This window comes from Chelonia mydas, chromosome 1 (assembly GCF_015237465.2).
Source record: "Chelonia mydas isolate rCheMyd1 chromosome 1, rCheMyd1.pri.v2, whole genome shotgun sequence".
Lineage (NCBI taxonomy): Eukaryota > Metazoa > Chordata > Testudines > Cheloniidae > Chelonia > Chelonia mydas.
In genome coordinates, this window is record NC_057849.1 from 259239167 (window position 1) to 259381668 (window position 142502).

At 47.0% G+C, this 142502-nt stretch overlaps 5 protein-coding genes across 13 annotated transcripts in view; 1 reads left to right on the plus strand and 4 right to left on the minus strand.

The window, feature by feature from the left end:
• Positions 1-1637: 1637 nt before the first annotated feature.
• NFAM1 (NFAT activating protein with ITAM motif 1) lies at positions 1638-43664 on the minus strand. Of its 3 annotated transcripts, none has more exons than XM_043544435.1 (7): positions 43528-43664; positions 25535-25888; positions 24568-24692; positions 13788-13925; positions 10060-10146; positions 6342-6437; positions 1638-4881 (listed from the first exon to the last, which is right to left on the minus strand). In XM_043544435.1, the coding sequence occupies exons 2-7, from the start codon at positions 25779-25781 to the stop codon at positions 4825-4827; spliced, it is 750 nt and encodes a 249-aa protein (XP_043400370.1). In that variant the 5' UTR covers positions 25782-25888; positions 43528-43664; the 3' UTR covers positions 1638-4824. The 3 variants fall into 3 exon arrangements, with proteins under 3 accessions (XP_043400370.1, XP_027682265.2, XP_043400364.1); XM_027826464.3 differs by lacking the exon at positions 43528-43664 and adding an exon at positions 28369-28615 and having other exon boundaries at positions 24580-24692; XM_043544429.1 differs by lacking the exon at positions 43528-43664 and adding an exon at positions 28369-28595.
• LOC102942620 (suppressor of cytokine signaling 1) lies at positions 40647-65326 on the minus strand. The gene is made up of 3 exons (XM_043544439.1): positions 65202-65326; positions 49788-49912; positions 40647-47085 (listed from the first exon to the last, which is right to left on the minus strand). The coding sequence occupies exon 3, from the start codon at positions 47017-47019 to the stop codon at positions 46507-46509; it is 513 nt and encodes a 170-aa protein (XP_043400374.1). The 5' UTR covers positions 47020-47085; positions 49788-49912; positions 65202-65326; the 3' UTR covers positions 40647-46506.
• Positions 65327-87415: 22089 nt separating this feature from the next.
• SERHL2 (serine hydrolase like 2) lies at positions 87416-108512 on the plus strand. Of its 6 annotated transcripts, none has more exons than XM_043544461.1 (14): positions 87416-87677; positions 89830-89893; positions 90808-90957; positions 91051-91164; positions 94862-94903; positions 96316-96335; positions 96568-96642; positions 98083-98166; positions 98409-98521; positions 99094-99194; positions 99595-99629; positions 101219-101295; positions 105080-105170; positions 107896-108512. In XM_043544461.1, the coding sequence occupies exons 2-14, from the start codon at positions 89854-89856 to the stop codon at positions 108013-108015; spliced, it is 1062 nt and encodes a 353-aa protein (XP_043400396.1). In that variant the 5' UTR covers positions 87416-87677; positions 89830-89853; the 3' UTR covers positions 108016-108512. The 6 variants fall into 6 exon arrangements, with proteins under 6 accessions (XP_043400396.1, XP_043400401.1, XP_007064131.2 ...); XM_043544466.1 differs by having other exon boundaries at positions 87416-87654; positions 99115-99194; XM_007064069.4 differs by lacking the exon at positions 98083-98166 and having other exon boundaries at positions 87416-87654; positions 99115-99194.
• A 1238-nt stretch (positions 108513-109750) lies between these two features.
• On the minus strand, positions 109751-117947 carry RRP7A (ribosomal RNA processing 7 homolog A). The gene is made up of 7 exons (XM_037883157.2): positions 117778-117947; positions 116343-116485; positions 113577-113702; positions 113197-113320; positions 112070-112167; positions 111100-111298; positions 109751-110281 (listed from the first exon to the last, which is right to left on the minus strand). The coding sequence occupies exons 1-7, from the start codon at positions 117839-117841 to the stop codon at positions 110196-110198; spliced, it is 840 nt and encodes a 279-aa protein (XP_037739085.1). The 5' UTR covers positions 117842-117947; the 3' UTR covers positions 109751-110195.
• A 1325-nt stretch (positions 117948-119272) lies between these two features.
• Positions 119273-142502, minus strand: part of POLDIP3 (DNA polymerase delta interacting protein 3) — a 25760-nt gene continuing 2530 nt past the window's right edge. The window contains exons 1-9 of one of the 2 annotated variants that reach the window (XM_037883167.2): positions 142397-142502; positions 138719-139112; positions 133991-134068; positions 130291-130386; positions 128908-129090; positions 128142-128219; positions 126901-127030; positions 125491-125557; positions 119273-124993 (exon numbers count right to left, since the gene is read on the minus strand). The exon at positions 142397-142502 is cut by the window's right edge and continues 2530 nt beyond it. In XM_037883167.2, the coding sequence (XP_037739095.1) occupies positions 124819-124993; positions 125491-125557; positions 126901-127030; positions 128142-128219; positions 128908-129090; positions 130291-130386; positions 133991-134068; positions 138719-139112; positions 142397-142502 (1307 nt within the window). In that variant the 3' untranslated portion in view covers positions 119273-124818. The remainder of the gene's footprint in view (positions 124994-125490; positions 125558-126900; positions 127031-128141; positions 128220-128907; positions 129091-130290; positions 130387-133990; positions 134069-138718; positions 139113-142396) is intronic. The other variant, XM_037883176.2, reaches the window with a different exon arrangement.

The following is a 142502-nucleotide window of genomic DNA, read 5'->3' on the forward strand; positions in this document are numbered from 1 at the left end:
AAGTTGACTCAGTTTCCTGGTTGCCCAAAACATAATTTTACGACTGGAGATAGTGAGGCAGGGCTGTGGGAGTGTAAAGAAAGATAAAGGGGATGGACAGGAGATGGACTGGGGACCAAAGGCACCATCTGGTGGCTTGAGGTGTAGCCGTTCCTAAATCCCCTTTTCTGTGAGGGTCACATTACTGGACAGTGAAAGTCTGCGTGGGGGGGGGGGGGGCGCAAAATTTGCACGTTAAACAAACAAACCAAAAGGGAATAAGAGAGTCTTGACCCCAGCCCAGGTGGGTAGCATAGATGTGCTCCAATGAATACAGATGCGAAAAGCAGTCCAGATCCCACAGCCTGCCTTTGGTCTCTTCAGACTGGATGTAGGGATGGTCAGCATATTCAAATCGCTCATTGCACCGGGCTAAAAGGAATAGAGAGACACAGAAGGTCTCAAAGGCAGACAGGTCCTCATACATAAGCCTTTAAATACTTCTAAGCCTGAATCTCATTCACTAAGCAATAGATAGCTAGTGCAACTCATGGCAGGTAGGGGTCATTGTCTTGTCGGGAGTGAACATGCAGATTCATAGTGCCACAGACACTGCATTGGGTGCAACCTGTTGATAGTATTCAAGGATGTCTTCAGCCTGGAGGTCACAAAGCCATGAATCACTGTACCCAACCATCACCCACAAGACCACACAGTTTCCCATCAACGGCCCTCAGCCTGCAAGCTTCTCATAGAAGGTGCCCAGTATCTTGAAGGAGTGGGCTAAACGTGCCTAACAGTAAAATCTATTTGTTTCTTTGGGATATTGTTTGACAGATCATCTAGCGCAGAACAGCTAGGTGCTATGGTAATACAGGTGTTGTCGAAGAAGAGAAAAGGAAAAAAATAAAACCTTAAACCTTGGACCATCCATTTTATCATAGTTATTTGTTATGACTTTTGTGTTCCTTGATTACAGATAAATAGAAACGTGAGCTTGTTAAAAGATGGTACAGTAAAAAGATTTGTACGCTGCAGAAAAAGAAAAAAGTAATACCAAAAATATATCCAATCTCTGCATTGTTAAACTGGAATTTGTTGCAGAAAGTCACTGAAAGGGGTTGTGGCAGGATTTTTAAACAGGGGCTAGATCGTTTTAGCACCATTAACTATATGTGTAGCTATGCAGGCTAAGACAATGATATAAAGGCAATCAAAGTACATGCTTCACGACATAAGGTGACCATTTGCTGATGGCTCACTCATAAGGGTGGGGGAAGGGGAATATTACCTTCGATATGACTAGAGCTCATACAGGACAGTCATTCTTCCTTTATGAAGAAGGCGGGGAGTACAACTCCTACTGAATCCAATACTCAGTTTGACATGAGATTTCCCCACCTTCTTTCTGTAATTCCCTAGCTGCAAACAGAGCCTTACCCTCAAGTGTTCCTAGTACCGGGGAACCAAAGTGCACATGATTGTTATAAGCTAAATCCAGATGCATATTAGTGTTATGGTTAGGGAAAAGATCACAGCTATCACCAGTAGTCCCTGGCCTAGAGACATGTTTCGGAAGGGAAAACAATCATTTAATTTAGAGTAAAAATGTGTGTGGAAGAAGCACAACAAGCCAATAAAACCAGATTCCAGGAGGCTGATGGCTCTGTTTTTTTATTTCATTTGTTTAAGCTGTCTGACAGTTACTAAAAACTAACTTATTTCCTCCTGTGGAATACAGACAAATAGTATTAATCCCCTGTACTCACTGCCTGGGCCAGACAGTTAGGTACAAATACAAAGCCATGTAATTACTGATTTTCTCTGCACCACATTCATCATACCAACGCTATTTAAATGCTCTTTAATAACCTTTCTTTCCCTTGGTGGGAGACCTTTCTTTACAGGTCTCCCTGGAAAACGTCTGTGTCTTAAACACTACCTACCCCACACACTCTCCTCCTTATCCATCCTTCCCTCTGACACACTCTGATTCCATGGGGTGTCTCATTCTTTCGGTAGTGGGTGATGCTAAAGGGGTATTTCTGGCTTGCAGCTCCACATCTTCATAATGGTCTCACCTTTTCTGAATAATCCTCTACTCTCAATGGGCCAGTCCCCAACCCAATGACATCAAAGGAAGGACTCTGATTGACTTCAGTGGGCTTTGGATCAGGCTTAAACTGCAAGACCTTCCATCTTTTCTCTGGTGTTCAGATTGTCTTTCTTAACTAGCCAGAATCTGTCATTGTGCCTCCAACCCGTTGCCTACCTTCTTCCCACCACAATACAGAATGAGGGAATTACGCTATCCTACAGCCCTTTCTTTCAATTACTTTATAATTTTTGATAACCCCAACTATATAATATATATAGTTGGTCAGATGTAAATACAGTGAATTAGAGGGGAAAAAGCATAAAAGAAAATGACAAACAAGACTGACCAAACAGAGGGCAGTTATCAACACTGCATTACAGAGTCTTTTCAAGAAATTTCCAGTTGTACATAAAGCATTTAGTGCTTATAAAATGCCATCTTTAAAACAATTACAAATGTGGGTATTTTTGGTAAATTTTAACCCCATCTAATCTATCAGCTTGTTCTAAAGATTTTCTTGCCACATTGTAATCAATTAAAATATATCATTTATCACCAACATTACTCAAAATTTGGCAAGGAATTTTTTTTTTTACTGTAATTGCACCAATTTTGCAAATTTTTTAAGTCTGAATCTTTTTTTTCTAACTCATGTTTCCCATGTCAACTCAGGAAACATTAAAACCTGGTGACCCCAAAAACATTTGTTTTAAAATTCTGTCTCAAAATGATCACAAGCATTTACAAATGGAAAAACAGTTTCACTGGGTCCTTGCGTCAATGAATTTCTAGACATTGGTAAGAGAAAAGTATTTATCATTAAAGAAAGTACAGATTCCACATTTGAAATTTCTTCTAATAAATGAGCAAAGCAATAAGAACATTATCTCTTAAAACATAATATAGGAAGCCTGGAGATCCTGAAAACATTTTCCATAGCCTCCCATCTTTGATGTATAGCAGCATTATCTACAACTGGAGAGGATTCTATGACCTTCAGATCAGTTTTAATTTGATTTTCCTCTTTAAAGAGATTTGTATGATTCCTTTCAGCTTATTCTACAGATTCTCGTTTTGTTTTTAGAAAAGCTGAGGTACAACATCTTCAGCAGTTTGATCCACTGTTTTGATCAAGTTATACAATATAGTTAATGTCACTCCTTTCCCATCAGAACTACAATGAGCGTAAGTTCAGCTGATAGGCTAGATCAGGGGTGGCCAACCTGTGGCTCCAGAGCTACATGCGGTTCCTTGTATAGGCACCGACTCCGTTGGTGAAGCTACAGACAACAACTTTCCAGTGTGCCAGGGAGTGCTCACTGCTCACTGCTCAACCCCCTGCTCTGCCCCAGGCACTGCCCCCACTCCCTTTCCCCCAAATGTGCTGTGCCCTCCCCCCTCCCCTCAAGAGCCTGCTGAGCATGGAAAACAGCTAATCACGGCAGGCGGGAGGCATGGGGGGGTAGGGGGAGGCACTGGGGGCTGGAGGGCAGGGAGCTGATAGGAGGCTGATGACATATTACTGTGGCTCTTTGGCAATGTACATTGGTAAATTCTGGCTCCTTCTCAAGCTCAGGTTGGCCACCTCTGGGCTAGATCCATGTGATGGCAAGGATAAGAGCTTGGGTGGAAAATTCACACGCAGGGCCTCTACTCCATATATTGTGCGTCTGATAAGCTGGTCTAGTTGCATTTTTTAAAATACCATCCTAAACCCCAGGAGTGACATCCTGGCCCCACTGAAATAAATGGCAAAACTCCTACTGACTTCAATGGGGTGAAGATTTATCCCCAAGATATTACATCTGCCCATGCCAGGGCTTAAAAAACCAATCACACTATGTAACAATACCTATTAAAAAGAAGAATGTTAACTCTCCCTCTAAACACCCTTCCTGGAAGGGACATCAGCCTAGGACAGGGTTATAAACAGGACAGACACCAGCAGGGCAGCCGCTCTTGCAAGCCCTGTCTCCAAATAATTTATCTCGGGAGGAACATCACCAATGAGACATGGCCACAGGCAGGGAAGACTCCTGCTTCATTTTCTGCATCTCTTTTCTTGCTGCTCCGCCGCACCAGATTCCGCTGGTTGCATTCAAAGGAAAATATTCACCCTGCAGAGCTGAATCCGACAGACTGTTTTGGAGCAGCACAGGGCTGTACTGTACATCTGCAGTTACAGTACAGGGCTAGCAGGTCTCTTTGCTTTACGCATCAGCACGTTTCAGTTTGAAGTTGTTGAGAAAGGGAACGCGGTGACGGGGGCCTTGGCTCCCAATCAGGTCCTCAATAGACATATATCAAGTTTATATTGGCATGACAGGAGAGAGCTAGGAGTGGGATAGCATGGGCTGCAGGTCAGGATTGAGGTGCACTGTCAAAAAAAGTAGCGGGGTCCCTGTATTGTACAACAAGTGCTATAGATCAAGACTCAAATGCATCGGCATAGCTGCATGAGGGAAACTTGCACAGATCTTGACTAAAACCATCTCTAAAAGTCAGACTTATAAATAACTGAAAGCAATATTCTTTGCAGGAGCACCCATGCAGCCTGGGCCACCCTGAGATCAGAACAGAGGAATTCTGAGGTCCATAAAGAACAGATTAGAAAGAGACGAGGGTGGGGCTCTGCCATCAGTGTGCCATGAGTCTCTGGAGCATTCAGATGGATACTAAAGGGTGCTGTGAGGGGCAGTTCCCTCATACTCAGAGATGTATAGTCCAAGCACGATCAGTCTTCTCCCTTAGATATTCTCATACAGGGTATCAAAGGGTTCTTCCAGAGTTTCTTGCTGAGATTTCTACAAAATGATAAAAAGAAAAAAAGAAATGGAGGAAAATTATTGAAAAGAAGCCAGATTGATTCTTAAGAATTATCCTCGGCAACTCTTTCCACTAGCAATGGCCACTAGCGATCCACAGAATGGAATTAACTCAGCCAGTGGAATGCTGCTCCACCAGAGATGAACATTAATAACCCTGCTCCAGGCATAAAGGTGCTTCCTATTTTCCACTGTTCCAAAAAAGCAATCTGCCTGGGAAGGGGGATTGATCTCGGTTATTCCAAAAGTAAAAAATAAATCAGTCTGGATTCTGTGAAAGAGGAATTCCCTGACCTTCCCAATTCTGTTTCTTCAATAGCTGAATCTTTTCTACACCACTGTATCTTGCAGAGACAAGGCATCGACAGACATGGACATTTTCAGCACTGGGTCACATACTCCTGCTGTCACTGTGAGCAAGGTTAGACAACTGAGTAGTTGAAATGCCAGTGGCTGCATGAAGTCCTGTCTACACTAGCATTTCCTCTGTGGCATCAGTGGGAAACATTTGACAAAAAAAGCAAAGTTTGGACTCTCCAAAGGGTGCATGTACACCAGAGAACTGACCTATTCATTACTAGCTGGACTGGTGGATATTGCAGTGATGCAGTGCACCCACACCAGCCTTCCAGTTATGGGTGCATTCATGCCTGCATCCACATACGGCATTCCTTGCAAACACAGCCACTGGGCTGGTGGTAGCAACAGTGAGAGCGCTGGTCTAACCAGTCACTGGAATTTATCATCATGTTGTCTAGGACTACCTTGAGCAGAATTACCGGAAAGGGTGGCAAAAATCACTGGCACCTAACTCTCTACTCTCCTTCCCACTGTTACTAGCATTGATGAAACTGCCACCAGCGCTAGCGCAGTGGTGGGTGAATCTAAGAATCTTCAGTGTCAATGCAGCAACAGTGGTCAGCCTTGTTCAAAGCAAGTCCCGTCCTAATAGTAGCGCAAATACTTGTGGGGTACTGATTGTAATTTTATGTGTGGGCATGTGATGTGTTACGTGAGCTACGGACTGCAGTGGTAGGCAGCACATCCAATTCTCTAGCACAGGGAAGGCCATAGACATTTTGGGTCAAATTTCTCCTCATTGACTTTGATGGAATTACACCACAGATTATTCTGGCCTACCATGTTTATCCTGTTTTCAGTCACTCTGTGTTCACTGCAGACAGAGGCTGGCACGTAAGCAGCTGGGAGCTCCTTAATGCAAACCTTCCCATTCCATTCCTAACATTGCGCCTGCTAGAGAACCTCCCCTCCATTTCTGTCCCCTCACAGAGCTGAGTCTGGACACAGAACACATGATAAGTGAAGGTGAGATTTAAAACATCACTACAATGCTCAGTTCTTTACTTTCTGAATGATGTGATCTGCTGAACACAAGGTATGGGGCTGCTTTTGACGGCAGGGTTGTAGAAGGCTCTTACCATTTCTTTCTTCTTCTTTTTCTTCTTCCCTGTTTTCCCATAGTCTTCATTTCTACCTTCAACCCTGTCTGGCTGTGAGATGATCATGTCTTGAAGCTACAAGAGACGTACCCACATCACTCAGTAACAGGTCACTTTGCCTTAGCATCCACTCTCCAAACACTCTAACCTCCAAATTAACTGGCTCGCATGTGGCAGTACCAAGGTTCCGATAACATGCTGAGTGCTCCATATTTAGTGAAGAGCACCATGATGTGTACACAGTATCTCAGCTCCCTGACTGATTCGCTCACGTTGCCCAAAGAAGAGTGGTCATGATTAAAGTCTAACAAAGAATGAATGGGATAAAAGGTAAGTTGGAATCTCCCGTGTTTCTGGTCTCAGAACACAAGAACAAGAGGCCAAAAATGAAATTGAAAGGTGGTAAAAATGTAAAAGTGATAAAAGGAGATACTTTTTCACACAGTGCACAATTGGTCTGTGGAGCTCACTGCCACAAGATATCACTGAGGCTAAGAGCTTGGCATGATTCCAAAACGTACCAGACATTTCTATGGATAACTGGACTATTCAATGTTATAACAGTAAATATATTTTTTAAGTAAACAAGAGTTTTGGAAGGGATATGACCATTCAAGCGTTGGGACATATGCCAACCTCTAACTATTTAGGGAGAGGAGGAAACTTTCCCATAACTGCTGTGACAAAGCTCTGTCCTTGTCTCCATGGGTCTCGCGTTTCCTGGCTGATTTCGCTAGCCTCAGCGGCTCACTGTGAACCTCCACGTAGCCCTTCTCTCTCTAGAGGCAAGGGTCACAGCCTACTGAGCCATTTTCATCATAAGCCAGTAAGGGAGGTGAGGAGAAGCTACCCTCCCTTGCACAGTCTCTGTGGTCTCCCAGTCTCAGTGATTAATCGGGGGGCAAAGGTGGAAGCCCGGGCCAGCCCTCTACTCCAGGTTTCAGCCCAGGGACCCTAATAGTGTCAGCAATGGTAGCTGACTTTTTAGAAACAGGATGCGTACAATTTCCTGGGCCACTTCGCCACAGCAGCCCCCACTTCCTCAAGATCCACTTCACCCTTACCTCAGGGCCTCCTTCCTTGTGCCTGATATGGTTTGTACTGCTCAGTCTCTCCAACAGCGCAGCTTCCTCCTACAGCTCCTGACACATGCCCCCACCTGACTAACTGGGAGACTTTTAACTAGTTTTAGCCAGCCCCCTGATTGGCTTCAGGTGTCCCAATCAACCTAGCTGTCCTCCCTGCCTTCTGGAAAGATCTTAATTGGCCCCAGGTGTCTTAATTGACTTAGAGCAGCTGCCATTTGCTTATCCTGGTAACAGGAATTTGTATAGCCTGTGGCTAATATACCTGTCTCACATTACTTTATTATAGCCATCTGGCCTTGCCCCGTCACACTGCCTACTGCAGGGTTTCTTCCTCTGAAGCTGCTGCTGCTGCTTATTGGAGACAAGATACTGGACTAGATGGACCATTGGTCTGATCCAATATAGCAGCTTCTATTATGCCATGTTCCAAAGTCATTATGCAGTTGGAGGGCCACTGTTACAGTTGCTAGCAGTGGATTCAGCCCCTAGGCACTGTCCACACTACACTTTTCAACTTCCCAAGAATATTCAGGCCTAAAAAGTTTAGTAAGACAAGAGAATATGAATAGAAATGCTTCGGTTACAATAATAATTTTAATAAAATTAATGAATCGGGGGTGGTGTTGTTGTTTTTTATAACCAAAAACTTTCCCTCATATCTTTGCAATACAAACAGACCAATGCCAAGTTTAAGAACTGTGGTGAAGGTGTGTGTAGTTACAGCACCTGGAATGCCCAGCAGATTCTGGACACAGAATTGCAAAGAGTTTGGCAGTGGGAAACAATTGGCATTAACTGGATTCTGAAGGTAGAAATGGATCAGACTGGAGGTAGTTTGTAAACAAGAGCCCTTTCAGTGTACTAGCATGATTTATTTTTGTTGTTCCTTTCTGTCCTTATTGGTCTACTACTGTAGGTAATGTGAGACATTATTTACTTAATGGATCCTGGACACATAATATGCATGAGAAGCAGAAAGTGAAACCAGCTGCAAATGAGGCAAAACTCACCAAACCTTGTTTTACTCTCCAAACTGAGTGCAAAGGGTAATTGTGATGGGGTGGACAAACCTCACGTTGGAGAGAGATGGGGTGCAGGAACAGCTCTGCGCCCAGGAAGCTCCATCCCAGCAGGCCTGCTGGGCATGCTCTGGTTGGAGGACGGCCTTAAGAGAGAGTCTCTTCAGCACAATAGGCTGGTGGGTGGAGAGAGAGGTGGGGCTGCAGCCACTGTGATGGAGGGATTGCGCCAGGAAAGTGTCCCAGGAGGAGAGTGGTTGCATGAAGCTGCGACTCCTTAGCTTGCAAAGGCCCACGGACCAGGTTACAGGGATAACTGCAAGCCATGACACTCCCCAAGGAGGGACACAGTGGTAGGAAGAGACCCAGGGGAGGGTGTTAACTGGACCACACAAAGTGGATGCCTTCCCTGTGGTGACCAAGAGTGCCCTAGGTTGGAACCTGGTGAAGTGGGAGGACCTGGGTTCCCCTACCCCTAACCACTAGGCAAGGCTGCCACCAGAGATTCTAACTGTTAGGCAGGGGTTTTACCCCACTGACAATAATAAACAGCAACAACTGGGAAAAGTCATTGAATCCAATGTGTTCATAACCCGCCCCCACCCCAAAACAACAAAAACAAACAAACCCACACAGTACAGGGAAACCTGCACAAGAGTCCACCTAAGAGAGGCACTCTCTCATTTTGACGGTGCTCCAAAATGTCCCCTACCATATAGGGAATAATTCTGCTTTACTTTTATTAGACCATCACTTCTGTTAAGTAGGGGACTCTTGTCGATCTCTTGAGCAGTTGCTCAAGAAGCATTTCACTCAATATGGTTTTCAACTTGACCGTAAGGGGAAAACACATATTATATATAGGGCTTAGAACACCCTGAGCCCAGTTTCCAGGGCTGGCCGACCTGCACTCGGTGTAGGACCAGAATGCAGAGGAGGCTAAACATGGCTGTAGATTCCCTTTCCCTGATCCCCATGGCTGTCAGGGGTTCCATCAACCCTGACAGAAGTTAGAGCAGTCTCAGAGCTTCTTTAAACCTTTGGCCCATGGTAATGGCCTTCAGAGGGCTGTTTTGCCAATCGGGGATGGCTGGGTTCAGCAGTGTCCCAGCCATGCCCATATACAAGGACTTCTCCATGCAGGACGAATCTTCAGCTGTCTGATCTTTGCCCTGCCTGAGCAGTCCAAAATGGCCATATTGGAGGCCAGTACCAGTCCATATTCCATGAAGGCCTGGTCTGGTCTGCATACAGGGAGGTTTCCACTGCCAGAAATTATCTCAAATCTCCCACCATGCCTCAGAGCAAATCTCACATTGCAGCATCTATATCAGCCAGGCCTCCCCGAACTAATAACGTTTGACAAAACAACAGTTTAACCAGAGAGAAGAAAGATTCAACATGCATAAGCCCAGCCTAGGGGCGGGAGGAACTCAGCCTTTCCTTTTCTGGGTGGGAGGAGTGGAAGCAGCAGTTAGATTTACTGCCTTTGTAAAGGCACAGCAGCTCCGTGGTGGTTTCTATGCCAGGCCCAATTTCAAAGGGAACCCCCAGCAGGACAGGGTCAGGATTACTTGAGAGGAAACTTACCGTAGCAGTGGGATTCGTCTCAAGCGACAAGCTGTTCGTGTTATTCTCAAGGACAGAATAGACCTCAGCTTGGTGGGATTCTAGGCACTAGAGCGGGGAGAGGAAAGAGGGCTTGTGTCACATCACAAACACACAGTTCATGGACGTGAAAAAATGCACAGTTGCCTGCTGTGATCAGGGATTGCCATCTGTCCTAAATTTGAGTTCTGATGAGCCTAAAGCCTGTGTCCCCAAAGTCTGCCAGAGATCCTGAAGTCTGCAAAAGTCCTGGAAACTGCTTCCTGCCCTAACTGCACAGGGCAACCCTGTCCTTGTTATGATTTTGAATCATGGAGACATGATGAGATTGTTTTTCTCCCTAGGATATAAATCTAAGAAAGCAAGGCCCCTCCCACCTGCCTCCATCTACTCCAAATTCTTCACACGGTGCAGAATAAGACCTTCCACTATGGGGGACATTCACTGCTCAGTGGGACAGGAGGTGAACCTGCAAGCAAGATGAGCTCTGAATGGTACAATATGGCACTAGTGTGCACATCACTCCCAGGTTTCAATCACAATCATGCTGGGCATTTGGGAATGGAAAGAGTGGCTGAGCTGATGTCCTGATGCCCAACAGGACAGCAAAAGGTAGGAACTTCACAGTCACTTATAAGGGGACAATTTGCATTTGTTTTTTAAACCGGGAATTATTTTTCCCTCCTTAAAATGCAGAAATAATATGGGAACTGATACACACACACACACACACACACACTCTAAATCACACTTACATACATACACCCACACACTCCCCCTGAAACAGAGCTTAAATTCAGCCAGAGCTGTCCAGAGTAGAGCTCCAGTAAATATTTTCAAATTTCTGGGGGGCTGCGAGCTGGCTCTGTGGCTGAAGCCTGGAGCCCCAAGCCCCAGTACAGGTGCCCCGCAGGGCAGAAGCCCCGAGCCTTGGGTGCCCTGCAGGGAAGAAGCCCCAAGCCCTAGGGCACCCCATGGGGCAGAAGCCCTGAGCCCCAGAGCACCCCGCGTGGCAGAAGCCCTGAGCCCTGCCACCCCCCCCTCCACCCAATGGGACTAAAGCCCCGAGACTCCCTGCCCCAGAGCTGAAGCTGGGGCCCTGAATTGGGGGGGGGGGGGCGGCGTCCAGGAAATACATTATAAGAATTTAAGCTCTGCCCTGAATGCTCACACACAGGTACATGCAGAAACACACACACATGCTACACATGTGAGCATCTCCTTGTCCCTCAGATAATCGTGTCACTAAAGATCCATGTCAGACTGAATGATGCTCCAGATCTGCCTGGAGGATCTAATAAAACAATCAGGAGGACTTTTCCATATGTATTTCAAGGATGACAGCAGGTTGCCAAGGTGGCTGTTTCTCTGGCAACAAGAAGGTGGGAGGAGCTTAGGCAGGCAGGAGGGGCAGATGCTGTTAGGGAGGCATTGCAAAGTGAATGAGACTGTCATGTCTCTTAATACAGCAAAGAAAAAAAGCAAGTGCCTGGGGTTGATCCTGGGAGGCGCTGCGCATCTATCACCCCATTCATTTCCCTGGGAACTACACACATTCAGAACCCCTCTGGATCAAGCTCAAAGTGATCATGATTTAAAGAAGAGCACAGTGTGTTGGTAGGGGGATGAACAGCCTGCAAAGAGGCCCTGAGACAGACAGGGCAGCCAAAATCAGCAGAGCATCATGTGGTTCCTACCCCCACTCGCCCCTTCAAAGAGGCAAACATTAACAGTTATTTAATCTGTCCACTCATTCGGAACCCAGCCCCCAACACGCATGCATGTGCATGCACACAGTGCTCTCCTCTCAGCTTCCTTGCTCTCCGTTCCTTTCCTGCTGCTGGTCACAGAGAGTCTCTTGCCCTGTGCATTTTTCTCTCAGCAACCAAGCAGTGGCGGATTAGCCATTGGGCCAATGGGGCCCTAGCCAATTGGGGGGCACCTGGAAATACGGGCACCCCCATGCCCCGACCCGCTCTGCCCACTCAGCACTCCTGCGGGAGAGCAGGGGAAGACCCCGCTCCCTGTCAGGATTGCCGGGCTGGCGGGGCAGGGCAAGCCCCTGTGCCGCAACCCCATTTCCCCGGCAGGAGCACCAGGCGGGCAGGGAAGCCCCCACGCCCTGACCCAGCTCCCTGTCAGGAGTGCTGGCGGGAGGATGACGGGGGGGGGGGGCGAGGGGGCGGCAGGCGGAAAAGGTGGAGAGAGGCCCCCACTTGCTCTGATCTAGGACCCCACAAACCCCTAATCCGCCTCTGCAACAGAGAAATCAGGCTGTGTGTGCTACTGTGTGGTAACCAGCTCCAGCACCACACTAGCTTCTAATAGCGTAGATGGGACCAAAGGTGGTGCTTCAGGCCCCAAAACATTCCTTTTTACCTTGTCCTGCTAGATCAGCTAGAGTCACACCTGCAGGCACCAGGGAACAGGAGTGCAATCTGCACCCTTGGGTAGCTAGGCTGGAGGAGGCTTTAATCTCAGTGAATGGCACCTTTACATTCTGCCCAAGGTTCCCTAGGAACCTCAGCTGCTCAAGCTTCCCAAGAGACACTAAATGAGTGCATCTCTCAGGGAAATTAGCTGTGCCCCATTCTAAGATAATCCCACCTATATTTTGGGGACTAGCCCGGTCAGTTCCTAGCCCTTCATGGAGAAGGAGCAACGGGGGGGGTTGCACCATCATGTCCACCAGCACTTGCCTGGGGCACCTTCACAAAGCTGGCCCAGGGTTTAAAACACTGTTATTTTAAACTTTGGATAGACACCTCGAATGAGGCACCATGATGGAACGTGTAATTAAGATGGACCTGAGGCTGCATGACAACGCTGACTGAGCGAAAACTGGATTGGGATTTTTTTTTAAAACCTCCTTGCAGAAATCATCCACTTTTACAGAAAAACTCTCCATGTTTACTAAACAGTTGAATTAAAAAGAAATTTATTTCTAAAAGTAAAAGATTTATCAAATTAATTCCCCTCCCCCAAATTATTACCCTGGTATTTCCAGATGCTTTTTTTTAAACCTCAATTCCAAAAATTAAAAAACAAACCAAACCAAACCCCACTGGCCTCATAAGAACCTGTGAAGTTTGAGCTAGAAAAGACCTAGTCCATCCTCTTGTCCACATCAGCATCCCACCCTTCTAGGCAGTGCATTAGCATTCCCTACAGTACATTCTCCAGAGCTTTGTCCAGTCACAAATGATTCATGCAACTGAGCTTCCATCTCTCCCCTGGTGAGACTTTTCCACTCCATTATAGATCTCATGCTCAGAAAAGGTTTCCTGATATTCAGCCAATATTCTTCTCTGCTCACTTTCACCCTTTTACTCCCCCCCACACATTTGCCCTGCCGCCCATCTTAAGCAATTCCTTCCCTTCCTTGGGTAAACAGATGCATTGCAGCCACCAGGCTAGGGGAATGGAAACAACTGCCCTGGGCCACTTTAAGGAGTGGTCAAAGGGTGTCAATTTTATTCTGAGCAGAAGGCAAAAGTTATAGAGAAGAGACGGCATAAGAAGATACCTCGCCTCCTCACCAACCCTCTCTTTGGAATCAAATCCTTCCTTATACTGAGGTGAATGGAGTGCACTGTGTCTCTCCTCCAGCCCCCAGATCACCCTATTTTTACATGGTGCCATGCTGGTGTACACATGGAGGTCTGACTGTATGCCACATTGGGGATGGGGGTAGTTCTGGTGGTACTCACAGTGTAGATGGAGCCAGATGGTTCTGAGCTTCCTGAAGGGGCTTGGGCTCCTGTGCTCAGGTCTGGGCATCTCTGGAGGACATCTGGGCATCTCCCATGACACACCACCAACTTAGGCCAAGACACTAAATGACAGATCTGTTGTAAACACACGACATTCCAAAATGTGAAATACATGTTTGCATGATTCTTGTACTTAACACATGATCAGTGATAACTAGTGAATCACATTTCTACAGCACTTTCATCACAAAGGACCACTTTGAAAACAGTGGGCTCGACCCTCCTCTTGCACCAGTGTAAACCAGTGAAATCAGCTGGGTTACACTGGTGTAAAATGGTGTGAACCAGACTGTGTTTACACAAAAATGACTTCTACAATACAGGCATCTCTGTGGTGGAGCTTGCACCTATTTCACGGCACAGGAAATGAAGACAGCCCTACCCAGCTGCACCTGTAGGGGGAATGTTAGAGGGGCAGAATGCAATTACTTAAAATGAGACTTGGTCAGGAAACTAGTGCTAACATCACAACCCTTGAGAAGAGTACGAGGAGACTTTTTATTGGTCAGTAATACACTGAGGCATTGGTCCAATACTGACTTGAAGGAAGATGACCTCTTCTGGAGTCACCAACACCATTTCCTTCAGCAAATGAGTTTTCCGTAGAGATCTCCCATTCAAATACAGACCAAATCTAACTCCACTTAGCTTGTGAGATCTGACAAGGTCATCACCCCCTCCGCGGTTGTGTATACAAAGGACAGAAATGTAAGGTGCAGCATAATACAAGGCAATATTACTTCACTTGATTCATGACTTTGTGGAGGGGTTTTCCTTTTGTGAAGGAGAGTGTCATTCTACCAACATGGCGGAGGGAAACCACTACTACCACCACAGGTACTCTCCTGGCTGAGCAAAATTGTTCATAACAATGCAGAAAAGGCAGAAGTATTTGAAAAGTATTTCTGTCCTGTATTTGGAAAGAAGCAGGATGACATTTGTCTCATATCACATGAGGATGATGAGCTACTTTCCAATCCATTAGTAATTAGGGATAAACATTTAAATCTTCAAGCCTAGAGAACTTGTGTTAAGAAATTCTATGGCCAGCATTATACAGCAGGTCAGCCTAGACGATCCCTTCTGGTGTTAAAAAATAAATAATCAGTAGGTCAACTCAAAATCTGGAGATGTCAGCAAGTCTTGAAATTTCCCCCTAGGAAGACATCTGGCTAAACTCTCTGGAGTAAGGGGAAGGGACTTGTCCTCAGCCTTGGTACTAGTCCAGCCTGTGCTTATTTTCCCTCCATTTGGTTAACTATTTTGGTTGCGATGTGGACAGAGCATTTTTCCTGCTAAGGAGGAGGGGCAGTGTCTGCATTTCACATCCATTCACAGTCACTACCTCTATGGGTATGTGTCCGCAATGCAATTAAACACCCTCAGCGGGCCTGTGTCAGCTGACTCGGGCTCGCAGGGCTCAGGCTACAGGGCTGTTTAACTGTAGTGAAGACATTTGGGTTCAAGCTGGAGCCTGGGCTCTGAGACCCTCTGGGCTCCAGTCTGAGTTGCAGTATAGACATAGCCTATGAGGTGAGGCCCCAGGGGTACGGAGGCATCAGCAGGCCCGTAACTAGACAAACTAAAGTGGGGAGTCAGTATAGATCCGAATGGGAGGTCTGGAATCACTTGTGAAGTCATGGTGTTTTAGTCAAAAAGAAGCCAAAGCAAAAGGAGAAAGAAGCTTACTCCCTATTTATTTGAAATTCTACAATAATTTGCAAGTGACCAATCAAATACCTACAAACATACACAAAACCCCTCATTTAGTTCTCATAAGGCACAAAACACAGAACAAATTGTTATTGAAAAACCCAGCATCAGCACTGCTTTGATACGTTTTGGGGTTTATTTTTTAAAACGCAGGTTAGCTCCTTCTCTATACACACAATAAGGATGATAAGCTTCCATGCCCACTACTATCTGGCATTCACAAGATTGATAGCTGTGGCTGCATCAAAAGTCCTGAGTGCCTGAACAATCTCCCAAGGGCCTGAAGTTCAGGCCAAAGGCCTGTAGTTTGGTAGGTGCGTGGAAAAGAGAGTGATTAATCAGATTGGAGTCAGGGCAGCAGACCCATGGGACACAGGGTGAAAGGCAGTGATTTCACAGGGGCCTGAAACAAATTGGCAGCCTCACAGCACATGGTGGGCAAGAGAGACAGAGACATCGGAGAGGCCTGAGCTAGGTGAGCACCCTGAAGAGGCACAGGGTGCAAGGCCGTAGCCTCACACAGGCTGCTCCCTTGCTTCAGGCCCCACAGGACACGGTGGGGGAGATTGTGACTTTAGAGAGTTGCCAGCAATCACATTTTTGTTGTGAGACTCGTGTTGGGTATTTTGACTTGAAGCCTCTTGTCATGTAGGGATGAACATGAGCAACGTTGCAAAGTTTTTCCCTTTCCCCAGATGGCCGCCGTTTCCCATACCCCATTAGTTGGGCCTGATGCCAGGCTGCTCTTAATTAAGATGGCTACCATTTCCCTACAGCCTGTGCAGGTGACAGTGAGGTTGCCCCTAGGAAAGAGGGCCACCACCTTCCAGTGTCTCCAATGAGACTTAAAGTCAGGCTACATTTTAGCAAAGGTGTGTGCTGTCAGGAGGCGGGGAGGGGCCATGCAAAGAGAAGGTGAGTACAGGGCACAAGGAAGGACACTGGCAGATGGGGTGGGGGTGGAGTAGTGAATATAGGAGGACAGGATAATTAAGAGAGGACTGACTCATTATTTTTGACTGTTTTGGGGCAGGCAATGCTGGGATTAGGAAATTGTGAACAGAGAAAGGCAAGTGATGAGTGCCACCCCGAGACAGAGAGGAGAGAAAGTGAAGTCTCCTTCTTAGAAGGGGGTGGGGGGCGGTCAACCTTCCAGGACTGGCCTGGAGTCTCCAGGAATTAAAGATTAATCTTTAATTAAATATTATGTCATGTGATAGAACTTCCAGGAATATCTCCAACCAAAACTGGCAACTGTAATGTGTGTGTATGTGATGAATTTTAGGTTGAATTTTCAACTTGAAATGATCTCACATATGGACTGTGACCAGGCAGCTTCCCTAAAGCTTAAACAGCATTGCCAACCTCAAGTGCTCAGAAAGATGAGACTCGTTTAAATATCATGAGATTAAAAATAATAAAAATGTTGGTTCTTTTGGTTTCCACATTTTCAAATGCCACAACCTTTGAGGGCTAGAAACTTACATTTTTTTTAAAAAGTGAAAGATGAGATTCTCATGTAATCACATAACTCCTGGAGCTTGGGTTTTAAGCAAAACACTGCATATTGCAAAATTCACAATAAAATCTGTGAATTAGCAACACTGGAATAATCAGAAGACAAACAAAAAAAATTATCTATTTTTTTTCCATCTCAAACCCATGATTTTTGAGGGGGAAGAAGGTATCTCATGATGTTTGAACCTTTGAGGTAGGTGGTACTGCAGAGTCCTGAGGCAGAGGAGCAGTCCCACAAGATAAAAAACATCAAGCATACTTGCCTACAATGGAAAATGAAAAGCCTGACAATTTTCCTACATGCTGCTCTCTGGGCTCCCTCCTGCACTGACTTGGAGTCTGTGACACTTGCCTACAGTGGACTTATTCCAGAATAGCTATTCCTGATTAACACCATGTATGGATGCTCTTATTTCAGAATGACTGCCTTACTCCAAATTAGCTTAATCCATTTTGGAGTCACACTTTACCTTATTCCGGATTAATTTTCATGTGTAGACAAACTGTAAAAGGCACAGCACAGAACTCTCAGCCTTCCCAATCCTGGGATGTTCTGGGGACTGGAGAGGCTGGGGCCTCTTGGAAAGCTGCCTGTCACTGCCTGAATGCTATGCAAAGCTGCATGCTACAGTCCTGCCCCCTACAGTCCTGTCCCTGCAATGCCCCTCCCTCTACCAGCTCCACACCAGCATGACCCCCACACCAGGAGTTGTGAGGGTGTCCTTGGAAGACATGTGTGTAGCTGTCTTCTGCAGTTCCTGTCCTGGGGAAATCCTGCTCTGACTGGAACCGAGACTGTTAGTGTCCATTTATTCATTCCAGTCCCTTTACTGGGCTAAAGGAGGGGAGAGGTTCTCACCCCTGATTTCTCTCTGCCATTAATGTCTAATAATTGTCATTTTTTTAAATCAGAAAAATAATCTGTCTCTGACTGCATTATGACAAGAGTGGTACTCCAGGATTCAAGAGCTGTTGCCTTGGCAGCCTGTCTTGGCGAGCTCTTCATTCCTTCTCTAATTTATTTGATGCCATGTTCACAAGAGCTTATGAATATAAGAACAGCCATACTGCTTCAGACCAATTGTCCATCTAGCCCAGTGTCCTGTCTTCCGACAGTGGCCAATGCCAGGTGCCCCAGAGGGAATGAACAGAACAGGGCAATGATCAAGTGATCCATCCCCTGTTGCCCATTCCCAGCTTCTGGCGATCAAAGAATAGGGACACCCAGAGCAGGGGTTCCACCCCTTACCGTCTTGGCTAATAGCCATTGATGGATCTATCCTCCACAAACTTATCTAATTATTTTTTGAACCCAGTTATAGTTTTGGCCTTCACAACATTCCCTGGCGACAAGTTCTACAGGTTGACTGCGTTGTGTGAAGAAGTTCTTCCTTTTGTTTGTTTTAAACTTGCCACCTATTAACTTCATTGGGTGATCCCTGATTCTCATGTTATGTGCAGGGCCGGATTAACCTTTTGTGGGCCCGGCGCAAAACGTATTTGTGGGCCCCCATGAACGCAATGGAGCATGGTGCGGGGAGGTCAGTCTCTGGAGTGAGGGGCCAGCCAGAGGCAATGGGGCATGGCATGGCTGGGGCAGCCCTGCTCTACCCAATGCTAGGGCACTATTTAGAAACTGGCAGTTGCCAGCCGCACAGTGGCCTGCCCGGCCCTGTGCTGCCAGCATGCCCCTTCCCTCAGGGGTGGGCCTATGCCACACCACACAGCGCCCCCCCCCCCCGCCCTACACTCCCCGACTCCCTATGGCCAGAGGCCCCCCAGATCCACTATGCCCAGCACCCCCCCAGACCCACCCACAAATGCACAGCGCCCTGCACAACACCACCCCTACCCACAGCCCCACCACAACTGCCCAACACCCCCCACAGACCCCCCCATTCCCTAGTGCCCCAACACACAGAGATCCTCCTCACCCCTTCACAGCCCAGCACCCCCCCAGGCTCCCCACAGACCCACTCCCCCAAGCTCTGCCTCCTGGCCGCACTTACCGGCCTTGCTGGGAGGCGACTGTGTCTGCCAGGCTGAGCCGGCAGCGCAGCCAGGGCCAGTCCCAGGGCCGGGAATCGCTCCAGCCCCTCGGGAGTGGCATGATCAGCCAGGCCAGGGCCTGCCCCGGCCAGGCTCCCTCAAGACGCACTTGCCTGGAGGGGCCCAGCGAAGCTGCTCACACTGTCTCTCCCCCTACACCTGGCTGAGACTGGCCAGGCTTCTGCATCAGTCCCAGGTGGCTCAGCTCCACGGAGACAGGTGGGGCCCCGCAGATGGTGGGAAGCTGAGACTGGCCACAGCCAGAGGTGCACTGGGGTCCAGCCAGAGGACTGAGAGGAGCAGGGGGTGCGGCCAGGGAGGGCAGGCAGGCCAAGAGGAGCAAGTGGTGGGCGGGGGGAGCCAGCAGGGTCTCGGGGCGCAGTGCAAGCAGAGCTGGCCGGGGCCCCTTCTCAGTATGGGCCCGGCTCCATGGAGCCACTGGAGCCATTGTGAACCCGACACTGGTTATGTGAACGAGTAAATAACACTTTCTCCACACCATTCATGATTGTATAGATCTCTGTCTTATTCCCCCTTTAGTTGTCTCTTTTCCAAGCTGAAAAGTCCCAGTCTTTTTAATCTTGTCTCAGATGGAAGCTGTTCCATACCCCAACCGTTTTTGTTGACCTTCTCTGTACCTTTTCCATTTCTAATACATCTTTTTTAAGATGGGGCGACCAGAACTATATGCAGTATTCAGGGTGTCAGTGTACCATGAATTTATATAAGGGCATTATGATATTTGCTGTCTTATTATCTACCCCATTCCTAATGGTTCCTAACATTGTTAGCTTTTTTGACTCCGGCTGCACATTGAGTGGGTGTTTTCAGAGAACTATCCACAATGACTCCAAGATCTCTTTCTAAGTGGTAACAGCTAATTTAGACCCCATCATTTTGTATGTATAATTTGGATTATGCTTTCCAATATGCATTACTTTGTGTAAGCAGTGTCAGGATGAGCTCCACCCTGACATCTGGTGGTGAGGTGTGGCAAGTTTTCTGTGGAAAAGAACTTCAGGGGCCGATCTCATTTGCATAGGCACACCCACCCCACCTAGAATGAGGCCATAGCTGCCCAAATGGTCACTTTGGCTGCTGTGGGATCCCCAGTGTCTCTGTTATTGGGGCAGGAAGAATAAATTGTTATTACCCTGATTATGGGAACTGTGCTTGGAACTGTACTTGGCCTTTTGTTATGATGGAAGGACTCACCATCAACTAAGTGGCACTCGCTAGGCAAGGGTCATGGGTTCCAAAACTCTGTGAATAGAGGGAGGTTGGGGACAAGTATTAATATTTGGTGGCATGGGCCCCTTGGTGAGGGCCTTATGTGCTAACTGCACTTCCTTCTCTCTCCACTGTGGAATATCAGAGCTAATTTTGATTTTATTAGAAGTCTAGTTACAGGCTGCTGAACTCACTTTGGGCTAACAGTACATCAGCACTGAGGCTCTCCTACTACAAGCTGAATTCACTAAAGAGCTGAACTGACTAAGAGCTGAAATCACTGAGCGTTGTGTTAAGTAGCGGGGGAGCCTGAAGATATATTGTGGAGCAGTTTGCGGGATGGCTGGAGTGCCTTGTGGACAGGCTGTTGGAGCAGTTCGTAGGACGGCGGGAGCTGCTGGTGGGCCGTGGAGCAGTTCGTGGGACGGCGGGAGCTGCTGGTGGGCCGTGGAGCAGAGCTGAGCGAAGGAGTTCGTGGGGCGGCTGGCGGAGCAGAGCGAAGGCCTATGGAGCTGTGGGGCGATCAGCTTCAGATCATGTAAGGTGCCTCTTACCCCCGTCCCATCTCCACCCAGGTTGGGAGGTAAAGCTCCGCAGATAAACTTTCGAACTCTGGGGCTGCCCTGACCAGGGACAGAGACTTTTGGGTCATTGGACTTTTGGGACTTTGGGTGATTTGGGGTTGCTGGACTCAAGAACCAAAGGGAAAGGGGCATGCCCCAATTTGCTTGGGGTGGGTTTTTTTTGCTCATGGGTTGTGTTATGAATCCTGTTGGTGGTGTTTCCCCAACATAATGCCACATTGTTTCTCTCTGTTATTAAAAGGCTTTTTGCTACACTCAGACTATGTGCTTGCGAGAGGGGAAGTATTGCCTCTTGGAGGCGCCCAGCGGGGGTGGTATATATTTGTCCCAGGTCACTGGGTGGGGGCTCGAGCCGGTTTGCATTGTGTTATTGGAATGGATCCCCTAGATATTGAACCCGGCCCTTGTTGCTGCCAACTCTGACGGGCAGAAGGGTTACATTTGCATTTATGAACATTGAATTGCAGCTTCCAATTTGTTGCCCAGTCACCCAGTTTAGTGAGATCCCTTTGTAGCTTTTTGCTGTCTGCTTTGGATTTAACCATCTTGAGTAATTTTGTATCATCTGCAAATTTTGCCACCCCACCATTTACGCTTTTTCCAGATCATTTATAAATATGTTGAACAGCACTGGTCCCCATACCAATCCCTGGATGATACTGCTAGTTACCTCTCTCCATTCTGAAAACCAACCATTTATTCCTACCCTTTGTTTCCCATCTTTTAACCAGTTACTGCTCCAGTAGAGAACCTTTCCTCTTAGCCCATGACTGCTTATTTAAGAGCCTGTGGTGAGGGACCTTGTCAAAAGCTTTCTGAAAGTCCAAGTACACTATGCCCACTGCATCATTTTTGTCCACCCCCTCAAAGAATTATAATATATTGGTGAGGCATGATTTCCCTTTACAATAGCCATGCTGACTCTTCCCCAACAGATCATGTTCATCAATGTGTCTGACAATTCTGTTCTTTACTATTGTTTCAACCAGTTTGCCTCGTACTGAAATTAGACTTACTGGCCTGCAGTTGCCAGGATCACCTCTGGAGATTTAAAAATTGGCATCACATTAGCTATCCTCCATATTAGCTACTGGTACAGAAGCTGATTTAAGTGATAGGTTACATACCACATTAGTAGTTCAGCAATTTCTTGAGTTCCTTGGGCGAATATCAGAGAAGGGCATGCCTAGTAGTTAATGTAGGGCAGGAGGGCTAGGTCCCCACACCAACGAGGGTTCAGAGCCAGAAGGTGAAGAGCCAAGGTCATATACCAGGAATCACAGGTGCCGGCTTCCAAGTTTCCCCGTGGGTGCTCAACCCCCACTACACTCCTGGTCCTGCCCCATCTCCACCCCTTCCCCCAAATCCCACCCCCACCCCGCCTCTTCCCGCCCTGCCCCGCCTCAGGCCCTGCCCCCACTCCACCCCCTCCCCTAAGCCCCCACCCCACCCCGCTTCTTCCCGCCCCCACTCTGTCCCTTCCCTGCCTGTTCCTGCCCAGTTCCACCCCATCCCCATCTCTATCCCTCCCTCTTCCTCTCAGTGCTTCCTGCACACCACGGAACAGCTGATCCGCGGCAGGCGGGAGGTGCTGGGAGGGAGCGGGAGGAGTTGATTGGTGGGGCTGATGGCAGCAGGAGGCACTGGGGGGTGGGGGAGAGGGAGGAAGGAGAACTTGGCTGCCGGTGGGTACTAAGCACCTGCTAATTTTTTTCCGTGGGTGCTCCAGGGCTGGAGCACTCACGGAATTGGTGCCTATGCCAGGAATCATGCTGTGTCAGGAAACCAGGAGGTCAGGACCAGGAGACAAGTGCAGGTAGTACAGGGAGAGGGAATCCAAAGCAGGGTGGAGAGCAGTTGTACCAGCAAGTTCCTGTTCCTCCTTCTGGCTTAAGTAGGGAGAGTAGGCCAATCAGGAGGCCCAGCGTTCCAACAATTGGGGCTCAGAGTGGAGCCTCCCAGATGAGCTGGGCTTCAAGGAAAGCCAGGTCTAGCTCATCCCAGCAAGCTGATAAATGGCGGGAAAGAGAGTGATGACCTCCCTGTAGACCTGGGTTTAGGACCTGGATCATGACACTATAGTTATAAATGCCACAGAAAAGTCCATAAGGAAATTAATAATTCATCTGCAGAGCAGTGTTTGAGTAGCGGCAATAAATAAGGCCTAGGGCCACACCTTGAACAATGCAGAGAAACCAGAATATTGAATAGTTGCTCATTAAGTAAGTACTGTCCCTCCTGTGCTGAGATGAGGCAGAGGTCCAATGGAAAAAATAGCATGTAATCATGTAACTAAAGACTCTATCATAAGGCATACACATAAGTGGCCCAATTCAAGGATGCATAGGCAAACTTAATTCTGGCATTTCCTAAGTTTTAATTGCTTGACTTTGCAACATTAATAATGTTTTTACTGCAGGTTTTTGTATATAACATCCCAGGTTTTTAAAAAAAACAAAGTGGAAAACCAGAAATTTCATCATGTGGAATCATATTGATACCCACACGGTTTGTCAGAAGAACTGGAAGTAGTAAGTCCACAGCACAGATCTTTGCCACTTGAGCTAGCAGCATCACTGAATGCAGTAGAAGATTGCCATCCCCTATTTAGACCAGCCACCAGAGGTGGATGAGACACACACTTTGCCTGTGGGTTACAGAGATTTGCGGCAGCAGAGGAATTTGAGATTCAGGAATTCTAGGTTCCTTTCTAGGTTCTGGAGAGTGGTGCGCTCCAATGAGCACAGACTCTTATGCCCCTGCTCCCCCTAGACCTGACCCCTTCTGCCCCATCCCCAGTTGACTGTTCCTGTCCCAGCCCTGACTCTTCCTCCCCCCGGCTCCACATCCCAGTTTCCTCCTGTCCCCACCTCTTCATCCTAGTCCCAGTCTTCTCCTTGGAGTTCCAGTCTTCCCTGACCTTAGCTGCCAGTCCCAGTCTCCTTCCTTGGGCTTCTCATCTCAGTCTCCCTTCATTCTCTTTGCCCCAGTCTCCTTGCCCAACTAGTTCCTGTATCCCACCTCCCCCACACACCCCGCAATGTCCCTCACCCCTTTCCCCCGGCTTCTTGTCCAGCCAATCCCAATATTCACCCAAGGCTCCTTGTCCATTCTGTTTCCTCCACTGCACACCTTCCCCAGGGGTCTAGCTCTTGCCCTTCTGCATTCCAGATTGGCTGCTTCTCCACCACACTGCCTGGGCGCCAGCAGTGAGGGAGCATTGGGAGCACAGGAGAGAGAGTTTTTGAGCTCTGAGTTCCTGTGCCTGGTGCTGTGAGAAGTGATTGCAGGGGAAGTCCTGCTCAGCCTGGCAGCCCTGGGGTTCAGCATGCTCAGTTGCTCTTTGGGGATAGTGCACACACAGTCTGGTTGACACAAATCATTTTTAACATGAACAAAACTATATATTTACCCTTCATCTTGTTCTCTGATATGGCTGAACCATTTTTGCTGAAACTTAAGAAAACCCAACAGTCTGAGGTGGACTCTCAGCGTGGAAAATTTCAGTCCAAACAGTTAAAGTTTGGTAAAGTTATTAACTACTGAAAACAGGGTCTTATAATGGGAAGTGTCAAGAAACCTTAGCTACAGGCATCACTACCAGATGCGCCTGTAATACTTATCTTAGGACTTGCCTTTCTCTTCCACAGCAGCAGAGCTGTTTCAGTGATGCTCAATATGGTGAGGATAGTGGTAAGAGCGATGAGAAACTTCCACGTGCTGGGGGAGGGCTCTCTGTACCCTGTGTCTGTGAGGAGGAAGGCAAATGATTCACGGCATGAGTGGTGGTGAGAACCCACTATTCATTTTTACCCCCAAGTTTTCCATTCAACAGCTGTCAGAGGGCTAAAACTCACAAGCAGCTCTGAAGAACATATCTTTTAATACATGTTTTCTTTTAAATCACATCCTGGATGAATGTGAAAGGTCCCAAAAACAAAGACTGATAGTGATGGACAGAATCAGGTACAGGTAGGTCCTTGCAAGATTTCCCAACCCCTCCAACTTTGCCACTGTACCTCACGCCTGACACCTCACCTTCTCTGTGGGAGAAGTAGACTGGGGAAGACACGGATGGTACGGTGGAGCGCAGGAAACAGGGACATGTGACAGACATGGATAAGCGGGGGGTGGCAAAGCCATGAAAGGGTCTTGAAAGTGAAGGCTAAAAGAATGACTTTGATAATGGTGTAAGACAGGGAGCAAGTGGAGAGATCCAAAGAGGAGGTTATATGGTCAGAACAGCAGGCAAAGATGATGATATTTGCAGTTGCATTTTGTACGGATTAGAGTAAGGTGGCACTCCTTGCCGACATAGCTATGTTGGCAACATTTTGTAGTGTAAACCAGGCCTTAGCCTCTTTGTGCCTCCATTTCCTCATCTGTAAGATGGGGATAATGCTATTTACCTCCTTTGTAAAACACTTTGACATCTGTGGATGAAAAGTGCTACCCAAGTGCTAGGTATTACGAGTTTCTACCTTGTTTTGATGTAAAGAAAAAAAGGGCAAAAAACTCCAGCCAGATTTTGCCTTTCAAACCTCTTCTTCTAATCTCTCATTGGCTAGGTGAGGCGCAGTCGGAGCTTACCTCTAAAAAGGACGAATACCCCTTTTCCTGTTATCGTTATGTTTGTCCACTTGGCCTCACAGTAGTAGGTGCCAGTAGCAGAGGGGTTTCCTGGTGGCCCAATTGTATGTGGGTAATCCTTCTCTGTTGTCTGGTTCGTCCGTCCAGGAGGGATTGCTTTAGATACTAAAGAATTTTTGATTGTGGTGGTCTTGCCTTGTGAGTTTACCCAGTAATAATGGATCGTGAAGGTGGTGTATTCCTTCATGTAGGGGTAGCTGACCAGGCAGTTCACAGATACTTCTTCATTGGCAAAAGCAACCTGGATCAGGGGGGTTTGTTTTACAGAGACTTTCTGTCCTGCAACCTGCCGTCCTAGACAATAGGAGATAATCATTAGCATTTATGTAACAACATCCCCAAACACACACTCATGCTCTTTCTCTCTCTCACACACACACACACACACACTTAGATGCATTATCATGGGGGTTGCACCCAGCTTTGCTGCATCCAGGATTGACTACTGTCAGAGACAGGATGACACTGGACTACATAGACCACTGGTATGTTTTGGCAAGGCAACTCCTGTGTGGTCTATAGAGTCCATTAGATAAATATTGTGTGGTTTTAGATACACTTGCAATCCCAGGCTTCCCCTTTTTCTTTGTGAGTTCTTCTCTAAAACTCGAGCATGCTGAAAGGGGGAAGAAGGAAGGAAGTGGACTGATTACTCAGTATGTGAGAATATGTTATGGCTGACAAAAGTGGAAATTAACTCTGGTTTGATGTTTTGTATAATGCATCCTCTAAAATCCCATGCCTCTGGGTCAGTGTGCAAATGTGTGTGTCAGAGTGCAAATGTGTATTTGGGCACATGGGGGTGTGAGAGCGAGGAAGGAAATGGCACATACTGTGCATGCCAGTATTGAGACCATGAAAAATGTTAAGAGGATGCAGCTTCATCACTCAAAACTTTTGCCACTCTAAACAGCAAAGCAAAGGGCGAGTCAGCACATAAGACACAGGAACTACTGGCAGAACTGTGAAGACCTGAAGTAGCCATGCGTGATAGTATCTCTTTAAGAGAGAGGGGAAATAGTTCCCATGATTGTTGTCAGGCAATTGGAAGGATATCTGCTGCTGCAGTTCACCAAGTGGTGCTCCATAGGAAGTTACAACAGAGGCTGCAGAAGCAAAGGGGAGATGCTGCCTCTAGACTTGTTCCCTTTTTTGTTTAGCATAAAGAGAAAAAAAAAGCTAAAGGGGAACACCATATAGTGTGAAAATGCCAAGAGACAGCCCATTTCACAGGGTATATGCCCCCGTCCCTTTGACATCACGATTCAAGTTCTAAACACTAGACAACCTTTGATCTGTTTATGTTAGCACCTGCAATTCCCATCTCAAAGCATTTGACATAATAATGAATAGAGAACAATAGGAGCGGAGGAGTGTCAAAAGCATTTTAAAAGTTATCAAAAAATCATCAGTGCAGCTCTAGCCAACTGCTTTTTCTTTCCATTTGCCAGTGGAGCTAGTTTCCTGTCACTGTTCCCATGATAAAGTAAGGGGGCAGGAGAGACCTTAGTCACCGCTGTACTTAGACTCTGTGGATAGATCAACTTGAAACTGGGCCCTCAAGATTCAGGGCAGCTGCTGCCCTTTCCTCTACAGACAACCTGCATCATCTTCCAAACTGTATCTGACCTTTACTGGCCTAGAAAGAGATGAGGCGCTGTGAATCCTGTACCTCAGTGCTCTTCCCTCATTAGGACAGTGAGTCAGAACATTATGGACAAGTCTCTCTACGCAATAGGAATTTTGATTCTTTCAGTGATACATGAATTGAAGGATAGAGATCTAAAGAGAAAGGTGGAGTGGTCATCTTTCCTGGTTGTGAGGGGATTCTCTGACATCTTGCATTCTACAAACAGGGTGGCTGTAGGACCCTAAAAGAGTCCCATAATGTATTCTGAGCTTGGTGTGACATCATCATGTCATGACACCATATTGTGACACAAACATCACAATTCTCTAACCACCACATTTCAGAAGTGACAACCCAAAATGAAAGGAGCTAAATACAAACCGCTAAGAAGAGTTCGGGGGTGGGGTGATGGAGGGAGAACGTGATCGTGGTCTACAAACAACTTCAAGGTAAAGCATGCCAATGAAAGAAAGGCCTCTGCAGATGACATAAGAAGGAGCAATGGGCTGAAGTTAAGGGAAAGTTTAGGTTACCGCACTGGGAACCGTTTGTAACCATAAAAGCAACTGAGCTGTGGGATACTCCCAAGGGAAATGCTCAGGGTATCGTCACGGCAGAGTCAGGAGCAGGTTAGATACTATGTGAGAAACAGGGATGTAATGAGGGATCATCCAAAATGCAGCAGTGGTATGGGAGGACCAGTGATCTGAGTGGCCTCTTCTGGCCCTACTCTCGAGTCTAGGACATGATCGTTCATCCTCCTTTTCAGTTCACCCTGTATAACAATGCCAAGGTTTACATGAACCTGGCTCTCACACAAGCCATTGCAAAGTGCCACTGTCACAACGCAGGGCCGATACCTACCCTCCTGTTAATCCCTGGAGCCCTTAGCTTGAGAAGAACTTGCCACAGAGGACCTGAACCATTTAATGTAGGTTACACAGCACTACTTCCATAGTTCCCCTCCCTTCCGGGTTTTCTTTATGAGTTCTTAAAAGAAAGAATGTTTAAAAGACAGAAATAGCAGGAATGTGCAAGTTACTAGTGGGGGCTCTCTGGAAATTAACAAAAGACACCAGCTGAAAAAATGCCGTAATGTGACCAAATTAGAACATAAACAAAAGGAACAAAAAGAACTTTTTACCTCCACGCTGAAGGAGCCAGAGAAGAAGGAAGATGGCATTTAGACTGGAGGCCATGATAGGGTCAAAGGCTGTAAGAAAACAACCAGATCTGACGCACCAACAGACGAGAGATGTTTTTGGTTAGGTATCTCCACAACTAAGATGTCGTTTCTCCTGTCCCTTTTGCAAGGGAAGAGGTGGGGAGGCAGCAGGGTGGGAAACACAATGCAACAGGCAGACTGTTCCTGGTAGTCACGGCTCCCTTCTGCTTTTCCGCTGGACTCCTCCCTGCCTCTGTGGTTGGTGTAAACCGCTACGCTGGTGTTACTTCAGTCAATTGGTGGCCACGCTATATATAGCCCTCGCTAGGATTGTGTGTTGGCTGGAGTGGGTGATGGGGAAGTAGAGTGTACTTTGCATGCTGGCTGGGGCACTGGCAATATATAGGAAGGCAGCTGTGGCTGTAGATGTACTATGTATTGTCTTTATGGGTAATTTTATTGATTTTGATGGGTTGCATTAGTGAGATTTGCTCTTAAGCACCCTTTATTTTAGCAACATCCTGTGCCCAACCCTGCACAGGTGCAAAAAAGGAAGGAGTCTCCCTCCCAACTTGAGCACCCATACAGGGAGCAGGCCCAGTAACACTCACTGCACTTCCCCGAGTACAAAGATTTCTCCTGGGTAGCACTTAGAGCGCTTGACAGATGGGGAGAGGGGAAAAGCAATGACCTAACATACTCTTCAAGGCTGGTATAGCAGCTGCACTCCTCCAGAGGAGATTTGGTTCAGATTAGCCAGAATGAAGGCCCCTTTCCCCCCACCCCACGAGCTGAAAGGAGCTGCACTGGGCTGGTCTCAGCTGGAAATCACTCTTTAGAGGTCTTACAGCTGAGCAGCAAGGACAATCAAGAGTGGTAACAAGGCACTTGGGGCCCATTTGGTATTTCTGATATGCAGGCCTGGATTGGACAGCACCAGCCCTGTGCAGATGTGGGGTCAGAGTGACACTTGACAGCGTCTGTCCAGCCTGAAGCGAGTCCTGAGATTGTTGGTTGGGGTGGGAGTGACACCTCCTCATGGAAGAACTTTGCTGCCCCAGCTGAATAGCAGTGGCTTTCTGTTATCTTTATCCTCGTGGTACCCGCATACCTTTGCATATTCCAGCGTTGATGTGTTTCTGGAGGACAGTGCATGCTGCTTCTGTCTATCATGTGTTTTAACTCTGATCAGCATTTATGGATTTCAGGAATTCAGAGTGATGAGTAAATTAAGTAGAATGGGTTTGTGGGGTGGCTAGGTCAACATCCTTTCACACACACACCCGTCTACAAACAAGTTCTTTGCCACCCTAAATATGCAGTCCTAGAAATATCACTATATGGAATTTTGAAATATATATATTATATCTTCCATTTCAAAAGAGCTTGCACATGAGAATTATCTGGGGGATTTAGAGGCACTTCGGGCCAGAAATAAATTCCGTGCTGCAATTTGCTATGGTACAGCTTTCCGAAAACAAATGGCTTTGAAATGACTACCAGCAGCTAATAAGTGCAAGGTAACAGTCTATTCCTTTGAGCACCAGAGGAGCCTGAACCTTTGAATGTTATTCTCAAGTTCAATTTGCTTCTGGAATTTTGAACTGGGCTGTAGCCCTGGAGATTTAAACGGGGAGGGGGTGGGGGAAGTACGGGACTCTCGTGCTTTTGTATCAGGCCAGTGGTGGGTGTGAGGTTATTCAGTCTGGTTCCCCCTAAAACTCCTGTGGAGCCCACTTAGGAAGGTTCTGCTAACAGAAGATTGTACCCAGACAGCACAATCCAAAACTGCCAAGTGCTGGGTAATGTTGCTACCATCAATAATACGTGAAGTCTGTAGGTAAGATACACTTCAGAGCGTGAGCTGGCCATCTGTAGCGTGATTAGAAAGCAACCACTCTTCCCCCAGCATTAAACAGATTGGCCAGGTACATTACGGGTTTGTTTTTCATCTGAAGCATCAGGTATAGGCCACTTCCTAAGACACAACCCAGGACTGGCCCAATGGTCCAGACTGATGTGGTGCTGTTTCTGTGCATAGCTTGAATGGATCCAGGATTGTTGGAATGACAGAGGCCTGCTGTCTGCACAGTAAAAAAGCATTAGCAGAAAAGCATGTTGTATTGCAGATCAGGGACAACACCTACTCTATGCAAGATCTGAGCCCCTTAGAATTGCCTGTTCCTAGCTGAATCTGATGTACATGCACCAGCAAGTACATACACACCTTTCCAGGTGAAGTCTTTTATTCAAGTGATCGGTCGAATGCTAGCAAAAGCAGCTCTGCAGAGACCACAACAAAGTCTCTTTATTGCAGTCCCATTTAACGCCACAACGAACAGAAGCAACTATTGGTGTAGAGAGGAGAGAGAACAGCTTAACAAGCTTGACTGCAGATTCTGGCTGATAACATTTCAGAGGGCTTTCCAAAACAGCCACAGCCTAGCTTTACTGTAATTTCACAAACCAGCTAGATTCCCCATTCCTCTAAACCCGGGCCCGAGACCATGCCCGCATCTCAGTGCATTCAGATTATTTTAGACCTTTTCTACACTAGAGTTTACTGCTTAAAGCTTCCCTGTGGTGGCAGCCATGGTGGACGTGCCAGTACAGACATGGTCCAGGCTACTGCTGGCATTTTTACCACCACGTTCTCTAGATCGACTCTGGGCAGGGTGAGATGGCACAGTAAAAACACCAGTATCCTGTCTACACTAGCACTACCACCAGCAACAATGGCAAATGCAAAGACAAAAAGGGGTAGACACTGCCTACGAAAGGGAGGATACAGTTCTGTAATCTCCTTAGCTAGCAAAATGAGTGTCTCAGAAATTTCCCATGCTGGTTCCTTCTGTCTTGATCCACTGAAAAGGCTCCTGGCATGTGAATCATCATCACGTAGCCTCAGGGCTTCCTTCTCACCACCCTTGCTACAATCCCTCACTCTCACATCATTCCCCCCTGGAGCTTCCCTCAGGAATCCTCCTGGTGTAACCTGTATGTGCCAAATGAAGAACTGAGCATTACTTCTCTCACTTCACAGGCACACATCTTCCAGGGATGGTTCTGTCCGCATTAGCCCCAGAGTCCACAAGGATTATGGAAAACATAGAAGGTTGGTGAGCTCTGTTATATTGATGCAGGAGGAAGGCACCTTGACACTACCTACGTAGCCCTAGACTGATCTACAGGAAACAAGTATACAGAGCATTAGTGTGAGGCTGAATATTATCCATATGTTTCATGTTTTTGTTCTTACCCTTCTGTTTGCTTGCCCCAATTAGCTACTCTTCACTTTAAAAAAAATGAAGTTTGACATCTCATTCCTCCCTGAACTGGAACATCACCATTTGGCACAGAGTGTGATTAAACCTTATGCTTCAGGGCATTAACTGTTCTGCAGTGAGATCAGGAAGGAAAGGTTTCCCCTCCTGTGTTGGAAAGCATTGCGTAAATTAGCCAGCTGTATTATGGATTTTTCCTCCCCCTTCCTCTGAAGCATTAGGTAGAGCCTTTGCTGGATGCTGGACTAGATGAGCAGTGATCAGTTCTAGGGAGACAATTTAGGAATTTCCATGTAAAAATTACATTGTCCACAATGTAGTCAAATGTGGGGCGCTTGATCAGCTTACGGTCAGTTGTGACCATAAGGAAGTGATGGAAACCTCATGGCATGGGATGTTTAAAACAGAACTGGATACAACACTGCTCTTACTATCATAATCATTTACCCTAAGGCCCCAAATCAGATAGGGACCCCATTTTTCAGAGCCCTGTATAAACATGTACACACAATCCCTGCCCCAAAGAGGTTAGTGTTATTTGGAACAAGACGCAGTGAGTTACAAACAGTAGGAGGGAAAGGAGGAAATGAACCAGAGAGAACAATCTTGCATGGCAGAGGCCAGACAAGGCTTTTTGCATCTCTCTGAGTGGTGCACATTGAACCACTAGGTGGTGCCCTATTACAGAATGTCTACTTTTTCCTTTGTGTGTGTGTGTGTTAGTTTTGGGGATGGAGGTAGCTGTATAAATCTACTGCCTTCCCCCCTCCTATCTTAGTCACCTCTGCAAAAACACGGTTCATTTAGTCAGTGGTCCCTTTTCCTTAAGCCTCAATATGGTTATATGAACAAAATATGAAATTACACTATATGGCATTACAGAAAGTGAGACCTAGCCAGGGCACTTCAGGGGGATGACATTACACACACACACACTATCCTTAGTTTGTTTATCAAACAGCAAAGATTCCTCACCCAGCCCACCTTCAGACCTGGGAAAAAACCTACAGTTGCCCTTCTCTTTCCTGATGTTATAATGCATCTTCAGGGAATTATTCTTTGCGAGGATAATTCTGCCTCTGGTCTTCTTGTTTTGCTAATGTCGGGGCTAAGGGAGGGGGTGGATGATATGAGATCTCACACACACACATCCCTTTCCAAGGCTATTCAGCCATCTTTCTCTGCAAAGAACAAACAGCAGAGTTACAGTCAAACACTATGTGGTATTGTACTTACAGCCCGGCCCCTGGCTCCTGGAGACAAGTGATTACATGAGAAGCTCAGTTTTCATTTACAAAAAAAGGATGTTTTTAGCTCTCACAGTTGCAGGAAGAGGATTATAAATGTGATCCAAGCACTTGCACATTAAAGGCTCAGAAACCAGAAGATAAGTAAGAATGCACATTAAAAAAAAATCATGAATTAAAAAACAAAACAAAAAATCTCTCATGATTTTTAAGACAAACGTTTTGGGTTGGAAATACTGTAAACAGCAAGAGAAAAACTGAAAGTCTTATGAAGACCGCACTAAAACCAGAGAAACTCCATTTAACCTGCATGCAGCACACGCATTGTAGAGAAAGAGGAGCAGAAATGCCAATTAGTATCTGGTATTTATTGCGCTGAGTGCCTTCTCTGTGTAGGTTCTCTGGTGTTTTATGAGACCTCCCTCTGCAAACAAAATAGGACTTCCTATCGGTTTTTAAATTTTGCCTCTTTGGTTCTTTTAATATTATAAACAATTTATATCCTATGTAGTAAATAGAATTGAATTTTTTTTCACCTCAGGACAGATTAACATTAAGCTTCTACTTTCATACACATAAAAGCATTTTCTATTAATACAATAAAAAGCTTTGTACCTTGCACAGTATCTGGATTTCATGCAAGGTAAAACGCCAAACTCACACAGGTCAGTGGGAGAGAAAAGCTTTTGTAAAGTATAGGCTATGCTGATTTCCCTCTCCCTTCCCCTCCTCCCCTACCTCCCATCATCTTGCTTTGGCAGAATTATATAACCCAGGATGTAAGATGGGACGTCTGTATTTTGTATTCTACAGTCAAAGTTCTATTGGAATTGAACAGCTCTTCCACTTACCAGCACCAGAGCTAGAACCCCAGAGAAAAAGAGCACAAGTAGAATACGCTTAAGGCAAAAAATAATGCTAAAGAACTGTAATCAACAATTTAAAGAACAAAAATTTTTACTTATCAGGCTGTAGATGTTACTGCAATGGTTCACACATTAGACAAAATATGGGAAATAGAAGAGGAAAAACACTTTTCTCACTCATTCTAGGTCAGGTCTTTGCTAGAAATTTTTGCCAGGATAGCAGCGTTCGTTAGGGGTATGATTTTTTAATGACATTTTTATACTGACAAAGCTTTTTAGTGTAGATGAGTCCCTAGTCACAAATTCTGCCGATTGATATCAAGGCATGGCAGGCAAGGGAAAATAGAAGATCTGCTTTACTGATATGTTTACTTGATGAAGGAATTGATGGTAAAAGCTGATTAAACATTCCTTATTACTCCCAAAGCCCAACCCCATATTCTGGAATTAAGAAACTATACCAGAGTTACCCAATAGCACTGTGCGAACAATCTATTTCCTTAACTGAGGCCTAGTCTTCGCTAAATAGTTACTTGGATTGTACTTAACTCAATTTAGTGTTCTCACATTACTAGCTGAGAGGCCAGTGGGGTGATACTGGGCAGGAGGAGAGGACACACCACTGTGAGCTGGATTTTTAAAGGTAATGGGGTGCCTAGATATACAGATAAACACCGAGTGGGATTTTCAAAAGCACCTAGACACCAAATTCCCACTGAAGCCCACAGGGCACCTATCTACATCTTTAGGTTACTATTACTTTGAGAATCTGGCCCTGAGTGAATGGCTGTATGGTCTCCTGGTGGAAGAAGTGTGTGTGGCTGAGCAGTGCTTTTTTGGGGGGAAGACAGGGGGGCGGGGGGCTGAGAGGTGGATCCTGCAGAGGGCAGACACAGAGTTGCATGTATAAATACAAGTTGTCAAAAAGAGCCAGAAGTTCCAATTCTACATTAATGACAGTCCAGCTGTGTGGACACTCTGTACCTCATCTACGCAAGAAAGTTGAACTGGTTTAACAAATCACGTTTTCAACCAATTTAGTTAAACTGCTGCAAAGCACTGTGTAAACACACTTATTTTGGTTTAGCTTAAACTGATTCCTAATTGATTTAAACTAAATGGAACTAAGTCGTCCCCCCTGCTCCTGATTTTTGCTTAACTAAATCAGTATAAAACACCTTAAATTAAAATGGTGCAAATTTCTCATCTAGAAGAGCCCTAAATCACTTATCTCTGGGTAATCTCATCTGCAACACACAAATTCAGCTCCCTACTGACAACTCACCAACATAGTTTTGTGTTCCACACCTGTCTCCTTTTGTCCAAACTAAAATCTCAGCCTGTCTCCCTGACATCTCCTCATGCATGTCTTGCCATCAACTCAACCTCAACATGGCTAAAAAAGAGCTCCTAATCTTCCCCCTAAGCACCCCCCCGCCCCAGCCACTACCTCCTTTCTCAATCACTGTGGACAATACCACCATCCTGCCTGTCACTACGTTTGCCAACCCTCCAAGATTGTCCTGGAGTCTCCAGGAATTAAAGATTAATCTTTCATTGAAGGTTATGTCATGTGATGAAAGCTCCAGGAATACCTCCAACCAAAATTGGCAACTCAACCTTTCACTCAGGCCCGTAACTTGGCCATCATTGACTCAGAGCTCTCTCTGGGCCCTCACAGCTGGGCTATGTGTCTAAATGAGTATTTCTCAAATGCAGCCACTGTGGCCACATGCAGCCACCAGAGGCTTTTCTTGCGGCCACAACAGCCTCCTAGGCTGTGATTGGAAGGGGTGGGGAGGGCAAAGTAGTGCCTCCTCGTCCCCGGTGCTCCTGGATGCCCTGCCTTGGTGTTGGTTGCTGGGGCCACCATCAGGGGTTCGGCCCTGCCCCCCTCTGGAGTCACCTAGGGCACAGTGCTGGAGGAGCAGGCAGCCGGTGAGTTCCCTCACCTTCCCAGGGACGGTAGGGCTCAGGCTTCAGCTCAGGGCAGCAGGCTCTGGCTTCAGACTCCATCCTCTAGCCCCATCCTCCAGCTGCAGGACTTTGGGCTCTAGCCTCAGGCTCCAACCCTTGCTGACTCCTCTGATCCCCTACCAAGAACTAACCTGCTGAGGCCAGTCATCTCCTTTTATCTGGGCCAACAGAGTCCTGATTGGCTGTTGCTAGCCCCTCTAACCCTTGGAGGACCAGGTCTCTGTGGTTTCCAAAATGGCCACTCCAAAGAGTCCTTTCTAGGCAAGTTTGGAAGACCCATCTTTACTGGTCTTTTCCTCTCAGCTCACTGCTTCTTGGGGCAGAGAATAGTAGGTCCAGGGGGCTCCTATTACGGATCCACAAAGATCAAATGCACCCCATCACAAACACTTATGACTGTGGCTACAGAGAATGGCAATGGGAGTAAACCTTTTAAAATATCTTCATTTGTACAATTCTCTCATAACAGGAAAGACAGACAATACAGGAGAATGTACAATTCACATATAGAGTGCCCATCTCAGGAAGCAAGAGACAAGGGCTGGGAATGGAAGCCAGGTTTTCCAGAAGGCAGTGCAGAGCACTAACCACTAGGCAAGCAGATCAGGCTTGCAAAGGGGATTTTGGCTTTTAGTATCTTCTGGTGTCTAGGAGTAAAAAAGTATCAGAATACAGTGAACAAATACGTCTGAGCTTACCCAATCAAACAAGTCTCTTGGTTTTAAATGGCTGCTATTGTTAGATATAAAATCCAATAGTATTTGAAACAGCAAATAAGTGTTGTAGTGGGTGAGGCAGAGTGCTTTTTCACACAGAGAAATAGCCTCACCAAGAAAGGGTGCATGGAGGGATTGTTGTTCCTTACCAGGATTCAAGCCCCTGCCACAATATTTTAATGCATATGTAAGGGGACTGTTGCCCCCTTACTAACATTCAGTGGGGGTGTTTTAGTTGCTAGCTCCCAGTACTAAAAAGGGGGAAGGGTCGATGGGGAATTAGGACCCTGAGACTGACAACCCCCAGGAACAATGGGGGAGGCCAGTGCTCCAGGTCAGCCTGAATGACAGGGCGGGCAGGCTAATCAGGAGGCCAGGGAGGTCCCGTCCTCCATGTGAGCTGGATTGCCTGGGTCAGACAGAGTGGGGCCGAGCTAAGGAGAAAGCAGGGGCCTGAGCTGAGCTGGGGAGCAGAGCTGGGCCAGATCCAGAGAGAGCAGACCCTGTCCTGGGAGCAGAGCTGCAGCCCCAAAGCCAGAGGCACAGCCCAGAGAGAGCAGACCTGTCCTGGGAGCAGAGCTGCAGCAACCAGAGGCAGAGGGGCCAGAGAAGCAGCCCAGGGAGCTGGAGGCAGAGCAGCAGAGACAGAGTGGTGGAGCTGGGGCTGGAGCAATCCGGAGCTGGGTGTGGTAAGCAGCTGGGGAGGGCGAGGGGGACCCTGGACAGTGGGCCCAGCACAGGGAGACGCCTCAGCCAGGAGGCTCTGCAGGCCAGACTCAAAGGGGGATTAGTAACCCCGACAGGGCGGGTGCGATGCTGGGAAGAAGGGCCCTGCCACCTAGAGCCTGTGGCCACCACCAGAGCAAGTGTCCAACCCACAGCATCCCTGCAGCACAGCCAGGGCCTAAGGAGGAGGCCTGGGACTTACAAGGACAGACTGTGAACTGCCTGGACATTCCAGAGACACTGTTTCTTTTGTGTTCCCCGCCACAGAGCGGGGTGATGTGTTCCCTTTAACCTTTCCCATTTTTCCTTATTCTTTTTAAAATTAATTGTTGATTAAATAACTTGCATTTGCTTTACCTTGTATGTAATGGTCAGTGAGTCAGAGAAGTGCAGAGAGAGTACCCCGGAGTGGGGACACCCTAGCCCCTGTCCTACATGACCACAGCAGGGTTGGGGGTTGAGCCCCCCAGGAATCCTGGGCCCAGCCTTGTTGGGGTTACGAGGACTCTGCCAGACAGGAGAGTGGAAGGGGAGTCCTCAAAGGCAGGGAGGCCACTGGGTAAAGGAAGTGGGAGCGAGGACTCAGGTCCTTTCGCTAGCCCACTTCACTGTGGTAGTACAGAAGCCAGGAAAGTTCCCCACAATAGCGGGACTATTCTCCCACTTACACATACCATACTCAATAAAACTTTGGTAAGACTTCGCTTTCATTAACCCTTCTCCCCCAGCCTCACAGCCCCCTGTTCAGATTCCTCCCGCCATCTCATCTCATCCTTCTACAGCTACAGGAGAGCCCTCCTGTCAGCTAATAGCTCTCTGGGGACACCCCTCCTCACCCCATAAATACGTCCTTCATTATCTCTGCCCAGCTGTGGTTTATAAATTGTTTAAATCTTTTCTAGGTACAGATAACGATCACAATTACCCAGAATACAAAAACACAGTCAGCTCAAAGTGTGGTTAGGCTCTGCCCTACTTTCATTGACTTAAGATGAAAATGCTCTGTTTGAGGGGTGGGGGAGGGGGAAAGAGACAGAGAAGAAACCCACTTCGAGAAATACAGCTGCATTTGTTCAAACCACATAGTCCTTTCCTGCTGTCCTGCTTTGGACCTTATGTGAATAGAAACAAAATGCTTTTGAGATGTGAAACCCGAGACAGAGGCTCAGATTCAGCATAGCACTTAAGCACATACTGCATCAGGGTCAGAGAGAGGCCCAGATCCTAGAAGGTATGTAAGCACCTAACTTCTAAGGCCAGAATGATTATAGAACAGAGCAGGTGCAGCAGATAAGGACTGAGATGCATTGGCAGAGTACCTCCCACAGTGCTTAATATATTAACCCATGTACGCAGAGATGTCTTTCATCATATTAAGTTAGTCAGTGGCCATGTCCAGAGAAGTGGGGTAGAAAAGAGCCCTGGACTTTCCTTGCTGTGACCAAACCCCTACAGAGGTAGCACTTACCAGTGTTTGTCCTAACAACATCAAAGTAATTGTACATCTACATTGCAATGTCTACATCCTTACAGCATGACACAGCAACAATTTGCAGTGATCAAAAAATCGTTATAACTGAAATAAATGTGGGAGACCCTTTAACTTCCCTGCATGGAATAGGCTTACACAGAGTAGGATGGACCGGCAAATTTCAGCAGCAAGGATGCATGCTACCCAAATATATATGACTCTAGACTTGAATGTGCAGTTGCTAAACTCCTCAATACCATATTTTTTCAGGACTTTCACCTCTGGAAACTGTAAGGGACAGCTGAGGTTTCACATCTCTGGGTCTATGGCCTTGCCTAAGATAGGAAATATTTGCTGAATTCTCTCACCTTTTCAACTCCACCAGTGGTAGCAATGTGGAGGGAATACTAGCATAAACAAGATAGCAGCCACTTGCACTTAAAGCACAGTGTTGTGTGGCCTTCCTGTGAGCAGGGTTAGACAACACAGTAGTAAAATACCAGCAGCATTGTATTTACACTAGTGCTCCCACTGGTGGAGTTGAACGAGTGGTAGCAACAATAGTAAATTTCAAGGGAAAAGGTCTATTGTAGTGAAGACCAAGGAGAGACTAAGAGGATATAGTGTGAAATATGATGCACTCACAGATAATATTTATTAACACCGTTGACAGTGCCCAACTCATACAGCCTAGAAAGTGTGAATGACAGAATACCCAGAAAACACATTAGAAAATTCAGTTAAGAAGTTTTTCATGCTACTGGAAAAATGTTCCCGAGAAAGAGAAGGAACAGTAATAATAATGCACTGCAGTTATACTTAGTGCATCTATAGCACCTCTCCTCAGGATTTTAAAGCACATTACTGCTATTATTAGCTTTGGCCCTAATGGATAACATATGAATGATTTGTCTGTGTGGCTTATTTTTAAATAAGGTAACTATATCAACATATAAGTTAGAGGCTGCATTAATTTTTGGCATATTCCCTGCAGGTTCAGTGGTGGTGGTAAAACATCTGGGCTTCTTTACTTCCCCGTCTCCAGTTCATCCCTTCCTCATGCATGATCCCGAGCCTGCAGAGAGCTCCTCACAAAGTGTGGGGAAAAAAGGAATGGTGCCCCCCCCCCCCCCCCCGCGCACAGATCTATTATTTATTTTTACTTGGGAGTCCAAGAATCCAGATACTTACAATATGACTGGATTTATGTACAGATCTAAGCAGAGATGGGACATATCCCTAGTACTAAGCTGTTGTATAATATTATGGTTCACAGTCTGCTGTCAAAACAGCTACCACCTTTCTAGGTGGATACATTCTTTGATCTAAACGTAGAAGTAAAAAGTGAACCATCTTGTCCATTTAGAAGTAATTTTGTGCATCATCAAATTTTTAGGGAAGCCTTCTGCCTTGAGAATCTGCAGCTGAAGGAACTTTAAACAGATTGACTTGTACAGACAGGTTCATATCCTGCACTTACTGTAAGAAAGTAACAAGCATAGCTGCATAGAAAGTAAAAGCAGAAAATCAAGTTAATTCAAGAACATCTTAGCCCTATCCCCAACTGGTAGGTAAGCTCTAACCGACGAATTCAGCACTAATCATTTCAGAGGTATAAAACAAGACTCAAAGAAAGAGATGAGGGACCTGGTGTGTGTGGATTTACACTATGTGTAATGAGAGAGAGAAGGAATGCATAAAGCTCTTTGGGATCCTTCTGGATGAAACAGGAACCATTTTACATGTATTTCTCATCTGAGAGTGTTAGGTTGGCTTGTTCCTGCTATGGGTCCCAATTCAGCAAAATATTAAAATATATGGGGAGTTTTATTAAAGTCAATGGCGTCACTGACTTGAATGGAACGCCTTGTATGCTTATATACCTTACTGAATCAGGGCCATAATGAAGTAGATTCAATTCTAACTTATTCTCATGAATTTTAAGAGACAAATGCAAACACTGAGTGGTGTTTTTTTTATCAAAGAGGATTTTATTAATTTTAAAAATATACAAAATATAGTTTATACAAACTGAACTGTTCTCAGCCCAGAGTTCATAACGTCACATTCATTAGCTTACATCATAGGGAAGTGTCCTTTCAGATTTAATCCATACAAGAGATAGAGTGATTGGTCTTATCTTTTAAGTGAATTGGTGCAGGAGTCTTCTCTATGCCCAACCAGGTATAGCTCAACCTGTACAGTAGCTGTTCTAAGCCCCGCCCCCCTCCCGCACACTGTATCCCCGCACCACTATGCCTCAGCATTGATGTAAAGGGCCACCTCTAGGGAAGCTGGGTTTCAGTGGCCCATTCAATCCTTGGCCTCTCTACTGGACTATCAAGAGTGGGGTCGTTAACTGCCATCTGTGATTATGAGTTGCCTGATGTGTACACAGGCTGGGGAAAAAATTCTGTTCACTTGGCCACAGGCAGATAAGATTTCGAAAGCTGGTTGCCTGACTAGAAAATGTGGTTGTCCAGTTTCCAGGTTGTGGACTCATTCTCTTGAGTAAGTTACGCTGAAATACTGGTCCTGATGTGATTGGCTAAAGACTTTTCTCTGTATTGCACTTGTTCTGTTTTGGAATATTATGCCCAGGTTTCCCACTTCTGTTCTCTAGTTTTTAGAGCCTACATTTTCCTTGGGAAAGACATATCCTAATGGACTTTGGAGCCTAAGTCACTTGGGCATTTCTGAAAATGTTACCATGTCCATGTTTTGCTCCAGGTCCTCTCCCACCCTTAAAGCCAGAAGAGAATAGCCTGAGGGGATTGAAAAACATCTACATGAGAGCTATTCATGTATAACTCCATCAATTCCACAAGCACAATTTGTTATTTATAACAGTGGCAGTGTGGGCTTGTTTTGATTAAATGTAAGATGGAAAACCCACTTTCTACCAGGACTGTCTTATTGCAAAGTGCGCCTGATCCAAAGATCATTGAAATCAGTGATAGTTCTTCCATTAATTCAATGAGATCTGGATCAAGCCAAAATCTATATTGCCACCAAGAACAATATCCTGAAAAGCAGGCGGCTAAAAGCTTTGTTAAAACATGCATGTGCTGTCATTTATTCTGGATCTGATGCATTAGTGCATTTTGAGAGCAAACCATTGACAAGGCATTCTCCTTTTTCCTCCACACTTTTGTAAAGCTGTCTAGCTTTACTGTGGCTGACAATTAATTAATTAATTAATTAATGACATTCTTCTCCCCTCTGACTGGCACAGATCAAAGCTGCTGCTCCTGAAATTACTCAGCCTGCCACCAGCCTCCCTTGTTGTCCTGGTCTAACAGATAGGAAGCTTGACTGTCTGTCTGTCCCAGGCAATATGATTTTCCCCCAGCCTATTTCCATGCTTGTCTACTAGGAACTAGACTGAAACCCCCACATCTCAGTTCAGAAAAGCAGATGGTAACAACTTTTGGTCACTACAGACCTGGACCTGGACTCAAATCAGTGACAGAGGTAAAGGGCTGGGAGTCACATCTGCAATTCTTTTATGCTATCCAGTTCCTTCCCGTCTGAACAAATTCAAGGGAAGTCACATTTGGAACTCAACTATTTAGCTTGAATCAAAATTAGATTTTTGTGACAATAGTGCTACTAGGTGTAGTGGCCTGAAAGCTCAGACAACTCTCCAGAAAGGAATCGTGAGTCAGAATGGCTGTCTCAGCTCCCTTTTTTCGTCTTTCTTTATGACACCTATTCTCTCCTTTCCACATCCTCCCTAATCTGTCCCCTCTTCCTGTAAGGCAATTACATGACACAAACAGAAGATTCCATCAGTCTACGTATACAAGTATACAACACTAATGGGGTTATACATCCAAGGAACTGGTATATTTGGTGTAAACTAAACTAAACTGAAGAAGTCAATACAGTCTAGTACCTGAGTTTATCCTTGTAAATTATCAATTCTAGCAAATTACAAGGAATACTAATGCAAACATACAGTTTTGGTAACATCGTGAGAGGTCAAATCTGAGACATTATTGCATGTATAGGGAAAATTATATTTGGAATTCTGATAACGTAGGAGGGCCATTCAGGAATCCGAACATTCATCATGCCCTAATGCTATGCAATATATGAGATGTGGGGGTTTGTGTACACTCAGTGTTTCTAGGTGGAGTTTGATCTGGTGAGGCGGGTTCATAATGAACACAGACTCTTTTCTCAGAGGTAGTAATAACATAAAAGCCATCAGCTGGGGGGGTCCTCTGCTGCACATGTGCACACTGGGAGACCACTAACAAATTTCAGCCAAGGACTCTGGGAAAATTACAACATGACTGGTTAAGACTCAAGAGCATTATTAAGAGAGCTGGTGAGAGCCAGGTTAGTAATCCCATCCGTTAGGAACTTCCAGTTTCTTATGCTTTGTTTGGGATTAAAACTTGAGCACTTTAAGGCTTGATATACAGAACCTCTTATAAGGTAAATCAACTTTAAACTTTTACCATTAGCAAGAACACATTAAAAATCCATATGTGCGCTTGTATAATTTCCTCAGCAAACTGAGGTGTGCCAGTCAGAGCCCTGAACCAACCTTGCTTTCCTACTCCCTGAACAGGGTTTTGAGGGTAGTAGATAACGAGACTACTATAAAGAAATTACAGACCTGCAGACATCCAAAGAGGCACTAGGGTACATGTCAGGAGATGTTTTCTCCTTCTTGGGGTGGGGATAGACAAATCTACATTCAAGGCGTCTTACAGAAATATCTCCCACTGAGTGTCAGCAGCAAAATCCTTCTTAACAGAACACACTTTACAGAGAGAGAGGGAGAGAGAGACAGACATTTAAACACTCCCACAAGCAAACAGTTATGGTTTTACTTACTTAGTCCATGTTTTTCCAGAAGTTTTAAAAAGTTTTTCCATAATCCTGGGGAGGGAAAGCACCATCTTCAAAACCCTTTACACCCAAATTGCCACAATATGTTTCCACACCATAGTTCTCCCAAAATTGGTTTCTTTGTCCCACACTGTGTTCTGAGAGATCTTTGTCTTTGTATTAATTGGGACAGACGTGCGTATCATCCTTGTTTTAGACATTAATAATAAAAAATACTTAGCACTTATATATTAGTTATCATTCATAGAGCTCAAACCAATTTCCTATGGGGTGTGCACCGATTAAGCTATTTATAATAGAGTGTTAAGCATGTGCTGTGTGGTTTAGGTATAAAGCACAAACATTAAAACTAACTAAAAGATCCCTCTATTAGGAGCTAGAGTATTTTATTTATCCTTAATGTAATTTTCAAATAGAGCAATCATGGCCATTAACAATGGAATGATTCAAGAGCTGTTAGCTACACAACCCAAGGTGCTCATTTTTAGGCCAAACAATCGGATAAGAACAGTTCACAGCTGGGTCAAAGCAATGGCATGAGATGGCTCTTCCCTCAGTGTGTTACACAACCATTGTAAAACAGAACCTTTCCTGAGCACAGCTGTGAACTTTGAAGAAATAAGTCAGTTCCTTTTCCTAGTGCATGGAGTAAATAGAGGAAGGCAGCCAGCATACTTCAGGTGTTGCATTTGCAGTGGGGCAAAGGAGGGGAGTGAAATGCCACGTAGGTAGAGAGGACTACGTCCCACCTGTCTTCCAGAGATGGGATGAGTAAGGGAATGCACAGCACAGGGCAGGCAGGTGGCATTCATGGTTGAGGAGGGAGCTCAGAGGCAGTGGTTCTGCAGCAATGCCCAGAAATAGAGTGTCTGAGGCTTCTCCTACAGACTGGGAACACTGATGAAGAAGTTTAAAATGGCACAAAATACTGCGGTCATTGACTGCCTCCTGTTGACCCACCTGCCTCTCCATCTACTTTGCCATCAGTCCCACCTGCGGTATGACAGAGTACTTTGGTTGTGCTGTTGAGGAGCTTGTCATGCCAATTTCATTGAATAAGTTTCTTTTTAAAAAATCCTTGTAGGGCCTGGGGCAGGGCCTAGTTCCTCTTTTCACTTTGAAGTGGGCAGCAGCCTAGGACTCTTGCCATTTAGAGCTAGTGCTGAAAAAAAAAAAATGCAAGCTATTAATCAGAGGAACACCTTGCCTCTGAGACATTAAAAAGAGAAGAGATGTACCTCAAAAGGTACCAGGAACATACAGTCTACCTGTCAGCACAGACTTGGTTATTTAACATTGTACCTGCTATTGAGGCAATTTAAGTTGGTTTCTCTTTTAAAAGGAAACTGTTCCAATACAAGTTATGGACCAAATTTTCAAACATTTGCTCTGAAGTTACACAGAAATCCACATGTTGAAGTTACACACTCACAATGCCATCTGTGCACAGAAGCATCTGTTTTCATAGGTACATTTTTAGGGACACCGCTTAAATGCTGATATCACTCAGATGAACCCAATCTTTATCGGACCTTATTTTCATAATTCTGTCTAATCCCAATGTACATTCTCACCCTCACCAGCTGTGACATTTATAATGTGTATTCTTTGCGTCCGGGCCTTGTATAACTAGCTGTTCTTTGAGGCACCTAGCATACTATTCAATGCAATACAAATACAATATTTGAAATCTAGACCTTATATATTGAGACAGTGTCCTCTTTGTGGTACCTATATTTTAGATTAACACACTAAAAAAAGCCAGAAATGAAATTTACTGTTCCTAACTAATCCTTGTTTTGTTTTTCACTTCACTCAGCATGGCCAGTGAACCTTTGATTTTTATGTACCGGCCCAATGCTAGTTTGTTTGGTTTTCCAGCACTGCAGGAGAATTATTACATTTTTGAAAGCTCCTTTCAAAGACATTTTGAAAACATTTTTATTAGTAGTAAGTTTTATAAACCATTCCTCCATCCCTTTTAGACAAAAACCTAACTTTTTAGAGTATTCCTTTAATGATGATCTGCAGGGGGCAGCAGCATACTGCCAGATGACCGCACGTTATGGTGCTTTAGACACATCTGCTCATACAATCAATAGCAGAATGGACTCTCCAAACCAAGACTTAGTTGGCTGAAATATATTATCATCCCACTACAGTATAGCCCAGCTGCCCTTAAAAAATGAAGCTATGCAGTCCAGCTTCCAATACAAGTGATGCAGAAGCTGGTGGAACTGTATTATTACACATGCCTACAACTGTTTCCTCCAGTGCAAATATTAGACAGTCATTTCTTGTATTTCTGAAGTAGCATGTTATGTATTTCCATGGTGCAGGGAAGTGAAGGCTGCTGGCTGTGAAATCTTTCTCTCTCTCTCTCAACACACACACACACACACAAGTTGCTTTGGTATCAGAGATCAGTGTACAATTCCCGATGACATTGAATCGGAGCGTGTCAAAGTCTTTGAAATTCAACTGGACCTTTCCATGAGGAGAGATTTTTCAGCAAGAAATAGCTTAGGCACTTTGGAATACAGGGAGAAGACGGGTGTGCTGGGAGGACAGGCAATGCCTGTGTTTCTGAAGCTTATGCATCACAACTGGAATAAAAAGTGCTGGATTGTGGCAGTTCTACTCTGCCACAGGGAAAAGCTACACACCTTTACCTCAGGAGGACATGGCTCCCATAGTCAGCAGGTTTAAGCTACCCACCCACACCCGTACCCCAGTACAATCCAACAGCAGTGGCAGATTCAGTTAGTGTGTCACACACGCTCAGTTTTGCCTGCCACATGTATGCAGCTGTCTCCCTCTCTGCATAGGCAGTGCATTCCAGGTGATATTATGCCTTGTTCCTTTCCACACTGAAAAGTAACTGCCCCTCCCATGTACCTCTTCCAATCTCTGACCTTCCTCCCTTTTCTCATTGTAAGCTCCCAGGCTTTGACAGCAAAGTTCCTACAACTTGGGCACAACCCTGTGGTTCCTGCAGAGGGGTTCGGAGAACACCAAGGGGGTTTCCCCCATTTCATCACAGTAGAGGGGGTTGGCCTGGGTTCCTGCCACCACCATTTCCAGCAGCTTAACTACACAGTCCGAGAACCAGTCCTTCAGCCAGAAGTAGCCCTCCCGGAAGGAGATCCGGAGGCTGACTGGGCCTTCTGGCATCCGAACACTCACACTGAAGAGGCAGTTCCCCTGTGAGCTGTCCCGCACCAGATAGGTCCCTACCGGCTCCTGCTGTAGCTTGGCGTGTGCTTCACTCACAGATAAGGGACCCCAGTAGAAGCCACTGGCCTGCAGGATATTGAGCGATCGCTCCACTACCTCCCACTCACAGCTGCGGAAGGCTCGGTAATGAGTGGGTAACCTGGATGGAGCTGGAGGGTGGGGAGTGCTCCGATGCTGACTTTGTGGAACGGAAAGGTTCTTGTGTGCGTTCAGTAGATCATCCGGCCTCCCTCTGATCATCTCTCAAAGGGCCCATGGATCCCAGAAAGATGTTATCTTTAATACACTTTCTTCTTTGCATCCAGCCTGGAGAAGAGAATGAAAGTGAGGCAGGCAGATAGGAGTTTTAGTGTCTTTCTAATTGGATAAAGTTTCATACAAAGAAAACTGGGGAGCAAGGACATTAATGGGAGGAAAAGGTACACAGAATTTATACAGCTGCAGAAATCAGTGATAAAAAAATTGTTCAGTAACTCATACTCTCTCCACCCTGGCTCTCACCTCAGCCAATGCAGGATTATTCCTTATAACAATCTGCTTACTCTAGTCTTAAATGACTCCAGCAAAGGGGCTTTCACCACATCCCTTGGCAGACTATCTTAATCTAATAAAGCACACTGCTGGGAATTTCCCAACACATTCCCACAAGTTAGAGAATAACCGTAGGTCTGAAGATGGGATCTTTCCTTGCCAGGAAATCATCTTGTTCATGATCATTTAATGGCTGATCAAAGGATTTCTCATATCTGCCTCCACTTTCTTCTTCGAGGACCAATATGGCTATGAAGAAACAGGAGCCGGGAAGGACTGATTCCCACCAATACCCACAAGCCCCTGTAATCAGTGATTGAATTATAGAATAGCCCTGCTCAATGCAACAGAAGAAGGTGAAGCTCTCTGCCCCAGTCCCCAACAATATGCCCTGTGTAGGCAGGAATTTAACCTACCTCCCATATTTGATGATCTGTTTAACCCTGAGCATGTGGGTCAGAATCACCATGAGTTAGATTTTAATCCCATTTATAGGGCTAGGTACGGTTGGAGTCCAAGTAGTGATCCTCTCCCCAACCCCAGCCCCTTACCATTGAGAGTCTCCTGTATCACGGCCTCTGGGGTGTTTCTCCCCTGTGCTCCATGAATCCTGTTGAATAATTCCAGATCATATGCTTCTGCCCTAACAAGTTATATCCTGATAATCTATTTTTAATTGTCTGCTTGTTACTCCATCTGCCACTGGAATAAGAATACTTCTCTTTCTCACTGTCATGGTCTCTTTCTGTTTCTGTGTTCCTACCAGGTTCCCTATATTTAGCAGTGTTGATTCCTGCACCCGCCCGCTGCTGCAGACATCAATCCATCTAAGTTATTACAATTATAAAATATATATATATATACTGTGTGTGTGTGTGTTTGTATATATATATACACACACACATACACATATATAAACATAAAAACCACAGCCTGAGCCAGAGGCTTGTTCTATATGAGAAGTCTGAGCTGTTACATACCACTTCCCCAGGCATACGAGTCAGTAACTCACCGCCAAAACCTTGCCCTCAATCCTCTGACGTGCTCCATTAACCCAGTCACTCTCTCTTTTTCTGACAGAAAATGAGAGGGAGAAGGCAAGCATGCGAGCAGACTGAATTGCCCCCAAGCAGCCTATGAACTGGGGAAGAGACATGCTTCAGTTTCCTCTCACTTCACCTTGGGAAACTTCATAGCTTATCTCAGGCATACCACAGTACTACAGCAACAAAAACCAACGTCCATGTTCCTTCAGTCAAAAGACAGGGATTTTCCATTCCCTCAGACTGGTCAGGCAAGCCAAACCCCAACATAACCCCCGTGAAGCCTGCTACAGCCGTCACTGTTCTAAAGCTCAGCTAATCACATCACTCAATTCGCTGATTATTTTGAAGCCTCCTTTAATTTATTTAGTTTGGTACTTGTACCAGATTGACTGCTGTGTAGCCTGAAGTCTGCCAGCGGGGGGAAAAGGTATAACACAGGCAGCAGGAGCCAAGCTTGTTTCACATGGCCCTGCTAACAGGTCTTACCCCTTACCTAAGAGTGGGCTTTGGAGGAGGGTACAGGAGTTCAGTCTCCATCGTCCATTGTCCTTCTGCTGAATCTACCAACAAAGGACTACGGCCAGTTGTCATGGTGGTTTTGGGGATGTGGACACTGGCCCACTAAGGCCCCATCTTCGCTAGCCTTTTTCCCACTAATGTTTCTCACTGTGGTTAACAATGACACAGCACCACCACCCTAAAAAGGGAACTTTTCTAGATATAGAACTGTGACTTTACCATCTGATCTCTCATTGGGAAACTTTTACAGTGGGAGAAAGATTCACTTTTTAGTCCTGAAAGCGTGTGAAATCCAGAATCTTTAACGCATCACTGGTACAGGACTGATTATCTATCCTGCACCTCAGCTGTGTGTCATTTTGGGAACGAAATTCCACTTTTATTGGTGGGGGAGAGGGAGGATAAGGAGAAGTCAGCCACTGGCAGGTTGATTTTTATTTATTTATTAAATAAAGTCAGCTGTTGGAAGCTGCTTCGGAGATTTGGAATGTCAGAATAAATCCCAGAGGAGATTGATCAATGGGCAAAAAGCAAATAATATAGTCAAAATTGCATTATAAGAACTCACCACCACAGAGGAGACAAAGTAAACACACACACACACTTAAATGGATATACCCAGTCTGTAAAGTGCTTTGAAATCAAAGATACTATAGAAATGTATTACTACCACTGTTTGCTTCCCAGGATGTAGCTACAGCATTGAGTTGAGGAGGCAGGGCCAGAACCTCACTTCTTTCAATTGCGTTCCCTTTGGCTAAATCAAGACCTCCAAATAGCAGTTTAGCAAAGTCAGCTCAGCTACGACATGTGACCTCAAGGGTACAGGTGTAAAGCAAAGAAAATTGCAGCTTCACGCATATAGATCTGATTTTTCTGCACCTTTGCATCCAAACTCCCCAAAATGCTTACTTCTTTCAATTTGCCATCCATCAGGATAAGCTTTTGGACATAAGGCCCAGGACTATCCATTTCCAAGAGTTCCAGCACAGCACTTCCTAACTTTTGCAAAGCCTCAAGTAAGAATAGCTTCTCACCTTGAAAAGTAAGAGACGTCAGTCAAACTGGTGAGCAAGTCCATCAGCGAAATACAGTGGGTCCCAAGTTTGCCCATCTTGATCTATATCAGTCCAGACTCATGCTCTGCAGTACATTTCAAATGGTGTGTGACGGAATGTACCCGTGTCCACACTTTACACACGACTGTAATCATCTTTGTACAAAGTATATCTTGTGAGATATCATTTAAAAACTCAATTTGCTGATAAATAACATCATGGCAAAATGCACGTAGCAGTGTTACATGTGAAGTTATAAACGTAAGCTGAGATCATTACTGAGACTATGACTACACTAGCACTTTTGTCAGTATAAGTTATGTCACTCAGGGGTGTGAAACCCCCCCCCACCCCCCTCAGCGACAGAAATTGCACTGACAGAAGCGCTACTGCAGACAGCGCTATGTTGGTGGGAGACGCTCTCCTGACGACATAGCTACCGCCGCTTGTTTGGGGTGATTTAATTATGTCAACAGGAGAGCTCTCTTCCGTCGGCATAGAGCGGCTTGACAGGAGATCTTACAGCTGTGCTGCTGTAAGGTCTCTGGTGTAGACATAGCCTAAAAGTATGTTTTCCAGAGAAGTCTTGGGAATGGCCAAACCAGTTCCTCAGAGGCGAAGGACAAGCTGATGCCTCAGCCAGGTATGAACAAGGCTGATGGACCATTACCTGGGAAGTGGCCATTCTTTGGCAGGAAAAAAGGGTGCAGGGGCAAAAATATCTTCATCTTGGCACAGAAACAGCATGGCGTTCCCTTCCACACAGACTGCCTGTCACCTTGCTCCCAGCTGGAAATGCTTCTCAAAGGGGGGACAGGATGTAAAAAGAAGAGGCAGATACCCCAATGGACCCACCTCCTCTCTCTGCCCAATCGATTCACTGTACCAGAAGGGACAAAGGAAGCAGCAATTCAACTGGAGAAGGGGTCCATACTTAAGTTTGGTCACTAAGACTACTGAAAGCATGTGGTGAGAAATCCTTGCTTTGAATTTAACAGAGTTGGTTACGTTAGGCACCGGTGACATTTTATCTTTATTTTTCTTGCAACCATTTCTGACTTTTATGCCCCATTTCTTGTACTCACTTAAAATCTCTCTGTAGTTAATTAACTTGTTTTATTGTTTTATCTAATTCAGTGTGTTTGAATTGAAGTGTCTGGGAAACTCCATTTGGGGTGGCAAGCTGTGTGCATATTATTTCTATTAAAGGAATAACTGACTTTATATACCGGCAAAGAGTCCTTTGGCACCTTATAGACTAACAGACGTATTGGAGCATAAGCCTTCGTGGGTGAATACCCACTTCATCGGATAAGCCTTCATGGGTGAATACGCACTTGGTCAGATAAGCCTTCGTGGGCGAATATGCACTTGGTCGGAAATCCGACGAAGTGGGTATTCACCCATGAAAGCTTATCCTCCAATATGTCTGTTAGTCCTGTGGCACCTTCTAGACTCTTTGCGGCTTTTACAGATCCAGACTAACATGGCTACCCCACTGATACTTTACTTTATATAATTTCTATTGTCCAGGAGAAGGCTAGACAGTACAGGACATACATTTCTGGGAGAAACTCTAGAACCTGTGGTGGGTTGGGGTCACCCTGCATAACCAAGGCTGGCAAGAGCCCAGATGTGGTTGGCTGGTTGTGTCACATAGCTGGGAGTGACTTGCATGCTGGAGAGTGTTTGTGAGCAGTCCAAACTGGAGGCTACAGCAGCAAAGCATTGTAAAGGGCACCCCAGGTTAGAGGGCAGGGGTGACACAACTACTCATTAGTCTGGATTGTACCCAGAGTATGTCACTTGGCGACAGTCAAATGATATCTTGATTATCACTGCCTACAATGCTCTGGCCTGACTAGCAACCCAGTGTACATGGTGAATACCTCCAAAATAGCTCTCAGTCACCTCAGAGGCATCAGGAAGAGCTTTGAGATGGTCATTGTCTTTTGGAATTTAAATAGTGAAAACCGAAAGTGTCTTCAAACTAATTTTAAAAATTGTTCAGGATCTCAAAGATTATGCTTCCCACAACAAGCTCAAAGTGGTGACTGATACAGTGCCTAACATGAGAAGCATCTTGTCTAAATTTGTTCTGTATGCCATTTGAACAGCCCTTATTCACTACTGAACCATCTGAATGCAGCCCCAATCAATTTTGATTTGAGCTCTTCTGCCTTGATTCCCACAACCTCTAGAGCTGTCTTTATTCCTTCTGCAGGCCCAGTTACCAAGGCTGCTATGTCAGCAAAGAGAGCACACGTCCCAAAAATAAAATGTACAATGACTTGCTCAGCTACAGACCTGTTAGTAGATTCATCAACAGGCAGAAAAATAAACCTAGCTTTCTATACATATTTCTGAGGCACTTCCCTAAGACCTTGTCTACACTACGGAGTTTCATTGTTTCTATTTAACTGGACTGCTTTGCAATGTTTATAGTCCACGCCATGAAGTGCACCCATACAAAAGAGGTGCATTTAGCTGATTTGTAGTTCTGCTTCATGTCCGCACTAGTGCTACACAATCAGTGTAGCTGCAGTACTTTCTGGGTATCTATTCTGGAGTTCCCAGAGCAGCTCCAGGCTGAACTCTGGGCAATTCTGAAAGGCCTCAATATATTTATGGGAGGAGGGGATCACACTCCCACAACCCACTGGGGAAATTCTCTGCTTCCCAGGAGGTATCCCAGAAGTCCCCTGGAGCACGGCAACCCATTACAAAGTATTTCATGCAATCTGAAGTCCAGTCAGAATGCTGAGCTTGCACTTTTGTATCAGCAGCAAAGGTTATAATTGGATCCCATAAAAGTGTATCATGAGTCATGCAAGATGGTGGCAGTGAGAGGGTGAGGAGCATTCCAATAGAGAGCCCAAGAGTGAAGCTGGAAGGGAGTCCAATCTGGAATGAGCCAAGTGAAGGGCTGTATACTTTAATGGTTACCACATGCTCCATCCACATTAATGCTAACCTTATTTAAGCTGTTACCACAATACTGTAGTATCTCCTTTGTCCACACCAGCACTAACACAACTGAGACTCAACCAAGGTTGATGGAGAGCGGACGGACACAAACAAACCTAGGCTGCATAGTACACAGAGAGGTTTGCACATAGCTAAAGGTGGTGTTACTGTTATGCTAACAGTGTTAACTGCCATTCATTTCTTTAAGACAGTTGCAAAGTCTTAGGCCTGCCCTTTCTCTGTCGTTCACTCTGTGGATATAAACATAGGTTGATTCAAGAATGAGGCCATTTATTTATTGTTTGTTGGTTAAGGCCATTATGATTGGCAAGTTACAGGGCATTTGAAAAACTCAAAACTGAAATTGCATCTACTAACTGTACAACTAGTGTTCAGCAAGGAAGCAAATGTATAGCTCTCCTTATATTGCAATCTAGTAACAGAAGCCACATGTAGAGAGAGTGACATTTCCTGCTTCCATGCATTGTATATCAGCAGCAGAACGATCATGTACAGGGAAGGAATCAATTCTACAGACCTTGCAAAAGGATTGCTCTTATCAGAAAGCTTTTCATTAAGCTGCTTGGCTCTAGCAGCTACAGCCGGGTTCATTACAACCCTGCAACTGCAAAATACCAGAGAGGCCATCGCTCTCCTAAAAGCCAAAACACGTTTTGCAAGAGCTGTAAGTAACCAGTTCCAGTTTAGTTACTACAAACCTGCTCTGGTTTAGTTGTCTAATTTAATTATCACTTGCCTTTCTGGCAAAAATAATTTCCTTTGGACTACTTAACTCTGGCCTACAGCTTGGAATTATTTTTCTCCCTCTTAAAAAATCAAACTGTTTTGCAGCAGCCATATTGGCTGATGCTAAGTTTAGGAGACTTTAACAGCTGATACTTAGCCTACTCGAGTCTGACTATAAAACTGAATTGTTGCTTGCCTTTCTGGCTAACAAGCCTGCCTTTTCTGGTAGTTGGCCAGCTGCAGTGTTGCCAAAATCGTGATTTTATCTTGTGATGCAAGAAGCTCCAACCTTCACACAAATTTCAGCGCTGCCTGGACGAAAACTGCTCTGACTGGCTGTCTTCCCCACCTCCTGGGGAAGAGCAGCTGACAGAGCTGCGGCAGGAAGAAAATAGCTCTTCCCCCTCCACTTGGGAGCACAGGGAAGTTTTTGGTGGAGGATGGGGGGTGGGGGGAGGAGCAGCTGACACCCGTTCTTGCAGGAGTGGAGGGAGGAGGAGGAAGCAGAAACAACCCAGAAGCTCAGGGTGGCTTAGCTCCCCCTCTCTCCATTGAAAAATGTCAGCTTCTTCCTCCTCTTCCCATCTCTCTCTGCAACATCAGGCCTGGGAAGGTGGAGGGGGGAAGAATAAGCTCTGGAGCTGCCCCGTGCCCCAGTCCTGGGGAAGGTGAGAGGGGACTCCATTGTAGCTCCCCCCGAGGCCTGGTAGAGGGGGTGAAGAGCCACTGGAGATGCAGGAGAAGCAGAGTTGCACTGAGGGGTAAGGGGCAGATGTGGGACAGGGGTGGAGGATGGATAGATGTGGGGTGGGAGGGCACAGAATTAACTAACATTTTGGGGAGAAGTTGGCTCCCTCCTGGTACAGAGTTTCCAGTAGACCTCTCATAGCAGGGCCCCAAGCCACTTTATAAATCTGGAAGGGTTGCCAATTGTGTGTGTGTATATGTGTCTGTCTGTCTGTCTGTCATAGTTCAACCACCACAGATCCGATCAGAACACTAACAGACAACACGCTCAGACCAAAGCATGTGCAGCAGTGCATTTTCCCTTGGTCTCACCCCTATCCCCAGTGCAGTACTTTTATGAATAACATCACTTACGTCCATTCACCTGCCCTCTGACTGCCAGACTCTCCTCAACCCCTTCTCCTTCTCTTTTCCCTGACGCAGCTCAATCCTCTTTACTCCAACCCCATGCAGGCACCGTCCCCATCACACTGGGGGCTCAGTTGCTGCTGTGCCAGCTTGAGACCACAGAAATAACTTCTGGAGAAGTAACAGGCTGTCAGTGGTTTCAGCGTGGTGAGACGACTGGCCCACTGATCAGAAAAAGGATATTGAGTAAATGGTGCTGAGGGAGATCTAAGAGGTAACTAGTCATAACAGACAGTTTCAACTACCCAGGTACAAAACTGGTCAAGTGTTACAATGGGAAAGGTTTAGAGAAAATTTCTTGACATTTAAATAGTCGCTTCTTGGAACAGTTAGTCCTACAAGCACACAGGAAGAGAGGATATCCTTAACTTAGTCCTAAGTAACCCACAGGAGTGGATTGAAGAAGAAACAATAGTTAGGCCCCTAAGTAATAGGGATCACAATATAATTAAGTTCAATGTCCTCAAAGGAGGGAACATATAAAAAAATTGCATTGACACACTGAGGGTTAGAAAGGGGAATTCCTGTCCACCTGCCCTCTCCATGAAAAGGAAGCTGGAAAAAAAGCCCTGAAAGTCAAAGTCACCATAGAGGTTACTTAAGCAACCAGGGTGGATTTGATTTATATCAAATTGATATAAATCATGATTTAAATCACTAGTCAGGAAGACTCAATTTAATCATGGTTTTCTACATAAAACCATTCTTGTTGGTTGTTATAACCTTAATACATATTCTTCACAACTCAGAGATAGATGTAGGTTTCATTTTTAGAAGGTACACATTATACATTTTTAAACAGTGATTTATTTTGAAAACTTTTCAGATTAGTTTTATAGCTATATCAGAAAATGAATGATTGTTTGGTTATTTCATTTACCAAAGGTAATTGAAGCAGATATTTATGAAGTCATTGGGAGGTAAACTATCTCCAATTCAACAGGTTATTCATTAATATTTGGAGGGGTTTCTTGCCTTGCTGTATTAGGAAGAGATCACCACCAGACAGACATTTAAATTGTTTTATTTAACTAAAACAACAAAGTTAAGTATTCTGGATTTTTTTTCTTCAACAGCAAACATATAATATTTTAACAAAACAAGCATATGTCCCTCGCTTCTCACATTTATCTCCAGACTTCTTCTCCTTATCCAGAGCTATTCTGCCCCCAACAATCTTCTATTCATTGAACTTTTTGAAATTTGCACTTTTAGAGAGAGGTAAAGGATTGACTCTGTGTACACAAATTTGCAGAGAGACAATAGAGTTGAGGTCTGTTATTTCTCACCTCTATATATTATTTATTTATTTAAAATATTTTTGCTGTTAACAAGCATGTTACCTCTGGAGACACAAATCCACAGTTTGAGTACTGCAAAACTAAGCATCTCTGATGGTATCCTTCTAGACTGAACACTGAGTCCCACTGGGTAGATAGAAAGATTAACCTAAATAATCTATACAGAAGCCTGTGGAACCCCATAAAATTGGGTCCCTAATTCATGAACTATTGGAACTCATTTACAAAACTTTTCTCAAACATTACATGACTATATTGTCTCATACTATAGAATTAGAATTTATAATCCCTATTCCATGATGAGATATCTTTGAGCTATAATGTATCTTAATTAAAACTATCTTTAGATGGGTTTTTTCCTCAAAAAGCATTTTGTCAAAAAAATCCAATTTAAATAAAAAAAATTGATTTTTATCTACCCTGTAAGCAACCCTAATACAGTCACAAAAGTATACAACCCCCTAAACAAACAAGGAAGCAAGAAGGGAACCAAAATGGCTAAAAAGCAAGGTTCAAGAGGCCATTCAAGCCAAACAGGTATTATTTGTATTGTGGTAGCACCAAAGAGCCCCCGTCACTGATCAGGACCCCACAATGCTAGGCAATGTACTAAACATGCAACAAAAAGATGGCTCCTACCCCAGTGTGCTCACAATCTAAGTAATCGTTAAGAAGATGGCATCTAACCCTAGTGAAGCCAATAAACTACAGAAGGCAATATGTACACTGAGGTTAGGGTAGCTATGATGAGATTGGGTCAGCAAATAGCAAAGAGATATATAAAAACAAAAGTGTTTTCCGTAGATCAGAAGCAGGAAACTTGTGAGAAAATAATCAGGTCTACTAGACTACTAGTAAGTAAAAGGCACAATTAAGGAGAATAAGGACATTGCTGAAAAGCTAAATGCATCAGTCTTCACTATCAAGGATGTAAAAGAGATACCTCCCCCAGATCTATTCTTTTCCAGTTATTACGGTTAGGCACTATCAGACATTAAGGTATCAAGAGAGGAGATGCTGAGACAAACTGATTAAAAAAAAAACAAGTCATGAGGACCAGATGATCTACACCCAAGGATTCTGAAGGAACTAGTGGAGGAACCAGCTGCAAACAAAAACAGGCAATCTCATTAAAATCAGCTACTCTATCAAAGGGTCGGAAGATAGCAAATATTATCTTTTTTAAAAGGCACTGCTACAGAAGAGTAAGCCTCATTTCAGTACCAGATAAATTTATTGAGAAATCTATTGCAATTCTATGTCAACAAGATAGTGGATAAAGGAGAACCAGTTGACATAATTTATTTTAACTTTTAAAAAGTTTTCGGTAAAGTCCCTCACCAGAGGCTACTAGAGAAAATAAAGCAGTCATGGGGTGAGCGTTAAAGTATATCATCACCGATTACAGACAGGCAAAGACAGAAAACAAAGAGTAGGAATAAGTGGTCAATTTGCAATATGGGAAAAGGTTAACAGCAGTTAGCCTCATGCCACAAGGTTTCATACCGTTTAATATATTTATTAATTATCTGGAAAAGCAGGTGAACAGTGAGGTGGCAAACAGTGCAGATGACAACATTTTTAGGTTAGTTAAAACCACAGAAGAGAGGAACTTCAGAAGGAACAATCAAAGCTAGGTAAATTGGCGACACAAGGTCAGATTAAATTCAGTGTTGATAAATGCAAGGTAATGCATGTTTGTAGGAAAAATCTGAAATACTCATACAACTTACAGGATTCTAAATTAATTGTACTAACTCAGGAAAGATCTGGACAACACTGTAGACCAGGGGTGGGCAAACTTTTTGGCCCGAGGGCCACATGTGGGTATGGAAATTGTATGGCGGGCCATGAATGCTCATGAAATTGTGGGTTGGGGTGCGGGAGGGGGTGAGGGCTCCAGCTGGGGGTGCAGGTTCTGAGGTGGGGCCAGAAATGAGGAGTTCAGGGTGTGGGAGGAGGCTCTGGGCTGGAGCAGGGCTGTTGGGGGTGGGAGTGGAAGGGCTCCGCCTGGGGATGCGGGTTCTGGGATGGGGCTGGGGGTGCAGGAGAGTGCTCTGGGCTGGGACCGAGGGGTTTGGAGGGCGGGAGGGGGATCAGGGCTGGGGCAGGGGGTTGGGGTGTGGGAGGGAGTCAGAGGGGCAGGCTCTGGCCGGGTGGCTCTGCATGCTGCCCTGTCTGCAGGCACCTCTCCTGCAGCTCCCATTGGCTGTGGTTCCCGGCCAATGGGAGCTGCAGGGGTGGCGCTTGGGGCAGGGGCAGCATGTGGAGCCCCCTGGCTGCCCCTGCACATAGGAGCCAGAGTGGGGACATGCCACTGCTTTCGGGAGCCCCGGCATATGTGGAGTGGGGCAAGCCCCTGACTCTGCTCCCTGGCGGGAGCTTGAGGGCCAGATTAAAACGTCTGAAGGGCCAGATGTGGCCCCCGGGCCGTAGTTTGCCCACCCCCACTGTAGGCAGCTCAATGAAAAAAGCATCTGCTTGATGTGCAGAGGCAGTCAGAAAAGCAAACCAAAGTGCTAGGATGCATAATAAATGCAATGGAAAATAAAAATGAGAATGTAATGACACTAAGAAAGTCAATAATGTGCCCTCACCTCTCACCTGGAATACTGTGTTCAATTCTGATCAAAAAGGATACAGAAGAGATAGAGGGGAGTTCAGAGACCGGGGATGAAAAGGCACAGAAAAACTTCCAGAAGAAGAGGGACAGAAAAGACTAGCACTGTTTAGAAGAGACAGGTGAGAAGGGGCATGAAGGAAATATCAAGACAATGAAGGTATAAAATGTATACGCTCTCATAATGCAACAAGAAGAGGACAGTCAATGAAGCTGAAAAGTGAACTTAAAACTGACAGGTTTCAGAGTAGCAGCCGTGTTAGTCTGTATCCGCAAAAAGAAAAGGAGGACTTGTGGCACCTTAGAGACTAACCAATTTATTTGAGCATAAGCTTTCGTGAGCATCCGATGAAGTGAGCTGTAGCTCACGAAAGCTTATGCTCAAATAAATGTGTTAGTCTCTAATGTGCCACAAGTACTCCTGTTCTTTTTTTTAAAACTGACAGAAGAATTCCTCTCCCCATGCATACTTTTTTTTTGGCGCAGTCCCCAACATTCTCATTTCTTCATTGCTTGTCCTGCACAAACCCTATTAAATACCCATCAGTCTGGGAAGACTTCATAAAGCACAGCTCACCATACCAATCCATCGGGCCAATTTTTGTGCCTTTTTTTTGGTAACAAAAATTTTATTGGTCATTTTATGCCCTGGTTTAATAGTATTTAGCTGTTTGGAAGTTTTAAAATCAAGTGATTTTAAAGTAGAGCAGACCAGAGGCTCCATAGTGAGTGATTTTTAAGTGTCACTTTTAAGCAACCATCACTTAAACATTCAAACTTCCGTAAGAATTCCAGTGTACTCTGATAATGATCACAAACATACTTTTCCTTTGCAAAGTTAAGGAAGTGAATACAGGGCTTATAAAGGATCCCTATTTCAATCTCAATTACGGAGTTGCTACTGAATAGCTCTATATCAATAACTTAGACCACTTTTCTTCATACTATCGTAAAAAGAAAGTTATGTACCATTCTCCAGTGAATCAGTTGTTACAAACAAAAACACAATCAGACCTCTCCAACATTTTGAGGGGCAGCACTTACTTCAGTCCTGTTGTACATTACGTTCCACACAAATCTGGTGTCCCATCACTTACTTTCAAAAGTTGCTTAGAACAAAAATAATCATGAAGCTGATGTTACTGAAAGTCATTTACATTAAAGGGATAAATCCCACAGTACTTTCAGTTTCTTGCATTCATATATTTGCGTCCTCCTCACTTTGGTTCCTGGTCACACATTGTCTCCTGTATGTGGGCCTTGGAAGGCTGAGAAATACGCACACCATTACTAGATTAGTGACTAAGTCCAAAACTGGAGCTAGAACACTGTTCTTTTAGGGCCAAAAACAGACCTCTACCATTTGAGAATAAGGGAAAATCTCTGATACACTGATGAATAGGAGAACCATTACTGCTCTCTCCAAAAGTGTAAGAGCACACATATACACTATGGCCCCAGTCCTGCAACTGGCTCCTCAAGGGCAGATCCATGCACCCATGTAGAACCCCACTGACTTCAGTGAGACTGCATGCTCATGGAAGCGTCCCGCCCTATGCAGTTCAAACTGCAAGAACAGGGGCCTACAACAATTACAATTAAATATAATTTGAGTAAATTTGCTTAATTATAATCTATTTTCTTCAACTATAGGTGGGACATAAGTTTTCAAAATGATTTAATTATGTGGAAAGTACGACAGAGTATTAACAAGCTGTTTTTGAGCTAGAGAATCACAAAGTGTTGGACAAATCAAAATTTGAGATCAGGTTTGCAGAAAAACCTTCAGAGTAAACCTGGTAATTTTTGATCTAACCCAATTTTGCTAACAAAAATTCTCAGGGAGGTAATACAAAGCTAACGGAACCAGGTTGCAACCTTAACCATGGAAAGTTGATCCTCTATATAGTACGTTACATATGTTTATGAGTATGAGAGAGCATAAGAGAACTGTTGGGGGGAGGGCAGGAAGGGGGAACACAGAAAATGAGCGTTACCGAAATACCTTGAGAGTAGTTCTTGGAAATGTGCAGTCTGCAAATTTGTATCAGACTTCATTTCCTGTGAAGTGCATACTGACTTTTTCATCTCTCCACCAAAGGAAAGGAAAATGAACACGCTTTAAAGGGGCAGCTGTGCACTCTCCAAAGACAACACAGCAAATGTTGCCATTAAATGAAATGCAAGCAAATTTTGCCATTAAATAACACACACAAAAATCGACACCTTTTGCTCATTTAAGCTAGTTTACAAGAACTGAACTATTATGATTCTGATACAGAACAACTGGATATAACCTAGGATTCAAAGTAGTTATTGATTATACCTTCTTAAAACTTTCTCTTCTGGAGACTTGGGTTCAAATCCTGTGTTTGGTCATGGCTGTAAATGAGTTTGAAAGGTCTCATCTTGGTCATTTTTGGACACTTATTCACAATACATAATAAACAAGGACCAGTTGTGCCAGACATCTTTGGTTTAAGAAAGGCCCCAAACTGAATTAATAGATGGATCTGATCAGAAATAAGGCAGAATCATAGAAATGTAGGGCTGCAAGGGAGCTTGAGAGATAATCTAGTCCAGCCACCACGCCAAGGTAGGGGCAAGTAAACCATCCGAGACCATCCCTGACAGCTGTTTGTCTAATCAGTGCTTAAATACCTCCAATGACAGGGATTCTGCATCCTCCCTTGGTTCCAGTTCTAACAATAAGGGTAGTTAAGCAAGTTTTTCCTAATATCGAACCTAAATCTCTTTTGTTGCAAATGAAGCAGATTACTTCTTATTCTACCTTTCATGGACATGAAGAACAATTGACCACCATCCTCGACAACACGCTCCAACCACGTTAAGGGCTGTTATCAGGTTCCCCTGGGGTCTCCTTTTCTCAAGGCCAAACATGCTGAATTTTTTTAATCTTTCCTCACAGGTCAGGAGGAAACCTTTCTCAACCTTTTATCATTTTTGTTGCTCTCCTCTAGACTCTTCCCAGTTTCTTAAAGGGTCATGACCGAAACTGGACACACACTCCACCTGTGACCTCTTTGGTGCTGAACAGAGCAGAACAATTACGACCCGTATCTTACATACGACACGCCTGTTAATACACCCCAGAATCATATTAGCCTTTTTTGCACCTCCATCACATTGTTGGATCGTGTTCAATTTGTGATCCACTGTAACCCCCCAGGCCTTTGCAGCAGTAGTACCACCTATCCAGTTATTCCCCATTTTGTAGTTGTGTATTTTATTTTTTCTAAGTGTGGTACCTTCCGCTTATAGTTACTGAATTTCATCTTGTTAATTTCAGACCAATTCTCTAATTCAGCGGTTCTCAAACTATGGGTCGGGACCCTGTTTTAATGGGGTCACCAAGGCTGGCTTAGTCTTGCTGGGGTCTGGGACTGAAGCCTGAGCTCCACCGCGTGAGGCCAAAGCTGAAGCCCAAGGGCTTCAGCCCTGGGCAGCAAGACTCAGGTTACAGGCCTCCCACCCGGGGCTGAAGCCCTTGGGATTTGGTTTTGGCCCCACCTGCCTGCGGCAGAGGGGCATGGGTAGGCTCAGGCTTCAGTCCTCCCTCCTGGAGTCATGTAGTAATTTTTGTTGTCAGAAGGGGCTCGCTGTGCAATGAATTTTGAGAACCTCTGCTCTAATTTGTCAAGGCATTTTGAATTCTAATCTGTCCTCCAAAGTGCTTGGTGTCATCTGCAAATTTTATAAGCATACTTTCCATTCCATTATCCAAGTAATTAATGAAAACATTGAAAAGTACCAGACCCAAGATTGACCCCCATGGGACCACACTAGATATGCCCTCCCAGTTCAACAGGAACCACTGATAAATACTATTTGAGTATGGTCTTTCAACCATTTGTGTACCCACCTTATAGTACTTCATCTAGACCAAATTCTCATAAGCAAACCAGGGCAATATCATGTGGGACTGTGTCAAAAGCCTTACTAAAATCAAGATACATCATGTCTACGGCTTCCTCCCTATCCACTAGGCCAGTAACCCCATCAAAGGAGAAAATGAGGTTGGTTTGGCGTGATTTGTTCTTGACTATTGGCTATTATTTATCGCCCTACTTTCTTCTAAGGCTCAGATTTTTTAAGACATTTAGGCACTGCAACGCCTATCTGATTTAAGAGCCTAAATATCATTTCAAAAGGGACTTAGGCACTTAGGGGGGCTTAAATCTCATTGACCTTTGAAATCCTTTTTGAAAATGAGATTTAGGCTCCTAAATCAGTTAGGCATTGCAATGCTGAGCACAACAATGCCTAAATACCTTTAAAAATCTGGGCCTAGGTGTTTACAAGTTGATTGGTTAATAATTTGTTCCAGTATATTTCCAGGTATCCAAGTTAGGCTGACTGGTCTATAATTCCCTGGGTCCTCTTAGTTCCCTGTTTTAAAGAACAGTACTATGTTTGCCTTTCTCCCTCCTCTGGGACCTCCCCGGTCCTCCATGAATTCTCAAAGATAATTGCTAATGGTTCCGAGATTGCTTCAGCGAGGTCATACCCTAGCATGAATTTCATCAGGCTCTGCTGACTTGAATACATCTAACTTATCTAAATATTCTTTAACCTGTTCTTTTCCTATTCTGACTTGTGTTTCTTCCCCCTTGCTAATATTAATTGTGCTAAGCATCTGGTCACAATTAACCTTTTTAGTGAAAACTGAAGCAAAATAAGCATTAAAAACCTCAGTCTTCTTGATGTCATGAGTTATTAGCTCTTCCTCCCTGCTAACTAGTCGACTTAGGGCAGGTCTATACTACAAACTTGCATCGACGCAGCTGCTGTAGCACTCCTGGTGAAGACACTTTAAGCCGACGGGAGAGAGCTCTCCCATTGGATTAATAAATCCGCCTCCGTGAAAGGCGGTAGCTTCCCCCACTGACAAAGTGCTGTCTACATGGCGGGGGCTGGGTTAAGGTCGGTATAACTATTGCTCAGGGGTGTGTATTTTTCATATCTCTGAGCGACATAGTTATACTGAAGTGTATCGTGTAGACCTGGCCTTACCCTTTCCTTTGTCTTTCTTTCACTCCTAATGTATTTGTAGAACCTCTTCTGAATGTCCTTTATGTACCTTGCTAGGTAAAACTCATTTTGTTCCTTAGGTCTGGTCTACACTACAGAGTTAGGTTGACATAGGTTGCCTTGCATCAACCTAGCTGTGGATATGCTTTCACATAAATTTCGACATAATCACTTATCTACACTGATTTAGTAACACCATCTTCCCATGTGGCATAGAGTCATAGTAGATGTAATTAGGTCGATACAGTGTCAGTGTAGACACTGTGTTGCTTACATTGACGCTTACTGGCTTTCAGGAGCCATCCCACAATGCCCCACACTGACAATACGATTGACACAAGCACGCCTGGTGAGGACAAAGACCGCTGACACAAGAAGCCAAGCATGCACACACACACGCGATTTAATAACTGTGGTGGGTGTATGCTGATGTAAGTTAGGTTGACATAATTTAGTAGTGTAGACATGGCCTTAATCTTTCCGATTTTGTCTCAACATGTTTTTGCTATTCTTTTGTACTCATCCGTAGCAATCTGTCCGTGTTTCTACTTTTTGTAGGATACATTTTTGATTTCCAGGCAATTAAAAAGTTCCTGATGGAGCCATATTGGCTTCTTACTATTCTTCCTGCCTTTCCTTTTCATTGCGATAATTTGCTGTAGTGCCTTTAATATTGCCTCCTTGAGACACTGCCAATTCTCCTTTACTCCTTAGTAGTAGTAGCAATAGTAGGGATGCTGCAGGTCAGCAGTGATGTACATGTGCAGAGTGGTAGTAGGAACCAATAATCTAGCTTTAGCTTATGTCTTTAGTCACATGCATTCATATATCAAATTAATATATAATTTCAGCATGCTCTTGTAAGTAAATATTCATTTATAAAAATACTTCTTATACAGCAGAAGTGTCGAACATCTGATATTTAGGTGGTCCGCATGGCATATTCAGATTCCATACAATCTAAGCTTTCATTTAAAAAAATACATTTCCAGCCCTCATGGTTTACAAACACTAACCAAGTGTAACTTATGCAATGCTGTTTGTTAAGTCTGCAGAGCTCCGGAAATAATGGTTGATAAAATGTGACCTCCTTAATTAATCCAACTGAGGTGATGATCTTGAAGTCTAATGATTACATTTAATATCTGCAATATCTATTTTATTGCTTACCAAGATGAGATGGGAATGGGTGAGAGAAAAGCCAGGATAGGGAGTGTCTGGTAGTGGGGGGAACTGGGAGTTACTGGTGGGAAAGAAATGCAGATAGAAGAAAGGCAGACACACACACAGAAAGAAAAATGGAAATGGAGAGAAACATAGGGCAGAAATAGTGGCATAAAGGTGAGAATATTTTCTGTGAGTAATATTGCAGCCACATTCAGTATCAATGAGATAACTAACATTTCAGTTACAAGCTATATTCTACCTTAGATCTTTGTGCAAATATCCCATTGACACCTGCAAGAAATTTACAGTGGATAAAGGATGGTACATACTCCTACATGTAGGCTCCAATCCATAATTTAGAAATAGAATTTGGCCCTCTCCAAAAATGGGTTTGACAACTTTGTTAAAGAAGCAGAGATATGTACATTTGGAGGCTTTCATGAGATCAACTTTTTTTTTTTGGTGGGGAGAGAGGCGCGGTTGTTCTTTCATGTCTGCTTTTCAAGACACAAAGGTTCAACAGTTGTGACATAGGCTCCTGTGCCTTGGGAGAAGGCTGCAGTTTATATATTGCTTTTAGTACAGCCTTAAATTACTCCCGGGGGAATTCTGCACTACTGCATGTGCACAGAATTCATGTCCCCCGCAGATTTCATTGCTTCCCAGTAGAAAAATGACTTTCTGACAGGGAAGCTGCAAGAGCACTCACAATCTACTCCCTAGAAGCATAGGTACATCATTTCAGGCATCTGGAGCAGCCGGTGGAGAGGTAAATCACCATGGGGCTGGGGACAACCCAGCCAGTGGCTCCTACCCTGAGCTGGTCTCAGCTGCTAGTCCCCGCTGGGCTGGAGGCAGGAGAGGATGGGACTTCCTCTTCCCCTGCAAGGAATGGCTGGGGCTTTGTCAGAACCACCCCCAGAAACCTCCCCCAGGAAGTTCAGCATCCTCCTATGCTTCCTGCCCCCATCGCTCCTCAGCTGTGGGGTGAGGGGTCACTGTAGGGGGAGCTGCTCCCTCATCCACCCAACGCCCGTGCATCCAAACCTCCCATACTCAGACACCCCCGCCAAGCCTCATCCCGTACACCCAGAAACCGCGTAACCCTCCACACCCAAACCCCACCCCACTGAACTTCAACCCCTGTATCTGGAGCCCCCCTGCACTTAGCCCCCTACCCCTGCACCCAGACCACCCCCCACTGAGCTCCCTGCACTCAGACCCCCACTCTGATGCCCCACCCCCTGTATCACCCTGAATCCCCACATCCACACCCCCACACCACTGACCCCCAATTAGCTGCATCCAGACCCCAACCCCATCAAGCCCCACTCCCCCAGCACCCAACCCCCCCCACTGACACCCCCATACCCAGACCCCTCAGCCGAGCCCCAACCACCTTCACCTGGAAGCCTCTGCAGAATCCCATTGCCCCTGCACCTGGAACCCTCACAACAAGCCTCTGTGCATCCAGATCCGCCCAAACCTACACCCCACACTGAGCTGCCTGCACTGAGATTCTCCCACACAAAATCCTCTCACCCCCCACACTTGGATCCTGCCTGGTTGAGCCTGCCTGCCCCACACCTGGTGCACCTGCCTCTGAGGGGCAGGGCCCCAGGGTGTTTCTGGGGCAGGTCCAGGCCTTGTGCTGTGTCAGGGTCGGGTGCAGCCTCACTCCTGAGTCTGTGTCCGGGGCTGGGGGGGGCGGGGGGGGGGGAATCAGGGTGATCTCCCACCTTCATGCAGTCAGTGGCCTATGCTCCCCACTCCCACGCTGGAGGCTCTGCATTTATTTATTGACAAATAAAACTTGCAAATTTTAAAATATTGTGTGCAGAATTTTTAGGCACAGAATTTTTAATATTTTGGTGCAGAATGCCCTCAGGAGTATTAAATGAAAGACTTGCATACATAATCAACAATATTTAAGGTCAGTTATGGATGAGCCAGGTTATTTAATCATATCATTAGCACAGTGATGAGCAGCATAAAAATGAATCAGCACCTATTGATCTGGAGAAGACCAAAACCATACTTAAAAATCATTCCTGAAGCCAAATATCCAATTGATGAAGACAACAAAAACAGAAATGCTTATAAACACAGTTTGGCTTCATCCACAATGGCTAGCCAAATCTTATTAGAACTTAGTTCAACCCAGACCAAGTTTATACTTTAATATTTGCCCCACAAAACATTTAACACACATGCTTAAGTTTAAACATACGTATAGTCACTTTGACCTCAAAAAGATTGAACATGCTTAAAGCATGCATGCTAAGTGTTTGCAGGATCCAGGCTATAGCCATGATTGTTTTGGTAATGTAGACAGGACTGTGTCCTCTCTTCTGACAGACTGGCATTAGAGGGGAAGTGTCAGAAAACTGTAGTTATATTTGATCCCACCTCATCTCAGGAGCTAAACAGGGTTGGACATGGTCAATATGTGATTGGATTTCACTTTAAAATCTCCAGAGTGCTGCAAGGAGTGAAGCTGGCAATGGAATAAATTACGCTGTTCCCTTTAAATTGGTAATGAACTAATAATCCCAGAATGGTAGTGGGCTGAATTGGCAACCATAAAAATTCAAAAATCACAAGTCAAACACCCTCCAAAAATCATGAGACTGGCTTTTAAATCATGAATTTTTATTTATATAAAATAATAAATGTTGGATTCTTTTCATTTGCCTTCAGGGTGCATCCAGGTCCTGTTTTCAAGCTTTTCTTTGAACCAGGGCTTATTTATTTATTTTTAGATGAAAACTGAGATTCTCAAGTCTGAGTTCTTGGAAGCATTTGATTAAGTAAAAAATAAATATAGTGAAATTCACAATAAAAGTGCAAGGAGGGTAACAACAGAGTAAGGAACCTGGTATTGCTTACAAGTGCCATTTTTCATATAAACAATAGAAACAAGATGTTGGTCATGACACCTTTTTGCAAGAGTAGGGATATCAGCAGCCCTGGTGTTCTAAGCAAATTCCAATTTAAAATTACAATCTGCCTTTATATAGGAAGAATTTCCAGTTGGCAAATTATTCAAGTGCTACAACATTGTGTACTGTTATATTACACTTACAATTCCAGAGGCGAATGCACCTCCGTGCCAACGAAAATGAGCCTGCTATTTAAAGTCTGTAAAGTGGGTAAAATATTTTATATTCTTTGGGTGAAAGAAGCCAATTCTCATTATTTTATTTCTGAGTCTTCTGATATTTGATATTTGATATTTTTCTTACAGCCACAGCTCCTGCATTTGAGTGATTACCTCAGTTTTCTTTTTTCTTAATTAAATTTCTAGCCCTTGTGGTTCTGGAGGAAAGCTCGAAAATGTGACCTGAGCGACACCAAAAGACTCAAAAAGCACAAAGCAAAAAAGAAGAACCCAAGATTTACAATTATCTCAGTATTTTTAGAGGTCTGACTCATGATTTTTTGAATGCTTAGTGTTGGCAATGCTGTTATAACAATTGTTCAGGTCCTCTACCAAACCCACACCAAAGAACACATATTAATTGAAGCATTTTCTAATTTTCAAATCTGGTTCCAATCCACAGATTCACACCAATTTTAAATAGCTTTAGTTTAGAATAAAATCAACCACTACTTTTCTGAAAAACAAAAATAAACCAAACCAAAATCAGTAGCCCCCTACAGCAGCAGCAACGGTAGCAGCTCCTAGCACCTACCACCTGTGTTCTAGCCATGTGGCAACAAACAAGAGGACTCTCTAAGCAAACTAGCAAAACTGACAGCTAGAATTTGGGACAGAGCAAGTGGTGACATAAGATGATAACACAGCTTTTAAGAGGCTGCCTTTATCTTCCCCTTTCTTAATTTTTTAAAAGAAAATTCAGTGCTGGTTAAAGATGACATTGATTTTTTGTGTCTCCACCAGCGCTGGTACCTTCAGACCAAGGCTGCAGCATCAGGATGGTTGTTGACTGGCTGTAGCTGGCATTGGCCGTGCCTGTGCTAACTTGCTCTCCAGGGCTGTCCATCTAGCAACTAGCGCTAAATTCCGTTTCAGCAGAGAAGCTGGGGGGAAGCCCACTGCGTGGCATCCATCTTTTGCCAGGTTGGCGACCTCAGTGACTCAAGCCTGTTTGAGTCGGGAAGGGATAACAACAGAGAGCACATCTTTCCCTGGAGGGGGAGGGGGTGGCCGGGGGAACCCTTCCACTTTCCAGGTTGCCACAGTCCAGATGGACTCATAAGAGCGAACCTCTGATGACTAGCCCCGGATGCTGATCCTGCCGCGCAGGCTAGGACCTGCCAGCGATCTACGCCCTTTGTGGCTAGCTGCTTCGGACACCGTCCGCTGCAGCGTAGGGCTCTGCTCCCAGATGGATTTGCAGGCTGGAGAAGGAGTTTTCTTTGGGGGATCAGGGCAGGAAGCAGTTGCTAACTGGGTTTAACTTTAGGACAATCGGTGCAACTTTCCAGGCGGAGAAGCAGCACTAGACCCTGGAGTTCAGCCAAGAGTTTGTCTCTCCACCCCAAGTTGCCGGGTTTCATCCACAATCTCCCACTAACTCAATGGAGGCCCCCTCCCACTCCTCCCCTTCTCGAAGAGAAACCCCCCTTCGAGCCACTTGAAAGTAACAAAGGAGGCTTTGCGTTACTTACTGGAGGCGGGGGCCAGCCCGTGCACTTGGGCCAGGGATGCACGCCAAATCCTCCTGCTGGCTCGCCCGTGCCGGGGGCCGGGAGGAGGGATGGGACCTAGGGCACTTCGGGTTTGCAAGCAAGGGAAGAAGATGCTCTCTCCGGGACAAGAGGCGGGGGGAGGGGTCCGGCCCTCTCTCCCGCCCCCGTTTCCTAAGTCGGTCCCAGAGAGTTGCCCAGGTGCAAAAGTGCGGCTGGAAACCCGCCAAGGAGCATTTAGGAGCCGAGTCCCCTAGCAAAGCTGCTCTGAGCGCAGAGGAGAGAGAGCGAGGAACGCGGGGCTGAGTCACGGGAAGGCGGCGGCAGCTGCTTGGCGCGTCCCGCCTGTGGAGGGGTGTGCGCTGGGGGGCAGAGCGAGACGCCAGTCCCAACAGCTGCAGCAGCGTCCCTGGGCTGCCGGCTGGCGCGCGCCAGCCTCCCCCGCACGCGCGCCTGCCTCGGGTACCGACGGCCTGGCTGCGCGCCACTCGCAGCCCTTCGCTTTCGTTCGTTCCAAGGAGGCCGCGCGCACTAAGGGACCGCCGGCAAGTGCCAGCCCCGCTCACAAACGAAAAAGCCCCCCTGCGCTGGGGAGAGGGAGCCCCTTCCCGCTCTGCTGCCCGCCCCCGCGGAGCAGCTCGGCTGCAGCCGGGGAAAGGCGGGAGCGAGGGGGAGGCTGCGGGGTGACTGACTCCGGCCCCTCCTGCTCAGTGGGGTGACCCAGGGCTTGCTGCACAGGCCAAGCCCTGGACAGACGCTGGCCCCGCTGCTCGGATCGCGGACAGTAATTCCCCCTCCAGAGACCCCTAAGAGGGGGCCAAAATAATGCCACCTGCGGTGGCCAGGGGCCCAGCACCATCCAGCCGTCCTCCTTCCCAAGCTATACTACAGCGTTTAGGGGGTCCCTTGTGGCTGCAGGCAGTGGGGGCTTGGGAGCACACAGACAGAGGGGAATGGTGACCCCTGACCATCTCATGCTTGGTAGCCTGGCATCCTGATCCCAGGCCGGCTCTACGACACCCAAAACTTGGGCCGACCTACGACATTCCTCAGGGCTGTGGAAAATGTCACACCCTCTGCACCTTAGTTAGGTCGACCCAACCCCCATTGTAGATGCAGCCAGGTCTGATGGAAGAATTATTCTGTCAGCCCTGCTACGGCCTGTCGAGGGGGTGGATTTAATATAGCGATGAAACAAACGCATCTGTCGCTGTAGTAAGCATCTACACTGCGGCGCTACAGCTGTGTCACTATATTGCTTTTAGTGTAGACATACCCCAACTCTACAAAGGACACTCTCTGTCCTCTATCTCAACAGTGTCCATGCAAAGGATACTGTGGTGTGATACAGATGTATGCTTTTGAATATAACACTGTGGGGTAGTGTCAATAAACTTTGCCCTTGATTTTGCATAGTTATTTCAGTTAAATATTCGTGGCCCCCTACACACAGAGCTGCTGTGATATCAGCTCTACATACTTGTCACCTTTCCAGAAAGAAAATGAGGGCAAACTATAGCATGCAAAATGGTGGGTTTGGGGAGAGGCTGTCCCTTCATTTCTCTTTCATCATCACCATCCTGGCAAATCCCAGAGGGATGTGACCTTCTTTTGTGCCCTGTGCCATCCCCCTCCCCCCATTGGTCTCTAGCTATGTCCTTAAGGTGGTCTGGATGGCTATTCATTTTATGTCCATCACCAGCAATCTTGTTGCACCACTGAACATCTGGTGTCCACATGAGTCAGTCTCCTACATGTTGGTGGCAACTGTAGGATTGGAACCTGGAACATCTGAGTGTTGTCCAGAACAGCTAAAGCTGTTCTCATCAAACTATTGAAAAGCCTGACCATTGAGACCTTTGCTTTATCTGAAGTGCACTGGCCAGGAAGCAGTGAAAAGACAATTGAGGCCTGTGCATTCCTGTTCTTGGGCTCCCCCAATGGATTGTTCCAGCAAGGGATGGTCATTGTACTTTCACCCAGTGCCCCATGGGCATTCTAAGGTTTGTGGGTGATTAATGAGCAACTTATCAGTGCCCAATTCTGTACCAGCCATGGCCATCTTACCATGATCGCAGTGCATGGTACCACCAACACCAAGGCCAATGATCAATGGTGCAGCTGCAGATAATTTTTACTAGCAACTGCAGTTAGTCCTTAACGAAACTCTGAGAGGATCATCCTGGGTGACTTTAATGCATGGGTAGGAAAGGATAATGATACCTGGGCATGGACACTCAGGAAGTTTGATATTGGGCAGAAGAACAGGAACAGACAGCAACTGCTCGAATTTGCAGCTGCCAGTTTAATGGTGATTGCTGATTTGCTCTTCTGTCACCCAAAGATTCACAAGCAGACCTTGTATAGCTCCTGTAATTTTACTCTTTCTTCTCTGCGTTTCTCCAAATTCAGCTCTTCCTTTGGCCAGTCACTGTGGTGTCCTATGATTGCACTGCACTAACAATTTGCTCTTGGTCTGAAGTGAGGTCATTGGCAGAGCTGTGTGGAATCTAAGACCATTATAAGAATGGGTGCTGCAGGTAACAGTTACAGGGCACTGACAGAGCAAGCCCCCAAAAAAGTGTGGGGTTTTTTTTCTCTGGGGAGAAACAAACACTAAAAAGAGTGGGGGAAAAAACCCACATATTTTATAACATTAAACAAACAGCCCACCATGTGATTCATTTCATAAACGTTTATTCCTCAAAAATAAAAAGGCATCTGTTATTTCTGTCTCCGCAAGGTTGAAATAGTGTGCTGAACACCAGCCACCAGAAGTTTAAGATGACTGCACCTTAAGAAGTTCTCATCTTTTTCATGTGAATTTTATTGGTCTGGGCATTCATGGATGGCATCTTCAGAAAGCTGGGCACAGTATTCCTGCTTTTCAAATGTAAAATTGAAGAGTGGTCAAAAAGAGAGATTTTCCTCTGTGGATAGTTGTAGCCATTACTGGGTGATTTCTCAGATTAAATTTTCCTCTATATCTTCCCTAGCAACCTCTAGCAGAGGATCTCACTTTCTTACCACTACTGCAGCTCACTTATTCTAGCGCTGAGCTCACCACCACATAAAAGCTGAATCTGGGACACCCTGCAGCAGCCTACCTCTTAAGCAATAAAGGCCCATCAGACATATTACATCTGTGTTCTGACTCCATTTGCTCCACACATTTCAAAAACCTGGTCATAATGTACAAGGACCGTAATATGTTGGGGTCTAGGTACCTCAGAGATGACCTCATTATATGCTCTCCAGTGGGATGCTACAGCTGGAGGGACCCAAAATAAGACTCTCAGATGTAGGAGACAGAGCATTCTTAGCACTGGACCCACTGTTATGGAATCCCTTTCTTGTCACAGGAGAGTTGACTGAGACAAAGCCTGAACTTCCAGACTGAAATGAAAGATTAACTTTTAAAGTATTCCCCAAGTAATAATTTACTTAAAAAAAAAAAAAAAAAGAAAGAAAGAGGGACACTAACCAAACAACACTCCCTGAAACCAGGAGACTCATGTGGGAGACTTGTGATTTTTACAGAACTTCTTTTCAGTGCTTAGGTACCGAGGTGAAAGACACCTTTGAAATAAAATAGATAAGCAGACAGGCCCTTGTCACCGCCATGTGTGACCCCTTTTAACTCCAGCCCAACACTGCACCTCTGGAGAAAGTGCATGCATCCTGAGAATAAGATATTCTGGGATGTTCAGGGTAGCGATGAAAAGCTGCTAATGCAAAAGGGTTAGTTCAACAAAAACTGGGCCTGCATCATCATTTATTTTCATAATAGAATAGCTTCTCCAAGACACCAGACCAAGAACATACCATTCCACTGCAGGCTGCAGGTTTGGGGGATTAATTCCCACTATCCCTGAAACATTCTAAAATACAGTACAAGGAAAATATATCCTCCCCAGGAGAATCCTTAGTCTTAGGTCCAAAGGGTTTTATCTGAAATCAGATTGCTGATTGCAATAGCTCTAAATACACTGTGTTTTTGGCTGAGCAAAGTGAGGCCCTACATTCAAGTTGCACAAAGACCTGGGAATGTGGGGGAAGGGTGGAATGGGGGGTCACACAGAGCCCCTGACATGTGGGAAAGGGAGAAATGGGATGGAAGTGGGGAATGGGGAGGCACACAGAGGTGAATAAAGGGAACCTGGGGGTCATGGGAGAAGGAATGGGGAAGCAATGGGGGAAATGGGAGGCACACAGAGCCCCAGCCATGGAGAAGGGGAAATGTGGGACAATGGAATGGGTGCAGGGCGGTGTGGGGAATACACAGAGCCTCTGACATGTGGCAGAAGGGGCATGGAGGAACAGGGGGGCACAGAGAACTGCTGCCATGGGGGAGGGGAATGAGGAGTTGCAGGGAGTCACTGAAACAGAGATGGGAGAGTGGCACAGGCAGCTTGCAGGAGGTGGAATGGAGGGATACAAGGAGCCCCTGGTGAATGCAGTGAGCTCGTCCTATCCAAACTAGGAAATGTGTGACTGCCCCCCACAAGCCCCAGTGTGAAGAAGACAGCTTAGGTCCGATTTCCAGTAAGATACCCTCCCCTACAGGGTCCCCTCTCTGATGCTGCCTTGCAAAACCTCCTTTGAGGGATGCTCACAGTTCAAGGAATGAAGCCTCGGGAAAACAAAAGGACAAAACTTTGTGGCTGGAATCAAACTGAGGCTGAATTAGTTCTACTCTTGCAGGAAACGCTGGCACATTTCATTGGCCCCTTTCAGTGAAGCTGCAGCCCGGCCCCACCCCTCCCACTCCACGAGTAGGTCACTTCTCAGTAACAAAAAGAGACATGCTTTCCAGGAAAGTGAAGGCTGCTTGCACACCGCCCACAGTGCAGTGACCCAGGAAAGGATGCCAGCACATGCTGTGCACTTCCATTCTCACGCTGCAAGCACTGGGCAAGAGGTAATTCTGTCTATGAATGTACGACAGTGCTGAACAGCATCATAGAGCATCCAGGATCACTTACAAGCTGGGTTAGGAAGAAGGAGAAACATTAAGGGGCTGCACAACAGGTAATGGGGGAGGCTGCTCTTCTAAAGTCTCCTACATGGCAAGCACTACCAATTCATCTCGCTTCTGTCCTGCAATAACCCCTGCTAGCCCACTCTTCCCCCTAGTCCCAGCATACAGCTCTGCCAAGGCATCTCAACCCTTTCCTAGAGCACCCCCTGTTTTTCCAGTCTGGACCCCATGCATGTATATGGGGCTCCTTTAATGGACCTCAGTCCTGATCTGCAGCACCCGCTTTCATATGGAATGGCAGAGAGTGAAGACTTGTCTTCACTGAAGGGTGAGCCTGAAGTAGAACTCACATGTTGCCCCAACCTGACTCCTATCCACACACACATTCTCTAGGTCGAGTTAAATGGTGTTTTAAACTCAAACTAGCTGGCTTGCCAGGGGATATATTTTGAAGCTCAAGTGTTCCTTACATCCAAACTAGTGATGCAGTAGGACTCAGCCAATCTGTGCTCCTAATCCAATTGCTCTGTGCTGCTGGATGTTATTTTTCACCATGGCCATTCTCAAGATAGGCTAACTTGAGTGTGGGTAACTCCAGATGACTCTGCAGTGAAGACATAGCCTGAGAGAGCTACCAAAGTGGGTACTGACTGGAGCTGTGTACATCTTGTGGATTGCAGTTCACATGAATTTCAATTAATAGATTTTCTTGCACGAACTGGATAATCTAAGCCTCACACCCCTTATCAGGCAGTCACCCAGGAATCAATGCCCCTTTTAGAGATATAGTTTTAAACAAGAAGGGATTGAAATCTATGGGGAGGTTCTCAGTCCTGTGTTATACAGATCAGACTAAATGATCTGGTCCCTTCTGGCCTGGGAATCTATGTGGTCTTCCATTTAGGAACTTTTACATGACATACAGACACAGTCATTCAGAGGAGTGCTAAGCAAATCTAATTAGGGCCTTTTATAAAATGTGACATTTCCTCATTTTTAAAATATAGCCACATGACATTTTTTTAAAATGAAAGTTTAGATTCTGGAACACAATTAAGTCTCTTGTCCTGTCAGTTGCAAAAAACTGAAGGTAAAATGATCTAGTGATATATGTCTGAGTGTGCAGACAGCCTGAAACACTAGCTCAGAAATGTTAACTGCTCCAATCCATGTAAACAAGCTGTTGATTCTAAAACCTAGTGATGACTATTTAAATGTCAATATTGTTAACTATTTCACTGCTGATCATTTCAGCAGAAATGTCAGGCTAATATGCTTAGTTGTTGTTCCTGGATATAGTGACAGATATTTGGGGAGGGCACAGTGTGACACCCTGAGGTTTTTTTTTAAATTATTATTATTTACCTTGGGGCCAGGCAGGCTCCCAGACAACCACAAAACAAAGGAGGCACAAAGCTGGCATAAAGCCACCTTTGCCTCCACCTCCATTCCTGTGCTGAGTGGAGCTCGGTTAGAATGGAAAATTGGGGCCTTTTTTTGTGTTACATTCCAGACTAATATAGACCCAAAGTGCTTTACACAAAGAGAATCATACAGCCCTAATAATTCTCCCAGAAGAACCACAGAAGAAAACCCACCAAAAAACTCACAAGGTGCATTTTATATTTACTAATATGTCTAAACCCAAATTAATTAACAAAATATACTAAAGGAAAATGGTGTCACCGGAACGTTCTTACATGTTAAAAGCAATATAAAACCAGGTAATTCCACTCTTCCCTAACTGCTTCTGTTCTACAGCAACATTTCTGAAAACTGTCTCTGCACTTTGGTTTACACTAAAATAGCTGGTTGATAGAGGGAAACAAAATACGGGGACAGGCACTAGAGTTTCTTAAGTGGCAGACAAAGGAATTGTATGCAGGCTTCAAAAAAATATTCACAAGTTTTAAGTGGAATACAGAACAGATCAGTTTTCCATCTGAGTTGCATAGGCACTGTACTTTTATATTAATATTAAATAATCCCCCCTGCACTTGTGGGATTTTATTGACACTCACATTTGTACAGGTTATCATCAATTCTGTTACACTACCATGAGTATGTAGCAATAAAACTACCATCACAGTCAATCTTCGGCATGAAGCAAATAGATTGACTTCAGCACAAGCCAAATTTGCTCTTTTTAGACTCAAACATACTGGGAATCGGGGGAGGGAGCAGGGAAAATTCTTGCACACACATTAAAAGTGAGAGGTCAAAGGTCCCAAATAGTATCAATCAAATCAGAACAAGGGCAGGTTATTGCTAATCACAAAGAGATCAATGATAAATTTTTGAAATTCTACCGGGCTCTTTACAATAATGATTTACCACCTGACTCAGAAGAACTGAATAATTTTGTTAAAACTCTTAACCTCCCACAAATCTCAGAAGAGCAGCAGCCAGGCTGGCCTCTCCATTGCAATCAGAGGGAATAAACAAGGCCATGGAGAAAATTAGTCCAGGCAAGACCCTGAGCCCTGATGACTACTGATAGAAGTTGATCAAAGTCTCAAAGGAATTCTGGTCCCTAAGCTGCTCTACATTTACAAAGATGCCTTAAGAAATGTATCTTACCTCCAGTTATGAGGGAAGCCCTAAATTACTATGCTACTTAAACTGGGTAAGGATGCACAAAAGTCTACTAGCTACAGACTCATCTCTTTTGTCAATACTGATATAAAAACATTTTAAAAAATACTGGCACAGAGGCTTGAAAAAGTAACAAGTGATACGGTTCACCCCAGTCAAGTGTCGTTTATTAAAAGAAAGGCATGGTTCAGATAACACGTCAGTTTATTAATGTTATGGCATTCCACCAACATTCTAGAAATTCCCATGCAATCACTTCACTCATGCAAAGAAAACCTTGTCTAGCAATATTTGTTCCTTACCCTGGATACATTTGGGTTGGGGAAATCATGGACTCAGCTGTTAACATCCAACCCCACCTCCCCTATCCTAAAGGGTAGCACAATATCTCCCAGTTTTGATCTGTTTTGCAGAACTAGACAGGAATGCCCTCTGCCCACTTCTGTTCAATCTAGCATTAGAACTACTTGCACTACTAAGCCCTGGTCTACACTAGGAGTTGAGGCTGAATTTAGCAGTGTTAAATCGATTTAACCCTGCACCCGTCCACACGATGAAGCCCTTTTTTTCGACTTAAAGGGCTCTTAAAATCGATTTCCTTACTCCACCCCTGACAAGGGGATTAGCGCTGAAATCGGCCTTGCTGGGTCAAATTTGGGGTACTGTGGACGCAATTAGACGGTATTGGCCTTCAGGAGCTATCCCAGAGTGCTCCATTGTGACCGCTCTGGACAGCACTCTCAACTCAGATGCACTGGCCAGGTAGACAGGAAAAGGCCCACAAACTTTTGAATTTCAATTTCCTCTTTGGCCAGCGTGGCAAGCTGCAGGTGAGTGCAGAGCTCATCAGCAGAGGTGACCATGATGGAGTCCCAGAATCGCAAAAGAGCTCCAGCATGGACCGAACGGGAGGTACGGGATCTGATTGCTGTATGGGGAGAGGAATCCGTGCTATCAGAACTCCATTCCAGTTTTCGAAATGCCAAAACATTTGTCAAAAATCTCCCAGGGCATGAAGGACAGAGGCCATAACAGGGACCTGAAACAGTGCCACGTGAAACTTAAGGAGCTGAGGAAAGCCTACCAGAAAACCAGAGAGGCAAACGGCTGCTCCGGGTCAGAGCCCCAAACATGCCGCTTCTATGATGAGCTGCATGCCATTTTAGGGGGTTCAGCCACCACTACCCCAGCCGTGTTGTTTGACTCCTTCAATGGAAATGGAGGCAACACGGAATCAGCTTTTGCGGATGAGGAAGATGATGATGATGAAGCTGTAGATAGCTCACAGCAAGCAAGCGGAGAAACCGGTTTTCCCAACAGCCAGGAACTGTTTCTCACCCTGGACCTGGAGCCTGTACCACCCGAACACACCCAAGGCTGCCTCCTGGACCCACCAGGCGGAGAAGGGACCTCTGGTGAGTGTACCTTTTAAAATACTATACATGGTTTAAAAGCAAGCATGTTTAATGATTAATTTGCCCTGGCATTTGCGGCTCTCCTGGATGTACTCCCAAAGCCTTTGCAAAAGGTTTCTGGGGAGGGCAGCCTTATTCCACCCACCATGGTAGGATACTTTACCACACCAGGTCAGTAGCACATACTCGGGAATCATTGTAGAACAAAGCATTGCAGTGTATGTTTGCTGGCATTCAAACAACATCCGTTCTTTATCTCTCTGTGTTATCCTCAGGAGAGTGATATCATTCATGGTCACCTGGTTGAAATAGGGTGCTTTTCTTAAGGGGACATTTAGAGGTGGCCGTTCGGGCTGGGCTGTTTGCCAGTGGCTGAACAGAAATGTTCCCTGCTGTTAGGCATGGAGATGGGGGAGGGGCTAGCCACATGGTGAGGGGAGGCAAAATGCGACCTTGGAACGAAAGCACATGTACTATGTATGTAATGTTAACAGCAAGGTTTACCGTGAAAGAGTGTACCCATTGTTCTATAAAATGTGTCTTTTTAAATTCCACTGTCCTTTTTTTTCCTCCACCAGCTGCATGTGTTTCAAGGATCACAGGATCATCTCCTTCCCAGAGGCTAGTGAAGATTAGAAGGCGAAAAAAACGCACTCGTGATGAAATGTTCTCTGAGCTCATGCTGTCCTCCCACACTGACAGAGCACAGACGAATGCGTGAAGGCAGACAATGTCAGAGTGCAGGAAAGCACAAAATGACCGGGAGGAGAGGTGGTGGGCTGAGGAGAGTAAGTGGCGGGCTGAAGAGAGGGCTGAAGCTGAAAGGTGGCGGCAGCGCGATGAGAGGAGGCAGGATTCAATGCTGAGGCTGCTGGACGATCAAACTAATACACTCCAGTGTATGGTTGAGCTGCAGGAAAGGCAGCAGGAACACAGACCACCGCTACAGCCCCTGTGTGACCAACCGCCCTCCTCCCCACGTTCCATAGCCTCCTCACCCAGACGCCCAAGAACGTGGTGGGGGGGCCTCCGGCCACTCCACCCCAGAGGATTGCCCAAGCAACAGAAGGCTGGCATTCAATAAGTTTTAAAGTTTTAAACTTTTAAAGTGCTGTGTGGCCTTGTCCTTCCCTCCTCCACCACCCCTCCCGGTGCTTCTTCCTCCACCACCCCTCCCGGGCTACCTTGGCAGTTATCCCCCTATTTGTGTGATGAATGAATAAAGAATGCATTAATGTGATGCAACAATGACTTTACTGCCTCTGCAAGCAGTGATCGAAGGGAGGAGGGGAGGGTGGTTAGCTTACAGGGAAGTAGAGTGAACCAAGGGGCGGGGGGTTTCATCAAGGAGAAACAAACAGAACTTTCACACCATAACCTGGCCAGTCATGAAACTGGTTTTCAAAGCTTCTCTGATGCGCACCGTGCCCTCCTGTGCTCTTCTAACTGCCCTGGTGTCTGGCTGCGCATAACCAGCGGCCAGGCGATTTGCCTCAACCTCCCACCCCGCCATAAACGTCTCCCCCTTACTCTCACAGATATTGTGGAGCGCACAGCAAGCAGTAATAACAGTGGGAATATTGGTTTCGCTGAGGTCTAACCGAGTCAGTAAACTGCGCCAGCGCACTTTTAAATGTCCAAATGCACATTCTACCACCATTCTGCACTTGCTCAGCCTGTAGTTGAACAGCTCCTGACTACTGTCCAGGCTGCCTGTGTACGGCTTCATGAGCCAGGGCATTAAGAGGTAGGCTGGGTCCCCAAGGATAACTATAGGCATTTCAACATCCCCAATGGTTATTTTCTGGTCTGGGAATAAAGTCCCTTCCTGCAGCTTTTGAAACAGACCAGAGTTTCTGAAGATGCGAGCTTCATGTACCTTTCCTGGCCATCCCACGTTGATGTTGGTGAAACATCCCTTGTGCTCCAGCAGTGCTGGCAGCACTATTGAAAACTATTGCGGTTTATGTACTTGCCGGCTTGGTGCTCCGGTGCCAAGACAGGGATATGGGTTCCGTCTATGGCCCCACCACAGTTAGGGAATCCCATTGCAGCAAAGCCATCCACTATGACTTGCACATTTCCCAGGGTCACTACCCTTGATATCAGTAGATCTTTGATTCCGTTGGCTACTTGCATCACAGGAGCCCCCACAGTAGATTTGCCCACTCCAAATTGATTCCCGACTGACCGGTAGCTGTCTGGCGTTGCAAGCTTCCACAGGGCTATCGCCACTCGCTTCTCAACTGTGGGGGCTGCTCTCATCTTGGTATTCATGCGCTTCAGGGCAGGGGAAAGCAAGTCACAAAGTTCCATGAAAGTGCCCTTATGCATGCAAAAGTTTCGCAGCCACTGGGAATCGTCCCAGACCTGCAACACTATGCGGTCCCACCAGTCTGTGCTTGTTTCCTGGGCCCAGAATCAGCGTTCCATGGCATGAACCTGCCCCATTAGCACCATGATGCCTGCATTGCCAGGGCCCATACTTTGAGAGAAGTCTGTGTCCATGTCCTCATCACTCTTGTCACTGCGCTGACGTCGCCTACTCACCCGGTATCGCTCTGCCAGGTTCTGGTGCTGCATATACTGCTGGATAATGCACGTGGTGTTTAATGTGCTCCTAATTGCCAAAGTGATCTGAGCAGGCTCCATGCTTGCCGTGGTATGGCGTCTGCACAGAAAAAAGGCGCGGAAAGATTGTCTGCCGTTGCTCTGACGGAGGGAGGGGCGACTGACGACATGGCTTACAGGGTTGGCTTACAGGGAATTAAAATCAACAAAGGGGGTGGCTTTACATCAAGGAGAAACAAAAACAACTGTCACACAGAATGGCCCCCTCAAGCACTAAACTCAAACCCCTGGGTTTAGCAGGCCAATGCTCAACCCACTAAGCTATCCCTCCCTCTGGTATTTCAGGCAGGACTTCATGGAGGGAGGAAGGGAGGGGGGAGCAAATGAATACAAAACAAATCTGGTCTATTTCTTGTTTTGATCCACTCCATCTACCTTTTACATCTTTGGCTGGCAGCAGACGGTGCAGAAGGACTGCAAGCCATCCACATCTCCTGGCTGCTCGGCAGAAGATGGTACAATAGGACTGCCTGCAGGACTAAAGAGAATGACCTGGTCGAGTCACTCCTAATTTAGTCCCTGCACCCATATCTGCCCAGGCGCTCCTGACCGACCTTACCGAGGCAGCCAGGAGCACCTCGGACATGATAAGGATGGTTTTCAGGCCTATTGTACTGTCTGCTGCCACAAGGCAATGGGTTGCTGCTGCTGTGTAGCAATGCAGTACCGCATCTGCCAGCACCTAGGAGACATACGGTGACGGTTAGCTGAGCGGGCTCCATGCTTGCTGTGGTATGGCGTCTGCACAGGTAACTCAGGAAAAAAGGCGCAAAACGATTGTCTGCCCTTGCTTTCACAGAGGGAGGGAGGGAACGGGGGCCTGACGATATGTACCCAGAACCACCCGCGACAATGTTTTAGCCCCATCAGGCACTGGGATTTCTACCCAGAATTCAAATGGGCAGCAGAGACTGCGGGAACTGTGGGATAGCTACCCACAGTGCAACGCTCCGGAAGTCCACGGTTGCCTTGGTACTGTGGACACACTCCGCCAACTACAAGCACTTAGAGCATTTGTGTGGGGACACACACAATCGACTGTATAAAAATGCTTTCAACAAAACCGACTTCTATAAATTCAACCTAATTTCGTAGTGTAGACATACCCTAATTAGGGAACACCAAGGTATTCAAGGGATCAAATCAGGCACCCAGGAGACAAAAATCCTTATATATGCAGATGACATCCTCCTATTTATTAAAAATCCAGATCAATCTATTCTGAATATCCTACCAACAGTAGATAACTCTGGTAAATTCTCTGGCTACAAGATAAATTGTGATATGTCAGAAGCAATGAAGATCTCAATGGATCTAGTTGGAAGTGGCTCTCCTATAGGGATATTTAGATGGCAACAGACAAACCTCAGATATCTTGGCATCTTGTTCCTTAAGGAAATTAAGAACATAGCCAAGGTCAGGGGTGGCCAATCTGTGGCTCCAGAGCCACAAGCGGCTCTTCAGAAGTTAATATGCAGCTCCTTGTACACACACTGACTCTGGAGCTGGAGCTACAGGCGCCAACTTTCCAGTGTGGCGGGGGGTGCTCACTGCTCAACTGCCACAGGCCCTGCCCCCACTCCACCCCTTCCTGCCCCCTCTCCTGAGCCTGCTATGCCCTTGTTCTTCCCCCTCCTCCCCAGAGCCTCCTGCACACCATGAAACAGCTGATCGGAAGGTGTGGGGAGGGAGGGGGAGGTGCTGATTGGCAAGGCTGCCGGTGGGTGGGAGGCACTGGGAGTGGGGGGAGCTGATGGGGGGCTGCTGACGTATTACTGTGGCTCTTTGGCAATGTACATTGGTAAATTCTGGCTACTTCTCTGGCTCAGGTTGGCCACCCCTGGTCAAGGTTAACTTAGCCCCATTAATCATGCAGTCAGAAAATGATTTAAACAAATGGAAGGCACTACCCCTCTCCCTTTGGGGAAAAACAAAATGAATGCCCTTCCCAGGATCCTTTGTATTCTAAATTCACTTCCCATCCATGTTCCTTCCTTTTATTTTACTGAAATCGACATGTTCAGGTCTTTCTTGGGGGCTGCTGGTAACAAGCCCAGAACATCCTTACAAAGATTACAGCCCCGTCAATACAGGTGGGTTAAAATTTCCCAACTTCAAACTTTACCATCAGGCAATAATTTTTAACCAAACAGCACAATGGCTTGTTACCTCATGCTGGAGCCTTGGATTGAATCCAGCGGGAAGCAGAATTGGTTGCTCCTTAACCCCTCTCCAATGCAATGCACTCAGATTAATACAGATTCCCTAAAGAACAATTTCCAGTTATTGTGGCAGCCAAAAATATTTGGAGTACGATTACTAAATTTAACAACCATCCCCTTCTACATATGAAGGCCTCTATCTAGGGGTAATTTGAAACTCTGTATAACAGGAAACCCCATCATTTGGCCAGATAGGATTAGGAAAGGGATTTTGACCATCAGTCAATTTATTGCTTACATTGTCCAACTCCTGATGGCACTTCCTAGGCTGGTCAGGGAAAATCATGTTCTCCCTCTCAGTCCCTCTTTGTCATCCTTACTCTGGCTCCCAGCCCCATTACTCCATTCCTAGTCTGCCCCAGACCCCTCACCCCCTGGTCTTGGGCTGGTGTCCTAGCCCCTCTTGCAGGAGGTCTGAGAAACCCACTCAGTCTCTCCCCAGAACTATGGGCCAAGGCAGGCCCTTGGCTACCCTGACATGCAGTCGAGCTCTCCAACCACATGCCTCCACATCAACTTCTGCAGTGGGATAGATGCGGGTCTCGACATGAATACAGGAGACAAGAACTGGGAGGTAGGTGTCAATCCAGACTATTCAACCTCCCCAGGTCTTCCTGGACCAGAGTACACCCGCAACCTGAGTCTATAAGTCCCTTAACTACAGTTCCTCTCACCCTAACTGCTACTACCCACAGCAGAGCCCTCTGATTTTTGGAGCGGACCCCCACTGCTTGGGCCCAGTGTAGTTAACAATTGAGGTATCACATTCCATAATCAGGCAATTTTTTTTTTTAATATGCCCAGATTGACCACACCTGAAGCAAACCACAGGGCCCCGTGGTCCACTTCCACCAGTATTTCCAGTAGACCGCAGGGCTCCCCGGGTCCTTTGTAGGTGCTGTGCGCCCCCCTCAATGTTTAGGACGCTTGGGGTCTTTCCCCTTGAGGACTTCCATGGGTCACCCCTGGTGAACTCCACTTGGTTTACTATACTGTCCTGGCCGCTTGTCTCCTTCAGCCTCAAAGAAGGCTTCAGCTCGCTCCCTGGCTTCCCCCCCCTGAGGCCGGCTGGAAGTGCCGCACCCAGCTCTGCACCCCCAGGTAGAACCTTCAGGAACTGTTCCAGGACAACCTGATCCAGAACTTTCTCCACTGAACTGGTCTCTGGGCAGAGCCCCCACGTCACGAGGTCCTGTGGTTTCTGGGCCACTACCCGCGGTCGTGCCCCTTGCGGGAACAGTTCTACCTGGACCCTGTGCCCATAAGCCCCCGGAGTTGGCCCTAACCGGTCTAGGAGGGCTGCCTTCACCACTGGATAGGAGTCTGCCTGTTCATCGCTCACTGCCTGGTAAGCCGCCTGTGCCTCACCTGTCAGGAGCGGTGCTATGCAGGCTGCCCAAGTCAAATCCTCCCAGTCCGCTGCCTTTACCACCCACTCAAGTGTCCAGAGAAAACCCTGGGGATCATCCTCTGGTCTGAGCTTCGCCAGGCCCAGAGCCAAGTGGCCCCCAGTCCCATCACCAACTGCATTACCAGGCGTGGCACGGCCCAACCGCTTCTGTATCCACACCTGCTGTTTGGAGTGGACTTCTTGCCAATGGGCCTCCTGCTGTTTCTGTTGATTCTCCTTCAACTGCATCAGCAGGGCCTGGGTCAGCTGCTGCAGTTGCCCTGCCACTAACAGGCACATCACCTCCTCCATCTCTCCCCTTAGTCTAGGCGTGGGCTGAGATCCCACTTCTGGTACCATGGGTCACAGGCAGCCACCACTGCCCAACTCCAAGCATGCACTGCCAGGCCCAGTCTCACGGGGGTTTATTATTCCTTTATAACAAAGGTTAGCAAACAAGCAGAATGCCATCTTAATTCAATACCTGGCCCCCAGGCTTCAGGGCCATCCTTCCCAAGGGGCTCTGGTAGGGTTTCCAACTTTCTAATTGCACAAAACCAAGCACCCTAGCCCCACCCCTTCCCCGAAGCCCTGCCCTCTGCTCACAACATTCCCCCTCCCTCGGTGGCTTGCTCTCCCCAACCCTCACTCACTTACACTGGGCTGGGGCAGGGGGTTGAGGTGCGGGAGAGGGTGCGGGCTCCAGGGTGGGGCCAGAAATGAGGGGTTGAGGGTGCACGACAGGGCTCCAGGCTGGGCAGGGGGTTGGGGGGCAGAGGGGTGAGGGCTCTGTCTGGGGGTGCAGGCTCTGGGGTGGGGCCAGGGATAAGAGGTTTGAGGCATATGAGGGGGTTCTAGGCTGGGGGGTGGAGCAGAGGGGTTCACGGTGTGGGAGGGGGCTGTGGGCTGGGGCAGGAGGTTGGAGTGCCGGGGTGGGTGAGGGCTCCATCTGGGGGTGCAGGCTCTGGGGTGGGGCCAGGGATGAGGGGTTTGGGGTGCAGGAGGGTGCTCCAGGTTTGGGGGGGCTCAGGGCTGGGGCAGAGGGTTGGGTCAGGGGCTTACCTCGGGTGGCTCCCAGTCAGCAGCACAGCAGGGCTAAGGCAGGCCCCCTGTGTGTCTTGGCTCCATGCTGCACCCCAAAAGCAGCCAGCAGGTCTGGCTCCTAGGTGGAGACGCGGCAGGTGGGTGTGCATGCTGCTCTCACCCAGAGGCACCACCCCTGCAGTTCCCATTGGCCACGGTTCCCAGCCACTGGGAGTGCAGAGCTGGTGCTCGGGGCAGGGACAGTGTGCGGAGTCCCATGTCCCCTCCTCCTAGGAGCCAGAGCTGCTGGCTGCTTCCAGGGTGCAGCACGGAGCCAGGACAGGTAGGGACTAGCCTGCCTTAGCACCACTGACTGGACTTTTAATGGCCCAGTTGGCAGTGCTGACCGGAGCCGCCAGGGTCCCTTTTTGACCGGGTGTTCTGGTCGAAAACCGGACACATGGTCACCCTAAGGCAGCTTATGTCAACCATGTAGCAGGCCACAGTCTCCTGCTGTCAAAGTGCAGACATTTCTGAAAAAAGAAAAGAAGTACATGTGGCACCTTAGAGACTAACCAATTTATTTGAGCATAAGCTTTCGTGAGCTACAGCTCACTTCATCGGATGCATAAAGTGGAAAATACAGTGAGGAGATTTATATACACACAGACCATGAAAAAATACACATTGTAAGGAGAGTGATCACTTAAGATGCGCTATTACCAGCAGGAGAGTGGGGTGGGGGGAGAGAAAACCTTTTGAAGTGATAATCAAGGTGGGCCATTTCCAGGAGTTAACAAGAACGTCGGAGGAACAGTGGGGGGGGGAGGAATAAACAAGGGGAAACAGTTTTACTTAGTATAATGAGTCAACCATTTCTGAGCGGTGAAGCTGCAGGTCTCAGATGTGTCCTAGAGGGGGTGCTGCAGGCCAGGCTGCCCTTTGGCTGCCATTGTGCTTATAGTCACCAGGGGTGGCTGTTCCTGGGCGCTGGGGCGCGCTCCTGGAAAGAGTTTAAAATCAGAACCCAGCGATACACACGCCGCGCTGCTGCCTTTTGCGCGGCGCAGCAAGCAGAGCTGCTGATCCCTTGCAGTCACAAGCGGGCTAATTACGGAGAAAAGGGGGGTGAGGTAATCTCCTTTACTTCCCGGGCTAACTGCTGCTGGTGAGCGGGAAAGGCGTCCACGCTTACCCGGAGCTCTTCTTCACCAGCAGCAGCAGCTGGTCGCATGAAAGATATCCCCTCACCCGCCCGGTCCTGGGGCTGGCCCAGCGGCAACAACGCTGCATAAAAGGGATCGCGTTACGTTGGCACGTGCCCGGGGGTCTTCTTACTGCTGCCCGGGCTCAGTTCTTGTCCGGGTGAGGGCCGCCTCCCCCGAAGCGGCGCGGGCTGCGGCAGGTTCCCTCGCGCCCTGCCCGGCGCGCTCTTCAAGAGCAGCGGCCGCAGCCCGGAGCCGCGGGGGCTGCGTTTCAGCAGCGGGAGAAACGCCCCCTTTCGACGCGGTGCACAGAGAAGCAGGCTCCCTTCAGCAAGGACGGGGCCGCAGAAATGTAAGGGCCGGTTATCACCACGCCTGCTGTACATCACTTTTCCATCCTCGAGGAGCGCTGGAGAAGGGGCAGGGTTAGGTCCCTTTAAGCGTTGCATCCACAGGGGGAGGGGACCGTCTCTGTGGTTCCGGCTGCAACTACTAGGAAGTGGCTGTCTCAGTCCTCCCCTCTCTGCACCGAGCCGACTCAGGCCTCGGCCTGGGCAGCTGCTTGTGGCTTTGACGCAGCTGTGTGGACTCCTGGAGGTATGTGAGCAGCCGCTGCACAGGTGCCTTCTGATCTCCTTCCCCCTTGGTGTGGTTCTTACCTAGCTTCCTCCTTTTAGAAATCTCCCCTTTGTACTGACTGAGTGAGGCTAGTGCTGGGGAGGGTGCCAGAGCGAAAGCCTGGCTTGTGGTTTCCAGGATAAATACGGGCTGGGTGGGTAGCAACGGAGTTTCCCACTGTGCCTCAGCCCAGAGGGACCACAGCTAAGGGGTCAGTTCATTCTCCCTGGCGCTCTCAGGCCTTGGCCTGTTTGCGGAGCGGGCAAAGGCAGGGGCCAGATGGGCAGGATGCTGGGGTTTGTTATTTGGACTCGTCCTGCTGGGAATCAGACCAGATCCTACCAGAGAGCTTTTGTGAAGCAAGTTGGGAATGACTTTGGCCTAATCTGCATTAGAAAAGGTTTGCCGCTACTATAATTATGCCAGCAAACCCTCCTCGCACAGACCTAGCTTATATTGGCCGGGAGTGTTTTTTCCCAGGCGAGTGTATGCTGCTGGCAGTAATGAAATCAGCTATCCTGGTAAAGTCACTTTTTGCCAATGTAACTGATTCGACACTAGGGCTTTTGGTGGAATAGAAATGTTGCAAAAAAAATCCCACCCCTAACTGACATTAATATACTGGCAAAAGTTCCTAGTACAGCCCTGGTCAAGGACACATCCAACCAGGGGCTGGAACTGGACCAACACCCTAGTGCTGAGAGGCTGTGTGTCCCTTGTCTCAAGCTGTCTGGCTTCTTGAAGCTTAAGGGCCATGTCTGCAGTGAGGGTAAACTGGCATGTTTGCTTTATACCAGCAAAAGTTCTGGCCTTAAGTGTCTTACTCTAGAGGCAGTTCTACACTAGGGACTTCTGCCAGCACAGCTGTTAGTCTGGAGTGTGAAGAGCTGTGATCTGACATAGCTGGGTTGGGAGAAGTCCCTAGGCTAGGTGCAGCTCTGCCAGCAAAGATGTGCCTTTCCCAGTATAGCTTGTTTCGCTCATGGGGCGATTTTATTATGCTGGTAACAGCTTTGCCAGTTTAGCTACTGCCACACTAGGAGCGCTTTGCTGGTACAGTGTGCCGGTATCGCTATACCAGTAAGCTTTCCTTCTCCTCGCAAGAATATTATAGAATATTTTGTTTGCTGGTAAGTGGGGCTGAACCACTCTCTGACTTCTCAGACTGAAGATATGTCTACACTGTGGAGACTATGCCAATGTAATGATGTCAGCATAGCCCAGATGCAGCCTACACCGACAGAAGGAGTTTTTCCATCAGTGTAGGAACACCGCCACCCTGAATGACATTAGCTCCATTGACAGAGGCCCTCTTCTGTCAGTGTAGCTGCATCTATGCTGGGGGTGTTGTCGGTATAGCAATGTTGGTCAGGGTGTGGTTTTTCCAGACTCCCTGACCAGTGTAGTTATGCCAATATCACTTTTCTGCGTGGGGCCTGGGCTAAGCCTAAAAGGCCTGGGCTCCTCACGCAAGTGCAGCCTCTGCTCCGATATGCTCTTGAATGGGTGGAGAGAGCAGAAAGCCTCTTCCCAGCCCACGTATAGAGCCCAGATGAGGTGGCAGCAATGGGGGAGCAACAATGATCAGGGGATCCTGAGAGCAGAGGTAATAGAGCCTCTGAAATTAATGGAGATTACCATGCCGAGTCAGGTAGTCTGGTCCCATAGCCTCTCTCTGATTGGCCAATACCAGCCTTGGCTCTGTCAATACCCCTCAATCCTTACAGGCATTACTTCCTGCTATTCTAGTTGTGGGATTTCTTCATGCAGCAGCTCTGACATTTCTCATGATCTGCAGCATCTTCTGCCATTTTGCAGAAGCAGCTGATTGAATTCAATTAAATGAGACTTCATTGGCATGGCAAGCTATACAGGTGTTGCCAAGCATTCTACATTGTGTCCAGGGGTGTGATGATTTTGCCATGGCGGATAGGGTCTATGGTAGAGGAGCCCCTGGTGGATGATGAATAGGGAGCTGTTTCCTTGGAGATGCTAATAAGCACTGTGTGACAGGAGTGTCTTCTGTGACAAGGTCCATGAGGGAGGTGGAACAGACTCCAGCAATCTGGCATCAGGTTATGGAGCAACTATAGTGTTGAAGGAGAAAGGTCCGCTCATTGTTTCTAGTAGACTGTGTTCCCCTTTTCTTCTAAGGCTCCAGGAGACAGAGAAAAAGAGATGCCCTCAGTGCTGAAATGGTCTTCTCTACCAGAGGCAGGTAGGTCTCTTTGTTGCTAACCAAGGGGAATCTGCTGCTGATTCCCACTCCAGATCTTCTGTGTCTGTGGCCAGCTGGGTTAGCAGGTGCTGCAGAGCCAGGAGAGGATTGGGAGAGGGGAATTCCTTCTGTTGCTTTATCGTGAACCCCTCCCCTTCCTGGCAGTTAAGGAGCATCACTGGCATGTTGCCCTGGAAGGTGCAGTTGTGCTGATGGTGCTAGCTATCAGACAGGGCAGCTGCTACTGACCTAGGGGAGGGGGAATCCCAAAGGAAAGGCCTCTGGGGGTCAGAACTTGCCGGAAAGAAACCCCAAAATATCTCAGAAAATAACCTCTGTGATTAAAGGGAGTAAGATCCTGGGTCCAGCTCATCACTCACTGGACAGCTGGTGGAACTGGGATGTGGGAGGAAGAGGAGGGACATGAGTGCAAGGCTGTACATGCACTGGGTGGGGCAAGGACTAGTGAGAGGCCAAGAGCTCATGGGGTGGGGGCGGCAAACAGTTTTAAAAATTGTATTAAGATGATGATTTTAAAAAGTGAACAGTAAGAGTTTAAGCGTAGAAGTTTCTGGTTATCAGGGAATAACGTACAGATTATCAAGGGGTGCAAAGTTCCGTTTAAGATCGAATGGGGTAAGGAATACATAATCTGGAGTATCCCTGATTTGGGGTAAAAGGTTAACGGGTCAAAGTACAGACATTGAGATATGAGGGTATGTTGTTCATATAATGGCTATGTTCAGGTGTGGAGTATAAGCATAGGCTGGAGTTTGGTAGGTGACTAACAGCTGGCACCTATGTAACTCTTTACCTGTTCTGAGCGCTGAGTGATGACTCTCACAGCATCCAAACTGAGCAAAGAGGCTGCAGCGTTCGGGTGATGTAATTTGCTGCTGTATGTTGTATTTCAGGCATGGTCTCGGAAATGAAGTTCCCAGTTCCTTGGGGCCACATTGCAGCCAAGGCCTGGGGATCCCCGCAAGGCCGTCCCATGCTCTGCTTGCATGGCTGGCTGGACAATGCCAACACCTTCAACAGACTCATCCCATTGCTCCCTAAAGGTGGGGCAGATCTATTATGTTAGAGCCGCTGGTTCGCTGTTGTGGGGAGGGAGGCTACTCTGTGACTTACTGTCTTGCCTGCCTCTCTTTCAGATTACTGTTACATGGCCATGGATTTTGGGGGCCACGGCCTGTCATCCCATCGGCCCACAGGCTTTCCTTACCACTTCCTGGACTATGTGAGCGAGGTCCGCAGGGTGACAGCAGGTGAGCAGGCTGGGAGGACTCGCAGGGCAGGGAGCTTTGTGTTCCTGGCTCCACATCCAGAAAGGACTCCTCTTTCCCTCCCCCCCCGCCCTCCCCAGGCACCCTAGCAGTGACCAGTTATCCGCTGCTTCCTCCTGGCCTCACCATGACCCATCCTCCCGATAGTCCCCTAGGCCAGACTCCTTCTTGACTTTGGCTTTAGCCAGACTGAGCCCCAGGCTCCCTCAAAGAGCACTTCATCCAGAAAGTGCACTAGGTGCAGAGGGGGGATAATGCTGCTTATCTGGGCTCCAGGCACCATGGGACCCCAGTCAGGAGCTGAGCTTTGACCGCAGCAGGAGCCAGACCCCTCAGCAACCAAGGTGCAGGCACAAGAGGGTCCCTTCTCAAGAGCTGCAGGTCCACCAGCACCCAAGAGTGGTGCTCTGCACCCGCAGCCTGGATGAAGAGCCCAGTTTCTGACACTTTCTCCAGAGTGAGAAACATGAAACCACGTGATAGAAATAAAACCCCGTAAGAGCAGCAGTTACTGACCTGCTGATGTGTCCAATGGATCTGTGTACTGCTAGGCTCACTCCCTCTTACCAACTGGCCCCCAGGCTTCAACAGTTTGCGCTCTGCTCCCTGGCTCAGACCAGTGTTAGAAGAGTCTCTAAATTCTTCCTATCATACCTTTCCCTGTGGCTCATCAGTGGGTGCATGGAGTCCGTTTTTGTGTTTTACAACAGGGTCAGCCATAAACAAAAGCAGGCATGACCAGGACTCTGCAAATCCTCCGTGTCACCTGGTCCAATTTCCTGCGTGGTAGTGGAACTGGAAAAGCAGCTGTCTACTGCTCAGTGCCACCATCCATCTCCCCAGAGATGAAGGAGCACACACCACTTTCCTTTGAAGTGCTGCAGTGCGAACTCTGTCTTGAACATGCCAGGGCACATTTCTAGGAGCAGGATGGATGGGGCTGTAACTTCCAGGCTGATTTCCACAAACCTAGAGGGCTGTTATGAAAATGCATCATGTGATTTAGGATCCTGGCATGCTGAATTATGCCGTGGAATTTCACTAAGAGTAATAGTCCTTCCCCTGTACCACGGCCCCATCTGCCCTGTTCCCTATGAATACTCCACAGGAGAGCATTCAGAGGCTCGTTTTTCCTACAGTGCAGAACGAAGCCAGGCTCCTTTGTCTGACTGATGGTCCCAAGGACTTGCCCCGAATGGGAACAGCTGTGGCAGCTGAGATCTGTGAGCCAAAGAGAACTGCCTGGTACCAGCTCACAGGCAGTGAGAAGCTGAGGCAGGAGGAGGTTGGTCCCTCTAAACCTGGCCTATTAATCCATCCTATTTCCTGACAAGGAAGCAAAACATCAGAAAGGCTCTCTTTAGGTCCCTGTGTGTAGGGAAGTGGTGAGCGGCAAAACATCACTGCTGCTGTATTTAATCCAGCATCACTTGCCCCATAACCTCAGCCATACAGAACACAATGCCATCCACAGCCTCAAAAACAACTCTGACATCATAATCAAAAAGGCTGACAAAGGAGGTGCTGTCGTCATCATGAATAGGTCGGAATATGAACAAGAGGCTGCTCGGCAGCTCTCCAACACCACTTTCTACAAGCCATTACCCTCTTATCCCACTGAGGGTTACCAAAAGAAACTACAGCATTTGCTCAAGAAACTCCCTGAAAAAGCACAAGAAAAAACCCGCACAGACACACCCCTGGAACCCCGACCCAGGGTATTGTATCTGCTACCCAAGATCCATAAACCTGGAAATCCTGGACGCCCCATCATCTCAGGCATTGGCACCCTGACAGCAGGATTGTCTGGCTATGTAGACTCCCTCCTCAGGCCCTATGCTACCAGCACTCCCAGCTACCTTTGAGACACCACTGACTTCCTGAGGAAACTACAATCCATCGGTGATCTTCCTGATAACACCATCCTGGCCACTATGGATGTAGAAGCCCTCTACACCAACATTCCACACAAAGATGGACTACAAGCCGTCAGGAACAGTATCCCTGATAATGTCACGGCAAACCTGGTGGCTGAACTTTGTGACTTTGTCCTCGCCCATAACTATTTCACATTTGGGGACAATGTATACCTTCAAATCAGCAGCACTGGTATGGGTACCCGCATGGCCCCACAGTATGCCAACGTTTTTATGGCTGACTTAGAACAACGCTTCCTCAGCTCTCGTCCCCTAATGCCCCTACTCTACTTGCGCTACATTGATGACATCTTCATCATCTGGACCCATGGAAAAGAAGCCCTTGAGGAATTCCACCATGATTTCAACAATTTCCATTCCACAATCAACCTCAGCCTGGACCAGTCCACACAAGAGATCCACTTCCTGGACACTACGGTGCTAATAAGCGATGGTCACATAAACACCACCCTATACCGGAAACCTACTGACCGCTATTCCTAACTACATGCCTCCAGCTTTCATCCAGACCACACCACACGATCCATTGTCTACAGCCAAGCTCTATGATACAACCGCATTTGCTCCAACCCCTCAGACAGAGATAAACACCTACAAGATCTCTATCAAGCATTCTTACAACTACAATACCCACCTGCTGAAGTGAAGAAACAGATTGACAGAGCCAGAAGAGTACCCAGAGGTCACCTACTACAGGACAGGCCCAACAAAGAAAATAACAGAACGCCACTAGCCATCACCTTCAGCCCCCAACTAAAACCTCTCCAACGCATCATCAAGGATCTACAACCTATCCTGAAGGATGACCCATCACTCTCACAGATCTTGGGAGACAGGCCAGTCCTTGCTTACAGACAGCCCCCCAACCTGAAGCAAATACTCGCCAGCAACCACACACCACACAACAGAACCACTAACCCAGGAACCTATCCTTGCAACAAAGCCCGTTGCCAACTGTGCCCACATATCTATTCAGGGGACACCATCATAGGGCCTAATCACATCAGCCACACTGTCAGAGGCTCGTTCCCCTGCACATCTACCAATGTGATATATGCCATCATGTGCCAGCAATGCCCCTCTGCCGTGTACATTGGTCAAACTGGACAGTCTCTACATAAAAGAATAAATGGACACAAATCAGATGTCAAGAATTATAACATTCAAAAACCAGTTGGAGAACACTTCAATCTCTCTGGTCACTCAATTACAGACCTAAAAGTGGCAATACTTCAACAAAAAAACTTCAAAAACAGACTCCAACGAGAGACTGCTGAATTGGAATTAATTTGCAAACTGGATACAATTAACTTAGGCTTGAATAGAGACTGGGAGTGGATGGGTCATTACACAAAGTAAAACTATTTCCGCATGTTTATCCCTACCCCCACCCCGCACTGTTCCTCAGACGTTCTTGTCAACTGCTGGAAATGGCCCACCTTGATTATCACTACAAAAGGATTCCCCTCCCCCACTCTCCTGCTGGTAATAGCTCACCTTAAGTGATCACTCTGGTTGCAGTGTGTATGTAACACCCATTGTTTCATTTTCTCTGTGTATATAAATCTCCCCACTGTATTTTCCACTGAATGCAGCCAATGAAGTGAGCTGTAGCTCACGAAAGCTTATGCTCAAATAAATCTGTTAGTCTCTAAGGTGCCAAAAGTACTCCTTTTCTTTTTGCGAATACAGACTAACACGGCTGCTACTCTGAAACCAATGTTTTATCTATTGCTTTTTAGCCTTGAAGTGGAGTCGATTTACTCTGATGGGCCACAGTTTGGGTAAGTGACTCTTGTGCCAATGGCAGTTTGACCCCAGCAAACATTGGTGAATGATTAACTTGCATCACTTTCTTTTGGGAGAGAACAGACTGCAGTATTTTCTCTTAAAATGCCGAGCACCCCACCCACTTGATGCAATTATGTGGCAAACACCACACAATCATCTAAGCACTCCTTTAAAAAGAACTAAATGTCTAGGCCTCTTGAGTACAAGAAAAACAGTCAAAATGCAAAGTGGGTTTTGATCAACACAGTGCTGTCTTCCTGAGTTGGCAGAGAGCCTGAAACAACGGCTCTGTGAGGTGTAACCTCCTGGAACCCTCTTATTGATCTCATCAGGATGTTAACTTTAAATCCTAAGGATGACACTTTACATATCACTAACTCTTTTGCTGCTCATCTCTTTGGGCTTGTCTACACTGGCACTTTACAACGCTGCAACTTTCTCACTCAGGGGTGTGAAAAAACACCCCCCTGAGCGCAGCAAGTTTCAGCGCTGTACAGCACCGGTGTAGACAGTGCCCCAGCGCTGGGAGCTGCCCCTTCCATGGAGGTGGTTTTTTTAGAGCTCTCTCCCAGCGCTCTGCCGCGACCATACAAGGATACAAGGCACGTTAAAGTGCTGCCGTGTTGCCAGTGTAGACTAGCCCTTTGTCAGATGGGATGGGAAATGGGGTGGGTATGAAGTTCATGGGGGAATTGAGACATGCTGCAGGAAAGGAACGGCTCCCTCTTCTCCCTCCTTCTCATTTTTGCTCTGGAGAAAGAAGGGGAGATACAAAGGGAAGGAGAACAGGAAAGGGAGGGAACACGGAGGAAGCATGGAGGCATAAAGGTGACAGTATTCTCCCCCTGTGTGATGCTGAACGTAACTAACAGGACTTCCTGATATCCTCACTGTTGTGACATACAGTCCATATTCTATCCTTGATTGCCATCGGTGGGAGAAATGCTGTGAATTGAGGGGATCAAGTATCCCATAACTTATCCCTCAGGCCACAGACCATAATTAAAAATGTTCCTCTCCCCAGTGGGTTTGACGCCCCAGATCTGATCTATCCCTTCTGTGACCACATCTCCCTGGTCCCAAAGCACTGTACCATTTTTGGTGGCAGCTCTCCACTAGCCCGGGCTTCCCGCTGAGGCAGACTGGGTGTGGTTTCTGAAGGGAACTCCCCCACAGCCAGTATCCCTGCCCTATTTCCTACAGTGCCCCCTGCTGGGAGACTCACTGACCTGTGTCTTGGGATTCAAACCTCAGGTGAGATTGTTGCCTCCTTGTCAAGTGAGCGCTTCTAGGCCACCCCACCAATGCTCCCCGGCACCCTCCTGGTAGCTGTCACTCCGGGGAAGGGTGTTGCCCTGTACTGTGTTTACTGTATATAAGCCAAGTGTGGTCCTCTCTCTCACAGGTGGAAGTGTCGCAGGAATGGTGAGTACAGCAGCCTTTATTCATGGGGTTGACTCAGCTGGAAGGGTGATGGCTCCTATAGGCTGGGGGAATTAAGGGGCAGCCTGCATGGGACAGAAACAAATTTGTGTCTAAGAGGAGAGGAAGTCCCTCCCGATACAGGACACTTACGAGAATTGTGTACATTCTGGGCCAGCTAAGAACGTGACCCTTCTCTCTTCCTCCCTCTCACAATATTTCTGACTCTTTCCAGTTCTCCTGCATTTTCCCTGAGATGGTAGATAAGCTGATCCTGGTGGAATCTTATGGCTTCTTCCCAGCTCCTCAGGTTAGATTTTTCCCTTTGGCAGACACAGAAGAGAGAAACGACACGGTAAAGCAAAACCCCTCAGAAGGCTCATTCCTTGTACTGCCACTGGGGGAGCATGTTTCTCAGTGGTCTTCCCTTCGGGAGGTCATGGGCCCATTTCCAATTGCAGCGGGTAAAGGAACAAGAGGTTGAGAGATGTAAGACAACTAGAACAGTTCCCATCTTTTCCCCAGGCACAGTGCTGGTCAGAACAGATCTAAATGAACAATAAATGTCTGGAGCCACCTGGGGCTTCAGGATTTCATAGTGAAAAAACAATGCTCTTGTTTGTTATTCGTAATCATGTTCCTTAGGGTAGTACCTAAGGGCCAACCAGAAATGGGGCCCCATTGTGCTAGGCCCTGGACAAACACAGTAGCAGACTGTCCCAGGGCTGGGTGGCTCAGGGAACTGATGATGGGGCATGAAGACTTTCATTTCTAGTTCAGTGGTTCCAATCTGATCACAGATTCAGTATTGCCAACCCCAAATGTTCAAAAATCATGAGTCACCAAAAACCATGAGGTTGGCTTTAGAATCATGGGATGATGTAAAATAATAGATTTGGTGTTTTTTATTTGCCTTTTGCTTTCTGCGTTTTTAGGCTGCACGGGGTGTGTGTGTGTGTGTGTGTGTGTGTGTGTGTGTGTGTGTGTGTGACATTTTGAAGCTTTCTCCACAGCCACAAGGGCTAGAAACTTTTCTTTAAGAACAAAGACTGAAATCCTCACATAGCCACTTGGCTCCAGGAGCTGGGGCTTTAAGGAAAACAAGAATTATCACAAGACTCTTGACAAAACCGTGAGAGTTGGCAACACTTTTGAAACATAGCCTCTCTCCGGGTATGTCTATAGTACAGAGCCTGTGTCAGCACAGCCACTTAGTGTAGGCGTAGCATACGCCGATGGGAGTTTTTCTTTCAGAGTAGGAACACCAGCTCCCTGACAACATTAGCCATGTTGACAGAAGCCCTCTTCTATCGACATAGTTGTGTCCACACTGGGAGGTTTGTTGGCATAGCTATGCTAATCAGGGGTGTGGTTTTTTTCACACCCCAACTTTTAAGTGAAGACCAAGCCTCTGCACATACAATCACTTGCATGCTCAAATTCACAGTCACTTGTGCCAGGGCAGAACTTTCTTGTTCCAAACCCATTTGGACACAACAGTGAAGTGCAGGTTAATCGCAAATGGGCTCTGAAGGTATAAATTCTCCACTTGTCTATACATGCACGAAGTTGTACAGATGGGGACCATTCTGAGGCCCTTTGACAATGTCACCTTAGGGCCATTCCTTTCACATAGGTCACCAAAATAGTCATTGGAAAGGATTTGGTGGATCTCATTCCAGTTCCTAGTGGGACAGGCATTCACCCCACACCAATGACCATCACCACTAACTGGCTCTCTTGCTGGCAGGGTCAGGACAAAGGCCCAGGATTAGGTAGGGAAAGGAAGTTGAACTCCCCTCTTCCCTCTAGAGATGAGCCATCCAAGTCAGAGGTGAGATACTAAAGAATTCATAGTATTTTGTTCGTAAGAGGAGTGGTGTCCTTGGCAATAATTTGTCCTTCCCTGATCACCACTTCCATGCTGTATAGTGCTGCCATTCACTCCACCCCAGCATCCATAGTGGTTGTTCAGATGAGCTGTATGTAGTTGGTAAAGTGCTTTGAGATCCTTCAGGGTGAAAGGTGCTATAGAAACATAAAATCACTTCTGTTGCCCCCATCTCTGATTTCTAGGAAAGTGGCACATGGTTGGACTCTAAGAGGAAGGTGATTGAAAGTCTCCTGAGTCTGGAGGAGAACAAGCCCCAGCCCCCTAAAGTACGCAGCCCCCAAGAAGCACTGCAGAGGTGGGTGTCCCCCCCCCCCATCTTTGGTCTCTGTGGGAGATGGTGCCACCTCTGCCCTCACAGAGCTCTTGCAGTAGGTGGGTGTTCTCCTGGACAGAATTCTTGGGGGCCAGAACCATGAGATGCAGCTGACCCCTTTGTACTTTCCCCTCCCTTCAAAATCTGTAATTCATTTTCTTCCAGAATCTGAGCAGGGGCTCGTACCCCATTGCCAGCCCCCTGCTTCCTGTGGGGCTGGAATATGTTGGCTAATGTGCAAGAGCTGAACTGTCACTTGTCCTAGTTAGGTTTCAGAGTAGCAGCCGTGTTAGTCTGTATTCGCAAAAAGAAAAGGAGTACTTGTGGCACCTTAGAGACTAACCAGTTTATTTGAGCATAAGCTTTCGTGAGCTACAGCTCACTTCATCGGATGCATCCGTAGCTCACGAAAGCTTACGCTCAAATAAATTGGTTAGTCTCTAAGGTGCCACAAGTACTCCTTTTCTTCTTCCTAGTTAGGTTGTTTCCCTCCCACCTCGTCTCTCTCTATCATCCTCTCTGTTGATGCCTTCCACCCCCTACTTCTCCAACAGCACATGCTGTGTCTTCCCCAGGCTATTACAAGCCAACAATCACCTGACAGAGGAGAGTGGGAGGATCTTACTGCAGCGAGGAGCGACTGAGGTGCCGGGAGGTGAGGTGCCTCAGCTGCTCAGGGAAGTGATCGCCAGCTGGCTACAGAGCCCACGCCTTTAAGCCCAAAGTCAGCATGGGAGTGCCATCTGCTCCCTGGCCTACGCCCAAGGCCTGGGATAGCCTGGGTGTGAAGAGCCCCTGAGGTTTGAAAGAGTGACTACATTTGGAGGGTGGAGCTTCCTGTACCCGACAACTGAGGTCCAAGCCCACCTTTCCCCTCAGGCCATGGGGCTTAATTCATTTAACACTTGAGTAAAAAGAAGGAACCCCCAATCCATCGTTCCTCCCCTTCCCCCTAGATATGATCCTGGGGTAGCTAAAAAGCAGAGGGGGAGCTGGAACCCCGTGTGAATTCCTACCCTATGGGATGTAAATAACACTCTCTCCTTTCTTCCCAGGCCTGGTGTATAACAGAGACATGAGAGTCCTTAAGGTGAGTGCTGACGTTCTCCCCTGCCCCTTACTCTGACGGGGCCCTTTGCTGAGAGGGAAAAGACCTTCCCGTTTTAGGTCACATTGCATCTGGGTTCCATTTACCACCACCCTAAATCCCAAGCCATAGGTGCTGGAACTAGGGGTATGGTTTCCATTATATCCAGGGTTTACAGTTTGATTCAATGGCTCTCAGCACCCCCACTATACAAATTGTTCCAGCACCCCCATCCCAGGCTTATTCAGTGCTTTCCCCCCAGTTTTAGGTTATATAAGTGGCAGAGTTTCCTTGAAGAGACTGTTTTACACTCCAATAAGTTGAATTTACCGTACAGCTTTGAAACCCCACTGCAGTTAATGGGATTTCCTAAGCAGAGCAAGTTAGACCCTTTCAGATCTGACTGAACAAGTCCTCTCCCTCCCTATCCTAAGTCCCGGGAGAGTGGGAGGGTCCTTAGGGGCAGCTTTTCAGCTTGTTTTCCCTTTTGTGGGGTTGCCTTGGAAGTAGGGGGAGAGGGCAGGAGTTGGGGTGATCAGATATCCTACACCTTGTTGGACAGTCCTACCTTTCAACGAGTCAGGTCTGCCCTACAATACAGACCTATATCGGACTAACTGCGTCACTCAGGGATGTGAAAACTCCACATCCCTGAGCAATGTAGTTATACCAACCTAACCCCCAACATAGACAGCCACTGACATAGCTCCTGCCTCTCAGGGAGTGGATTAACTAAACCGATGAGTGCTCTCTCCCGTCATTTTAGAGTGTCTTCATCAAAGCACTGACACATTTTAAATGTAGACGTGCCTTCGGTCCTCATTCTGTCTGCCCTAAGGTAGGGAGCCAAGCAAGAGATTCAGCCAGCCTTTTTTAGGAAAGGCTTTCTCTAAAAGCTTTCTTTACGAACAACTTTGTGTGAATGGGGTATAACTAGTCACGCAATCTCTCAGAATCACTCTGGGGCCTAGGTAGCCTCGTATGTGAGACATGCACTAGAAATGCTCAGAACTGAGACTGTTCTCATTCTTGAACATATTACAGCACTTGGCTTTGATGTACTGGTGTTAGTGCAATTTTGAAACACTACTGGGTAGAAAGAAGTGCCTTGTTTCATAGCTCCAGCACCTTGTTGCCCTAACAAGATCACAAGGGTCTTTCACGTATCACGGTGGGCCTGCAGCTTGGATGGAGAGATCTGGGCTAGCTTTAATCTAGCTAGCGCAGCAAAAAAACAGCAGTGAAGGGACGGCAGCACAGACCCCAGCATGGGCTAGGGTGCGAGTACATACCTAGAGTCCAGACAGGCTTAGACAGTGGCGCAGGCTGTACGTGTCGCCACATCTTCCCTGCATTTTTAGTCACACTAGCTAGATTAAAGTTAGTGTGCATGTCAGTATGTGCCCTGCAATCTAGACCCACACCGCAAAACCCTGTTGCACTGATGGTAAGCCCCACCCAGGCCCCAGCATAGCCAATAGGGTGTAGTGTCAAATGTCAGATTCCCTGCCAACCAGGGAGTGCATTGCCCCCCAACCCGCCCCCCTGGAATTTACTGATGTCTGTGTCTCCATTTGTCTTTGCATCTGCAGCACAATCTAGACCCCCTGACTCTGGAGCAGTTTGTGAGCTTCTTGAGAAAAATCCAGGCCAGTGTCCTAATGATCATGTGAGTGATGCACAAGCATAATCAATATCTACCATCGGCCCCTTTCCATGTGCCCACGCCCAGGGTGTGTGGTGCACTGCAGGGAAGGTGTGAATAAAAACCCTTTCCATGTGTGGAAGGTAGAGTTAAGGATTTAATACTGATAGGAATTAAATAAGCTTGGTGTATAACAGCTCCATGACACCCTGCCAAACACAAACAAAGCTAGCCCCCTGCTCAGCTGCTTTTGACAGGGCGGTAGTGCCACTTCCTGGAGCAAGCCTCATTCCCCTTCCATGGGTTCCTTCACCTACTCCATGGCAGGTGTTTGTTCACCTACAGAAAAGTGCATGGACACCAGTTCTCTCTTGCTTGCTGATCCCTCATAATTAAGGCTACGTTTTAGTCATGGGTATTTTTAGTAGAAGTCATGGACGGGTCACAGGGAGTAAACAAAAATTCACAGGCCGTGACCTGTCCATAACTTTTACTATATACCCCTAACTAAAACTTTGGGCCAGGGGCCCGTGGGTGCTCTGGGAGGAGGGGGGTCCGGGGCGCTCCTGGGGGTGGTGGCCCAAGACCCCCACTGGGGTGGGGGGGCCACGGCAGGCAGTGGCCCACAGTCCAGGGCCCCTGTTGGGGGAGGGTTGGCTGGGCTCACAGGCTCCCTACCTGGCTCCCCATGTCCCTGCAGTTTCTAGGCGGTGGAGGGGCCAGGGGGCTCTGTGCACTGCTCCCACCACAAGCGCCGGCTACGCAGCTCCCATTGGCTGGGAACAGCAGCCAATGGGAGTTTCGGGGGCAGGGTCTGCGGGCACAGGCAGAGCCCCCTGGCCCCTCTGGCTAGGAGCTGCAGGGCCATGACAGCGGGAGCCGGGGAGCCTCCGACCCCGAGGTAAGCACCCCCCATGCTTCCCAACCCCCTGCCCCTAGTCTGGACACACACCCAAACTGCTGCTGCGGGCCCAGAGGCTGCCTGACTCAGGCAGCCCCTGAGCCAGCACCAGCTGCTGCAGAAATCATGAAAGTGGTGGAATCTGTGACCTCCATGACAGACTTACAGCCTTACTCATTACTAACAGGAAGAAGCTGAGTCAAGGAGCCCTTCACAACTGGCTAGCACTGCTGGACACTCAGGGAGGGAGAGTCTCTAGGCTGTCAGAGAGAACCCCCAGTGTAGTATTCATGCTTCTTCTGATCATCTACCCCATGGGAAGCCTGCATTTCCCAACCCATGCAAGGGGCTGCCACCATCCCCCCTGTTAAAGGTGGATTTTCTTATCCTTTCTCCCAAGGCTCAGGCTTTCTTCCCCTTCTGCAGGATTCTCCCCACTTCCTTGGAGACTCCTGCTCACTGGGTCTTTCAAAGCTTGTATCTGTGCACGTGTGTGCACAGGCTCCCAAGGGGTCACTAATGTGGGCCCTATGCTGTAACCTTTGTTACCCTGCTCAGAAATGGGAGCGAGAGAGAGAAATACTTGTAGTGGAGCTCTCATGGTGGAAAGACCCATTGTATAACATTGCTCAATTCCTGTGGTGTGTATGTTTCACTCCCACCTGCTGCTCTCTGCTGCCAGCTTGCTCCTCCTCTCAATCCAACCCAACCCAACTCCCAATTCACCCTGGCACCGCATGAGTGGGCTGGAATAACAGTGGGAGAAGCCTGATTTATAAAAGCAGGTGCGTGTGCGTGTGTGAAATGACCAAAGATTCTAAAATGGCTGAGTAGGAGAGCTACTTTCTGGAGTCTGCCTTTAACAAGAAAAATAAGCACACAGCTCTCATCCAGTCTGGATTGCATGCATCCTAGAGCATTATGGCAATGAACTATCAACTTTACTCTAGGCACTACCGTAATATAAATAATAATATTTTCAAAATAGTAGGGGAAAGTTTGTTTCTCTCTTTTCTTATCCTTCTACGGGGATCTCTTTCATAAGGGGAGGAGGCACTAAACACGGCAATGCAGACACAAAGTGCAGGTAATAAAGTTAAATAACACTATTGGGCCCTACGCTAATAGCTATAAGCCACCCTCAGGTGTGTATGAAAGAAGGGTGTCAGTGCATTTCTCAGGTTTAGGTCACACACACAGACACCTGAGGCTGGTGCAATAACCTGCTAGGGTGCCCCCCGTGATGGCTTATTGCTGTGATCAATGGCAGTGTCTCACAAGGGAAGCTTTCGGAGAGGAGCTGGTGTTAAGCTCAGATGTAGAACAGGTGGCAGACAGCACACTGAAGACCTAGCACTGCTCCCCTTGAAGTGTATGACAGAGATATTCATGTCACTGGGAGCCCAACTGGGCCCTAAGTGTATAGATTATACTGTACCGACTAATAGTGAGGGAGGATGAGGCAACCCAAGGAGGAGACACTAAGGAGTTAGCTCGGAAGTGGATCTCATTATAATAATACCTACCTCTTTTATAAAGCACTCATCATCAGTAGATCTTAAATGCTTTACAAAGGAACTTAGTATCATAATATCAAGAAACCTGAGAAGGTCTTTAAAACTCTGCCTTTAGCTACTTCTCATTGCCTAATTCTCTCTCTCCACCAGTGATGCTAGCCTGGCTTACCCGTTTCTCCACTCCTCCCAGGGTTGGAAAACCCATCCCCAAAACTAATCTAAAACTATTACCACTGCCTCCCTCAAAGCTCTCAACTGCCCGCTTTTATCACAGCTCCTCTAAGAAGAGGCAGCTGGGCATAAATTGATGATAATTTAAACAAGGCAAAACAAGTAAATTATAAACATTATATTCCCCTGCTCACTTCTGTATGTTGCTCCTCTTCTTATAGGACAAGATCTGCAGGGCTGATGTCATGTCCACTTAACCTGTCTCTCATCCGATTGGGACCTCAGAGCACCTCTATAAAATATAAAATAAAACCCCACTAGAAGTTGAGGGGGGAAATGGAGGAGGAGAAACTAACTGCAGAGCTGGCTTAGCCTCCTTCTGTTACAGAAATAGAACCCTGAGCACTTTTACCTAAGGAGAACATGTTCTTAAGTGTCTAGCTGTTTCTTCTGGATCCAGTAGAAACCAAGAACATTCTGGAGACATCTTGAAAATGTGGGGCGGGAGAGGACTTGTAATCTCACATTGCACCACCTTGTGGAAGAAATGCAGTGTTACACCCTCCCATAATAGTTAAAACTGGGACACTGGGAAAAACTGGACTTGTTTGTGGGGTTTGTTTTGTTCTCTCTAATTTGTCTGTTTTTGCATTTCCTGAGTGGCTGCTCTTGTAGCCCCTTGTGCCCTATTGGCCAGAGGAGGCTAATGCCGGGGATTGTTTAATGGATAAAACCAAACATGCACATGCACAAAGGGGGAGGAGGGGAAGCCACCAGGGAGAGATGGAAGGGCTGGTTGGGTGAAAGCACCAATTAAGCTGGGTTTCAGACCCTAAGCAAAGCTGTCCTGGCCTTGGCTCTCCTAAGAACTTGACCTTCACATAACTGAGCCCTGGGAAGGGTAATTTCCTGAGCTTATGCACCATGATCAATCCACTCTTTCAGCAGGGGCTTTGATAGATAATGGACCCCTGAGTTTGGTCCTTCCTCCTCTCACTCAACTAAGTGAGTCTAACCCTTGGTGTCCACAAAACAGTCATATAGTCCAGTCCCAGCCTACACATATGTGACTGTGGAAAGCAAGATGAGCTTGTTCAGTTTCTCTAACTGTGTCTGGTCTCTGTGATTCGCGTCTCAGGGAAGGAGAGCAGCTAAGATCTGTGGAGATGTGGCCCAAGACACACTGTGCGTTACATGGAACTTTGTGACTGTTTTCTAGAGCACAGGATGGAATATTTAATCCTGAAGCTGAAAACATGAGCCGGTACTTTGTGAAGCCCCTGCAGGAAGCATTCCAGTCCAACCTGAAGGTGAGAGCAAGCACCAGCCAGACATGCCCAGTCACTGCGGGTTTGTGCACACAGGGAAATAGCATTCTGTGTGGAGTCGGACACTCTTATTCCAAAATAAGCATCCCCCTGGGGAGTTCTACTGGACTAGCTTTAGTGCCTTAAGCTCACACCCTTCATCATTCTGGTTGTCTCCTTTATTTGAAGCATTAGGCTGCCCCACTTAGCAACTGCGAGGCCAAGTCCTTCTCCACTTCCAGTTATTCCCACCCTCACCAGCCACCTGATGCCTCAAATGAAGGAGATCCCCTGCCCCCTCAGAGGGTGCGTCAGACAATCTGCCACCCTAGGCGCTACATCAGTGCTCCGCCTACCCCATGGTTACAATTCCTTAACATAGGCAGAGCCAGGTTTGTACCATTTTTGATGAGGCTAAGCCCACAGCAGGGGCGCAAGGGGCAGAGCCTCCCCCATGCTGGGGACTTGTGAGAGGGGCAAGGGGAAGCCCCCATTTAGGCACAAAAATTGAAAATAAGGGCACAAGGTAAAGTCTGGTCTACATGCATTGGATAAACCTCTGGGGCTAAGCCTGGCTATAGCCCTGGCCTGGGTGGGTGGATGGGTAAGTGACCCCAGCCCAGGGTCTGATATAAAGATGTGTAGGACCTAAAGGACTCCTTTAGAACAGCACCCACATTTCAAAGGGGACACCCCATGAAGAGACACGAGTGACTCCCTGCAACTTCCTGACTGACCCCCTTTCAGGGCCACGGTGCAACACGTAAAGCAGTGTGCTCCTTCATAAATAGGCTGCCCTGGAAGGATCCAGCACTGGGATTCCCCCATCCTGAGGAACCAGCAGCCCTGCGTTAGGGATCTAGCTGAGAGCACCGTGTGCTGGGACTCGTGGCATAGGGGTCCATCCATCCGCCCTCCCCGAAGCAAACCCTTCTGGGTGTCAATCCAAAGGGAACCCTACGTTTCAGGGGGAGTTGCACCAGGCCAGTGGGGACTCCTAACATGAAGGCGTGGGGGTATGCAATACATGGGTGGAACAATGTATCATTGCTGTGTACTGTATTGTTTGATTAAAACTTATACTGTGTGTGTATAGATATATATTTCCCTGGAACCCACCCACACTTTACATTAATTCTTATGGGGAAATTGGATTCGCTTATCATTTCGCTTAAAGTAGCATTTTTCAGGAACATAACTACAACATTAAGTGAGAAGTTACTGTAGGTTAGTATTTGTATGGGAGAGCTGCATGGACCAAACAGTGGTGGGGGATAATAAAGGGAGACTGGAGTCTGGATGAGTGCGACTGGGAGGCCAGGACCTGGGTGTCTGTGAAGACCAGGACAGAGAGGAGACAAATGGGGTATGGCGGATGGGGTAGGAAAACAGGGTCAGGGAGCAGCTCCTGGGGCAGGTGGGGAGAGTAGGAGGACATGGTGAGGTGGGACAAACCTCAGGGGGTAAGGAAGACTGGGGAAAGGGGCAGGTGGGGAGAGTAGGAGGACATGGTGAGGTGGGACAAACCTCAGGGGGTAAGGAGGACTGGGGAAAGGGACAGACCCCAGGGGATCAAGGGCATGGAAATTGGAAGGACTGCAAAAGTTGGGGGAGCGAAGCCCTGACCATCCTGGACCCTTTGAGGGAGCCCCCCAGTCTGAAGCCCCTACTTCACCCTCCCAGCTGGCAATCCTGAGGCCCTTGGGTGATGGATCCAACCTGCTTCCCAGATGAGCCACCGTGCCCTTTCAGCAGCCAGCTGGTGAGAGTTCAGCTGCTGGCATGAAGCAGAGTGGGACCCAGGGGCCAGCCAGGCCAGGCTGCAGCGTGCTGCAGCCCAGCCAGGTTTTAAAAGTGCCTCAGGGGAGGGGGCAAGCTCTTCGGCCTCTGTCTCCAGTGCTTATGGGGGCAGATGAGCTGGGATAAATAGGGGGCAGAATGCCAGGTGGAAGATCGGCTAGCTACATAGGACGGAGATCAGGGACAGGAAGGCTAGGATGGTGGGGGGGTTAGTATATGGGAAAATGGGGGCAGGATCCCAGGCAGGCAGGGGTATCTGGGGTTAGAGTAGACACCAAGGATAGAGAGGAACAGGAGACTAGGACAGGAGGGGCAGGCAGGGGGTGCCACATACCTGTCAGTGGGGGCCCCCTCATTCTTTGGCTCATCCAGGGACAGGCCACCAGGGGCTAAGATGAGCCCTCCAGCTACATGGTCCGTGGCTCATATGCTAATGTGCCCAGGGTGCTGCTGACATGTGTTAACAGTTTGTTAATGTGCTTTGATCTTTGCTTTGAAACCAGACAAGATCAAAGTGCTTTAAGGAACCAGTAATGGATGCAGGATCCACAGACAGCCCACACCTCATCAGTTAGTGTGGGGCAGATGACACCCCAGCATGCGGTGAATCTGCTGCCCTAAGCAGCTGCCTCATTTGCCTGCCCCTACTGCAGCCTCTGTCCCCATGTTTAGTACTGTTCATTGCAGAAGCCATCTCCCTGTCCAACTCAGTTGATCATTTGACAACCTTGCAGAATGAGATGATTATGCTTATTTTAATTTGCATGTCCACAGCATCTGCTAATGAAGTTATCCCTTTCTTCAAGAAAAACATTTAGCCTCAGCATTTAGCTTGATGACTTCCTGTTGCAGTGAGTTCTACAGACTGTGTGGAGAAGTATTTCCTCCAGTTCACGTCTCCGTGTTCTCTCTCTTGGTCTCTCTCTAGCACTTCCAGTTAGCCAAGGTGACTGGGAATCATTTTGTCCACCTGAATGACCCTGAAGTAGTGGCTGGGCTCATCAACATCTTCCTAAAGAGGGACCAGAGCTCCAAAGCCAGGCTGTAGCCTGGATTCCTGCATCAGGGCTTGACTCCCAGCTTCCCAGGGCAGACAGCAGCAGTGACAAGAGGACAAGGAGCTTAATAGTCTTGCATGCAAGACGAGACACCACCACACCGTTACCTGGCTGGACCCTAAAGTTTTCCTCATTACATCATTTTCATCCTTTTGAGCCCAGTGGCTTGGAATGGCAAAAGAACCTGTCTAAGCAAACAGGCGCTGAGGACTCTTCTCAAAGAAGAGCGGCGCAAATTGTTTTGTGTTCAAAAGGAGATGGGGAGGAGTCCCACCTCATGCCTCCACTTCACATGTTATAGCAGCAGCTTCTGGATTTAAGGTCCGCTTTCCAGTTAAACCTGCTGCAGTTTGATCAGCAGGAAGCAAACCCTCTTGCTTTGTTTTGATGATGTGCTGCCTTGGAAAGGACTGGGAGGGGTAAACCAGGCACTTCCACACCACTACTGACAGCTTATGATATACATAAACACTATCTCTATACACAAGAAGTGAGTTCTTTGATATTGTATGACATTCCACCTCTCTTCACCCTGTAACTGCCTCCTACAACAATTCTGCATCGCTCTTGTTTCATTGAGCATTTTAGCCAGGACTGACATGAATTTATTCTGGCACCAGCTGCAGTCTCAGCTGCTGGGTGCACAATGCAGGTTCTGCTCCTTCGCAAATTACAAGAGATACGGGGGGGGTGGGAGGAAAGAATACCAAGACTAATTGGCTTCCATGAATCAATGTTCACGCAGAGCCAAGACACCAGAGCACTTCTTGCACTGGGAAAGGCTGCTGCAGCTTGCCCTTTCCCAGAAGGCAGGTGTCAGGGGCTTCTGAGGAGAGTACAGCATTTGAGCAAAAAGCCACAATCTGGTATTACGACGGGAGTAAAGGGTGGCATTGCTTGAGGGAGACAGACAACCCTGTAGGAATACACAGAGTTAGGCTATGAGCAGCAGCCATTGTGATGCATTTTCTAGCGTCTACTCAAAGCTGAGCTATCCATTAGCTTGTAAATGACCCCAGAGGTGATCAAAAGAGGTCACACTCTTCCCATGCACTAACCAAGCAATAGCCTAGTTGTAATAAAGGGGGCCACTTACTCCAAAAGCGACCTGGACTGTTAAAACAGATTCACCCTTATTTGAAAGAAAGCGTACGAGGGGCTTGTGGGGGGAGAATCATGGGCCTGCGGGGGCTCCCTCCCCCAGACAAAGCTCTACAGAGAGGCCTCCTTGAGCACCAGCCCTTTGGTCAGAAACACAAGATGCTTTGACACTGTCTTGTGAATTTACTGAAACAGAGGATAAGCCAGAGTAGCTCAGTACCCTAAAGGCAACAAGCAGAAGGCCCATGGGGGACTCTAGTGCTCCACATCCCTGACAGCAGGGAGGGAAGCAGGAACACCTGCCTTGTGAGCCTGCAAGCACCAGCACAGCACTCACACCCAGCTGTTTCTGAAAACCTGCCACAGGGCAAGGCCTAAGGGGGACAGGAGCATTTCCCCCTGCAACCACCAGCCCTCACATCCCCTCCCCCCACTTTCCAAACAAGAGCAGTTTCTGTGAAAGAGCAACTCTGCCCAACCCTGAGTCACAAGTGCCCATCTCAGTGGGGGAGGGGGAGGAGCCTCACCATGGCAGGCAATACACTAGCTTGGCCTCCCGCCCTGTCATCCACTCAAGCAGGCATGTGGAGAGCTGCGAGCTGACAAAGGCAATAGGGCGGCACATAGGAAACGGGCAGTTTATTTACAATTCATGTACAGTGGACTTCTGCTGCCTTTGATTCAGCAGCAGCCCCCCTGCAGTCATCCAGGAGTGGGGGTGGGTCTCATCCCTTACTGGGGGAACTGGTATAACACGGGTGTCCAGAGGAGACAGTGCACTAAGAGAAAACAGGAGGGGCGGCAGCCTGTGAACTGCACATGAGTCATGCTAATGGGAGTCTCTGTGCTGGGCTTGCTGCCACTAGAGGCATGTTCAGCAGATGAAGAGCTCCACCCGGCCCACCACTTGTAACCACCAGGGATTTCCCATTTAGGGCCCAGGTTACAGCAGAGGGAACAAATTGGTGTCACTGCACTTCCTAGAGGCCCCTCAACGTGCTCCGTCTGTAAACTTCTCAACGCGCCCTTCCACGGAAATATCCAAGGACGTGGCAGTGCCCAGAGTGGCTCAGTATGGCCGGAACTTGCGCTGGGCCCGCATCAGTGCAATCCTCTGCTTGTCCTCCTCAAACTTCTTCCTCAGCTGGGCTATGTCTGAAAGGATGAAGAGGGGGGTTGGGTATGGCCACATTACCAAGAGCAGCAAATTTACCTTTCTTGAGAGCTTTGTACCCTGGCAGCTCTCAAAAGCTCTTTACTGACTGGGAAGCAAGTTTAGTCCCAGCACAAGCAGGCTCAGCCACTCAAGTTAAGTGGATGCAATTCCCATTACATCAGTGCTGAATTTGGTGCTGCATATACAGGGACTCACTTGTCTACCGCTGCGCTGCAGTTCCATCTGGGGTGGACCATGACACTGTTTACTTTTATACAGTTGCCTGTAGGCAGCCAGTGAAAATTATATTCACTGGGAATTCAAGGGGGAACTGAGAACACAGCCACCTAAACAGGAATTTGGAAAGGAGACAGAGGCTAGCAAACATATTCTTACAAAGACTAGCATGGAATCAAATCAAGAAGAACAAGACAGCAAGGATCTCATGATCATGTCCCATTCAGACAGCAACCCAAGCACCCCACAGCACTCTGCTTGGTATTACTTCTGCACTAACTAGGAAGGGGAAAATGTGACCATCTGAATCAACACCACTTCTCTGGGTTTTCCTCATAGGTCTCCCATCCAAATACTGACCAGAGAACCAACCCCGTTTAGCTTTGAAGATCTGACAGGATCACAGCCTGAAGTGGTGCGGCTGGCTGTCCTGCAGCTGTGCCTGGAATTCGGGAGAGCAGTGGTGGCCACTCTCACCCGTCACAGTGTTGGTGACAAAACAAAGAACCCAGACTGGGGGGTGTTCAGACTGTGACGCTTGGGAACAAGGAGATAGTCACCCCCTGCCTGCACAACTCACTTTCTCTCTTGGTCTCACGATGCTGCCAGGCGTAGAAGTTGAGTAGCTCCTTGCGTGCTCTTTTTCGCTTCTCCCTCTCCAGCACCCGCAAGCTGGCAGCCTCTGTCCGGGGGAGACCAGGCCTTCGGCCTTTCCGTGTTACCTTCACCCAACCCTCCTCATCCGGAACACCCTCCTCCTCCTCTGCTTTGGCTTCTTCCTACGTGAGGAGGATGAGGGAGAAAATGAAGCTTAGTCATGAGCCAACTGGTTCCATTCCACAACAGCTTCCTGAGGCTGTCACTCAGCAAACACCTCCCTCACACCCCAAGGGTGTGGAAAATCCCAGCACCTGCTGCTCTGCCATGCGAGAAGGCCCAGGGTAGCGTTCTGGGGAGCTGTAGGATTGTAATGCAAAGTGGCTGAGGATGTGAGCACTACAATCCCAGCCAGTGGGGGCACTGGGTCACCCAAGAGCTGGTGTGTTTGTGGTAACTATACCACAGCTTATGGGGAGGGTAATGGAACCTGGTCAGACCTAGTGCCTGGGCGCTGCCTGCCAGCAACTGGGAGATGGCAACCCTGGGCCCAAAGAGGAGGCCCTGCCCAGCCAGCTACCCCGATAAAGAGCACGGACAAACTGACAGCGGGGAGGGATAGCTCAGTGGTTTGAGCATTGGCCTGCTAAACACAGGGTTGTGAGTTCAATCCTTGAGGGGGCCATTTACGGATCTGGGGCAAAAATTGGGGATTGGCCCTGCTTTGAGCAGGGAGTTGGACTAGATGACCTCCTGAAGTCCCTTCCAACCCTGATATTCTATGATTCTATGACAGCATGTGACATACTGGAAGACTGAGGCATTCCTGCTGCTGCTCAAAGAGCTGCTTTGTCGAACAGGCCAGTCAGCAATGACAATCCCCAAGGAGTTGCAAGGCACAGAGAATCCCTTAAGAAAGCACCTGCCTGGTTTATCTCATCAGCCCTTCCTACCTCTGCTATTTTCTGATCATAGGCTTGCATGAAGGTGTCCACTTCAGCCTTCAGCTCTGCCGGATCCACCACTGAAGCTGCATAACTGGCGATCCACTCTGAGACAAGGAGGGAAGAGGTCAGCGGCTCTGCAGTGAGCCTACCCCCAACAAGATACCTCAATGCAGCCCTGGACAGAACAACTCTAGGGACCAGAGAGGGAGTCAGTCTCCACGTCATCACTCCAGGGCCTGCCTGCTGAGATAGCCAGCAAGGGAGCCAATGAGTGACAAATGTGGCCACAGTGGTTTGTGGGACCCAGGCACCTTTCTCACTGTGATCTGGGCTGATGCCTGCCAGCTCTTTTCACGCAGGCCAACAAACAGCTGTGAGAGGAGAGCAGAGAGCCACTCACATCTAGGGCCAGGGAGAATCCCATGTCAGAGCAGAGTGGCTTCATGCCCCACTACACAAGCCAGCCAGGGCCCTAAACATTCAAAGGTCAAATTTAACATCCTCTGCTGTGAGGACCTAACATCTCCTTACAGTGCATCACATCATTCTAAATAAAGCGAGGATGTCAGCATCAGCAGGAGGAGCCGCCAAAGCACAGGAAATCCTGGCTCTGCCATGGACTGTGCTCCCAGCTGGATAATTCATTCATGTCAGTAAAGCACACTGGGATCTTTCAATGCATGGTGCCATAGGAATGGGGACTAGTCTCATTCTCAGTTGTAAGCAAGTCAAGGCCAACTCCCCCAAACCAGAGAAGATACTGAAAGACTATGGATAAGGGCCGCACAACCATTTGAGTGACCAAGGCACCATACAAGGGTGACAACTGCAACTCCCTTGTAGACCTCCCCACCCCTTCCAGAGTGGCTGGTTATGGAGCCTGTGATCAGGAACTAAGTCCTCCCACTAGCATGAGAAGCTCCATGTGGGATGAGTGAGGAATACAGGGAATGCAGAACAAAAGGAGAAGGGACAGGGGAAAAGCTGGACAATGCGGCACGTGAGAATCACTGTTGAGGGGTGACTGACACACAACCTGGATGGCACTTTTATGGCACGGGGTATAGCCAAGATGAGACACCCCTCCAATACACCCTCCCCCCGACAAGTCTGGAGAGCACCAGATGACTTACTGCGGATACCGGTTTTCACAGGGTGACTCTCTGAAGATATCACCAGAGGGCCCTGCAGTGATAGGGACTTGGCTGCCTGTATCCCAGCCGGATTCTTAAACACCACGTAAGCCACTCGGAATCCCTAGGGAAAAGGCAGCACATTGGTACAGTCAGTGACAATCAGCACCCTCAGAGCGAGCAGTTCCACAGAACGAGCAGCTTTATTAGAGAAATAAGGCTCCAGCCAGCACTGGGGTTGCCAGGAGATAGTTAAAAAAAATTGAAGAATCCCTCAGGAGGCCTCTTTCCCCACCAACACCTCAGGTTTCTTTCCATCCTAGCTCCTACAGCATGCCCCCTTTCCCTCTGCTCCTCTCAGAGTCTCCCTTGAGCTTTACCGGAACTGTCTTGAGATTGAAGAATTTGGACTTGGACGCCTCTGGTTTCTCTCGTGGCCCCGGTTTCTCACACACGTTCACAGATTGGACAGATGAGCAGCAAGAAAACAGCCTGGACAGACATGCCTTAATACAAGGGAGAGAGAGAAAAGTGACCAGGGCTCACCGGTGGGCCCTCCCGTGGGGAGGTGGAGGCTACACACTCCACTGTACCTGTTTCCCTCCTACTTGCAAAGATTCCACACTGCAGCCATCACCATCCTCCCAGCAGAGGATGGTTTATAACCCTCTCCCTGTACTCATCTGCAGCTGTCAATGCTGAGTGACAAGGAAGCCCTCTGATATTCCCCTCACAGGCAGAGTTTGATGCCTCACAATGTTTCCTGCAACTGGTGGATCAAGGAGCAAGCCCCCCTCGCCTGGGTCTCCCATCTGGTAGCGCAACTACCACTAAGGAGCCAGACCTAGCCTCTGCAGCACCCTCAGCCCACAAGGGAGTGCACACACTCAAGTTTTGTACCTGTTTTCAAATAGTGGTGCAACTGCTCTGGGATAAATTATAGTGAGCACAGGACTCACATGTTTTCATCGCTGTTAGAAAAGATTTGCTCACAGCAGATTTTCAGAACACAGTGCCAAGAACTCCTAAGCTGTGTCTGTATCAGCTTATCCTTCTGTGTAGCTGCATCATGGCCAAAAAAGATGCACAAACTTTTGAAGCACAGACACATTTTAGGAGTGAGATTGGAATGAAGATCAAACCCAGCTCCTATGAAGCCCCGCTAATCCTTTGGTCAGTGAGATGGCCTATCAGTTGGACCTTTAAATGCAATGATATCCTACACCTCTGTGCTGATTGAACAAGCTTACACCAGTTTCCTTGTGGAACTGGTGTAACAGAGTCCCTAGTAGAATCAATAAGCTCCAGAAGCACTGCAGCTCCCTTGAGGTGGTTGCACGGGCAAATCTGTGGCAACTTCCCATGGTAACTGGATTAGTCACAAAATGGGATGAGCACCAGGCAAATTTATCTTTCTTACAGGCAAGAAAGACAGACATGGGCTTCAGTGATCCCCCTGTAACTAGTAACGAGAACAAAGGGTGATTTTACAAAAACTCGTTAGCTAGTCAAGGTGAACTTTTGGCTCCACACTATGGTTGTCTTTGACTAGCTAACCTGGGTTTAAAAGGTATTAAACTGCATCTATACTAGATCCCAAATGGCATTTCAAATGGGGTTATAGCTAACAAACAAAACACATTTTTCCTTATTCTAGACAAAGCCTCAGAGGGAAGCACGACCTTTACTATGTCATCATCACCCTCTCCCTGCACCACCGTTTGGACCGTGCAGCTCTCCCATACAAGTACTAACATACAGTAACTCCTCACTTCATGTTGTAGTTATGTTCCTGAAAAATGGTACTTTAAGTGAAACAATGTTAAGCGAATCTAATTTCCCCATAAGAATTAATGTAAAGGGGGGGAGGGTTAGGTTCCAGAGAAATAAATAAATAAATAAATGTACACACACACACAGAGTATAAGTTTTAAACAAACAATTTAATACTGTACATAGCAATGATGATTGGGAAGCTTGGTTGAGGTAATGGAGTCAGAGGGTGGGATATTTCCCAGGGAATGCCTTACTGCTAAATGATGAACTGGCACTTGGCTGAGCCCTCAAGGGTTAACACATTGTTGTTAATGTCGCCTCACACTCTACAAGGCAGCACAAACGGAGGAAGGAAACACAATAGATGCATGGCAGTGGCTGCAAACATTCCCTGCGGAAACTGGACCCATGCTAACGAACCCACGCTATCCCACTGGAGTGCACCACTCCCTCCACTTTCCAAAGTGCTGTGGTGTGCGCGCACATGTGTGTGAGAGACAGAGACACACACCGTGTGTGTGCACGCACGTGTGTGAGAGAGACAGACACCGTGTGTGTGCACGCACGTGTGTGAGAGAGACAGACACCATGTATGTGCACACATGTGTGAGAGAGACACATTGCCCCTTTAAATATGCTGACCCCTCTCTGAGTAGACTGCCTTTAAGTAGATCAGCAAGTTCCCTCTGTCTTGAGCCCTATCATGTGTCCCCGTGCTCTGTGGGGATGGGGTAAAGGAGTGGAGGGAGGGGGACACCCTGGCATTAGCACCCCTCTTCCCCTCCCCTCCCCTCTTGCATAGCAAGCAGGAGGCTCCCAGGAGAAGCTCCAAGGCAGAAGCAGCACATGGCAGTGGGGGGGAGGGACAGCTGAACTGCCTGGCAATTGATAGCCTGCTGGGCGGCTGCCACACGGGGCATTTAGGGGAGTGGGGTGCTGATGGGGGGGCTGCCAGTCCACCCTGGTTCCAAGCCCCCCACCAGCTAGCTGCAACGGGCTGCTCTTTCTGCAAGCAGTGGACAAAGCAGGCAGCTGCCAAACAACATTATAAGGGAGCCTTGCGCAACTTCAAACGAGCATGTTCTCTAATTGATCAGCAACATAACAACAAAACAACCTTAACCAGGACGACATTAAGTGAGGAGTTCCTGTACTTGTTACAGCATCCCTCTCTGCTCTTCTGGTTATGCTTCAGCCCCCAGTAAAAAGACCACATTCACATATTCCTTTCATAACTCTTCCAGCCCAACAACTAGGGTTGCCAATCCTCCAGGATTGTCCTGGAGTCTCCAGGAATTAAAGATTATGGCATGTGATGAAATCTCCAGCAATCTGTCGAACCAAAGTTGACAACCCTACTAACAACTTACCTTTGTGCAATACGGGGGGATATTAAGGACAAAGAGAGTACGGTGTGGAGGGTAGGTAGTGTCGGTGCCTTCTCTGACTTTGTGCTCCTTCACATACAGGTAGTGAGGTGACTGTTGCTTCTCAGAAAGCTTAACTGGAATGGCTAAAAGGGACAATTTTTAAAGAGATGTAGCAATTTACAGCAACTGACTTCAGCAGAGCATCAAGTTCCAGAAAGTATTTTAGGAGGCAACACCATCAGTTGCAGTCATTGCCTAACTAGGTTCTACCTGGCTCCCACAAATAAATCTCTGAATCTCCCTCAACACCCACCAGTCCTGACAAGTCAGGAAAGTGCTTCAAGGTGCAAAGTGCTTTACTCATAACCAGGGATCCTAGAAATCCATTTGCCATGGAAAACACACAGAATTTGCATTTTTACAGACTCTTTAAATTTTACGTTTTGTGACAAAATGAAAACATATATTAACTACATTTTACTGGAAGTACCAGTATCACATATTCCACAGGTTCTCAAACTGGGGGTGGGTGGGTGTGTGGTGCCTGGAATGTATTCTGGAGGGGAGGAGAGCATGAAAAGCTGCTGGCAGCAGTGCCACCTTCAGAGCTGGGTGCTTGGCCAGCAGCTGCCACCCTCCAGCCACCCAGCTCCGAAGGCAGAGCGGAGAGCAGCAGCTGCTGGCCTGGAACCCCGCTCTGAAGGCAGCACCGCCGCCAGCAGCAGCACAGAAATAAAGTTGGTTTGGTATGGTATTGCCTTCAGAGCTGGGCGGCCAGAGAGCAAGTCTGTTAATTTTATTATAATAATTGATGGCAGCTTGTTTAAAAATTGTAAATAAATCAGTGAAACATTGTGTTCAGTTGAGCTGTAGCTCACGAAAGCTTATGCTCAAATCAATTGGTTAGTCTCTAAGGTGCCACAAGTACTCCTTTTCTTTTTGTGTTCAGTTGATACCTGTACATAACGTGGGTAGGGAAACTTAAGCTCAGCGTTTCATTTTAATCATTGGGGGGGGGGGGGAGACACAGACTTATGGTTTTTTAATCCAAGAATTTTTTTGTGGCGGGGGACCGGGGGGCATCACAGAAAACGGGGATCCCTGCTCATGACACTGGAGCTTCTGGCTGTGCTGTGGCACCAGGCCAGGGAGGGCGCCACGGGACCGGTGCCCTGCGGGGCGGGCAGGCAGGCGCGGGGACGGCGGCGTGCGGAGCAACCCGCGCCCAGGCCAGGCGGCGGCGCGGGTGTAAGAAGCGGGGCCCAGAGGGCTCCTGCGCGTCCGGCGGCGCGTGAGGGGAGAGCTGGGCCTGACCAGCCCCTATGGCTACGCTGGGGCGGGGGGACCCCGGGGTTTCGGGCTAGATGTTCCCCCCTTTAAACCCCTCCCACAGACAGCCCCAGCCCCAGCCCCAGCCCCAGCCCGAGCCCGTTACCCGTGTAGCCTGCCGGAGCCCCGGCCGCTGCGGCCGTCACAGGCTTCCCCTTGCCGGCCGCCATCTTATTCTCCCGGTCGGTGACGTCAGCTCAGCAGCCAGGACACCGGGGCGCGCAGGGGCCGCCGGGAGCTGTAGTCCCTTCGCGGGCCAGCGTTTGCGTCATCCCCCTCGCGCTGGGCGGGGGGGGAGCCGGCGTCACGCAGGGATTGGGTAGGGGGCGGGGCTTCAGAAGAACGGCGCCGTTCGGAGCCCCGCGAGCCAGTCCGTGCGCCCCCCCGCCCCCCGGGTGCGAGGGTGTGTGCGCGGGATCGCGCGGCCAGGGTGCTGCTAAGACGGGCCCGGCCCTGTCACCGTGATGGCTTCTGCCAGCGCGGGGCTGGGTGCAGTCAGAGCGTGCACGGGGGATTCGGGTAAATACAGGGCCCTCACCCCCGCCCCCACCCCCACTTCCTAAAGGCCTGGCTACAGCGCCTCTGACTGCGCCCCGAGGTGCGAAAGAAGGAACACAGCTGCAGACCGGCTCCTGCCCCACAAGGCCTCATCCACACTGTTCAGCGAATGCATTGGCATGGCCCTTTCCATAATTACAGCAATTTCCATGCTAGGGCACTTTCATCAGGGGATTTTGCTGCTTCAGAGAACTCCGCTGAGCCCCACAACAATCCTGCCGTAGCCAGGTATTATCACTGCTTTACAGATGGGGAAATTAAGGCAGAAGGTTAAGTACTGTGGCCAAAGTTGCATAGGAAAGCTGTGACAGTTTGGAAGACACTAGAGCTCTAGGTGTAGGCAGCACAGCATGCTCCCTCCCTTCTGTTTCCAACATGTTAGTTTTACTTAAAAAAAAAAAATTCTCATTGGTGAAAGGAGGTAAATGTAAAGCCCTGGAATCTAAAAGCACCTCTCTGTCCCCATAAGAGGTGCAGCGCAGCCCCAGGGAACACACGTTCTTTCCAAATCGCTCTTCCTCTGTCTTCCCCACTATTGTCCACATGTCTCAATTCCCAGTGGAGTGCAACCCTAGGGATGAGAGGAATTTTCTGTTACCTATCTTTGCAGACAGTTGTGATGTGAAGATTTGGGCCACTGGAAACTGGACTTGAACCACCACCTCATTTCACACAAACCAAGTCTCTAACAACCCAATCTAACCTGTCGTTGGAAGATACTAAATCACTGAGGTGGCAGAATGCTTAAAGACAATCAATAAAAAAGATGAAATCCTATGAAATGAGCAGCTGAATCTAAGGCTCTGCCCCATTCCCTCACTCTCTTTAACGTGAGAATCCCAGCTCCCATGGGACAAATTGTTTTCTTTAAAAAGAAAGATTTTTTTCAACTGACCGAGTCAAAGCGCTCTCTCCCATTTTAACTTCTGCTTGCCACAGATATGAGAGCCCTTTGGAGAGGTAGGGATGAGCTGTGATAGGAAGCCTAAAGCAGTTGGGTAGATTCTCTAAATCACCAAGATTAACAGAACAGGCTGATCCAGTAAGGATGGCAAGATGTGGTTTATTTAAATTATGAATAAAAATTGGATACGGATAAATGACTGAACACCTTGTAGACATCATGGGAAAGGTGACCTTCATTAGACTTAAAGTCTGAGAAATGACCAAGGTCAAGATCCCCCACTGCTATGCCTTTACAGCTAACACATGATAAATGCTTTTTTTTTTTTTTGGGGTAACTTTCTAATCATATTAGAGTTCTACAAATAAGGTCTGTAAGTAGAACTCACCTTTGACCCAGGCTTTCCATTATAGTATATGTATAACCCCAACATTCTGAATGGTCAGCCTTGACCTCCTGGGCTGTAGGGAAATAGAAGTGTGCCAGGGCCTTCTAAATAAATTTCCATGTCAGTTAAATTATCCCAGGTTTGACCTATGATCACAATGTCAATAATCTGACCATTCTTAATATAAACCTCTTCCTTAAACAAGTACTATTAAAGCATGTGTCTACATTCACAGCATAACAGTAAAGGAACTTCCTATGCCAAAAATATGGAGATTAGTGATCCACCTAGTCCTGTAACCTTTCTCCAGTTATGGCTGAGGCTTAGTGTATAAAACCAGAAAGCTCCTGGTTAACTGTATAATAATTCACTATGGGGAACATTTTTAGACAGAGACAGACCAGAACATACCATGCCTTGCTGCCTTTGGAACTAACTAGATCAATAGGGCAACAGTCCTCTAAAAGGATTAGTGTTACTGCAGGTTTGTGTCCATAAAGCAGTACTCACGGTCATGACAAACCCTCTTGGAGCCATGAGGCTGCATTTTTATCAGGAAGATAGACCTTTAAAGCCTCTCACCATGTAGGTTCTGTTTACATGCTTGCGAAGTGGAAAACATTCTAGGGCTTGTTGCTCCACACAGTCCTGATAGCCTTAGCCAGGCTAAAGACCACAATGTTTTTTGTCAAATGGGAAAAGGAAGGTAAGCATCCACGTAAAGAGGCTTTGCAATGCAGTGGCAATGCAGACAACTCAAGTCTCCTGTCCTAAAGAGGTCATGATGGGCTGGGTAAATATACCACCACAGAGCATATGGATGTTTCAAAGTAAGGATGCAGCACAGGAATTCTTGTGGTTATCATCAAACACACAAACTCCACCACTTGGAAGGTCAGTGGCCTTACAGACATTTCATCTGTCCTGAAAAAAATATTATTACTGGGAGAAAAGGACAGACAAAAGTTTACCGAGCCAGGCAGGAGAGTTCTGCTACTGTTTAAGGTTCCCAAAAACTCTTGTAGCCTTATTTATATTGCAGTAGCACTGAAAGACCTTACTCAGGTTCTGCGCCCATTGGGCTCGGTGCTGTCCCTGCTCCAAAAAGATTACCGTGTAAATGAACACTGGAACATATTTTCCCCTCCACTGTTACAACTGTTGTAGACCTTCATGAAGTGAGAATTGCCAAAAGGGTCTGACAGTGCATAGTTAGGATCTACTCTTTTAATTAAATGTTTGTTGTGAGCTTAGAGCTCTTGAGAGATGCCTAAAAGACCTGTAAACTGAAGGCCTCTCTCACAACAGATACGGAGGAGACAGCAGCAACACAAGCTTCTCCACATCGTCTCACTAGTATATTTCAACCCTGAGGGTTGTTCAATCTCAAAGCTCCATTCATTCATTTGCCTCTAAGCTGCCAATAATGTGGACTGACCATGTCCATTTTGGTAGTAAGAAAAGGAGTACTTATGGCACCTTAGAGACTAACAAATTTATTAGAGCATAAGCTTTCGTGAGCTACAGCTCACTTCATCGGATGCATACAGTGGAAAATATAGTGGGGAGATTTTATATACACAGAGAACATGAAACAATGAGTGTTACCATACAGACTGTAACAAGAGTGATCAAGAAAGGTGAGCTATTACCAGCGGGGGGGGGGGGGGGGGGGGGGGGGAAGGGAAGAGAACCTTTTGTAGTGATAATCAAGGTGGGCCATTTCCAGCACTTTACAAGAACAGTAGGTGGGGAAATAAACAAGGGGAAATAGTTTTACTTTGTGTAATGACCCATCCACTCCCAGTCTTTATTCAAGCCTAAGTTAATTGTATCCAGTTTGCAAATTAATTCCAATTCAGCAGGCTCTCCTTGGAGTCTGTTTTTGAAGTTTTTTGTTGAAGAATTGCCACTTTTAGGTCTGCAATCGAGTGACCAGAGAGATTGAAGTGTTCTCCGACTGGTTTTTGAATGTTATAATTCTTGACCTCTGATTTGTGTCCATTTATTCTTTTACGTAGAGACTGTCCAGTTTGGCCAATGTACATGGCAGAGGGGCATTGCTGGCACATGATGGCATATATCACATTGGTAGATGCGCAGGTGAACGAGCCTCTGATAGTGTGGCTGATGTGATTAGGCCCTATGATTGTGTCCCCTGAATAGATATGTGGACACAGTTAGCAACGGGCTTTGTTGCAAGGATAGGTTCCTGGGTTAGTGTTTTTGTTGTGTGGTGTGTGGTTGCTGGTATTTGCTTCAGGTTGGGGGGCTGTCTGTAAGCAAGGACTGGCCTGTCTCCCAAGATCTATGAGAGTGATGGGTCATCCTTCAGGATAGGTTGTAGGTCCTTGATGATGTGTTGGAGAGGTTTTAGTTCAGGGCTGAAGGTGATGGCTAGTGGCGTTCTGTTATTTTCTTTGTTGGGCCTGTCCTGTAGTAGGTGACTTCTGGGTACTCTTCTGGCGCTGTCAATCTGTTTCTTCACTTCAGCAGGTGGGTACTGTAGTTGTAAGAATGCTTGATAGAGATCTTGCAGGTGTTTGTCTGAGGGGTTGGAGCAAATGCGGTTGTATCGTAGAGCTTGGCTGTAGACAATGGATCGTGTGGTGTGGTCTGGATGAAAGCTCCAACCGCTCAGACAGAGACAAACACCTACAAGATCTCTATCAAGCGTTCTTACACCTACAATACCCACCTGCTGAAGTGAAGAAACAGACTGACAGACCCAGAAGAGTACCCAGAAGTTACCTACTACACCTATCCTTGCAACAAAGCCCATTGCCCCCTCCGCTGGTAATAGCTCACCTTTCTTGATCACTCTTGTTACAGTCTGTTACATTGTTTCATGTTCTCTGTGTATATAAAATCTCCCCACTATATTTTCCACTGTATGCATCCGATGAAGTGAGCTGTAGCTCACGAAAGCTTATGCTCTAATAAATTTGTTAGTCTCTAACATGCCACAAGTACTCCTTTTCTTTTTACAGATACAGACTAACACGGCTGCTACTCTGAAACCTGTCATTTTGGTAGTGTGATACCTATCTACTAAAAACTACACCAAGACTATCGATCTCATTTCACATCATAGGACAGCAGCCAGCTATCAGCTGGTAATAATTCTGATGACATAGTGAGCTGGGCTGAACTTCAGCACCAAAGCTGTAAGGCTTTGTCATATTAGTACCAATTGCCTCAGCTGAGCCCCACCTTGTGCTTAACTATATATGGCATTCATCACTGAACCAACACTACTAATTTGAGACTTCCCAAGTTCTTTCTACCACTGAAGCAGCAGGCTTGATTCAAAGTTCAACTGACCTGGTCTCTGTCAACTTCCCAGTGTCTTAAGAAGTTTAGAATCCAATCTCTGTATAACAAACATTTATTCTGAAACAGATAATACATAGTCTTCTCCAATCCCTAACACTCCCTTCTCCCACCCCCTTTTATTAAAACACAGATGTCTGATGGGTGATCTAAAAGAGGAACAATTGCAGTCTTAAACCCTTCCCCCACACACCTGCAGTTCACAAGAAGAATCCCTGATAACTGCAGTTATTCTTCAGATACAATTACTACAGAAAAGCAAGTTCTGTTGAGTCCTCAGTTCTTTCCATGGCTACGAGCAATATGGCATGATAGAGGAATGGTTTGTACCCGCCAGACAGAACAAAGAGTTTGCACAAAACAAGAGTGCAAAAGAAACACAGGGTCCACCAAGAAATGGAGTCTCAATCTACAATGGTACTGGACAGAGTTCACTAAGGAATGTCGGCAGGGCTGAACAGAATTGGTTAGTTTCATAGCTGGAAGGATTAAGTTCAAACTTCAGCCAGATTTTGGGGTGGTTTTCACTTCCCTCTTTTCTCATAATACAATTGAAACTAATACAATTAGAGCTACCTGGACTTCCCAGTTTTCACTGGGTTAATGCTATGCTAACAAAGGGAACACGGCAAGTGCCACCTAGTGGCCAATGGCTCATCACAGACAAACAGTCCCTGCTTGGAAGGTACATTCTTGTGGCTCGACCTGGGGCTTGCTTGGTTTCCATGCTCCCCTCTCTGCTGTATCCCTTACACTGGTTTCCCAACAGCCATCCCTCTGAGGCCATGAAGTGCCTCCACCATCCTTCCAGCCCATGTACACGAGCAGCTGTTCTGCAAAGCAGCCAAGCATAGCTCACATGGAGCCCTTTTATAATTGATACTCCTTGAGAGCAGGTGGACAAGAGGATTACTTCCTACATATGAGTACATAACTTACTCCCCAGCCCACTCCTCTCCATAAAATTGGAATGGGGATGATAGAGGAACTTCCCAGTCCCCACCTCACGCAATAAAAAACTCATGTCCCTATATTGACAGCAGGGGTTGGGAGAACATGATATGATTCAACCTAAGGGGAAGGGAAACACTTGATTTCTTGTGTTTCTGGTCAAAGTCCCTGCTCTCATATGAAGTCAGTCCAGAAAGAGGGAAGAAAGGGCAGATCACCTTGGGGTACCCTAAGGAGCTGATATATTCACATTACACAGAAGCCTGAGCTATTTTCTCCCCCTCTCTGCATTACTGAAAACTGAACTTCACCAGGACAATAGCAGAGGCTTAACTGTGACAGCAGATAAGATGCTGTATGTCTGCACCTGTGCATATATCCTCCCCCCAGCCGAAACTCTTCCATCGGCTGATAAGCAGGGGACTCAGATTCTTCTCAGTGCTTCCAAGTGTCACAGCTGCTGATCAGCAAAGCATCTAACAGCCAGGCAGAAGTTGTATCCTACCAGGTGCACATGAGATAAAACTGTCAAAACGCCACTTGCTTCCGAGCATCACACCTGGCTCCACCCCAAATGCAGCAGCTTTAAAAATTAAATCTCGTATCAAGCGACAATAACAGAGGGGCTTCACCGTTCAGTCAGAGGTTGTTAGCTTGAGGACAAGAGGTGCTGTTTATCATTCCCCTTCCCTCAAAATCTCTTGTTGCACTTTTAATAGCTGGCCACAAGGGGGTGTGGAGCAAATGAGGGAGTTACATGGGTCTATGCTTGGTAATATATCTCACTGGCAGAAGGGGGAGGTTATTCTCTTGGAAAAATGTGGAAGAAAACTCCAACTATGAAAACAGAAAATACACACACGAGAGGGAACACTACTGTACAGGAAGGCAGCGATCATAGAAAACAAAAAAGCACAAGGTGGGCAAACACAGTAACACCTGCGCTCCCACGCGATTCTCCCCATTTTACGCCTTCAGCAAGTTTTCCAGTCCACTGCTCGCCACCACTCTTCTCAGAGTTTGATTTTGAATTCTGTGGGCTGCACAGACACAGAGGCCGCCGAGGATTTGAAGAGCGCCTTCAAAATGGTGTCAGGGTCCACCTCAGCTGGCGGATTTGAGGAGGCACCTGCACTCGACCGCCGTGGTTCTACTTCCTTTTTCACAGAGGGGGTGTCGCTTAATCGACTGCATGATGAAAAACAGACACAATAGTTAACATCACACCATAAGTCTAGGGCAGGCTCAGAGGCTACTGTTCCCCCTCCATGACATTGGGTACGTGGCTTAAGATATGCTTTTGGCCATGCAGGGATTCCTTGTCCCAGCCTCTCATTCCTGAGCCAGCAGGGGCTAGGGATCCTATGGAAACAGACTACAGCACACTCAACTCAGGTGCATGTGAAGGAAACGCATTGCATTGCTCAGGAGCAATCCTACAGTCAGTCAGGCTAGCACTGATGGGCTCTGGAAGGAGTCTCATCTTGTTTTCCTTGAGTGGAAAGGTAGCACTGCAACCCAGGGCTAGATGCAGCTGAAGGGGTGTAGGTGAGAGAGGGATACAGAGGATTGTCTTGTGAGAAGAATTTACCATGGAAAAATTTTTCTTCTGCACCTCACCTCAAAAAGTCCTCCCCAAAACAGAACCTGCAAATTCTTTTGGCTCTTCCACCCTGAGCACTTACAGCAAGATTGGCTGATCTGATGTGATGACATTCCCGTTCATGTGAAGGTTGCACTTCATTGGCTGCCCTAAAAAAATCCAAAGCCAAATTTCATATCCCCATAGACCCCAGGAGCATTAGACTGGCGTGCAGACAGAGGTGAGCAGACGCAGCCCCACACATTGGGGAATTGTGGGGAGCCATTAGAGACCGTAGCTTCACTCAAGTCATGGCAAAGTCAGAGCACTTGCAAGCAGCAGCAGAGCTACCATAAGAGCTTAATGCAATTACAACACTTTAGCACCAAGATAACAGCTGGCTGAGCAATTACAGAGTAGGCTGCAATAGTTTAGCAAAGATGCAGGAGAATCTCTGGTTCTGAGCTGCTTGCATCTTACATGACTTTGCTCGCTAGGATAAAGTTACAAGAGCCATCAATCCTCAAGCTCAAGGGCAAAGAGCAAGTTAAAAACCATCTAGAGTCAGCAACAAATTTCCATCTACAATTATATATAGGTAAATTGTATTAGCTGAATCACTATACTATTCAAAATCCATATAGAGACTGATATTCATTTTTGCATATCCCTGATTTCAGAAATGCTTTGGATGTGCCTTGAGGCCTTTGCAAAAAACAGGTTCGTTATACTGCAGAAGCAGGGACACCATGCCTTCCTGTGAAGTGTCCAGCACTGGCTGGGGTTGGAGACAGCATACTGGCTTAGATGCACCAATAGTTTTATCTGGTGGGGATAATTTTGTGTTCGTAACTTCAGCGGACGCCAGATTTAAAATTTTTATTAAGATGATGTTTTAAAAAAAAAAAGGTGAACGGTACAGAGTTTAAGCGTAGAAGTTTCTGGTTATCAGGGAATTACATACAGATTATCAAGGGGTGTGAAGTTCAGTTTAAGATAGGATGGGGTAAGGAATACATAATCTGCAATATCCCTGATTGGAGGTAAAAGGTTAATGGGTCAAAGTACAGACATTGAAATATGAGGGTATGTTGTTCATACAATGGCTATGTTCAGGTGTGGAGTATAACGAGTGGATATGATGCTGAGGATGGATTGACTCTCATTTGGTGAGATTTAAGGTTCAGTGAGTTTATGGTTCCAGTTCATATGGTCCAAAAGAAAAAAAAAATCTCTCGGTCCCTTTCTTGTACTACCTTTGAGCTAGACCTCTCCCCTAGAGAAATCGATTTTGAAAACAACACTGATGGACAGTGGAGATACTCAACTACCTACATAAAACCTGTAGCACTGAACCCCAACCCCCTTTGTCCAGCTATCAGTAGCATTCCCTGACACACACTCTCCTTGAGCAGCACAAGAAGACTCTGAATTACCTTCTGAAATCTGCACTGAGCTGGAAAACCTTTGATTGATTCATGCACCCCACCTTGAACTCCAGCCTCAAACTTACCATCTAAGCATCTGTTGTTGTATTTCTTATATGCTGTGATGGCATCTTCCTTCTTCACAAAGACCACCTCAGCCACTCCAGGGTGCACAAGACGGGCTCGCTTTAGAGCACCACACACACAGAACAGCTCCTGAGGACAGACAGCAAGTCATGGCTATGGTTGCTGTCAGTGACACATTAGAATTACTGCTTTGATCTGACAGTCTTATCATGGGTGGGCTAAACTCAGAAAGAGGGCCCCCACATCCACAGTTGAGTAGTTCAAGACTCTGGGAGTGAAACAGCTAGCAGTCTAGAGGTACCTACCTGGTATAAGTCAGTAGTGGGCAACCTGCAGCCTATCAGGGTAATCTAATTGCGGGCCGCGAGACATTTTGCTGATGTTGACTGTCCACAGGCATGGCCCTCCGCAAGTTCACCGTTCCTAGCCAATGGGAGCTGCAGAAAGCGGTGCAGGGGCCACCGGGACATGCTGGCCACTGCTTCCCGCAGCTCCCATTGTTCGGGAACGGGAAACCCGGCCACTGGGAGCTGCGGGGGGCCATGCCTGCGGACAGTCAATGTCAGCAAAATGTCTCACGGCCCATAATCAGATTATCCTGATGGGCTGCAGGTTGCCCACCACTGGTATAAGTACTTGGTGTCTGACAGTAATCAACCTATTGTGCAACCTGTAATAACACTACTGCAGGATGAAGAGTTCAAGGCTACTTCAGTCATAGCACAAGAATTAATAGCACAGGAAATAACTGGAGTTAAACCCAGTAACCCCTCTCTGTCTAACTGAAGGAGAGAGGAAGGTTTTTCCAAAGTGGGATTAAAAGGATTTCCTTATTTTTCTTTTCTGAAAAGAACATGAATTAAAATTTTAACCAACCGGGGGGCCAGGAGGGGGCCTATGTTTAGTGCTCAGGGGCTGGGAGCACAAGGGAGACTTACTATGTACAAATGCTGTGGAGGTTTTGGGTGTGGAGAGTAGGCAGTAGAAGGGTAAGAACAATGCCATGTATCCCTTGATATCAACTTCTCCAGCCAATCAGATATGGTCTCAATGCACCCTAAAAGGGATTTTTCTTCAGCATAAAGGTTAAGAACTGGAAGGTAGGGAACCCTCAGAACTCTTCCAAAAAAACAAATGCCAACCCCTACCCCAACACAAAATGTGGCTAGTGCAATCAAACCTATGGAGAGGGACATGGGGGAAATTCTAGCCACAGAGCCCAGCAATAAATGGCACTCACAACAATGTCTTCCTCTGTGACTCGGGGGTGCAGATTGTTCACAGTCATCTTTGTACCTTCCAAAGGGCTGAACACCGGCTGCCAACACAAAGAAGAGCATATCATATGCAGAAAGACAGAGCAAAACCTAGCAGAGAAGACATCATGGCAGAGAAAGCATGAATAAACTGAAGCAAATAGGGCCCTAGGGAAGGCAAATGGAAGAAGGGAGAGGGAAAACAATGCTGAGAAGCTAAGAGGGTACTAAGCTCCCTCAAACCCAGCCCAACTGATCTTTACAGATAAAGCCCATCTTTCCTGCTGATAGGTCTCTGAAGTAATTTTTCCATCCCAACCCCAAGTGTGACAATTAGTTTAGCCCTGCACATGTAAACAATCAGTCAGTTAAACCTTAAATCCCATTGGTCCCTCAAGTCATCATTGGTGTCCAAGTAACCACCCATTTCTTAACTTTTATCCTAGTAACAAGGATTCTGCTAGGACTTTTGGGGAACAGAAAATTCAACAAAAGCATCAAGATGGGAAGCCCACACGTTCCCTCTTCTTACTGTTTAGCAGTAAATGAGGATTCATAGACAGATTCAGCTTTAAAATGCCTGGAAGTGGGTTCTAGATTCCAGATTGGCTTGACCCTCTAAGTAACAAATCCTACGTTGATGGTGTGGGAGGGAGATGTGGAGGCAAACTCTCCATCCAGTTCATCTAGACAGATTTTAGAGGTGTGGAGGGTCTCCACTAGAAGGCAGACCCCTTTTCTTGTACTCACCTCAACAGGTGCTGGTTCTTTTGGTGGTTCCTCCTTGGTCACCAAGGTCCGGGACACGTTTGTCAGGGCCTTTGTCCGAATGGGAGAGAGAGGTGCTGGCGGGGCTGTATAGGAGTCATTCTGAACCACTTTGGTGAGGGGGACGGTCTTGGAAAGAGAGAACTTATTGCCACTCAGCCCAGCCTAAACAAAGGGTGAATAACAGCATCCTTGAAAGATGTAACCTTCTCAAGCAGAAACCCCTTTTCAAGCTACAATGGCCAAGGAGAGTTACCAACACACACTGAGGTGCTGTCACACCCTCCCAGTCCGATGACTTTATGAGCTACTGGAGTCTTTCAGCAGCTCCACCCCTGGCTGGGGAAATCAGCTAACGGACTCAGGGGTGCATTTAGCCCTAAAGACAGTCGTCACCGCTCCTTGCAGACAAGCACTGTTAAAAGGTACTTGTTTTCACATTGCAGTAGTAAAGCTCGGTTAAGAAGGATTTTCATTTTACATCATTCATCCTGAAGATCCCAAAGCACTTTACAAACTGCCTGCAAAGATCACTCATCCATTAAGATTTAACTATCTATGGGATAGAATGCAGTGGCCAATCTTCTTTAGAAACACTAACCTAGTATCACAGGAAGAGATGTGAAGAATAACATCTCCAGTTGGGGGCTGCTTGGGGAGTTTTAGGTCTGCAGAATATAATGATCATGGTTGGAATGTGATCAGTGTATTGGAACTAACATCTCTACTCTTGCAAAAAAAATCCAGAAATTTTTAATGACCACAAGTGGTCAGGAGCTCAGTTTTAAATCTTAGTCAGATGCTGGCAACTCCAGGAGTTCAGTGGCATTGATTCAGCACTGACTTAGATGGACCAAACCAGGTTGTGCGCGCCAGGACAGCCACATCTATTTGCCTTCTTTTCCACCCTCCCCAAGATGGTTGGTGCCTGCTGATAGGCAGCCATCTGCACTTTTGCAATGCAAGAGGATCTCTTTCTCTAGTTGTCCAGTCTTGGATCAGTGGGACCAGCAAGTTTCCACTACTCGCATGCTCAGGCAATGATGAGCCAGGTTCAAGGAACTATTCCCCACAAGGGGAAGACAGCCAAAAGCCAACATGCAGGAATCTCCTGCCAGTGACGGTAAGCAGTCATTCTGGCTGCAAAAGGCTTGTAAAACTGTATGGAGCCCAAAAGGGGATTCCTTTGACCTGCAAGATAAAGCTGGAAGCACAGGCATGACGGGAGGGGAGGGGCTGAGGGCAAACACTTTCCAAGGGGATCTTTTACATACTTCAAAAGAACATAAACCCTGTAAAGCTGCAGCCTGCATGTCCACCCAAGGTGAGCATGGTGTGCTGGGGACTGTTGAGGCACTCCCTTACCGCGTTGTGCAGGAAGCTGTTTGTGGTGGTGATTTTCATCTGTTTGCTAGGAAGGGGAGATATGCTTTCATCATCATCTTCCATATCATACAGGCCCTAAAGACAAACAGCAAGCAAACAGAAGTCTCACAGTGGCATAGTTTTACTTTAGATGACACCAGTCCCATCACCTTCCTCTCCCCAACTCCAGCCTCCTCAGGAACAGACCTGCTCACTGTCAGAGGGATGGTGGCAACAGCCCCTCTCTGTGCCTTGCTCCTGCCCTCACAACTCAGTGACAAAGAGCTGAGGTTGGACAAATCTGATTAAAAAAGCAAGTGTACACAAGAATGCCCTCGCACTGTGACCTTTTCCTCAGGGATGCCACGACACAGAGAGTTCTGCAGAAATACTGCAGCTACATACATATTTCTGAATCTCTAGACGTTATGTGGACTCATGGACAACATTAACAGAGTGAAAATTTAGTGCCTGCTGTTCCTTAGCATCCTGCCAGCTAGCAGCCTAAAGCATATGTACATGACTTTTTGGTAAGCAGATGGCTGACAAATGCATGTGAGTCCAAAATTCCTTTTGAATAAACTGTATTCTTCAACACACTAGATGCCTGTCCGGTCCCAGAAAACACTGTGCTGAGGAGGTGGACATACTTTGTTGCTGAATGATCAATTCATTTCCAAAATTTGTTAGATGCTTTGAATCCCTACCCTCAACACTGCAGAGAACTCCAAAACAAATACTTTCATTACATTGTAGCCAATATTGTTTTTGAGGGGAAGCATAAATGTATATGGCTGTTTCCAAAACACAAAGCCAAGATACCTGCCTAAATAACCTATAATTCAACTCAAACACAAAGATATACGGTAGCTATATGGTACGCCTCTACCCCGATATAATGTGGTCCAATAGAACGCGAATTCGGATAGAACGCGGTACAGCAGCACTCCGGGGAGTGGCGCTGCTTTATCTCGTTATATCCGAATTCGTGTTACTGCAAGCGGTTCCTCTGCGCCGCCGCCCCCACCCACTTGCTATGGCCCGCCCGCTCCCCCACCTTCACCTCCTCCCACGAGCGTGCCACAGCTCCGCTTCTCCTCCCTCCTAGACTTGCCGCTCCAATCAGCTGAGGGGGGGGAGAGGCGGAGCGGCGGTGGCGCGCTCAGGGGAGGAGGCGGAGCAGAGGTGAGCTGGGGTGGGGAGCGGTTCCTCTACTTACCCTGGTTTAATTCAGTCTCATCTATAAGACGGTAAGGTTTTTTGGCTCCCGAGGATCGCGTTATATCGGGGTAGAGGTGTATATCTTGACTTTAGTAAAGCTTTTGATACTGTCTCGCATGACCTTCTCATAAACAAACTAAGAAAATGCAACCTAGATGGAGTTATTATAAGGTTCGTGCAAAACTGGTTGGAAAACCGTTCCCAGAGAGTAGTTATGAGTGGTTCACAGTCATGCTGGAAGGGCATAACGAGGAGGGTCCCGCAGGGATCAGTTCTGGGTCCGGTTCTGTTCAATATCTTCATCAAGGATTTAGATAATGGCATAGAGAGTACACTTATAAAGTTTGCAGACGATACCAAGCTGGGACGGGTTGCAAGTGCTTTGGAGGATAGGATTAAAATTCAAAATATGCACAAACTGGAGAAATGGTCTGAAGTACACAGGATGAAATTCAATAAGGACAAATGCAAAGTACTCCATTTAGAAAGGAACAATAAGTTGCACACATACAAAATGGGAAATGACTGCCTAGGAAGGAGTACTGTGGAAAGGGATCTGGGGGTCACAGTGGATCACAAGCTAAGTATGAGTCAACAGTGTAACACTGTTGCAGAAAAAAGCAAACATCATTCTGGGATGTATTAGCAGGAGTGTTGTAAGCAAGACACAAGAAGTAATTCTTCTACTCTACTCCGTGCTGATTAGGCCTCAACTGGAGTATTGCTCAACTGGAGTATTGCGTCCAGTTCTGGGCGCCACATTTTAGGAAGGATGTGGACAAATTGGAGAGAGTCCAAAGAGTGACAAAAATGATTAAAGGTCTAGAAAACATGACCTATGAGGGAAGATTGAAAAAACTGGGTTTGTTTAGTCTGGAAAAGAGAAGACAGAGGAGACATGATAACAGTTTTTAAGTACGTAAAATGTTGTTACAAGGAGGAGGAAGAAAAATTGTTCTTCTTAACCTCTGAGGATAGGAGAAGCAGCAATGGGCTTAAATTGCAGCAAGGGAGGTTTAGGTTGGACATTAGGAAAAGCATCCTGTCAGGGTGGTTAAGCACTGGAATAAATTGCCTAGGGAGGTTTTGGAATCTCCATCATTGGAGATTAAGAGCAGGTTAGACAAACACCTGTCAGAAATTATCTAGATAATACTTCATCCTGCCACGAGTGCAGGGGACTGGACTAGATAACCTCTCGAGGTCCCTTGCAGTTCTATGATTCTATACTCAGGGAAACAGTTCACAAAGTGTGGAGATCAGTGAAGAAAGGATCTGCAAAAGAAGGGATTTAAAGAGGACCCAGGTTCTGGTTGGGACACAGGAAATGGGAGGCTGTTCCAAGCATAAGATGCAGTAATGAAGAAAACATGAAGGCAAGAGATGCAGCAGCAATGTAAAAAGAGGGATGGTTGGATGAAATGAGAGCAGAAGTGTTGGTAGGGATGGAGTTGTGAGGAACACTGAGGATGACGACAAGGGACTTGTATCTGACATGGATGGAAAGAGAAAGCTGGTGAAGGGATTCACGGAGTGCAGCAACATTGCCGGAAGAAAGGAAGAAAGAAATGTTCTAAGCAATGGCATTCTGGGAAGATGAGGGTGGGGAGTAAATTAAGAGGTAAGACGAAAGGAGGCCAGAGAGAAGGTAATTACACTAATCAAGGCAAGAGATGACCAAGACATGGAAAAGGTTTTACCATAGCTATGAAGAGGAAAAAAACAGATTTGAGAGCTATTGTAGAGGAAATCCCCAAAAGAAACAAGAGCCTGGGTACAGAAGAAGAAAGAGAAAAAAATCAAAGGTGATGAGAATGTTACAAGGCTGGCTGGCGCTAAAGCTTTCATATGTAAATATGGTAAAGAAAGGGACAGCACAGAGTGCCAGATGTCTCCCTCAGACCTCCAGAGGAGGTGTGCTCAGTTAATGAACACAGGAACTACCCGGCTAAATCACAACTCTGGTCAACCTAATCCAGCATCCTGCCTCATCAGGAACCAGTATTCAGAAATTCTGAGACAGGTGAACCCCCCACATAACGCACCTGGTCACTTATAAACAGATCACAATCAGATCCAGCCTAGCAGGCTGGATGTTGGACAAATGGACTGCATGATCTGGTGCAATATTACTAATGATTTTATGACAAGATTCTGGAGGGAAGGGACACAGGAGAGGATTCTGCAAAGAAACTTTAAAACTCAGAAAGACAAAGATTGGAAATACCACACTGTGTTCTCAGAACTGTCATGTACGATAGCTAAAATATAAAAAGCCCCCTCTATTAGGCCCCTCCTCATCCTACCTTTCTCACAAGAACACACAAGAGTCAAGCTGTGAAAGAACTTTCAAATTTCTCCCTTTCCAAGATACTGGAACCCAGAGGAAAATGAAAGGTGCCCCCGTCACATTTACTGATCCTTGGGGAAACCACATAACAAATGGATAGTACCAGTACTGCCAGTGAATGGAACTCACCTGTCTCTGTGTGTGGTTGTTCACTACATTGATCCTCATTCCTGCAGAATGAGAGTGTCCTGGGGCTGCAGCCTTCTGCTGTGGTATCAGAGGAAAGAAACGGTCAAAGTATTAACACCAGAATCTGCCATTCCCAGTCTCAAAACAGGGCAGCCATTCGTTCATTCCAAGAATATTTAAAGAAGACTCACACCCCTGCTCTCATATACACCATGGCATGACATGGTAGGACATAGAGACAAAGCCTCAGTTAGAAGCATGGAAGAAACAGAATAATACAGAATCAATTTTTTTTTTCTGCAGTAGGTGTTCAGCATGACACACCAGGCCAAAACAACAAAGGAATTAAGAGCTAAGGCCTAGGTAGAGGATTTATAACTGCCAATTATGTGAGCTTTGGCTCAAGATTAGTGGGAGATTAATTTAAAACCTGCAAGGTTAAGATCAGACTTGTGCATATACAAATATTAAACACAGCTAAGTGACAGGATCTGGCGACTGCCCTTCTTTGGTGCTGTGGGGAGCAACAGTGCATATAACCACATTTTATGGTATTGCCCAGAAGCCTACACGCTAAGGATCAAAGTAATTCAAAAGTGCTGTTCTATATCAAGCATGAACTTATCCCTGCTCTAATATGAAGTTTTTCTTGAATCTAATGCTGCACAAGATGGTAAAGCTTGTCCTTTCAGCAGTCTGACCAGTTACCCTGTGAGACTGGAATAAACCCAGGGTCTACAACTTCACCGTTCCATAACTGTGTTGGATCATATTAAAGAAGTTCTGAATTAAAATCACAAATGAGTTTGATTCCCCATAGTTTAAATTCCAGGGTATTACCAATTGAGAGGAAGGTCTCTTGGTTTTTGGCTGCTAATTGTGTTAGTACATCCTAAGACAGAGTCTGTTCTCAAAGCAATACTTTGTAACAACAGAAACAGCACAAAGAGACTCCCCGCCCTTTTGTTGTATTTATCTCTCTTTGTTAACAATTGTGATTAAAATAGAGAGAGAGGATGGATGCTTGGTGTGGATAATAACTGAATGATCAGGGAGGTGCCAGCCTAAGAATCCAGTGTCGAGCTGCGGAAGAAGGCGTCAAGTGGAAATAACCAGAGGACCCCCAGAGGGCAGACTGGAATCCACCCAACAGCCTCAAGGATGGGAGAACCGAAGAACAAGATAACATCTGGCAGCACGGAGCCGTCAGGAATGTGCCATCTGCTGATTGATTCAGCAGCAGCATGATGAAGAAATTCCCATAGACTGGCACAGGAATAAATTCCTATAAAAATGGACTCTAGAAAGTGAGAACTTTGGGGTCTGATTCTGCAAACCAACTTCCAGGAGCAACAGATGTGCATCTGACAAGGCCCTGCTCCCTCCTCATGTCCAGGCCACCTGGCCAGTGGCTTGGCACTAGCAACTCTAAGGCTGGTAACTATGATAATAACCTTGCAGAACCTGTGTGTGTGTATATGACTGAATGTGTGAATAAATATGAAATTGAGTGGAATGTTATAGCTATAACTAACTGCTTACTATGATTCTTTCTGTATTCACAATAAATATGGCATTTTGCCTTTTCCCCTCTAATAAGATCCTGCTGGTTTTTATTTTATTGCTATAACAACTGAAGTTTCCTTTTCTGGAATACTGGGTCTCTTAACAGTTTAGCAGCCATCTTGAGAGCAGTATGTAACTTGTCCAGGACAGTGGGGCTAATACTCCTCTTGCAAAAGAAGCATGGGGACTTTTAATAATCACAACCAGTCAGAGCCTCAGTTTTGCATTTCTAGAAGGGAGCATCTCCCACAGCACAGCTCCCTCTAGCTCCATACTCTGCCACTGATTCAGATTCAGAGAGAATGTCTTCCCTACTAAACCACCACCACCACTTCCTGCAGCACCTTGAGGTTTCCTTGAAGGCCTCTCATTCAGGTAATGATCAAGCTCAATCTTCCATTCATTTTGGAGATCTGACAAGACTGCATCCCAAGGCCACATGGCTGTCTGTCTGATGGGACCAGGACAGTTTAGTTTGTGGTTGTGAGCAGGGGCATTTGCAAACAGCTGGGAATTTTGGCAAAACCTGTGAAGAACTGAGACCACATGTAGGATTTCCTCTGTGGTTTTAGTTATGTGATTTTATGTTCAGTTTTTAACTCTACTATGCAAAATTCCAGTGGTTCTCAAACTGTGGGTCGGGACCCCAAAGTGGGTTGCAACCCCATTTTAATGGGGTCACCAGGGCCAACATTAGACTTGCTGGGACCTAGGGCTAAAGCTGAAATCTGAGCTCCTCCCCCCCCCCCCCCGCCTCCCTTCCCCCACACACATGGGGCAGCAGGGCTCAGGCTCCACCCCTCCCACCCCCGAGGTCATGTAGTAATTTTGTTGTCATAAGGGGATCACAGTGCAATGAAGTTTGAGAACCGCTGCACTACTCCTTAGTCTGAATACCAGATAGCTCTGTAGGGCAAGAGGAGTCAGTCAAAAATGTCAGTAAAGTCATTAAAGTAGACCAAGTTTTCAGAAGCCACTTAAATCTTATAGCATACACTGCAAGAGTCTAACGCCTCACAGCTGAGCTCTGTACACATTCCTTTACCTTAACTGTTAATGATTGCTGTAAGTGTCAACTATCTGAATAATCAAAGACTATGGGAAGCTTTACTGTACTGTAATTAATGCATCTCACTATCATGTGAGAGAGCCAGCTTCTATTCTTTGGTCCAGTCTCTCACTCCCCAGGCTGGCAAGGACTAGGAACTCTGCAGAGGTAATATGCAATTTCACTGGTCTTTCTGAGGAAGCAGCATGTTAGGATGCTCTGAAGCAAAACCTGTAGCTGAGTAAAGAGCCAGATCAATGGGCTCCAAAAAGAGCCTTATTCAGTCCTCCAAACTCAAGGGGAAAATGGCTTTTCCTAGCAGTCATGGGAAGCAGTTGAGAAGAGTGGTCAGGTAAGAGATTCAGCAAAAGGTTTTGGTAGCTGTGGTGCTCGTCCTAGGGAGGACGACAGTTTAGCAGACAGAAGGGGTCAGGATCAGGTTGTAAGTGCCAGTTATTATGTACATGTGGGGTGGTTTGCTGCTCTCCTCCAGCTCCTTTCCTTTTAGCTGTCCAACATCCTCTCTTCCTTTACAGTGATATCTGGGTCTACTCACTGCACTCAGTGCACATGTAGTTCATTGGGGAGCCTGGTAGGTGACAGGTGGCACTGGGGTCCAGCAGAGTTAGCTGAGATTCAAGTTACCTTAGGGCAGTATTCGATTACCACACAGGCCCAGAGGGCCTGTGCCCAGAAGCCCCGGCCAATTTGGGGGCCTCCGGAGGAGCACCGGAACTCTGGCCCTGCCCCCTGCTTCTCCTCTCCCCCCAGGGTCCTGCCACCCTGCTCCTCCTCTTTCCCAAGGCCCCGCCAGCTGGCCAGGCTGGGAGCCGAAGCCCAATGAGCATATTCCCCACTGCCTCTCTGTGTGGGGCTGGCCCGGGCCCTGCTGCTCACCCCCAAACACTGCCACTCCGCCACTCCGTCCCTTTTTGGCAAAACTGGCCATTTATCCCATTTACTCTTGTCAACAGATGATCAGTTGGCAAGAAAAAATGGGACAAATGCCCAGTTTTGCCAAAAAAAAAACCTCAGGACATCCAGGGCAGGTCTTAAAAATGGGACTGTCCCAGCCAAAATGGGATATATGGTCACCCTAGGCTGTATGAAGAGCCACCCAGGGAGCCTGGGCAGCTGTGGGGTGTCCTGGACTCTCCACTTACCCTGGGCAGGGGGGCCAGGACTCTCCACAGCAGCCTGGCTTCCAGCCAGGCTACAGGGCCTTGGGGAGGAAAGGGAGGACCATGAGGCAGAGCCCCTTTGCAGGGAGGAGCATGGGGGGCCCAAATGTTCTTTGTGCCCAGGGCCCCAATAAATCTTAATCCATCTCTGCCTGAGGGTGGATGGGAAAGGTTGTTCCCACGGCAAGGGGGTAAAGTCAGAGTTCAGTGAGCAGAGGAAAGATGGCAAGCCAATCAGTTGGTTATATTGAAACTGGGACAAAACCTTAGTTTCATCATTTGTCAAGTAACTAGGCCACTTCCTGAAAACGAGAACTTTCCTGCTAAAACAGGTCACCATCAGCTTGTGCTGGAAAAGGGCTGGAATAGAAGAGCAGACAGGGGAAATGAAGACCAAAAATGTAGATATCTGTTATAAATGCAAATAACTGCATATTCTAACCTGTAATCTTATTCTTGCGGACAGTCCTATCCAATTAACAGAACATCCAAGCACGCTGTCCAGATGGGTGTTTTGCTATGATGATCAGCAGTGTAGGAGTTAATGACGATACTTATATTTTCCTCAGACTTTTTCTGGGCAAGATGGGGGTGCTTCATACCTCTCAGTGCTACTACTTCAGTCTGTCTGAAGACTCAGAACACAGCCTTAGTCACATGTAGAAGGTTTTATTGGCAACTAGAAGGACTAGAATCACTTTTGCTTACATGAAAGCTCATATTTTGCAGAAAACACTCTGAATACCAAAAATCCACAGACATCATAAAACCAGGCATGTCTATTTCAGTGTCTGGGTTAAAATTCATCACTATGGTTCCCACACTCCTCCTCTCTAATCATTTGGACTCATCTATCCAACCGTTATCATTGTAACTGGCCTGTCATAGCACAGATGGTGGGGATCAAGTGATAGGATAGCAGTGACTACCTACCTGAATTGTTTTGGTGATCTTCATGGCCGGGGTCACTGTCCCCACGGCTGGACTTACAATTGCAGCAGCAGGAGCGCTCCTTTTCAAGCTGATCTTCTCTCTGGCATCTATCACTTTGGTCACCTTCTCTGCAGGCACGCTCTGCTGCTTGCGGGAATTCAGCATTTCCCGGGCATCCTGCACTTTCCCTTTGATTTTGAACCGAGCATCTTTCTGAAGCAGTTTCTCCCGAGCATCTTTAACTCCCAGTTTGTGTCGGGCATCAGTGAGGCCAATCTTTTGCCGGGCATCAAATGTCCGTTGGAAGCTGATGGTTGGCGTTGGTCTACTCAGAAGAGTTTGCTGGATCCCAATTCGAGATCGAATGCCTCCAAATACTGGCCTGGTGTTCAGTCTGGAAAAAGAAATTTCGGACTGATAAAGTGGGTTATAACATTAATGGAAGCATTTCTGCGGGTGCAAACAAAACTCTGTATTCCCAAAAGAGCCTTGTATATGCACATACAGAACAGCAGCAGAGTGATATTCCAATAATCTATTTAATCTAAAGATCCTAGGTGTTTTATAAGATGATTTATAAACTATATATATAAATATATATATATATATATGAAATGCAAAAGGCAAAATGACAAGATTTTTAAAAACGGGTTCCTAAGTCCATACTTAAGCAGCTATAAATGCTGAGCATACAGCAGCTCCCATCGAAGCCCTTATGACTTCAAGGGTTATTTATTTTGGGGGAACCATGCAAGGACCAAAAGGACAGAAACAGCTTTCCATGCTTTTGGATTCAGCTTGTCCTTCAATATGTTCTTTGTAACACAATATGCCCTGGTAGGAAGAAAACAAGATTAACCTGTATTGACATCTTTTCAAGAATTCCTGTCAGACAGACACAAGTTACGTTTTCTTGAAGTGCATGACCCTCAGATGTTAGGATGTGTGAGTGGCTTATGCCATTCTCACTTCAATTCACCCAATTCCAGTATTAGCATCTGAGCAGAATTATACAGACTGCTATCTACTTAACGCTGTTGAAATCAGTCAGGATTCTCTGTACTGAGGATTAAGTTAAATCAGTGTTTTCAAGAAAGCAACGGTTAAAAAAAAAAGGAGGTGGTATAATGACTGTCACTTTTCTGTAGAGAATCACTCCTGTAGTCATTGAATGATGTCCTAATACAGGAGAAACCAGTAACCACATCACTCCATATAACTCTGTTCCTGTTATTACAACTTCTACTTAACAGCTTGATTGTGACAAATAAAATAAGAGTTACCGCTTTCATAATGTTTGAGTGGGCAAGCAGATTTTATGCCTAGACTTTTTAATTTTCATGACAATCTTGCAAGGCTGTATTATTGAACAGCATTACATAGTAATACAAATTTATTCTGCTTGCCAAATACCAAGTAAGGCATATTAGCTGGATCAGAGAGTTTACCATCTACGTCAGACACCATGAACAAGAAATAGACAAGGCACAAATGTTCAAGTAAGGGATGCTGTTGACAGATTACTGCTGAGCAAATGAAGGTTGTAAGGATTCCTGTTAAGAAGGGTTTTGAAAGGGAGAGGAAGTGCTTAGTGTAATAAACAGCATAAGACTGTTCCAAGCATGCAGAAAAGCATTAATGAAGGGACAAAGCCAAGGCCTTGGCTAGATTACGATTTAAAAGTGTGTTAAAATATACTATCCCAGTAGTTCTCAATCTTCTGGGGCTCAGGATCCAACTGTAAATGTTTATGACCTGTCGCAACCCAGTAAATATTCTGGGGGTTGAGGTCCTGGAGTGGTTTCAGTCAGATCCTGCCCGGGGGGGGGTTGGGTCCTGCCCAGTACTCACAGCACAGTGGCAGCTCCTGTGCTGTTGGGCTGGCTGGGCTTGGCTCTCCGCCCCAGGCATTGCTACCTCCGGGGTTGCAGCACTCCTCAGGTTTGCTCCCGCTCCCCTGACTGAACCAAATTTGTGAGTAGAGTTCTGACCTGGCTCATGGGGTTACAGTGTGACTCACTCAAATTTGGCTTATTGAGGCTCTTGTCATCATGACAGCTGGACCAAACCTGAGTGGCATTGCGACCCCAGAGGTTGTAGTGCCTGGAGCAGGGAGGCGAGCCCAATTTCTTGCAACCCAACCCACGGGTTGAGAAACACTGCACTAGTCAATGTGTGTAAGCTAACCTGTTTTAGAAGATGATGCTAGACAAGACAGTGTAGACTTTAACTCATCCACCTTAGCACATGTTCAAATCTAACCTCTCCCCAAACTAAAACCATGGAAGTAGATTGGATTGCCTAGGCAGAACACAGAGAGAGAGAAGAGAATCATGGACAGGGTCTTGAGGGGCATCAAGTGTCTGAGGCAAAGAGGAAGGTCAAAAGTTGCCAGAGGACAAGGTAGCTGGGCAGGAGAATCGAGAGGGCACATAGCAAGTATATCTAGTATAGACAAGACCTATGCTAAAAGAAAAGGAGGACTTGTGGCACCTTAGAGACTAACACATTTATTTGAGCATAAGCTTTCGTGAGCTACAGCTCACTTCATCGGATGCATCCGATGAAGTGAGCTGAAGCTCACGAAAGCTTATGCTCAAATAAATGTGTTAGTCTCTAAGGTGCCACAAGTCCTCCTTTTCTTTTTGCGGATACAGACTAACACAGCTGCTACTCTGAAACTTGCTATGCTAAGAATCATTCTCACCTCTTAATTACCTTATAACACACTTCACATCCACAAGTACTCTGAATAGTTTTGCATATGTGCTACCAAATATACGAAGGAGACTATGATTTTTCAGATCTAAATATCGGTTTAGTCTGAATCATTTCAGCCTGAACTCCTGCCAGTGTGGGTGCAGACTAGCCCAAATGGTTAAACTAGTCCTTCCATTACTGTCACACTGCTTCTGGGAGCTGTGCTGGGAACGACAGGCAGGGTCCCCAAGAACACTGTAAATGTCAAGTCCTACACGTAAAGCAGTGTATGCTGGCGTGGCTGCAAGCCAGGGATAGTGTGGACTTGCTGAACCCTTTATGCTTAGCCTGGTTCAGTTCTCCAGTGTAGACAAAGCCGACGTAGCGGAGGCTGAGAGACGAGGAAAGCAGCGGATCAACAGTGTCAGGGGATAAAAGCCTCAAGCAAAGCCCTTTGCCCGCGCGGGGAGGGGGCTTGCCCAGGTGGAGGCAGGAAGCTGGAGGAGAGCCTAGGTGGGCACTGGGAGAGGGCAGGGCACCCCAAAGCACCCCGTGGCAGCCTCCGCCTCTCGCCCGAGGGCGCAGCCCCCCCGCGCTAGGGGCTCAGTGGCCCCCACGGCACAGCCACCGCCAGGCTGCCGGCCCCAGACGGGAGAGGCCGGTTCCGCACGCGGGGGGGTGGGAGGGGTGCTGTACCCCGGGGTGTCGGCGAAGAAGCTGCCGCCCTCCCCCCGCAGCACGGCCCCAGGCTGCCCCCCGCCCCGATTCTCCATCCCCCCATCCGGCCCTGACTGACAGCAAGGCCAGCCAATTAGCATCAAGATAGGGGTCCCAGGGGAGAGCGACTCAGCCAATGAGAAGTCGGAGGAGGCGGGTGCTGCTGGAACAGGCCGGGGCCGGGGCGATAGTGGGGCTCGGGGTCCCGCCGGTGACTCCCCGCCCCGGCGCGCTGCGGCCCGGACCCCCGGCCGCGCTCACCTCCCCTTCACAGTCACGCCACGCTTCCGGATGAGCTCGTCCAGGGACAGGTCCGCCATCTTGTCGCGGGGCCCAGAGACCAGACGCAGCGAGCGAGGCCCGGACA

Bases quoted from the DNA above. Each gene is read 5' to 3' on its own strand.
- LOC102942620 (XM_043544439.1), bottom strand. From the start codon at position 47,019: ATGATCAGAGGGAGGCCGGATGATCTACTGAACGCACACAAGAACCTT.
- SERHL2 (XM_043544461.1), top strand. From the start codon at position 89,854: ATGCCCTCAGTGCTGAAATGGTCTTCTCTACCAGAGGCAG. The intron at 90,958-91,050 runs GTGGGGCAGATC...CCTCTCTTTCAG, and splicing joins CATCCCATTGCTCCCTAAAG to ATTACTGTTACATGGCCATG. The intron at 96,336-96,567 runs GTGAGTACAGCA...GACTCTTTCCAG, and splicing joins GTGGAAGTGTCGCAGGAATG to TTCTCCTGCATTTTCCCTGA.
- NFAM1 (XM_043544429.1), bottom strand. From the start codon at position 28,423: ATGGCCTCCAGTCTAAATGCCATCTTCCTTCTTCTCTGGCTCCTTCAG. The intron at 25,889-28,368 runs GTAAAAAGTTCT...CCTATTGTCTAG, and splicing joins CTGGCTCCTTCAGCGTGGAG to GACGGCAGGTTGCAGGACAG. The intron at 4,882-6,341 runs GTAAGAGCCTTC...ATCATTTTGTAG, and splicing joins AAAAGAAGAAGAAAGAAATG to AAATCTCAGCAAGAAACTCT.
- RRP7A (XM_037883157.2), bottom strand. From the start codon at position 117,841: ATGGCGGCCGGCAAGGGGAAGCCTGTGACGGCCGCAGCGGCCGGGGCT. The intron at 113,703-116,342 runs GTAAGTTGTTAG...CCTTGTATTAAG, and splicing joins TCCCCCCGTATTGCACAAAG to GCATGTCTGTCCAGGCTGTT. The intron at 112,168-113,196 runs GTAAGTCATCTG...TCCTTGTCTCAG, and splicing joins TGTGAAAACCGGTATCCGCA to AGTGGATCGCCAGTTATGCA.